The sequence below is a fragment of the Phaenicophaeus curvirostris genome, chromosome Z, assembly GCF_032191515.1.
Source record: "Phaenicophaeus curvirostris isolate KB17595 chromosome Z, BPBGC_Pcur_1.0, whole genome shotgun sequence".
Lineage (NCBI taxonomy): Eukaryota > Metazoa > Chordata > Aves > Cuculiformes > Cuculidae > Phaenicophaeus > Phaenicophaeus curvirostris.
This window is the reverse complement of record NC_091431.1, coordinates 36739933-36846974: the sequence shown is the minus strand read 5'-3', so window position 1 is coordinate 36846974 and position 107042 is coordinate 36739933. Positions and strand designations below refer to the sequence as shown.

General features: G+C 39.6%; 1 protein-coding gene across 2 annotated transcripts; it reads left to right on the top strand.

Moving 5' to 3' along the window:
- The first annotated feature begins 30710 nt into the window (after positions 1–30710).
- On the top strand, positions 30711–68282 carry PTAR1 (protein prenyltransferase alpha subunit repeat containing 1). Of its 2 annotated transcripts, none has more exons than XM_069879821.1 (7): positions 30711–30830; positions 33674–33843; positions 43333–43399; positions 49225–49329; positions 61689–61902; positions 66846–67162; positions 67736–68282. In XM_069879821.1, exons 1-7 carry the CDS (start codon positions 30745–30747, stop codon positions 68079–68081), a joined length of 1305 nt encoding a protein of 434 aa, XP_069735922.1. In that variant the 5' UTR covers positions 30711–30744; the 3' UTR covers positions 68082–68282. The 2 variants fall into 2 exon arrangements, with proteins under 2 accessions (XP_069735922.1, XP_069735921.1); XM_069879820.1 differs by having other exon boundaries at positions 67733–68282.
- Positions 68283–107042: the final 38760 nt, after the last annotated feature.

Genomic DNA, 107042 nt, shown 5'->3' with positions numbered 1-107042 from the left:
CACTTGGTTGCTTTCTCTGACATACGACAAATCTAAATATTGGCTAAAGACAGAAGCATCATGTTGCTTTAGGTTTTTTAGTTTTTTGCTCTCTGGTATGGCTGCCACTTGCATAATGATCATGTTTCACTTGGGATGAACAAAACAGATTCCTATTGCTGAAAAAGAAACAAGGGAAACCTGACACACTGCATGCTGTTATGGTTCATTGTGATGCAGTTGACAGATTCAAAATACTCTTTGAGTGACATACAATGAAACTCCAGACTTGAAGTAAGAGAATCAAAAGGAAATACTTTGCTTTCTCTTAAAACAGTTTTGATTACTTAATTCTTCCTTTGTTCTAGTATTGTTGCTGCAAGTTTCCTTTAATACTAATTGGTCAATTTTCAATTAAGACTAACTAAATCTTCTCTCAGTCATACCCTTTCTAAATGCTTTGGAGAAGACCAGTTCCCTGACTTTGACCACCATACATCTCTCTTCCTATCGCTCAATTTGCTATCATCTTCCGTCTTGTTAAACATAAGCTGCTTGCTTTCACTTTCAGGCTTTAATGACATCCAACTCCCTACCTGGCTTTTCCTCCGTACTCATAGCTTCTATCCCCTTTGATCCGTGCATATATGAAAAGCTCTCCATGATCATCCACATTGGTTTCTTCCTTGTTCTACTTCAGGTTCATTGTTAAGATATGGTTTCTTTGTGTTTTTTTTCCCTGTGAGACTTGTAAAAGGTTGACAACAACATGGAAACTGACGTGCTGTGTTCAACGTAAGTGATGCAGGATTGTTTCATTATGTTGACTGTCTGACTGGATCTTTTTGTCCCCTGATCTTTTTCTTTTCTCTCTCCCAGAAAACTTTTGTTAGAGGCAAGGATTACTTTCATTTCTGTTTTTATACAGGGCCCAGTTTAATAGCAGTACTTTGGGCCCTAATTGCTATGGTAACACAAACAATAAGAAATAACAAAGAAATCAGGATCACTTCATTTGTTACATTGCCAATACTGAAGTCCTGAATTATTTTTCTGTCCAGGCTGTAGGCACAGCATACTTGCCAGTTCCAACTTGTAGCATACAAAAACCTGTAAAATACAGACTTTAACAGCATTCTATTGTCTCCCCAGTAAGAAGACTTTACCTAGGATTTATCTAGCCAAAGCCATACACATTTAGGATTTAAATTTCTCTCCCACTCCAAATTCTCATAGCTAAAATCCTCAGAGATCTGAATATTCTTATTTCAGAACATATCTGCTGTGAAGCGTTTTTGATATCTGGCTGACTAATACCTCTACTTAATCTTTTAGAACGGAATGAATCATAGAATCATAGAATGGTTTGAGTTGGAAGGGGCCTTAAAGATCATCTAATTCCAGCCCCACTGCCATGGGCAGGGACACCTCCCACTCAAGCTCCATCAGCTGCTCAAGGCTCCATCCAACCTGGCCTTGAACACCTCCAGGGATGGGGCATCCATGTCTTCCCTGGGCAGCCTGTGCCAGTGCCTCACCATCCTCATTGTGAAGACATTCCTCCTTATGTCTAGTCTAAATCTTCCCCTCTCCAATTCATAACCATTCCCCCTAGTCCTATCACTACATGCCTTTGTAAAAAGCCTCTCCTCAGCTTTCTTGTAGGCCCCCTTCAGGTACTGGAATAAAGTGACTTTTTTTTGTTTCAAAGGGCAACAGAGTCTTGGCATGTCTTTTAGCCATCCTTTCTGAAAACAGATACGTACACCTTACATGAATTAATTTCAGTAAGAAGACAGCTGATTAGCTAAATGTCTCCAGCAGCTTTGGAAAATGCCTTTTTTTGCACAGTATATACACAGAACTGAGTATGGTTTATTATACATTAATACCATTTTTGAAGACTTGATGGCCCAAATACCCAACTGATACTGGTGACTTACCAATATAAGCACTTGCTAAGAACAGGTGAAGTGGCTATTGCCCTCAGTTGTTTTCCTGACTGGTCTTCAAGATGTTGCAGCTCTTAGCAGGGGCAGCTAGGCTGCATCTGCAGCAGCTCCTCAGGTACCAAAGTTTACAGCTCCATGTGCTAAACTGGTTATTATACTGGCAAGTCCGGGTTGCTGTAACCTTTCAGGAGCCAGGAAAGTAACAGGGGTTGTGTAATGGCAGAGATGTGTGTGAATGGAATGTTCTGAAGAGCAAAGGGAGAAGGCAAGCAGAAATTTAAATAGGGCTTAATATTTGGAAGTAAAGGGAAATTTAATAGACGCAGAGTTTGCAGAGAGATTTGAAAAAATATTTAAAATATTGAGACCAATGCTAAGGGCAGATGCTTTTTGAACTGTTATTTAGATTTACAGATCAATTTAGAGGAATTGGAGGAGGATGATACAGAATTTCTGAAAGCCTAGGTAAGCCAAATTGTGACAGACAAAAAAAAAAAAGGAATCAAAATCCAGGCAGGGGTATTGAAACAGTAAATAGTAAAATTACATTAAAAATTCCTGAAACTGATATAAAACTTCCAAGAAATATGTAGAACAGGACAGAACATTTTCCTTAATAAGGAATTTGTAAAAGTAGTTTGCACCTTATTTACTCACATTTCCTGAAATCCCACCTTGTCAATTCCTGCTGCTAAGTTGTCTTCTTCATGTCAGGGAGTAACATATCATGCATATGTTAACCAGACCACCTCACTACTGAAAAAAAATGCCAGAAGCATCATTGATCATTACATACGAGTTCTAGAGAAGTACAAAAGCCTTTTACAAATGGCAGAGTTTAATTCTGTAGGCACTTCCCTAGCCCGTTCCTAACCAGTCAGGAAATGGGTAAGCCACGTTTGTGCTTGTTGCCTTTTAAGACAGGGAATGCTGAGATCCAGGATAAGGCAGCCGGCCAACTACATCTCTTGTTAAATCCTATTACTAAGTGTGCTTTCCTTATGGACAAAGTTCATCTGCAGGCCACAATGTGCCTTACATTAATTTGACTCCTTTCATATTTCCAAATTAACTGCAACACCAGAGAAGCGGAGTAGTGATTAAAGTCTGAGCTTAACAAATTCTCTACACTCCTAGCTACAGACACTGTCGTCTACAGTGTTTATTTCGAAATCCTGGAAAATACACTTTGTAAAAAGATCTCATTGTGTGCCAGGCACATCCAAACTTTCCACTTATTCTCAGACATTGGACACTGGTGCTGTTCTCAGTTGGAAAAGGACATCAGGACTGGACAAAGAAATGAGGTCTTGTGGCATAGTTTACTGTTCATATTTCACTCTCCTAATACACATGTGCTAATGTTATTTTAAGCATTATATGCTTTAGTGGTACTATAATCATGCACGACACTTTACAAGTCTTAATTAGGCAGAAATCTTGGCATCTCTTTTATTCTATATTTAGCTCCAATATAAAAAAATACAGTCAGATTAACTTGATTTTGATGCATCCATAGTTTTTATTTCTTTTGCCCATTGTCTCCAATGCTTCACAATACCAACTGATTCTGATCTTGATTATGAGCCCATTTCTGCAGCTGCTGTCTCATCCATTTTCTGGAATTATGGAATGCTGTAGGAATACTACCAGTGGCTTTCACTGGGTTTCTCACAGAGAAAAGTATGAGTCCACATAAGAGACTAGATCTGTCTTTCTAAGGACATGACTACATTACATCACAGAGTGCCGTTAACAAAGTGATGTAGTCATATTCAGTTCAGTTTTGATATCTGACTTTCTTGCAGCTTTTGCTTACAATGCATCTATTGTCCCCAAGGACTTAGTCCTAGTTTACACACTGGGCTGAACTCTGTTAAAATCAAGCAGAAAATGCTTAACATTTTGCTTCTCTATGAAGGTACCGCACTACAAAATGCAGTAAAGCGAATGAGGATTCTCCTTTTGTGTTAGCCAAGAGGTGACATGTAACAGTGAGAATGAGTAAAAGGAATATAAATACTCATTTCTTTTTTTTTTGAGATTTTCTGAGGAATTTGATTCCTAAGAGAAAACCAAAGAGAGGATGGGTAGAAGGTACTAGTAGCCAGTAACTATGCTGGCTGTTTCTGCTCCCGTGTGGGTTATGTGCCATTTGGAGGCCCAATGCATGGGATAAGCAGGGAAAGGTACTGACAGTTTTATTTTATTTTTTTTGATTGCTATCACATTGCACTATTAGATGCAAACTGCAACTACTAGCTGAAGAAGTGAGGAAAGGTTCTACCACTGCCATCTGTGGCATAAGCCGCACATGCATATCAGCATAGCAGGTACGCCTGTGTGCTTTTCTAGGATGGCTCAGAGAGGAAATTTTTCCCATTCTGTTGAACTGATGTTGTATAAAGTTTTGGAAGGCTCTGCTCTGAACAGACCCGTATGATTTAGCGCTAACAAAGTACACGTGTTTGGCATGTTGTCCCTAGATACTGTGTCTTGATTCAGTGTATTTACTCTTGCATGCACTGTGGTTGCTTCTGGTTGTTGATACTCCGAAAACCTCATGTGGAGACCATGGAGCTCTCCAGTACTTCTGGTTTGCTGAGGACTGCTGACTGATCTTAAAAGTTTAATAAAGGAAACTGTAGTCAGGTCCATATGCTGGGACTCAGTGAAGGAGCCACACTGTGGCAGAGCTAAGCAAGACTGGCTGGTACTTAGGGTGGTCATACAGAACCGTAATAACAGATGGGAGGGGGTTTAATCTGTTTTATGTGTGGAGTCAGCATTTTCTGTATATGTGTAAAGTCAGTACTGTTGTACTGCCAGATAAAAATTTAGTTAGTGGCTGAGCTGAGCAGTCTTTAAAATTAGGGAAAAGACCGCAGAAAAGGTAGACTTGGGCATGAAGTCACAGCTCTGTAAAGCTGACTCTTTGTAAGTGATAACAAAAAGCCTTCATGATTCCTCTCTTAGAGGACTATCAGCCTGCATTTTTTTTATTAGATAGGAGGTCTTTCAGACTTCCCTGTAAAGGAAAGCCAGCTTCTTGAAAGAAAAAGGCTTTTGCTGCGTATCACCATGATTTCATGACAAGGAGGAAAAGAAACAGTCAAAAATGATACCTGCATATGAAGTTACTAGCCGAGTTGAATCCCAGTGATTTGTTTCTTGGTTTTTAAGAACACTGGCAAACTGCAACTTCCTCTTTGGAAAAGAAACACTCAGGTGCTGGGGAAATGGCTAGGATTAAATTAGTTTGCAGCTAATTAATGTTTTATATCAGCTATCAGATCAGACTTCCATGTTTGTTTTGTTTTCTTTTTAAACCAGACAGTTATCAGATGATTGTACTGAAAGACAGCATTGGCTACAAGCCTGGTTAATGACCTGCTAGCCAGATGGTGGCCTCTGAAGGCCACTGAATATTGCTTTCAATGGCTGATACTGTCCTTTTCAGTCAACAGAAAGAGTGTCAACCACTGTAATTTCACAGTCGGTGTCGATTATCAGGTGAAAGGGTCTGAAAAGAATACCCATGCTTTGATCCATGTCAGAAAATGCAGCTTTCTCAGTTTCCCTTCACTATGCTCACACCACAGGCTGGCCACCGTTTGTGGAGAAAAGGAAGCCAGGTGGCAGCAGTATGATCCCTTGCAGAGCAGGACAGCTGGAGCCCAAAGTGAGATGGGCAACTTCATGGTCTTCACAACTGTAGATAACCTTGCTAAAAAGTAGGCTTCCCCCATGCGTACACATAAAGGCGTTCCCTTCCATAAATCCAAGGTAAATCACCTGTGCTTTGCCAGTAAGGAACAGAAACCATCACAAGAGAAGACCTGACTTCACAAGCCAACACAGAGGCCTTTTGTGGTGGAACTCCCCAGATGTTCTACTAAAGATGAGTAGTTATGAAATTAACTTGGAGAGAAAAAGAAGAAAATACTAATATTCCTTATTTTGGTCCATTGTACTCAGTATTCAAAGAGGTTTTTGTTCCTGGACAAACCCACAAAATTACTTTAATTACCTTAATACTAAATTTCAGCTACTTGTGTGAGACCAATAATAAGTGCATCAATTAAAGCAGTAGTATAAATGTCTAATTACTGAAGATTACTTATAGCTGTACTAAATAAACAAGCCTTGCTGCTGTACATGAAGACATGAGTTTAAATGTATACAAATTTAGGATGGGGACTACTTGTAATAATGCAGTCTGAATTTCAACACAAGTACCTTTTTCATTTAAAGTGGGATTTGAAGTACACTGAAACAAGACATGGTGGAGTAGGCGTTTATTTATGAATGATAGTGTAAGTGTAACTAGTAAATGGCAAATTTCCCATAAAGACAAAATTCCAGGAAACTCCTGCTCAGTCTGAAGCTAGGATGGGAATTTGGCTTAGGGCAGAGGATTAGGACAACAATGGTTTCATCATCCATTTCCAGCTGAGTGGGTTTGAAATCAACAATAGTGAAGCACAGCATTAGGGTTAGGGTTTGGGAAGCAAGGATCTTCAGGGCTTGAGAAACATAGAAATCCTGTTCTTGGCAGAGAGCTAAATGAAGATGGTCTCTGGAAGAAGTGGTAGGTCATCATACATTTGGAACTGGGAAAGTTTATCATCTTACTTTGCAGAAGGATATGGTTAGGGTTTAGGGCTAGAGTAACCAAAGTCCTCAGAGCTGAAATGCCAGCAACTTCTGGCTCACCCCAGAAACCTGGGATGGCAGCTGGGCTCGGTACAGGGCTGTAAGTCAGTGTGCATCTGGAATAGGAGCTGGTCTTATCTCCTGCAAGGAAAGCTGACTTGTAGAGTCTAGGATAGTTAGCTGAGTGCTGCCATACAGTCCTCGGAGCAATGTGACAGTACTAAACTGTTCTTTCCAATATAGCCTAACTGTATTCTGCTGTACATTTTAATTCTGAAAATAGATAAGTATTCTTTTGTTTAAATAATATTCAAATACCATTATCATGTTTGGATATTACAGAATGAATCAGGTATGAGAAAATTTTGTAAAAAATTTGTAACAATCCAGAAAGAACAAAACATTCTGGGCAGTATTCCTTGCTATTTTTACCAGGTATAAAAGCAAACATAATTAAGCCTATTAACAAAATAACTGATTGTTTATAAATAACTAACTTACTCTTATTTGTAGGCATGAACAAACCAAAAAGCCATTGACAATTGCAGAAAACCTTTTCTGTGGATGATGTCAGTTTTCCTTACTAGTTTTGTGACTACAGCAATCTGTTTTTAAGGTTTGTTTGAGATACCAGCTGCAGAAGAAGCAGGGGAATGCCCAGCTGCTCAAAAGCAACTTCATTGTCCAGAAAAAATACCAGGGTTGCTATGGCAAAATATTATTTGTGTACAAATAAATGCCCTGCGGTCAGTTTCCTCCTGAGATGACAGTACTTTTGCAGAACTCTGAAGAAAACAGAGCAGAAAGCCAAATAGGAGATGTGCAGAGATGGAAAATGGAGAAAAAAAAAAAAAAGGAAGTGAGACAGAAGAAAAGGAAGATTTCTTCAGCTCTGTTTAAAACCATTAGCCCATGTTTTTTACGCCTGTGTCAGGTGGATCTTCATGTTCCAATTCTCACTGTGAAGTAGTTTTTCAGGGACTTCTTCATAAGACTGGTACTACAGTAATGAATCTTCCTGGCAGGGGCAAAATAACTCCCCAAAACAGTGCAGAAATTCTGAAGAGGAGGGTTGCCCTGTTTAAGAGAGGCCTTCAGGACTAGTTCAGCTATGTCAGGAGCTTTTCTGTCTCCTGAGTCAGCAAAGAACTGGCAGATACCAGGTCAGTATCATATTCTTAATCTTTGTAATCCTATAGTTGGAAGTGACTGCTCTTACTTGGCTGCTGGGCTAGGATTTTTTGTGGCTCAAAGTCGTGCAGGAATCCACCTCTCAGCTGGGTATCTCCTCCTGCCTTTGTCAGAGCTTTTTCTCTGCTAGCATTGACACCATCTCTTCCTTATGCTGAATGGAGCAAGGGGGTATATAAAAAAAGGAAAGATGTTCACAGCAACAGCAGTTCCAGTTGCAACATCAAATAGTATGCTTATGACATTAAAAAAAAAAACCCAAACCCAACAAACAACACCAACAAAAAAAAAACAAACAAACACAAACCCAAGAGAGATTACATATGGCACTTTTGCCTGAAGGGGCTATAGATGAAGATTTACAAATTCATAACAAAGTGAAGAAAATTAATTATCTGCAGCTGCAAAGGAAATCACAATACCCACTCAGGCTGGAGATTGCTGCTTAACACAAAAAGTACAGCTTCACTTTTACAATCCAACACATGAGGCAGCTGCAGCTGCTCCTCATTTTTCAGTTTTCCACATACCACCAACGTACAAAACACAAGATAAATACATATGTAAAGCTGTACAGGCAGGTATTGCCACAGGGTTCCCCCCTAGCCTGTTCACGTTAAATGCCAGCATTTCAACAGATTGCATATACAAAGAAAGATGTCTGTAATGTATCACTCACTTTGATTACAGGTCTGAACTTGTTACTTACCTGATGAAAAACGTGAATGGCATCTTCAGGGTGTTCCTGTATATCCAATTCATCTTGACATTTGCCTTGTTTCACAGGCATAACTGGCTTTTTGTTTTCCTGTTACACCAATTTGTTCAGATCTTTGAATTTTGTTATACTCAAGCAGTGCTGAAAATCTTTAGGGTGGCAGTTATTGCAATGGTACAAGAAAGGAAATAGTTGGAAGGAGGAATCAGAGGAATAAAAGTTTAGAATCATCCATTTCATTCCCCAGCAAGACAAATGTATGCTAATGAACTCAGATACTTGTATTTTCAATGTTGGTCAAACATTTAAGAGGCAATTAGGATTTCATATCCAGATCTTATACTTAGGTCTAGAGATTCCTGATTTTCCCTGCAGTTAGTGTGAGGAGAACGGAGCTCCCCAATCTCAGATTAAGGGACAGATTAAGCTTAGATTAAGGGACATGAAATGGACATCCAAATCCAAATAATGAACATAAATGTCTGAAACCTTGGAGAGACAGAAAAATCCCTGTATGTTCTAGTCTTTAAAAGCTAATTTTCATTAAAAATACAGCATTGCTTTGTTATTTGTTATTCACCTTCCAATGAAAAAGCCTTGCTAATTTGAAAATCTGCAAGGATGAAAAAGGTATTCCTCAGGTTAGAATATTTGTTCCTTAGAAATTATTAGGGGCAATTATCAGGCATTATTACTTCTCCCAGATTGGCAGAGGGAGTGACTGAGTCACACTGATCAACTCTAAACGACAAAAGCCAAAAAACCCTATAAATTTAAAAATTTTAGAGCCTCTTCCTGTTTTTAAGGCTAGCAAACAGATGAGGCTATTTCTTCTAAAGTTTTTCACATCTCTTCTTGTGGCTGTGGTTTGCACTGTCAGCTGGTTTGATCAATGTCTGCAAACAATCTGTGTATGCGTACTGGGCATCTCACTCTAGGCCAAAATAATCTTATGTGCAAGTAGTGGTCTTTGCACCAAACGTTGCACTTCATGGTATATAAAACAAATTTCAGTTGCTAACAAAATGACAGATCTGTGGGTTCCTTGCAACCATGTAGAGACAAAAGCAGTGAGTAAACATTACAGTAAATGGCAAGGTCCAAGGGGGAAAATGGCTAATAATACACTGTGTATGAAGTTGCAACAACAATGTATTGTCATGGACTGAGTCCTATGACTGGCTTACAAAATATGGGTATATCTCTTTAAGCTGTGTTCTCATCTGGTTAGGAGTATTCAATTTTTTAGCTGCAACATCATGACAAGATGGGTTCAGTACCAAGCAAGCTGCTAGATCCCCTGTTTCCATCAGGTTCTAGTCATCACTTTTTACTTGATTTTCTTCTGAGACAAGCTATGAGTTTCACTAAACTTTTTGTCTCATCTGGCAAGCACAGTAGTACCGTAACAGTCTCTTTCTATTGTTTGCTCACTGTCATCCCCAAAGCTAAAGCTCATAGACAGATTTATCGCTATGATGTGTAAATTTCTGTAGCCAGCTAAGGAACAAACTAGAGTAAGGGATGAAGTACTCAGTTAGAGGTGGGTCAACTGGTCTTTTGCAGAGCTCCAGAGCAGGGTTCCCACCCAGATTTGACAGCTGTCACCATGACACAGGAACAATTTAATCACTTTCATCAGACTGACCCTGACCTATCTCCTGCTCATCAGTGCTCCATGATTTCCAAGCACTGGGGCACTTACTTCTTTGTCCAGACCTAGTGGTATGAAATGGGAGTGCTGAGCTCTGTCAGCACAGCACCTTTCATCTCCTGATTAACTTTCTATTGCTGTCCTTTATACTGATGTGAAATTGGATGAGGGTCTGGAAATCATCACACCAACTGGCAAATAACTTGCTAATGATACTATGAATTGATGGTGCTCATCAGTCCAAGTTATATAGCAGTTTATGGTGTCAGTCAAGTCACCCTCTACGGAGCAGCAAAACCATGGGCTGAAAGGGCCATGGAAGCATTCCCCGCAGGTTGGATTTGACACACTAAATGGGAGAGCAAATAGGACCACTTACTGCCACTATTTGTATTGTAGTATGCCTAACAGCCAAAAGAAAGGAAAGCCACCTTGTTGATCATCAGCATTACATTCCCGTCACATATGGGGCCTCCTCTCACTCTGTAAAATCCTTTTGCTCTTGTTCTTCGTGTCCTCTCTATGTCTTTTGTTGCTATGGCTGATCAGCCACAGGTAGAAGTAGCGCATGGTGGAGCACTTTAGATCAGGCATCTCTGACAGTTCCAGCAGAGACTAAGAAGCTCTACCAAGCAGAATGAGAGGAGCATGCACTAGGAAAGCTCACCAAGGAAAATGAACATAGCCTGGTAAGTTAGTCGTTACACAGATAATAACTTCTATGAGGACAAGGGGAATCTTTTCTGGCAACTATTGTTCTTACAATGAATATGAATTTACAGGTTAAGCAGTTGGTGTCATTGCAAAACAAGTCAGGGTGGACACCACTGAAGTTCCTAGTCAGGTGATTGCCAAACTAGGTTTACAGTGCTGTCCTGGAAAATGCAGTATCTCAGCTCAGCACTCTTTCTGTTTGATTTGAACCTGGATCTTCTATCTTCTGGAAGAGTGTCTTTGCCACTGAGACATAAGGTATTTTGGGCCTGAGTATCTCTCAGTATGTCCTGGAGGGTTTCCACTTTGTGTAGAGAAAACATCATGTTTTTAATGGGAAGGTGATAAATGCAAATCATAGGATCACAGAATCTCTCAGGCTGGCAGGAACTAAAGGAGGTCTCTGGTCCAAACCCCTGACTCAGTACAAACAGCTATGAGCTCAGACTGGGTTGCTCAGAGCTTTGTATAGTCAGGGCATAAAAACCTCCAAGGGTGGAGATGATGCACCCCAGTGACATTGCTACACTGTCCTCTTGGGTGAATTTTTTTTGTCATGCTCAATGTGACACAATGTTTCACTTAGAATATGTCAAATATTTTCAGCTTTCATCAGTTGGAGTGTTCTAAACATTATGTTCTGTGGTTTGGATGCTGTGACAACGGGAACTGCACCTGAAAACAAAGCATGACAAAAGCTGGGCTTTGTTCCGGGAACGGAGTCCCTCAAAACCAGCCAATCAGAGCAGAGGATAAGCTGCACTTAACCAATAAGTGAACACTTTGCTTAGCATTTTGAGGGTAACTAATACAAACCACCCTTATGGATCTTAAGAGACACCTGCCCGACACGTACAGAGAGAGACTGGGCCTCCTCTTGCCTCTGATGCTAATGAGGAGACACCTCTTCTCATCCCCAGTGCTAATGAGGTGGAAGGTCCTTGGAGCAGTGCCGCATAAAAGGTATCTCCCTGGGCAACCTGTCATGCACACCCACCACCTGAAAATCTTGGTGACAGAAGGACAATCCAGAGGATTGCCACTGGATCCAAGGGTGGTGAAAACTATCTCTCTCTTCCTCTTTTCTTTTCTCTTTCTCTCTCTTTTTGCCCCTTTTCTCCTACAAAGTAATGCTTATTTTTGAATAGCCACAGTCATAGCCTAAGACAATATAAATGTTAAATAAAATCAATTGTTGAAAAGGATCCCTGGATCACCCTATCTTGAACCGATTGGAATTTCCAAACCTTTTAGGACCTTTTAAAGGGACTTAACATCCAGTTTATTAATAAATCTATTTCAATTTATGACCATTTTCTCTTACTCAGTAGCCTCTTTGTGGGTGCCAGGGCTGCTGTTGAGTGCCCCCAGAGCCATCCCTTCCCATGGCTAAACCAGCTCCAGTCCCACAGTTTCTTCTCACAAGGCAAGAACTCCAGCCCCTAGCTGTCTTCATCCATCTCTGCTGAAGTTGCTCCATTTTATTGAAGTCTGTCCTGTACTGAGGAGAACCAGAGCTAGACAGAGTGCTCTGGCCATGGCTGAAACCAACGCTGAGTAAAGGGACATTGTACCCTGGGAGATAGGATCTCTCCTCACTTCCAGTGACTAGGAAGATTGATTTGAGGGAAGGTCTCTGTTCAAGACTGTGGGTTGGGTTCAAAAAGTGAGGATTTGAACTTCAGTCTGTCACCACTGGGTTATTGCACACAGAAAGGGTGTGGACACTTCCTCCTGCTTTGTACTCCTAATCCAGCTTTTTGCTTTTCCTGTGCTTGTATAAAAACATCCCAAACCAAATATATTGCATTTTAATCAGTAGTGTCATTCAATTTTCTTAAAAATAGTTTTTATATCAATAGAAAACAAGTTATCCTGTGGGTTTGGTTTTTTTGGGGGGTGTGGGGGTGGGGTGTTAATCATTAAAAAGTAATCCCTTGGAAATCGTTATTTGTCAGCTCTGTGGAAAAGGCTTTGGTGACTGGAGAACTTGCGAAGTAGCAACCAGAAACTGTGAGACTTCACAAGATCTCTAAAATTCACTCCTGATTCTCAGGAAATTATAGCGAAACTAAATACTGTCACCCTTCAAGCTCTGTTTCTCCTCCCATTTTCTTTATCTTTGGTAGCTATCTGCAAGACAGCCTGAACTACATCTAGCTGTGTGCTTGGAAAGCAGCTTCCACTTTTCTCCCATATCTATCTTGTGCCTGCTTAATGCTCAAAATGAATATTTACGCTGTATAACTTGGAGCTTTTCATTGAACAGTGGACTAATTGGATCATGCTCTGCTAAAGTTCCTGCCAAATTAGTCAGGAAGTATCATGTAATAAAGCATGAATTTCCTGAAATATCTTTTAATCAAATTATTACAAAGAACCATTCTTGAAACAACTGTGCTAAACAAGGGTATCTTGCAACTGATGCTGCTATAATCTTAAATAAAGCACTCCTTAGAATTGATTCATCAGCTGGGAATACTCCTTGTAATTTCTTTATGAGTAAGCTTTTCTAAATCTTACCGTGAAGTCTGTTTCGGAATATATTTTTGATCAGATTCAGATCACAGTATCACAGAGGTTGGCAGGCATCTCTGGATATCATGTAATCCAAACTTCTACTCAGATAGTGTTGGCTACAGCAAGTTTACCAGGACTGTTGTCCAGTTGGGTTGGGAATATATCTAAGAATGAAGACTCCACCACCTGCCTGAGCGACTTGCACCAATGTTTAATCATCTGAACAATAAAAAGCTTTTTTCTTCTGTTTAGTTGGAATTTCCCATGTTTCAGTTTGCACCTTCTGCCTCTTTTCCTGTCACTGGGCACCACTAGAAGGGCCTGGGTCTGTCTGCTTTATTCTTCCCATCAGGTATTTGCACACACAGAGCCCCATCAACTCATTGTCAGTGCAGCTGTGGCTGCTCCCAGCCTTCACCTTCCCAACCAGTTTTTTTTTGTGGAAGTATCAGTAGCAACAGACATTCTACCCTCTTTGGCTCCTCAGTTACCTGTGCCAGGAAATTTTCATCAGTGCAGTCCAGAAAATTTCAGAGCTTGTACTCTGCTGCATTAACCCTCCAGCTTGAGTCAGGGTGGCTGCAGTCCACTATGAGGGACAGGGCACGTGAAAATAAAGTTTCTTCTAGTTATCTGAAGAAGACCCTATCTACTTCTTTTTCCTTAGCGTGCGTTCTGTAGCAGATGCCTGCCAAAACATCACCCATGTGCATCTGCCATCCTAAGGCAGAGCTCCATGCACTCTCATTCAACAAGCAATTCCATCTCCTCACTTTCCCAGCCTGTCCTTCCTGATGAGCCTGTATCCATCCATCCATCACAGCACTCCAGTCATGTGAGCTATCCCAGTACATCTCTGTGACTGCAGTGAGACCATAGCCCTGCAGGTGCACACAGACCTCTAATTTCTCCTGTTTGTTTCTCATGCTGCAATGGATAATTAAATGCTAAAGTGAGCTTGAAGCTTAAATTATTAAATCAAAAAAAAAAAGGATGAAAAAAAATCTTATTTTAGCCTCATTTAATCCTTTTTATTTACAAACCTTTAGGAATAAAAGTACCGCAACCAATGATCATAGCCATGCTTTTTCTTCCAGCTTAATCGAAAGACCTGTGGAAGTGCTAAGAAAGTAATTGAGCACTACAGCAAATTATTTCCTTAATTTTGTCTAATAACTCCTTTTAGAAAAATCGCTACATTTTAAGTTTAAGTTACATTAAAATAATCTATCATGCCCAACTTTCATTCTGGTGACAGTCAGAAAATGGTAGGGAGAAAGGAAACTCAATTCTTGCTTGTCAGACAGCTGTAAGCCCAGGCAGAATTGTAGTGCCTTGACAACCTATGCCAACACTGCAGGCTGAGGTCTCCCAAAGGGATGGGACATGCAGACGTGACACAGGATCATGGCAGGGAGAGTGAGAGTAGGCATGGATTTTCCCACACCCTTTCCTATGCAGAGCAGACTGTTAGTCACTTTGGGTGAAGGAGCTGCATTGCTCTTGGGAGGTGGAAGAAACAGAACACATTTGTGTTCATCAGGCATATTCATAACGCATTTTGAACACCTGTGTGGTTTTACCATATATGGGTCAATGATGTCATAAGACTGCAAGGGACAGCTAGACTGAAGAAAAACAGTTAGAAACGGGGAGGAATGTGAAGTACTAGGATGCGCAAGGAGGCCTAGCCTCTACAGGACAGAAGAGGAAAATGAGACTGGCTGCAGGAGCAAAGAAATCCAAACATACTGCAGCTGTTTTTCATGAGATAGAATCACAGGTAGCAGCATCATTTTCCCTTGTTATATTGATTGGCACACTCTGATGTTTGCAAAGAAAAAGGTTGGCTTTTGAACAAATATGAAAATTAAGGTATTTCTGCCTGATGGAAAAGATGTAGCTTGCAAGAGAAACTTGTGCCACAACAGTAGCAACTGTGAAGAAAAGCAGATGGAGGATAACCACGATTGGCAAGTTTCCTACATAAAATCAATAGAAGTTAAACTATCTTGGGCAACCACAGGGACCATTTAACAATGCCAAGTTTTACGAATCAACAGACATTGATTATTTCTGTAATTCAATAACTTCGTGTTTACAGGTACTTAATTCTTTTTTTTTTTTTTTTGCAATCAACTTCACCTGCCAGTTCAGGATATCTGCTATTGTGCTGCACTGTTCCCTTTTCTGCTACTGTGTTAATTTTAGATTTCATATCTCTATGCCTTCTACTTGAAAACTTGTCTTACATATTTCATACTATATTATGATACCATGTGAAATTTCTAAATGGCAGTTACAGACATCTCTATAATGTAAAAATCAGTCTATAAAATAAAATGTGAGCGACTGAAGCTCACACTGAAGGTCCTAGGAAAGAGGTATGCACAGAATCGCAGACTAGTTGAGTTTGAAAGGGACTTCTGGAGACTATCTGATACAACCACCTGCTCAACTGAAGACACCTACAGTGAGCTGCCCAGGGCTCTGTCTAGACAGCTTTTTAATATCTCCATGGATGGAGACTCCACAACCTCTCTGGTCAACCTGTACCAGTGCTCAGTCAACTTCACAGTGAAAAAGTGTTTCCTGATATTCAGAGGGAACCTCCTGTGTTTCAGGTTGTGCCCATTGCTTCTTGTCCTGTCACTGGATACCACTGGAAAGAGTTTGGCTCCATCTTCTTTACAGTCTCCCTCTTGGTATTTATATAGAGTAATAAGATCCCTGCTGGGCCTTCTCTGCTACAGGCTGAACACTTCCACTTCTCAGAGTCTTTCCTCATAGGAGAGATGCTCTAGTCCCTTCATCATCTCAGTGACCCATTGCTGGACTCTGTCCAGTGTCCACGTCTTGTACTGAGGAGCCCAGAACTGTATATGGTACTTCAGGTGTGGTGCCATCAGTGCTGCCTAAAGGAGAAGAGTCACCTCCCTCCACCTGCTGGCAACACTCCTCAAAATGCAGCCCAGGATACTGTTAGCTTTTTTTCTTGCCAGTTTACAGTCGACTTGGTAACCGCCAAGACCCTGATGTCCTTTTCTGCTAAGCTGCTTTCTATCTGGGCAGCCATGTACCGGTGCATGGGGTTGTGCCTTGTCAGGTACAGGGCTGTGCACTTCTTAATGAACTTCATGAGGTTAAGCACCACAAAATTCTTGTGATCTGGAAAAGATATCACTTATCTCAAAGTAATTTCACATAGGGGCATAGCATTCTTATTATCACGGGTGTATCTGTGACACAGAAAATACTTAACACTCTGTTACTTTGGCATGCGACTATATTTGATTTTCAAACTCCTTAGGGTGTTTGAAACCTCTGTATCCAGTTATCTCTGCATTATCATCCCTAGGATAGTAGTTACCCATTGCTAGAGAAAGTGACGTGATACTTGCTATATCCTTTCTTCTTTATGTTATGTATATCCATTTAGAGGATTGTATCAATAACTTCTTTGTATTTCAGTTACTTTTCAAAAAGTCAAATTATTTATTTATTTATTATGTTCAAATAAATACTTTCAAATTGAGTTCATCTTTATGAACAACTCTTTTCATTCAACTGAGAAAAACAAGATTACAGATTTAGGAAGGCCTAATTCTTCATGGATACTAACTTACACACAAATGACACTATGGATTTGGGGCAAGCCACTGGCCATGTTTCTTTAATAAACACACTAGGACTTCATTTAATCTTGCTCACCCTAGCCAGACAAACAGCCACCCAACTGAAAAAGAAAAACACGAATCAAGGACTACAGCTGACTCATAAAAATTAAAAAATCACGTATTTTCTAATACCAGTTGTGGGGCCCTGATAGCGCAGGGTGGCAGAAGGCTCAAAGGCATGAGATGCTGGCATTGAAGAGCAGTCCTCAAAGGTTCTTGTTCAATATGAAGCCTCCAGAAAGCACAGAGCAGGGGTCCAAGTGAGAACACAAATGAATACAAGAGAATGGTTTCCATGTAACAGAAACCCCAAAAGAACAATTTTCCTTTTAAAAGACTTAGATTAACTACCTATGCTCCCATATGTCAGGGTACTTCCACCTAACATTATTTCCCTGGTAAAGGTTATCTGCTCAACCTGACAGGTATCATACAGCACAATCCTGCTGTGAATACAGGGTTTAAAAAATGTTACATGGAACCTGCATTTGTATCAGTCTCTGAAGACACTGCATTTTCTTTCCTAAAAGGAGACATTTTCTAGTCATGGACTGACTCTGCATTGTGATTTCCTGTTAGGTTATGTGTAAGCATATTAAAGGAGACACCATGGTAGTTATTCACTATAGTAGCAGACACTGTAAATTCTTACAGGCTTTGGTCATAATAACTGCAGAATCTGTAGAATTAGAGATAAAATGTCCAGTATCCCAAAGTAAACAGTGAGTTGAAATAAAAGTGAATCACATATTGTGACACGCAAAGAAGCTGACAAGTCTAAGCTAGGCTGAAAAGATTATGGGCAGTTTAGTACTTGGCATTAATCTGGCAGCAAGAAAGCAAACTATTTATGAAAAGCTACATTGTGTATGCAAAGTAAGTGTATTTCTACTGAGAAATACATTCCATAAGGGAATTCAATTTAAGAAGAAAATACAAGTACAATGCTGGTGACCACAAACTCATTAAAGCAGGAACTGCTCCTTTGTGGCTGGTGTTTTATTCCTTGATTGCCAGTGTTATTACCAAATGAGAGTAGAATGGAAGGCTCTGATTTTTGCTAATTCAAAGTAGAAGTTAAACTACATGAGTCTGTTAGTACTGGACACTAAATTTTGACATGCATAAACAATAGAAACCCTGTTGCACCATGTCAAGCACTAGAGAGTCAGTCAAGTTTGACTTTGTTAGGGCCACATATTGTGTCCGATACTAACATTTTACACAATCTCCTGCTTTTTTACAAAGAATAAGCTGTTCATGTTTCACTGCATACAGATCATTGAAGATGAAAATAGATGAGAAAAACATAACTGTTGCAATAAACATAGTTCTGAAGATGTTGGCACTGGCAATATTAAGTAGTCACCCTACTTCAGTCTATTCCATAGTGATGTATTTCCCTGATTTTGTTTGCAACATTCTCTGAATATTACTAAGTCTTTCCAAACATAGTGTGCCAAAACAACACACTGAAAGTTGTAAATAACAAATGAATGTAGCATAAGGCCAGAGAATAATACAATATCAATAGTTGGTTGATTTCTATAATAGACATAAGGAGGAAAAAGTAAAAAAAACCCAAACAATACAAAACAGTCACCTGTAGATGCTGCAAACTAAAAATACGTGTATGCTTGAAGACTACTAGGAAACAAAGAGAACATTACATTTCATTCTATTTGCTTCAGTCAGACACTAGAACATTCAAACATAGTAGTAAATATGCTTATTAATATTTTTTTTTCCTCTGGCATCTAGCAGAGGTGATACTGAAAAGGCAGCAAAAAAACACACCAGACATCCTAAGACAGACAAATCAGTGCTTAAAAATCATGCTGTGAGCAGTGTGGTTGGGAATTGTGTCCAAGAAAGATTCAAAGGAGAAACAGGGAATAAATCCACACAGGTCATGAAAGGCATCTTATCTCAGCTCATACTTAACATCACAACAGAGGACAAAGATTTCTAGTTTCAGAACAGAAATAAACTAGTATTTTTAAAATTAATTATTGTGTGAACAGGTCATTTTCTTTACCTCAGTGTACATTTTTTCCTAAATACGTTTGAAATTCAAATTTTCTAATATACCCTAGCCACTGCCACCACCCCCGCCTGTAGCACTAGATTAAAAATTCTCGTCCTTTCTCTTTTAACAGTATACAGATTCACATTTAGAGTATCCCTTCAGGTGTAGGCTAAACAGCTGCCAGTTTACCATGATATAAACTTAAACCCAGTTCTTGTTCCTATACACACTGTTTAAGTTTTCTTTGTGACTGAAAGGTGCACACAAAAGGCAATGGGTCAACTTCTAGTCTAATCTAACCAGATACAAATGATAGCAAACCCCCATGAAATCAAAGCAGGCGGAATAACATGTAAAAAAGTCTTTTAGGCAGAAGCACTAATTCCCCCACAAAATAGCCTTGCACATTTTTACCTTTGCCTTCATATCAGTTTGTACACTACTCGTCTTCAGGGAAACCATTTATTCTTACAAAGAAACTCTGCCTTCCTCCACCTTCCCCAGTTTTGATTGTGGATCTCCAGCCACTCCAGTGTACTCAACTGTGTCCTTTGCAAACTCCCCTCCCTCCTTAGGAGCAGCATCCAGAAGACTAAGTTTTGATTTGTAATTGACAAGCATTTCCGTGTCAAAAGAATTCACAGGGTGTTCACAACTGACAGCAATTTGCACACAAACTAGTCATTTGGAGCCAGTGACTATGCTAGCTTCAGACACAGATCTAATGTTGTGGGTTTTACAGACCTTTGAATCTAACCCCAGAACAAATGTCAGCATTTATAGTGGTGATTTCTAACATGCCACAGGGGATTGCCTCATAATCAGAAAGAAAAGAACCACAAAACTAGAAGTCACGCCAGAAAAGAAGTAGACCAAATCAGACAGATGGTTAATATTAAGTGAAAGGGCATCCAGATTTGTGATTTTTTTCTTTCCTTAACAGTAATACCAACAAAAAATTTAAGAAAGTTCATTTTTCTTCAATTTATTGTTCAAACCTTTAGTCTCCCTATATTCCACAGGTGACTTGTAAGCACCATCAAGTAGGGGTCGGGTAAGATTTTGCACTGTTCCAGAGACTTCTCCTGTTTAACTAAGTAACCTTTTATTTGTATGCTAAGAACACCAGGTAACCCTTGTTTTCTGTCTTTGACCATTTTTTTGGATGTGATGTATTTTTAGGCATTAACCTTTTATCAGAGGATATGAATTATCTGTTCCTTTGTAATTTAAATACAGCTGCACAGGAAAAGGAGGGAAGTGTCCAAGCAGCAACTAAAATAGCATTGCAATATTAGGTGAAATTGGTGAATTCTTTTGGCACGAAGTATGGCTTGGGAGCAAAAGCAAAAGGCTTATTTTTCTTCTCCAGCTAAAAAGTTAAGAGAACAAAGAGAAGGAAGATTCAGCTACAGACCTAACAATTATGGTATAAAAATAGGAACGTTGTTTTCTGTGGCAGGCCAGAGACTGATCAAGGATGTTACCCCATTCTCCTGTTGTCCATTACCCAGCGTGCAATAAATCTACATCTCTGAGAGAAAGATTGTTTTATTCAGGTTTGCACAAATCTTGGGTGCTTAGAGGTTTTCCTCAAATGAAAGCACATAACAAGGGATTTGTCGCATTCATTTAAACAAAAAAATTACACAAAGCCATACATTAGTCATCAAGCATGTAATCACATATTTACTTGTGAATATAATAAATGCCAAGTCATTCTTTGCACCTTCTGACTATGCTCTTGGGCAGTCTTTAGGGATGCTTGGTGGTCATCACCCCAAAAATTACCTGCCAATTTCACCTACTGGTCAACTCCTCCCAATCTCCTCTCAATCTCCTCCCAGTTATTGACAGTATCTCTAGACCACTGTCTTGGAACTTCTTAATTTAAATAAGTTCCCAAGTCCCCAGTCAAAAGTCAGGCTAATAAATTGCTCTATTATTTAACCATACAGCTGAGAAAACTTAAGTCCCATACCACAGAAATTATAAAATATATTCATTAACTGGGACCCATCTTGTCTAAGTCTCCTACCTGTCTGATGATCCTACGATACTTTTTAAAGATATTAAAAATATGGGCTTTTACCAATGCTCCTGCTCTAGGTCAGACCAAGGCAGAGCTACATGAGACCTATAGCAGGCAAAACTTTGTAAGACTTCTGCCATAGCAGAGCTCGTGTCTGCAAGTCCCTGGCACCTGCTTCAGGGAAAGAACCACACTTTGGAGGTCAGCCAGGTGATGACTGGCTTTTATCCAGCCTGCACAGGGCCAGCAGCCTCCAGAACAGCACAGCTGAGCCCATATTCCATGGCTGTTGACCTGAGCCTGCTCTGCACCATACTCACGCACCATACCAAGTACAGTTACTATTTTTTGGTGGCAAATTATGCACAAATCTGAAAGACATAGTGTGCACACCCTGCCACTGTGTGATTACTGAAATATCACACTAATTATGTGGTCTTCCTGCCCTAGCATAGGGCATAAAGGTGTGCACTGGCCTCCTGGGACTGCAGGTGGTGAGAGAAGCCATACATGATGCAACGCATATTTGTGCTGCTTGTTTGTAAAGAACTTGGGATGGAAATACCCTGTGAGATCTGCCCAAATTTCTCTTGCCCCATCTCAAAGTAACCTAGCACATGTCCATCCTGAATGAACAGCTATAGGATAAGGTGCTTGCAACAAAGCAGGTATTAAAATAAACTGTCAGAATATTTGTTCCCATACACTCTCTAGTGGTAGAGGAAATGATGTCAAAGTAGTTTATCTAAGTGCTTTTGTTTCTCCCATACTAGTACACTCTGTAACTAAGCATCCAAGAGGGTTTTTTTATTCTTGATGCCCAAGTGTCCACTCAAAGCTGGCAGCCATGTGTCTTTCTTCTTGGGTGGCTTCCACCATTGGATATTATAATCAAGATCAATTATGGATTTCTTTCCTACAAAGAATAGCCTCTTCTCATGGTTTACTCTGCCTCTTGGTGAGATAATTCCTATGTCTGTGTCCCAGACAGAAAGTAAATTCTTGCAAAAGACATAGGAAGAGGGTTAGCAGACACGATTTCTTGGAAATAATTCTTCTTACATATAGTAGCTCACAACATGGGCAAAATATGTCAGTAGCAAGTTTTTACTAGGTCATGAGAAACCTTCTGAAAATCTATATGAAAATCTTTTGAAACATTTGAAGATAACAGTTAAAGATCAGACCAAAGAAGTACAGAGATGAACCAAAGAAGAAAGAGTGAGTAAAGAGGAGTCTTTTATATATCAAGCTTTGTCTATGCAGCAAGTGGAGATTTAAGTTCCTACAGTCCAAACCTGTGAAGCATCCCAGACTACACAGTTTCGTAAAATACCACTTTGCTAGAGCCACAGAGTCTTCTCTATGAAACAGCACCATGTGAGTCGAGTGCCTGTGATGACTGAGAACATAAGGAGCTGCCATTACCCCAGCTTCAGCTGGGCAGGGGGGCGTGCTGCAGGCCCATGGCCCACCAGATGGAGGAGTTCCTCCTGCTGAGTTTCCTCAACAAAACCTGAATTAGCAATGTCCTTCAAAAGAACATGTCCATGCTGAACAATCCTTGGCTGTAAGAACATCTCATCCACATAATCAATTGCTCCAGCAAAACAAAGGTAGCCAGGCTACAACACTTTTTTTTTTTCACATTCAGATGCAGATCTCAACAGTTTACTCTATTCTATCTGACACAAAAGGTACTATCCCAGTATAACTGCAGTATGCTTGCCTGTTGCTTATGCTGTTGCACAGCAGTCACGCCTACTCTACGTGTAAAAGCCTATAAGGCATTTTGTACTTGGGGAAGCAGGAAAAGGTTTGTTTTCTCATCCAGCCACTCAAGAGAAACATCAAAGTACTGCTCAGTCAGCACACACAGTAATAACCAGGAGAAATATTCTAGACCAATCATACTAATTGATGCAGCTGTTAAGAATATCAGATATCAGTATTTTGAAAGTTTTATTTGTCACTATTGCCAGATGTCAAAGTAGTTATTAGCACAGATACTAGTGGTGTCTGAGATGTCTGCAGTGTGGTTACAGTGACGCATACAGAAAATCACAGTACATATTCCTGTGGTCTGGGTCTTCAGATGAGTGCTATTAACAGATAATAGTTACATTTAATAAGTGTTTATCTATTTCTAATTGCACTTGAAGCTCCAGCAAAATGTATCTGCAAGACCTTGAAAGGGTCACGAATGACCTAGAACTGTCATCAAAACAATGAAGAAGCTTTTATAGACATACCACACTTCAAGTTGAAGAAACATTTTTTTAAAGCTTGGTCTTTTGTTGTAGTTTTCCAAGCAAATTAAAAACTATTCTTCAGTGGTTTTAAAAATAGGCTACGAAGTAACAACCACTTTCCTTCAACTCCTCTTGAATTGAGGAGTAAAGCAATGGAGAAACACAAAGGTAGGTATAAATCTTTCACTACTGATTTGTTTTGGTCACCACCTTTTGTGCTGGATAATATAATGTGGCTTAATAACTCTGGCATACCTCTTTGAGAGAAAAGCTTTCATTTCCAAAGCACAATTCTTTCTAGAGTAGTATTGGGATTTACTACACCCAAGATGCCCAGATTGGAAAAACTCAATTTACAAAGAAAAAATGTGTTTTGCTACCTGCCCACCTGCTATACCTGCATGTCAGGTGGAACCTGAGTCAGGTGGAACAGAACAGAGTGGGGAGGATAAACACAGAGATGACTTTGAGACCTTCTCTCTGCTTACGTCTCTTCTGGAAAGAGCTGTTCCTGCATGGGCTATTGTGGTATAACAGACTTGCCAGTTCCTGTGGACAGCAAACTCATAGTGACCTTGCAAAGGAGTGCTTATTTTTGCAAAAGGGAATGGTTGGCAGGAGGTGGTAGCAACATACAACTGCATCTGGAAAAACAGATAGATTAGGTGGTGGTCTAACACTCACATCAACACCTGGGGTGTGACACCTGGGGTGAGACAGAGGGCTCACAGCCTGGTGCTGCTTCAGTTAAGAGCAGAAACTCTTCCCAAAAGCAAAGACTGAGCTCCCAGCCGCAAAGCCTGGTGAACTGCTGACTCCTCACTTCTGACAGCATAAGCAGCCTTGCAAAGGGTCAGTCAACACACACCAATTGATTGTGTCTTATTAGCTATATTTTGAGTAGTTAAACTGCCATTACCATTTCCCAGTTTAATAGGAATTGTTCCAACTTCTAATATTCATTAACATAAGAAAGCAAAGTAAATGTTAAAACAGACTTGTTTCTACAGTTTAAATAAATAACCTGTCTTATTTTCAGTGTCTGATTTTAGTGAAAACTACAGCAAGCATGAGTATTTACTTGTCACATTTTTTCCACTCTTCTAACTGTATTAAAAAGTCATAGCAAAACACGCAAGATATAGGCCTAAAATGAGAATTTGGCCCTGCTTCTTTATCCAAATGTAGAACTTGTCTTCCACATGAGAATAGCTTGGACAAAATGGTAATTTCTTAAAAATGTTGTCATTACTTGTTTATAAGAAAAGACAGAGCTAAGTTTTAGTTAAAGAAAGATTATAATTTTACCAATACAATTCCTTTTTTTACTTTTTTGGTCCCGTTCAAAAATTCTTTTTTCAAATTCTTCCAGTTTGATTAACTAAGTTCTTCAGACTTTTTCCCAGTTGAAACACAAAAATTGTTTGATTTCATCCTGAAGCCACTGAAAATTTACTGACAACTGTAAGCTTTCTCCCATGTCTTTCCTTTTAAGCCTCTGCAATTTTTTTTTTCTGGTGGGGAAAAAGAAGAAAATTAGAAAGACAGTGGGCTCAGCAGAAGAACTGAAAATCTAAATTGTTATGAATGGTAAACTGAAATTTTAAATGGAAAAAAAGATATTAAGTGTTCGAATGATAGTTGAAATTAATTTTTCTTTTGAAATTTCTCCATCACCAAAATGAAAAATCAAGTCATAATCATTCTTTCATGGAATGGCTTTCCATTTTAGAATCACAGAACCATAGCATCATTTAGGTTGGAAAAAGTCTCTAAGATCATTGAGTCATCATCATAATTTTGTGCTTTGTTGGTCAAATTACAGAGGACAGAACTGGCCAGTATAGGACTAACCCCTGGAAAGATGTACACTTTGAGAACTGAAATTATTCAAAAAAAATCAGACATCAAAGGATACATAGCTATTTTGTAATGTGGCTACCTCCTAATGCCATTGGATGGGTATTTGAGAACTGAATTGTTACTGCAACAAAATAAAAGATCTTTGCCCTGGACTACAGGAGGGAAGTGAGATTGTGCAGGGAAAAAATCAGGAGGGATAAGGCCCAACTGGAAATCAGATTGGCAAAGTCTGTGAAAGGTAACAAACGCCTACTCAGTATGGCATTCATCAATGTTAACTGAAACCCCACGTTTCAGATACAGGTAAACACTTGCTAGCAAACATACAGTTTGTAAATACATGGGGAAAGCAGAATTTCAAATACCATCTTCATCACCACTTTATCCATTATTAAATACGACTACGTCAAAGCTACTTAGTGCAGAAAAATATACAATAAATTACATGTAATGGATTATTCCAGTACAGGAGGGGTCCTGGGCATTATGCAAAATATTACATATTTTTCTATCTCTCTGTTGTTGTTTTAAGAATAGAATTCAAGCGTCATACTGTATGGTAAATCAGGAGCTAGTATCCTAGAGATCACTTTCATTAAGAGGGGTATATTTCAGCAACGGCACTTTCTTACGACAGCGACATTGAGGAAATTCGTCTATCTATAACCAGACCCTCAAACGAACTAATGGCAAGTTTTGGAGTCATAGAAGCGCCGACAGGAAGGTTTTATTGCACCCCCTGGTGTCTGAGGACAGAATTCTGTATGTTTAAAAGGATTATCTTGCAATCGTTATTGCCTTTATATCAAATCATTCTCCAACAGCCACAGCTAAACTCAGGGCATTATAATAATAAAATCTCAAGTGCAAATGTTCTTTAACATAAAAGCCTTTTTGCTTTTCACTTTTTTTCTTCAGAACATATTAAAATACCAGTTAGTACTTTCACTGCAAGACTGAAGCCCTGAATGACTGCTTCTGAAAATAAGCATTAATGAGTTACTCCAAAACTGACAACTTCATAATACTCTGAAACCCAAGTCCAAAAAGGTTTGAAAAATGAGGTTAGGGTCTAATATACGTAGGTTTTCTACAACTGTAGTAAGAGCTGCTATTCCAGTGGAACATAGCCACGTGGTTTCTTCTTTTTCACATTTAGAAAGGCAGCAAATTACTGGGATTTAACAAAGCACCAATGTAAGAAATGCTACACATCAGAAATTTATGTGCTATCTCTGTTTGCCCTGGGCTTGGGAAACTTTTACTCTCTCCCTTCTGCAACTAGTATTACATATCCTTTCTGATTCAGATGATTCAACATGAAATGGGGCTTTGTCAGCCCCACTTGAAGTCAAAACAACTATGCCACCATCTCAGTTAATAATGAAACAAAACAAAAAAGCTCCTCCATTACATTTTCCCACCACTTACATATTCAAACATATTTTTCTAGCAGTAAGCTGTTTGACAGGAAGTTGTGTCATGAAGAATACCACTGAATTAATTTAATCAAGTGATAGTAAACAGTTCAGATTGATGAGTTTAAATAAAAATAACATATTTCCATTATCTTGTTGTTTAAATACTTGTTTTCTGTAGCGAATGATAGTGCTGCTAGATCAGCAGGGAGTGGTTTTAAGTTCACTTTGTCCAGTATTTTAAGTAGTCACCTACAGCACTTTTTTTGTGTTAAACTTTTCCACATCAAGCAGCAAAGGCTGCGGATACGTTACATAGGTTCAGCGCAACATGGAATCTGACACTTTGAAAAGCTCTTGCACCTACTGCAGCTTAACCAATATTCTTCATATTTATTATATTACTATATTACTATCCTATGCAACAGCTATAACATTTAAATAAACATAAACAAACCCGAATACATTGAGTCACGGTATGACAAAAAAAAAAATAAAGATGAGGCTCTGTTCTCACATGTAGCTGGATTTAAGTTTGCATCTATGTGAGCGTAAATGGAATTGGGTGCTGGGATTTCACAAAGGCTGCTGTCAGTTTGCCTCCTATCTCAAGACCAGTGGCAGCAATTACAGGTTATAAATACTGCTTGGATTTATATAATGGATGTTGTCACATTAGAACTGGCCGTTTTCTGGGCCAATCTGATTTATGGGCTGTGTTAAAAGAAGCCTGTGAATGAACTTTTTTTTTTTTTCCCAGTTCCAGCTGTAATGTGTGACCAATAACAGCAGATGAATGCAGAAGATGTTGCCATGCCAAGAATACCTCTGCTAGCACAGTGCATAAAGCTAAACTTAAATGTGATGTGGCAGGTTGTTGCAAAATTAGGACTAAGAAGACAACCCAAATAAGGATTTAGGTTTGGGGGTCAGTTCAAAGCAAAGAGGTAAAGAAAAAGAGGGTCCAGAAATCTGTTCAAGTAACAGGGAGACTAGCATAGACATTGGAAAAAAACAAACAAACCAACCCCCAGGAAAAGCAACAAAAAAAAAATCACTGGTCTAAAGCTGCAAACACCTGGACTTCACCTTGTCCTATACAGGCAGGAAGTTCTTATGCAAGACCAGGGAGTGACCTCCCCAGATGTCATAGGAAGGGATTACATAGGAAATTTTTCTTCTGTATATAACATAAATATAATTCCCAGATTTTTTAATTATGCTGTATTTTCTACAGTTTATTCTTATGCCCTATGTGAAATTTAACAAAAGAATATTTTCTGAAACCGTTTATTATAAATATGCCAAAATTACAGCAAGTAACTATGCTTGGTTTACAACCCAATAATCACTCCCAAAGCTAGTGTACAGTATCACGTTCAGTATTAATATCAATGCCTGCCTTATAAGCTTTGACAATGTGTGTAAGTATCTAAGGTACACAATTTAATATTCAGTCCTCCTCAAAAAGCATGCATGAAGTCAAACACAGTATACTGTCAGTTAGTTGTACTCTTCTAAATAACTACATTTGCAGCTTTTATTAGTAGTTTTGTAACAATTTTCAGTACTTTTAGAACAGAATTTTGCATTGTTATGACTGATTTTCACTTGTAGTCAATATTAAATTTAAAAAACCTAACCAAACAAAAGAACAATCAAAAACTAAGACTTTGATCCATTCAGTGTAAGTATCGTGATTAATGACATTTTAAAGATGCTCCTTCTAGCTCTAATTTACCAAAACCTATTTACAGAATTCAAATTTCACCTGACTCAAGTTAAATTTGCTGCTTTTAACAAATTTGAAACTGTACTCTGAGCAAAGCACAGCAGACAAAGTGAGAATGCCTGAGCAGGTATGCCGTCAACTACATAAAACTGGCTTATTCCTTCTGAGCAAGGCAAATGGGCACATATAAAAAAATCTAGGTTACGCTCAACATAACAGTCAAAGCTATTTTGAAAAATCACTTCAGATTTTTCAACTAAAAATACCTCCCAGTGCCTACTAAGAGTTACAATATGCTTTCTTATGTTTGCATTTTTGGTTATTTGACGTGGAGAATGCATCTGCTTACTTCAGTTAACTTCAGACACAATACACCACAAAACAGTGTACAGTCTATAAGGTGAATGAAAATGTGAGGCAGCACAGCCGTATAACTGAGTTATCTGAAACCAGCATTATTTAGTCTGTATTTTTCCACCTAATATAGGGGCTGTTACGAAAGGCCTATAAAATCTCCCATATCTAATTAGTTTTCTAATTTGGAGTTTAACACACCGAAGCTACAATTAAGCCTGTGGAGGCTGAAATTTGTGAAGCACTACAACCTTTTAACGCAACAACCACATTTCAAATGCCATGTGACTTTTACAGAGTCTTGCCTTCTCACTCATACAAAAAAAAACTACTGATTTGAAGCCAAATCCAGAATTAAAGCATCACTCATTTTCTCAACAAATGCCACAGAACAGACCAATTCTTTAGTACTTTGAAGATGATATTTTAGACCTACCTTATAAAATTATATCCTCTTTTTCCCCTGTATGCACTGGAATGAAAAGAACTACTGAAAGAGGGGAAAAAGCCTACATGAATTCAATATTTATGCAGTTATGGTAACAAACAACTTTTTGGAATCCTAAAAGAGTATCGGAAAGTCTGCTGCACTGGAGCCAACTGGAGCTGCCCATGCATTATCTTTCATTCGCAAAGGCGTTCAGTTCAGAATTCTGCTCTTAGGGTGGCTTGCCATCTGGCAGCACCAACATCCCTGCTTAGGCAACCTACCTAAAGTAGCCTTACAACAAAGTAGCCAGTCCACAGTCCAGTAGCTAATACTATAGTGGTGAAAAAAAGGATGTCAATGGGATTCAGAACACAGGAAATCCTGGATTCTAAATCCAGGGTATGTGCTCTACATAACTTCTGATCAGAAAAACTATAGAATCACCAGGTTGGAAGAGACCCACCAGATCACAGAGTCCAACCATTCCTATCAAATACTACACCATGCCCCTCAGCACCTTGTCCACCCATCCCTTAAACACCTCCAGGGAAGGTGACTCAACCGCCTCCCGGGGCAGCCTGTTCCAGTTCCCAATGACCCTTTCTGTGAAGAATTTTTTTCCTAATGTTAAGCCTGAATCTCCTCCGGCTCAGCTTGAGGCCATTCCCTCCCAACCTGTCCCCTGTCACCTGGGAGAAGAGGCCAGCTCTCTCCTCTCTACAACCTCCTTTTAGGTAGTTGTAGACAGCAATGAGGTCTCCCCTCAGCCTCCTCTTCTCCAGGATAAACAACCCCAGTTCTCTCAGCCGTTCCTCATAAGGCCTGTTCTCCAGCCCCTTCACCAGCTTCGTTGCTCTTCTCTGGACTCGTTCCAGAGCCTCAATATTCTTTTGTGGTGAGGGGCCAGAACTGAACACAGTATCTGAGGTGCGGTCTCACCAGTGCCGAGTACAGAGGGAGGATAACCTCCCTGGACCTGCTGGTCACGCCGTTTCTGATCCAAGCCAAGATGCCATTGGCCTTCTTGGCCACCTGGGCACACTGCTGGCTCATGTTCAGTCGGCTGTCAACCAACACCCCCTGGTTTTACATTCATAGTAAAAGAAATAATGCATTCATATGGCAAAATATTGCAGCGGGGTTAACGAGACATTTAGAAACACCAAAATATTATTTCAGGGAATATGTAGAAAACAACACAAAAACCAGCAAGTTATCTCACAGTCGTAATTACTGAAAAGGTCTCCAACACATCCTTTTCAGCTTTGAACACCCAGCTTCAGTCACTTCCCTGTTTCCCTTGGGACTGCAAGGGGTCCGAGAGAGCCGCGTGAGGGGGCGTGGCCTTAGAGGGGGCGTGGCCTTTAGAGGGGGCGTGGTCTTAGAGGACGGAGGCGGGTTCTGTGCGGGGCGCGGGGCGGGGCCGGAGGGGGGCGGGGTAGTATACGATGGGGCGGAGAGGGGCGTGGCCTGTGGGGTGGGGGCGTGGCCTTCGGGCGGGTTCCGGTAGGGCCGGGGCGGGTCCTGTTGCCCCGGAAGCGCTGTGGCCGCGCGGCGGCGCCGGTGCCGGAACATGGCCGAGTCGCCGGAGGAGGTGGCGGTGCTGGTGCAGCGGGTGGTGAAGGACATTCGCAACGCCTTCCAGCGCAACCCGCACATGTGAGCGGGGCCGGGGCGCGGCGGGGCCCGGGGCGGGCGCGGGCGGCCCCCGCGGTCAGCGCGCCCCTCTGCTCCCGGGCCGTGGGCGGGGAACGGCCTCCTCCGTGGACACGGCTCGGCTGCGGGAACCGGCGAGGGCTCTGACCTGGAGGAGCTGGGTTATTTTCTTAAAGACCGTTCTTAGCTGAACGGTGCCTGCGGCGCTGACCGTGAGGGGCCGGCGCCGAGGTGCAGCCCACTGAGCATCCCCCCGTGCCGGCAGTGCCCCCTTTTCATTAGGTTGGAAAAGACCTTAGAGATCGTCAAGCCAAACTGTACTTGTCTATTATTAAATCATGTCCCCAAGCCCCTCATCTACCCGCCTTTTAAACACTTCCAAGGACGGTGACTCAGCCACCTCCCTGGGCAGCCTGTTCCACTGCTTGATAACCCTTTCAATGAAGTATTTCTTAATGTCCAATCTAAACTTCCTCTGGCATAGCGTGATGCTTTTCCCTCTTGTCCTATCACCTGTCACTTGGGAGAAGAGACCAACACCCTCCTCTCTGCAACCTCCTTTTAGGTTATAGAGAGCAATAAGGTCTCCTCTCAGCCTCTTCTTCTCCAGGCTGACATCCCCCATGCTAATGCTTCTCATTGTGTGGTGTTTTGAAGGTGATAGAGTGACTGTAAACGCAAACTACGGTTATTTCTGTCTCACGAGAGATTAGGGTTAAGCTAAAAATCTCGGGGTCAAATGGTCTGCGTTTTATTTTCATTTCCACTACTGGCGGGCACTGAGACCCCAATTTATGTACTTCCCATATTTCCATTTCATTACCCCTCCTTTGTTGTTTTAAGACACGTGCTCCTTAGGAAAGCATCTTTCCATTTATGTAAACTGCCTATCAGTTATGGCAAATGAGGTTGCACGTAATGGTTAACTACTTCATAACCTAAGTACAGTGCGCTTGTGTTTGTCAGAAATGCTGCAGTCTCTGAGGTGTTGGCCTATTAATCTGTTCCAGAAAATGACGAGCTAAGAAACTACGTAGGAAAATTTTACAGGCGCTTAATTTATTGCTTTGCTTAAATGAGAGGATTAGAATGACTATCCTTGTGTTTCTATAAATGTAATAAGCAAGTTGGGTGGGTGGCCAGGTTTTAAAATACAGCATATGGATGCTCTCTGAAAAAAACCCCAGTGTTTTGCCATGAAGCTTTTTTTTTTAGGCTGTGCTGTTACCAGACAGTATTTGTGAATGAATGTTCTGATTCTTCTTAGTTCCTATTCCTTCGCCAGAAATGTTGGTTTGTCGTAAACTTCAAGCCAGTATTTTTTAAGAATATGCTGCTCTTGCCCTTTTTTTCATAGGTACAATCTCAGAGATGAAAGTAGGCTACAAGAGTTGTATGATCTGTTAGTGGTGTACTGTGTCCTACTTCAACTGAGGAAGCATGAACTGCGACTAGTTTACCCTCTAAAGTAGAAAAAGCAGTTCTGCCTGCTAGATTTCTGAGCTGCAGTAATTCAAATGGAACAATGCACAGCTAATATAGATTGCATGCCCTTTGCTATGATGCTCCTCTGACTCTACAGGACCAGGTTATAGCTGTGCTGGCCCGATGTTTTCATGTATGTCGAGACATCTCTGTCTTTTTGTTGGTGGCCAAAATGGTCATAACCAGCTGCAATCCCTAATAGATAATCCCTCTTGAATTTAGCAGCCTGTTGATATCACAGATCCAGGTTTGAATTCTTTTATAGAAGCTGCTCTTCCAACATTCCTACACACTAAGAGAAACCTGAGGAAAAATTAAAATATGGTATGGCCCTTTGAAACTAAACACTGAGTCTCTTCTGCTTTGTTTGCTGGTATGAAATTTTGTAAATATAACTATTTTTTTAAAGGCCTGATTAAAACCTATCATACAAAGTTGCTGTTTGGCCTCTGCATCTCTGATCTTCCCCCTGTTCGGCAGGCTGCTTTGCATGGGAGAAGGGAGAATGAGTCTTCTGGAAATGTACATGTGGAAGAGTGCACATGGCTGTCCATGTGATTTTCTTGTGTGTCATATTTGGTATCAGAGCATCTGTTCATGCTGCTGCAGGGCACAAACTGAGTAGCTCTGGATCAATCAGGTGCCTGTCCTGATTAAGGTTTTTTGTTTCCTTTGCAGTAGCAGTTGCTGCAGTTCCATCCCTTCTTGGTCAATAAGAATAAGCCAGAGTAATTGTGTTAATTCATCCAAGTTGAACTGCTTAGGTGATAATCTAAAAAAAAAATCAAAAAAAGAAACCTTCCTCATTTAGGATCTTTGGGAAAATCTAATAAAACTTTTCTGATTATCATAAAGTAAGAAGTAAATCACCAAATGGAATCTTTCTAGAGAACATTCAGAGGACTTTTAATGGCTATTACTTCCAGAGCCTTTAGCAAGTCTTAAAATATTTCTAGTTTTCTATCATTACAGCATGGGGGAGTCAAGACAAAATTTTTTTTTGTGCCTCTTAACTCAAAACCACAACTGGCTTTTATATTGTGTTTGAGTAAACTCTACAGAGGTAAAATACATTTACTTTTTTTTGTTCAACATAAGTGTTTATTTATGACTTAAAATATATTTGAATCATTTATTTGCCAACTTAATTTACTGTGTGAGTGTTGCCGAGGATGGCTTTCTGAAAATGTGTTTTATCATCCCTGCAGTCCAGCAAGAATTAAGAATGTGAATTTATTCAGATTTTGGTCAACACAGGGAAAAAGATGTTGGGTGGGAACCATTGATAGACTGATCTGTTGAGAAAAATAATTGCTATCTACTGCAAGTAAGTGTAATTATGTCATTTTCTGTTTTTTAAGAGATGAAGTTGGATTAATACCATGCCCTGAGGCCAGGTATAACCGGAGCCCTATTGTCCTGGTAGAAAACAAGCTTGGTGTGGAGAGCTGGTGTGTCAAGTTTCTTTTGCCGTATGTCCACAATAAACTTCTCCTCTACAGACAACGAAAACAGTGGCTGAACAAAGATGGTAAGTTAACCAGCTGGAGAACAGTGTCTTATGTGTTTCTTCATGCACTTTTTTTATTTACCGTAGAAGCATGGAATCATTCAGGTTGGAAAAGACACCAAAGATTATTGAGTCCAACCAGAAACTTGACACTTCCAAGTGCACCACTAAACCATGCCTTAAGAGCTGCATCTAGGCATCTTTTAAATACTTCCAGGGATGGTTACTCAACCACTTCCCTGAGCAGCCTTTTCCAGTGCTTGACAACCCTTTCAGTGAAGTAATATTTCTAAGATCCAGTCTAAGCCTCCCCTGATGCATCTCAAGGCCATTTCCTCTCAGCCTATCACTTGTTACTTGGGAGAAGTTACTTGGGAGAAGAGCCCATGCTCGCTACAACTCCCTTTCAGGTAGTTGTAGAGAGTGATAAGGTCTCCCCTCAGCTGCTCCTCAAATCCCTCAGCTGCTCCTCATCAGGCTTGTTCTCCAGCTCCACTGCTCTTCTCTGGACTTGCTTCAGCCCCCCAATGTCTTTCTAGTGATGAGGGGCCCAAAACTGAACATAGGATTCAAGTTGCAGCCTCAGCAGCAGTGAGTACAGAGGGGCAATCACTTCCTTAGTCCTGCTGGCCATGCTGTTTCTGATACAAGCCAGGATGTTGTTGGTCTTTTTGGGCACCCGGGCACACTGCTAGCTTATGTTCAGCCAGCTATTGATCAAGACCCTCAGGTCCTTTTCTGGCAGGTAGCTTTCCAGCCTTTTACCGCAAAGTCTGTAGCAGTTCAGGAGGATGTTACAACCCAAGTACAGGACCTGAAATTCAGCCTTGGTGAACCCCACACAGTTGGCCTTGGCCTATTAATCCAACCTGTCTAGATCCCTCTGCAGTCTTCCTACCTTCAAGGTGATCAACACTCCTGCCCGACCTGGTGTCATGTGCAGACTTGCTTAGGGAGCACTCAATCCCCTCGCAAATGAAATTAAAATGTAAATACTTTCTTGCCTCCCAAAGCTGGAAGCTTAGAGGGAGATAACCTATTTGATGAATGGCTTAGGTAAGTGATGTTAATCTTTATAAAAGGAATTTTGTCCTGCTTTCCTGGGTTGGGAGGAAAACCAGTGATGTTTGGATCTAAAGAAAGAAACAAGCACAACAATTTTCAGGTGTAGGGGTACCAGAAGTCATTAACCTATACGGCTCAGTAATTGCTTTATTTGATTTTTCGTCTTTTTGGTTTAGTTTTTAGTTTGTTTTACTTGCATGAACATCTTCTGTGTATGTTGTCTATTTTGAATTTTTTAAAAGAATTATAAGTAGGTGTGACATGGGGGACATTTGATGCTTACGAAGTGTCCCGTTCTCTTCAGAGTAAGAATGAAAGACGATATCTGTGGTTTAAGAAACGTTTTTTTTTGTTCATGGTTCACGCCTTCTAAATAGCAATCAGCATAAAAAATTGTTCTTATTTCAGGTATAGCTCAGTATCTTATTTCTGGTGTTTATTCGTGTGCTTTTTGAGGGTTCTTTCTGGTATCTTCTGCCTGCTATGACACTTTTTGCATTTTTGTGCCCCTGAGAAAGAGAATTCTTTTCAGTTGCACTCAGATAGTTCAGATCTTTATCTCAAGTGCACATGGGCTTCAGTTTGGGGCTGTTACCATATTTTAATTTTTCTCTGTTTGCATGTAACAAGCCTAATCCATAAAGCACTCGATGCATCCATTGTATTTTAAAGTTACTGTCTTGGATTATCTTTCTCTCCTGGAATATAGCAAAGAGCCACCATCCATTGCATTGTGTTGATGGCGGCTACAGCAAAGGCAATCTCCCTCGTTGCTTAATGAACTAATGAGAGTAAGTCTGAGTAGATCATCTGGTAGTAACACCTCTTTCTTGATACAACTGCCATTTGCAGTTTGTTTTTTTTTACTATTATAGTCTGTTTCACCTTAACTGGATGAAGCCAGCTGTGCACTTACCGTCATTAAAGTGTAGGGTAAGGGGCAGCAGATTGTTGATCAAATCTATAAATGTGCACTTGAGCTTCTTCCATGTTTAGGGATGATATTGAGAAAGAAGATTGAGATCTTCCGTGAATCTTAACAAAGGAGCGGTCATAAGGTGATGATTGTTGCCTGCATTTGTTTGCCTGAATTCAGGGTCTGGAGTTTAAATTAAAGTTTAAATTCAGGGTCTGGAGCATTTTGAAAAGTGTAGCATTAAATGGTAGAGAGGGTTTGTAAAGTGGACATGAATGTCTTTGCCTTCTAGTGGATGGCAAGGAGACATACATAGGAACTTTTTACTTCTTTGGAATCCAGATAATAATGAAGAGGAACCCATTCCACTGGCAACATACGGTCTTCCAGTACTGGCTGTGTACCTGTGGTGGTGTTTGAGTAAGAAAGCACTGGCTTTGATACTTGGAGTTAATTCTTCATTCAGAGGAATACCTTGGCATCTTGGGTGGACTACAGGAGGGAAGTGAGATCATGCAGGGAAAAAATTAGGAAGGCTAACGCCCAACTAGAAATCAGATTGGCCAAGTCTGTGAAAGGTAATTAAAAAATTGTTCTATAAATACATTAACAATAAAAGGAGGACTAGGGAGAATATACAGTCCCTATTGGATGCAGAAGGAAAAACAGTGACAGGGGATGAGGAAAAGACTGAGGTACTTAATGCCTTCTTTGCCTCTGTCTTTAATTGTAAAGTAAGTTGTTCTCTCTGTGTACAAACCCAGGAGTTAGAGGAGCAGAATGAGGCTCCCATGATCCAAGAGGAGGTGGTTAGAGACTTGCTTGCCCAGCTAGACACTCAGAAGTCTGTGGGGCTGGATGGGATCCACCCAAGGGTATGAAAGGAGCTGGTGGATGTGTATGCCAAACCCCTTTCCATCATCTTCCAACAGTCCTGGAAGACTGGGGAAGTTCCACTTGACTGGAGGCTGGCTGATGTTGTGCCCATCTACAAGAAGGGTCGCAGGGAGGATCCAGGGAACTACAGGCCTGTCAGTCTGACCTCAGTGCCAGGGAAACTCATGGAACAGGTGATCTTGAGTGCTATCATGAAGCACATGCAAGAGAACTGGGTGATCAGGCCTAGTCAACATGGGTTCATGAAAGGCAGGTCTTCCCAAACAAACCTGATCACCTTCTGTGATACAGTGACTCGACTACTGGATGAGGGAAAGGCTGTGGATGTGGTCTTCTTGGACTTCAGTAAAGCCTTTGACATAGTTTCTCACAGCATTCTGCTTAGGAAACTGGCTGCCACTGGCCTGGACAGGCGCACGCTCTGCTGGGTGGCAAACTGGTTGGATGGCCGGGCCCAGAGAGTGGTGGTAAATAGAGTTAACTCCATCTGGAGGCCAGTTACAAGTGGTGTTCCCCAGGGCTCAGTGCTGGGTCCAGCCCTGTTCAATGTCTTTATCAATGACCTGGATGAAGGCATCGAGAGCACCCTTAGCAAGTTTGCCGATGATACTAAGCTAGGAGGAAGTGTGGATCTGCTGGAGGGTCAAGAGGGACTCCAAAGGGATCTGAACAGGCTGGACCGCTGGGCAGAGTCCAATGGCATGAGGTTTAACAAGGCCAAGTGCAGGACCCGGCACTTGGGGCACAACAACCCTGTGCAGTGCTACAGACTAGGAGAAATCTGTCTAGAAAGCTGCCCGGAGGAGAAAGACCTGGGGGTGTTGGTTGGCAGCCAACTGAACATGAGCCAGCAGTGTGCCCAGGTGGCCAAGAAGGCCAATGGCATCTTGGCTCGTATCAGAAATAGTGTGACCAGCAGGTCCAGGGAGGTTATCCTCCCTCTGTACTCGGCACTGGTGAGACCGCTCCTTGAATACTGTGTTCAGTTCTGGGCCCCTCACCACAAGAAGGATGTTGAGGCTCTGGAGCGAGTCCAGAGAAGAGCAACGAAGCTGGTGAAGGGGCTGGAGAACAGGCCTTAGGAGGAACGGCTGAGAGAGCTGGGGTTGTTTAGCCTGGAGAAGGGGACATGGTTTAGTATTTAATAGGAATGGTTGGATTCAATGATCCGGTGGATCTTTTCCAACCTGGTGATTCTATGATTCTATGATTAAGAAAGTTTAAGTGTTTTCCTGTGTTGTTAGGTACAACTGACCCATTGAGTGTTTCTATTTTGTTTTTGTCTGATAGATTCTTGTATGTGTGTATTCGCTCCCAACCCCAGCAGGGGTTGATGTGATGTGATTATCTAGAAGAAGTGTTTTGTGGACTTAAAAGAAAGGTCAATGTAAAATTTAATTTTCACATAATTTATTTTCTTGAATATTCTTTCTCAATGCAGCATCTTTGAAAATACTTTTATTCCTAGGGGATGTGTATTTCTAACATGAGTAACTTCCTTTTATTTCTTAGTCTCTGGTTTATGGTTGGACCTAGTAAGACCTGGATCTTTTTGATAGCTGCCACCAAGTTGCTGCTGATGAATTCATTCTGGTAGAAACTAATGATTGTGATCTAATTGCAAGTTTGGAATTTATAATGCAGGCTGTGATAAAATTCAATAAAACGAGCTTTCATATAAGAAATATTAATCATGTTGACTCTGACATGTAGCCAGAAATGCATTTTAGCATTTAAAGTTATGAACCTGCTAGCAGAGGAAGTCTTAGCAAGACTGTTGTTTCCATTGCAGTATTATTTGCAGGTCTGAGGTAGGAATTTATGTAGTTTATTTTGATTATCCTATGGATCTTCTTCTGGGAGACTTCTCATTTCAGTTTCAGATATGACAGAGAAGTTGTCCTGGAGAAATTGTATCACAGATAAAAACGTTTTGTTTCAAGGCTAAATACGAACTAATGAGGTTTGTGTCGCTCTTGTACTGGGAGGCTGGAGGCTGCTGATAGCTGTTAGCTAAATGGCAGCTTGTTGCTAAGTGCTGGAACCATTCTCTATTTACACTGGTCCATGAGCTTTGATGTGGTGACACTGTGGCACATGCCTGTTCCACCAGGATGGTGTGGTACGCTCAAAACGTACCTCTCAAAATGCAGATCATAAACCTTTGTTGGTAAATACTGGAGTGGCATGATGTTTAGATTACTGGCTGTGAGTAATCTAATGACTTGTTTGTGACTTGAAGCAAGTCTTGAGACTTGTTTTTGTTGGTTTTTTCTCTTTTGAAAATGAAATTCCAGTCTCATTTGTTTTTTCAATTACAAAAGTCAGTTTAAAATGTGAGAGAAGAGGTGATCTACTGCATTTTCACGTCTTTTGAGGTTTTTTGTTGCTATTGTAAAAAATGATCAGGACCTCCATGTTAATAACCTGTTTTTAAAGCAAAGAACAGCTTAATAGAGTGTAATATGTTTTACCTTAATTGAGTTTCACATTTGGTAAATTTTAGCAGAAACTCTAGTGGTGAAGGGAATGAAGACACAAGGCTTTCCCAGAAAGACTTACAGAATTATCTCTAGTAAGTAGGTATACTCTATCAAGAGATGTTATGTTTTCTGTACATTTGAAATATCCTCAAGGGTTTCCCTCATTTTCCTTTTTGTAGACGGAAGTGTGTGCTTTGAATTTGGCAAGGTAGCTGTTATCTTCTGAATGTAGTGAAGGGATAGATTTGTTTATTACTGCTGTAGAACTCAATTGTGTATTCTGTTGATGCTTGTAATAATCAATGATTGCAAATACAGTCTCTTGTTACCTCTTCTGTGTTGGTCAGATTACTGTAACCATTTAAAATAGAATAGGGAAGAAAAAAAGGGTCTGCTTTCAGATATGGTGATTGATAATTTTCTGGCAGAAATCTGAAAGAAGGAAGTGCTTTATAAGTCAGTCATTGGTAGCTCACTGTGACAGATGTTTAGTTATGGTTTCTTTTGGGTACTTGGAATCCAGAATCATGACTACTTCTCTTGTTGCTGTTGTTCCAGGTTAGAAATCCTAATCTTACAATGTGTTTTTATGCTTTCTCCCATTGTTTGTTTGCTTTTTTTTAATTTATGCATGCATATTATTTGTATTATCTCAAGGTGGTTTACTGAATTTGCTATGAAATTCTTTTTTTTTATGCAAAATGTTGTTGTGCGTAGTCCTAGAATGTCCTTTCTTCCTCTAAATCTGTGTTTCCACCTTTACGATACACTTCTGAAATGCACATCTTAGTGTGAAAAGCTTACAAAAATGAAAATTTGGATATGACCGTATTTAAAAAGAAAAGGAGCTAAAACCATATTGTCATATTTGTCCTTTTGCAGCTGGAGAGACTTTCCTGTACAAAAGAATATGTTCTTTTTGAACACCTGTGATACTACAGTTGGCCTAATATTTATCCAGCAGAAAGTGCCTTTAAATTGTGAATAAAAGATATTGGGTTTTGTTACTGAAACAGAGGGAACTAGTTGGCAACTACTGTCATTGTGTGCAAGATCTGTTATAAGGCTTTCTGTTGAAAAGTGGCTAAAAAAAAATTGTGTCATTTGACGTCTGAATCAGAATCCACAGTTCACAAAGTCTTCATCTGATACTTGTTGCCAGAGCTTCAAAGAACACTGACATGAAAAAAACTGAGTATTGCTTTGAGATTTTCCTTTTGGCTGCTTCTTTCTTTCAAAAGGCTGAACTGGACTGTAATAAGCTTTTGCTAATTGTGTCTTCTCAACCATAGCTTTTATAGTGGTAGCACCAAATAATTAGTAAAACCATTATTGCATTTAGAAAATCCAACAGTCAAAAAATCAGAATTTTATTACTAAATTCAGAACTACTTCTGATTGTGTTCTTTGCAGCATTTTGCTACATCTCTACTTTGCTTCTTATCCTGCACTGCAGTTTCATTTGCCTCCTGTAGCAATCACCTTTCTTCCTGCAACAAACGAAAAGTCCTGCAGGTATCTCCTTTATTGCAGTCCCGTTGCTTCGAGACTTACTATAGCTGAACCTGTAGACACAGGCCACTGACCTCTTGGCAAAGTGATAAGCAGCTGAAAATGAAGAAAATGGGAAGTGTCAGTAAATCTAGATTTGGCGTGCTGAACTCTTCACGTTTCAAAAATTTCACTAAGCTAGCAATTGCTGGTAGTCTAGATTAAGTATAATTTAAAGCAAGTTTAAAATACATGTGACGCTCTTGTTTAGAGGAGTAGCTATTATTAAGTTTTTTGGGTTTGGTGGGGTTGTAATCACCAGTTGGAGAGAAAGTTGTCTGGATGGGCTAAAAATGAAATTAACTGAGTAAAGGAATTTAGCCTTGCTTTGTGTTAGCAACAAAGCTTGTAATTCCTCATTTTCTTACCTTTTTTCTCTTGAAGAAACTCTCAGTTACCCTGTAATAGGTACTATGAATTTGATGTAAAGAACATTTATGTTACCATGGAAGAGTAACTATCAGTGTATGGTATTTTGAAAGTTAAATTGTGTATTGTTTATGACACAAGGTGGTAATAGCAGAATAATCAACATTTAATGATGTACATGCATGTTATGTAAAGCTGAGATCTTTTAAAAATATAGAAAAACTACTAATACTTTGAAGCCAAATGGAAAAAGCTATGAAAAATGAGAGCTCGCTATTTTAGCTGCAGAACTTGTAAAACTAGTGTTTTGTTAAATGGTGGTTTTGAATATAAAATTGAAGCAGCAGCCAGCAAAGCATTTTAGCAGGTGTTTAATTTTACATATGTGAATAATCTTGGTTATCTAAATTGGACAATTAATTTGTCTAAACTTAAATAGGTATTGAAGTACTTTACTGGTTCGGGGATTGGGTAAGTCAAAGAAAAGCTTGGTACATTTAGGCAGCAGATTAGGAAGAAAATTTGTGTGAAAATTATTCATTCTCTGGCAACAGAGAGGGGTTTAAAAGAAAATCTTTTGGTAAAGAAAAAATTATCTCAGCTATAACTCATGGAAACAGAAAGTTAAGTTAATTCTTTGAGGTAATTTCTGAAATAGCACCGTAACAGCTTAGTGCAAAAAGTGCACTAAAGATAACTTTTTTTTCTCCTGCCTTATATGATGGCATAATGTATTCCTCGTAAGCAGGAGCATCATGGGAAATACAATTACTTTGTTGGACATAATTGAATGAGTAGTCATACAGTAATGTTCCAAGGTATACCACTTTTTGACCCACTTAAATATTAACTGTTCTCTAAGTCTTTGTTCAAAGATGCAGTTCCTTTGCATTTTAAATTAATATGCTCTCATTATTGCTGCTTTTCATCAGCGACTTTGTAAAAATTCATTTTACAGTCATATTAACTGCACTAACCAGAGATCTAGTTCCATGAGAAACTATTTTTTGCTTTCCTTTTTCTCCTTAAAAAGTAGTGAAGTGCCTCTTATTTGCTGGAAATTGCCTGGAGTATGATCTATTTAGTATGTTAAATACAGGGTGAATAGAAGTGAACATAGCCAGACTTAATTGGTAGTAAAAGGCTGGGTAGTCATGTGCGGTTTTGAAGCAAGTTTCTTTTTCCTGTCTTGCAAAATTTCCGTGTAAATTTTAGAGTTGTGATTGCAGGACAGGATAATTGATCTGATGCTTTGTCTCCTGAAAACAAGTTGAGGGAGCCAACGCAGTGACAATGTGTAATACCTCACACGTAAGTGGATATGCCTTATGAATCCCTGCTGTTGCCGTGGTGGGACTCAGAACTGCTTGAATGTTGCAGTGGAGTGCAAAGGGGAAGACTAGGTTACAGTTAAATTACTCTTCCATTCTCATCAACCATATACCTTAGTCTTGCTTTTACAACATTGTTAAAAGTGTCATAAGTAAATTTACAGTCTGTGCAGTGCTTAAACAAAGACATGCCAAGAAATGCTCTGTTAGTTCTCTTTAGTGAATTAGTATTAAAATCTCAGTCTAAAGCAAGACTGTCACTTCAGAATATATTTAACGTATTTTCTCTGCAGTTAGATACTAGATGTCTTTTGTGACTCTAATTCATGGTTATGTTGTTTCTTTTTCCTAGCTACAGGTTTTTTTATAGTATGTGTATTTTTTGTAGTAGTATAGTTTATGGCAGCCATCTGCAGCTCAGACTTGTGCTGAAATAGTAGGGTATTTTTATTGGTACTATCTTACTTTAAAATTGTTGGATTTTCTTTGAGGACTTCTCAGTTTATGATGTATACAGCATATCTGGAATTTAAATCACTAAATACTCAAGTATTCTATCTAATGGCAGTTCCTTGTTGAGAGCATACTGTATGTTTCATTTTAGCAGTACGGGTAGAGATCAGAAATCTGCAGCTGCATACAACTTAGATGTGAGCTGATAGCAAGACAGAAGTCCCTTATTTTAAAAAATGAAAGAGAGGATATGGAAGTTTTGCTGCCTCTTAAATTAAGCTAGCATGTTTTCTGAATAAGATGGAATAGTGTTTTGCAGAGGTAATCGTCCGTAGATACAGCAGCCCAGGGAGGAGAAATTTTGAGGAAGGACAGGGAATAAGGGAGTGAAGAGAGAATGCTGTTCTGTGCAAATCATTACTAATCTTTGTGTCTCTTGTTCTAGAGCTGATAGATATCACTTGTACCCTGCTGCTGCTGAACCCTGACTTCACCACTGCTTGGAACGTGAGGTATGTTGCACTCAGCAAATGACACAAGCAAGATCTGGCCCTTGTGTACGAGTCAGCTGCAAGCTTTGTTTTAGGTGGTAATTAGTGGCACAGCAAGAGCTTTTCAGCTAAGGACTGCTGAAGGAATATTAAAAGTCTCTTCTGTTCTTTATGCCTTGCAGATAGTTTCAGATTGCCATTTTTTCTTTATTTTCCTATTTATTTGTTTGTAGCACAGGCTAAAGATTACACTGCTCTGTGTAAAGGCACATGTTTGGCCTACGTTTTGATGTGATATAAGTTCCATTGAACTGCCACTCCTCTTTTCTTCTGTCAGTTAAGGAAGGCCATTTGTAACCTTTAGATGGGCATATCTTTTTGCTGAATTGTGTAGTGCCTAACTGATGACTGTTCTGTGTTTTCTTTGTTTTCACTTTACTCCTCTTTGAATATTATATCCGAGTCCTTTTAATATAACAGTTCAATTTGCTGCCACTGTGACTACAGCTCATCAAAGCTGAATAGCACTCAATACCTATGCTGCAAGTGAAGGGGAGAAAGACATCTGTCATTTTTTCTGGACACATTCTCCCTGACCCTGCTCCTTTTTTATACCTGTTGGGATTAGTCTAGCTTCTCTATTAGTCATGCTGCAGCACCCGTCCATGAGTCATTATGGAAGAGATTTAGGATTTTACTTGGGGCCCAGAAGCAACAGTTTTTCATAATGCTGTAATCTAAGATTTTTTGGATAAATCTCAGAGATGGGAGAATATTTTCTTTCTGCTGGCTCTGTAAGACTGAAGACAGTCTTAAAGGAGTAGTTTTAAAAGGGCTGGAGAGCTGACAGGAAAGTATATGTTGGCATCTAGGAGAGCTCTCATTAAAAACAGGACTTTTGTAGTTAAGTTGCGTTATTCCAGTAGGAAAAATTAACAAAATTACCTAAGAAGATGATGGCTACAGGTAGCTGTCAGCCTTAGATATGGCAAATTCAGCCTTTTTTTTTTTTCTTTCTTTCGCTGCTATAATAGTTCTGAAGAATTTTGCTGTGATCTGTCTTTGTCTAGCATTTCAGGTCTAAGAAAGGGGAATGAAAGTGGTAGCAAAGGGCTTACTGTCATGAAAATGTACAGCTTGAGTGGCTTTCAAGTGATAAAACAGAATTAGGAACATATACAAGTAGTAGAGCTACTACAGTAATGTAATCCTTTGGTACTTAAAATTGAATTCAGGTTTTATTTTAGAGTCTGTGGACTTTGTTTAATGCAATTCCATCCATCTGTGTCAGTCTGGCTCTTTTTCAGCATGACTACTTAAAAGAATTTGCTGTTATGGCTTAGTTCAAAGTTGTCAATGGAGTTAAAAATGTTACAGAATATGAATGAGGATTATTCTGTCTTTTATGATGTTTATGGTTTACCAAAGTACATGAATTACTGCAGAAAGTGGCCTTGCTCCCAAAATTCCTGGCCAGTGACATTCAAAGAGAAACTATTGTTATACCAGCCAGTCAGTAGCTGTGGAGTTTACCACCAAGCCAGCTTTAGCCAAGGGAGTGCGTTGCTGAATCTCATTCTGTGTTATTTTAGGCAGCTGCTGAGAGTTTGCTCTTTCGAAGGGTGGATACTTAATTGGGAGAACAGTTCAGTGTCTCTCCTATTCTGTGGAATTCCCACTTCATTAAATTACAGGTCAAGCTAGCCAGACACGGCACATACAATCACAAAGCTGAGTCTGCACAGGTGGTGGAGGTAAATCCTTGTACTGAACTGGTATAAGCTGGGAACTAATTGTGTGGAACTTGCACTCTGCTTGTAGAATCTGCTATGGAATGATTGTTTTCATCTTGTTCAGAGAATATTTGTTGCATCAGATTCATGGTATGTTCTCCACACAGAAATTCACAGCTTTATCTTAAGGGGAAAAAAAGATAATAAACTCTAAGTAGCCTAAAAAATAAGAAGTGTAGTAGTTATTTACTGAGTAGCACTCCTGCACATAGCATTTCCTGTGGTATTTAATGATTCCCATTTTGGGCTGGGATAGTCCTGTTTCCTGCTTTAGACACAGTTGTTGACTCAATAGCACAGAATTTGAAGGCACTGGGAGAGGGTTGTTCAAGAGTAGGAAAAAGAAATCTCTGCAGGGAGACAGGACTTGGCAGAGCAAGAAGGTGATGTGGAATGCTAATGAGCCTTTCAGCTTGGCAGACAATCACAGAAGGCTGTATCTAGTTCGTGAAGCACATAAGAGCATAAAACTTCAAAGGTGTTACTTGCTAAATGATTTCTAAACAATATTTTAAACAGTTCTAATATGCCTTCATGTTTGTTTTATTTATATGCTTTTATTTATTTTAGAAGTGACTGGGAAGCTACAGAAGGGCAGGGACTATGACTTAAACCATTAAAACTGAGCAAAAGCTAGTTGTATGTTGTAATGAAGGCATGTTGAACACTAGGAGATGCATCACTTCTTGTAACTCTCAGGGAAATCCATGTTATACTGAATGGTGAACAAGACACCCTCAGTTGTTAATCATGATTTCAGTTATCCTGTGTTTTTAGAATTTGAAAAATTATTTTCCAAGTTAAAATGACCAGAATCTTTATGTACATGATGGTAAAGAAATTGTCACAGGTGGTTTTGTTCTTGCCAACATACTCACTTCCACATACAGTTGATCAAAAGTCAAAATACATTAGGTAGCAACAAGTTCTGAAAAGTCAATTTTTTTTCTATGAAGTATCAATAACTGCAAAGATGTCAGCAAAAACATAAGGCAAATTAAGATAATGTCATAATATCTTTTATGGGAGCTACAGTTCTGAAGACTGAAAAATTATCTGTGGTACACATGGGAAAAAAGTGAGCTAACGATTATATATCCCAAGTTGGATGTTTGCTAGGAGAGTTTGAAAGAGGTTTATTTGGCGTAATATAATACTCTAGTCAGACTTATGATTGAAGTCCCTTACTTGTGAAGCTGCCTGGAGGAGAGGGACCTGGGGGTGTTGGTTTACAGCCGACTGAACATGAGCCAGCAGTGTGCCCAGGTGGCCAAGAAGGCCAATGGCATCTTGGCTTGGATCAGAAACGGCGTGACCAGCAGGTCCAGGGAGGTTATTCTCCCTCTGTACTCGGCACTGGTGAGACCGCTCCTCGAATACTGTGTTCAGTTCTGGGCCCCTCACCACAAGAAGGATGTTGAGGCTCTGGAATGAGTCCAGAGAAGAGCAACAAAGCTGGTGAAGGGGCTGGAGAGCAGGTCTTACGAGGAGCGACTGAGAGAACTGGGGTTGTTTAGCCTGGAGAAGAGGAGGCTGAGGGGAGACCTCATTGCTGTCTACAACTACCTGAAAGGAGGTTGTAGAGAGGAGGGTGCTGGCCTTTTCTCCCAAGTGCCAGGGGACAGGACAAGAGGGAATGGCCTCAAGCTCCGCCAGGGGAGGTTTAGGCTGGACATTAGGAAAAAATTCTTCACGGAAAGGGTCATTGGGCACTGGAACAGGCTGCCCAGGGAAGTGGTTGAGTCACCTTCCCTGGAGGTGTTTAAGGCACAGGTGGACAAGGTGCTGAGGGGCATGGTGTAGTATTTGATAGGAATGGTTGGACTCGATGATTCGGTGGGTCTCTTCCAACCTGGTTATTCTATGATTCTATGATTCTATGAATGGGAGGGTGTCTCATTTAAAACTCAATGACGGTAAAAACTGCTTTTCTACCGTATCAATGACAGTGAATATTGTCTGTAATATTCCTCGAGTTTGTGAAAGAGTAAATTTGCTTTTAGGAGTAAAAATGTATGATCTACTAATTTGCAGTTAATGATTTAATACAGAAAGAGTTTAGGTTTTGGGAAGTAGATGGCCAGTAATCTAGATCTTTGTTACACATGTATATTTATTTTGAGTGCTAGACTGACCTAGGCTACTTTTTCATTCTCTTTGTGGTAAGTGATTTTTACTGAAATGTCGTCTTTTGCTTTGCAGTAATGGGGCAATCCCACCTGCTTCAGTGTTGACATTCCCTGAATCTGTCTCTTGTCTGCTTTGCAAAAATCGACAAACTGGTACTGCACAATCTAGTCACTCTCTTGTTCCTGACTCTTAAAACCTGGATTTCCTTTAGAGCACCTGCTAAAAGCATCCAATCTGAAGTGTGCTGGAACTTGGTTCAGATGAAAAGAAATGTCTTAGTAGCTATGTTTCTGGTCTCTGCAGACAGTTCTCTACTGACTTCATTAGATCTCGGGAGCAAAACTTCCTTAGGAATTTGTTCAGCTGTTGGTTCAGTAGCAAAAGGAGGGTGTAGCCTAATGCCTAGTTGCATACATCTCACCACTTTTCTTTAATTTGAAATAATATGTTGCCTGCTGTTAGTTTTCCTACCATTAGCTTCTGACTGAAGGAGTAATGAAGAAGCCTACAGTTGACTTAAAACAACACAGACCAAACATATCAAACGGAGTTTGTTTCCTGCTGAAAACTTCCAAAACAGACAGAAAATTGCAGTAAATCCTCACACAAAAGGAAGATGTAATTTTTTTTTTCTAAGACTTAGGCTATGACTTTAAAACCACATTGTGTTCTGTGTCAGGCTGCCAAATTTTACCTTCTTATTGGATAACAGTTTTTTCCAAAGTGTATTTCCTCCCTGCCCTCTTTCCCTCTTTTTCAGAAAATTTATTGTCTGCTTTTCACCTACTAATGCTGCTCTTGCTGAACCTGGTGCCACACACATCATTGTCATAAGCCATAAGTTATACGTATATTAAAAAACCCAAAAAAAGACAAAACCAAAACCCAACCAAACAAAACCCCATACCAAATCCTTGACAAAATTGCTTCCACTTCTTGCGCTCTAGATTTCTAATTTTGACTCTGGATGTTCTGAGAAAGGCATGTTTCCTGTCTGTAAGCAGTAGCTTTGTGATTTACTGTATCTTTTCTAGATCAGAGAACAGAATATGGAGACTAATGTTCTGTCTACAAGCATGCTCAGAACAGGCACTAATTGTTACAAATATAGAAAGAAGAGTAGGTATGAAGCAGGGAATTCTGTGCAAAGAAGGCAAGAAAGATAAATAGAGTTTCACCTTCCTGTGACTGTCTAAGAGGTACTCTAGGAAGTATTATGTTGGGTGGACGTTATGTTTTGTTACAGCAAAATCTTTTATTTTTATTTAAAAAAAGAGCATTTTTCATGCAAGTAAATTTAGTGGTTTCAGCCTTCCTGTTAAGTTTGAAAAACATTCTACGTGGAGAGACTATTTCCTACTTCTTTCTAAATTTAGGGATTCTTGATATTTTCTCTTAAGTCATATCTAAAAACTAAAGGAGAGGGCTGTGTGGAGGAGTTACTGTTTTGGAGGTAGGGACTAAGGGCTTAATTTCAAGAAGGACTGCTTAGTCACATATGAAATCTGTTTGTTTTATTAAGATACTTTTTGAATGTGCAGATTAAAAGCAGCATTGTTCTCAACAGGTATTACATGTAGCCTAATCTCTGTTGCTTTCTGGTCAATACAGGAAATGTGATAGAGAGCCACACCCAATACAACTGACTGAATGATTTCTGGTTAGGTTTGGGAACCAGTGGGTTTTATGTGTTTGGATTAAGATAAAGTTTCTTGATCTGGATTTACTTTATTGGGCCTGGTTGAGTAGGATGTGCATATATATAGCATAGTGGAATGGGTTAATCCACCAGAGGCTTTTTAAACTTGTGGTTTCAAGTTCTATTGTAATACCAAGGAAATACCATGCTGTTTGTTTTGGGGGGTTGTGTTCTGTTTCCAGCTTACTTCTTTTATTCATACAAATTTATTTTGTCTTTTTTAGGAAAGAATTAATACTGTCTGGCACTTTAAATCCACTTAAAGATTTGCATCTTGGAAAACTGGCATTAACCAAGTTTCCAAAGAGTCCAGAAACATGGATTCATAGGTTTGTTTCCCTTGCCTTCTGTTTCTTTTCCCAAACGTAAATGTTCTTCCTAGCGGTTTTTTCCCTGTGATTGGGTTAAGGAGAGCCTTAGTTGGGACGTCTAGAAATATAGCAGGTTCTTTGAACTAGTCATTTTGAAATGCTGTGCTTTGACTTTTCAAGATACCTGCCTACATTTTACACTTAGAACTGAAATCCTACGCACCTTTTTTGCTGCATTTTTTTTCATAAACTTTGGAGGTGCGATAAATTTTCCTAAAGGTTTATCGTGTCTTGCAGCACATAAAATTCTCAGCCCGAGATGATGTTTCCATCGATAGCAAGTATTTGAGCACTGTGGGTTTCTCCCTTTTTCCTTCTACCAGCTTATTACTATATTGCTTGTCTGCAGGCATTTCAGAAAGGCAAGAGTCTGTAGCTAGTCTTTGTAACTAAAGTTGGGTTCTTTTCCATTCCAATACTGGTCTTTTTGGTGAATTTATTTTTGTTATTTCTAAATTAAGCAATGCTATTAAGTCACCAGCACTAAATATTAATGTAAGAGCACATTTCTGGAAAAAATAACTCCAGAATTACTCAAATGCACAAAGCTAGCTATCTCAGTCATGACCAAGTGTATGTAAAATGCCTGTGGCACAGCTAAGTGAAGTACAGATCCACTGTGCAACTTTGTTTTAAAAAAAATAAATCTTTGTGTGTGTGACTTTCTTTTTTCATAATGTATTTTCCACAAGATAACTCTTCTGTAGACAGGCTTTATGGGATTTGAATGTAACATATTAGAAAGCAGTATGGAGTGTTTACATTTCACATGTCCAGTGTTAGGACTACTGTAAAGTTGATATACCATTATGGGATTCATATTCTATCAAAACCATAAAGCTTTAGTTGTACTGATAACATGAGGTTTTGGAAGATGGAAGTGTTTGTAAACTCTTCTGTGTGAGTGTATGAGCTTAAAATTCTCGAAGTTAGACTAGAATGGAATACCCGCATATTCCTAATTGTTTCTAACTGGCATCTATTTTATTTCTGTTAATTTCTTTCTTAGTAGCATTGATATAGCAACAACACTAATGAATTTCTGCAACACTGCTTTTTAATTTTTTTGTTGTTCGACTGCTTTTGATCATCTCCATACTAGTGTGAGAAACACTCATTCACTGGTAAAATATTAAAAAGGACAAAGTCTTCGAAGCAAAGATAGTAATATTTTTATTATACAATTCAGCGCTGAATTGGATGCCCTTCTAAAAAAGGCTTAAGGTCCTACAAAAAACAGCGAGTATATATACTAGTTTTAAACAAAGAATATAAATCCCTTCAAGGTTGCTCATTATATATCTGGCATATTCAGCCATGTCCAGAGACTCCCATCAGGTTATTGTTGCCAACTGTGTCTTGTTAGACAGCTAAGCATCGTGTCTGGATATCGTCTACATATTATTTCTCGATACATGACAGATTTATATGACAAGGTAATTAAACATGCACACCAGCTGCAGCAAAACTTATCAACTAATTCTCACAATTCACCCCCTCTTACTTATTACATTTTTTGCTGAAGCCCATAGCTTTGCTCTAATTTACATAATATTGCTTGTAATTTCTCATCTTGTTCTTCTTTCTTTTGGTCTCATTTCTTCAACACCATAATTTTCTGGGCCGTCTCACTCTGGCCTGGGGTTGTCGTCCATGGATTTATTGGCGTGCTGGTTAGCTGCATTCCTTCAACTACACTGGAAATCAGTCTTATAAAACACAGTATAAGGCATGGCAAAAAGAATAACCCAGTGAATGAACACAACAAAAAGAAACCTACTTTTTTCCACCAAGCTACCCCCAAGAGATTATCCCACCATCCAGAATCTAACAAAGACTTCCATTTCTGCACTGGGACATGTGCAATTTTGTATGTCCCAATGTCCTTCCTTGGTGAAACACATCCATTCTTATCCCTTAGGTCACCCTATTCCCAGCCTTATTCCTCCTTTTCCCAAGTTTCTTCCTACATACAATTGTATTTTCCCCGAGTTACAAGTGGTTAAACTTCACGAGTCATAGCAATACCTATTTATGTGAGTGTGGTAATTAAGATTGGAAGCCCCTCTAATATGCAGGCATTGGTGACATTTAGAACATTCATTTAGAGATCCTGGGGTACAACCGGAGGTGAGCACAACATAAAGTAGAGAATCCAGGCAGCCATTGCAAGCCAAGGTCTGGTATAGCATATATCTCTGTCACTCAACGCCTATTGGATTGCAGCCAACAGCGGAGTTTTAGATTCTTCTTGGCAGCAAATATAGAGGCTAACCCAGTCTTGCCCTTGGCTTAGTGACACCTGAAATCACCTTTTAGATTTTCACAGGGCTGCCACTTCCAACACACTCCACAGTACCACCAGGTGGTTAATTCAGTTTACCTAGTCCATTATTATATGTAACACAGGTAAATGTCCTTACAAGTTTCGCCAACCAATTTTGCTTGTACAAAGGATTCACTGTCCACTTTCTGGAAGGCGGGGCCACTGGTCCCTTCACTCTAGTGGCATGAGTCCACCCCTTCTCTTTAGTCCTTATGGCTGCTTCCATTGTCAGAAATACCAGGAAGGGTCCTTTCCACGTCGGGGCTAGAGTAACTAGGACCCAGTCTCCAGGCTGTATTTGATGCAGGCTGAAATCCAGGGGAGCCGTTTGGGGTAGCAAACCATGCTTTCTTAAATCTGCAAGAGATTGAGTTATTCCATGCAAATAGTCTCTAGGGTACATATCATTGATCTTAGGGATTGGTTCACCCTCTTGTTTCTGCCTTTGTACCTTCAGGAGTTCTGTTTCCAAGAGCTAATGCTCATATTTCCAAGGCTGCACATATCAATTGCAAGGCCTTAGAAGTAAAATATGTTCCCTTATCAGAGTCTGTTCTTTCTACTACTCCATACAGGGGCATTTTGTGTGGAGACACACCCAAGTCTTTCCTTGGGGCAATTTTGATTCGTCTTAAAAACTGATTACGCAGAGCTTGAGCTTCCCCAATGAGTTTCTGAATGTAGCCTGGATAATATTTCTCCGGTAACTGCTTTATTTAACATTTGTCTTCCATCTGGCAGGATCCACTTACCTTCCTGGGTTTTTACACATCCCGTATTTTAGAGAAACTTCTCCTCTTCTTCTGCAAATATTGGCAGTTTGACTGACATTTCTTTACCAGGTATTAAAATTCACATCCTAATAGGCCCTCCTTTGAGTGCTGCTTCTTTTGCCTGCTCATCAGCTAGCCTATTACCTCTATCTTCTGAAGTATTCCCCTTCTGATGTCCAGTTACATGTACTATTGCAATCTCTTCTGGCTTACTTAGGGCATCCAGTACCTCCAATATTAACTGTTCGTGTACTAGTTACTTTCCCCTGGAGGTAACCAATCCCTGTTCCTTCCATATTTTTCCGAAGGTATGGACGACTCCAAAGGCATATCTGGAATCTGTATATATTGTACCATTTTTCCCTTCTAATAATTCCAGAGCTCGTTTGAGGGTGTATAGCTCACGCGTTTGGGCTGACCAAACGTCAGGGAGTCTTCCTTTTTCTATTACATTATTCTGTATGCCATCTATTATTGCATACCCACTGTGACGTTTTCCGTTTACCCATCGTGATGACTCATCTATAAAGACTCTCTCCCCTTCAGGTAAAGGTTTCTCTCTCAAATCATCTCGCACTTTAGTCTGATACTCTATAATGTCTAAACAGTTATGTTCAGGCATTTCTTCTGCAGTTTCTCCGTATAGATACTGAGAGGGGTTGAGGCTTTTGTCTGTAGTCAGGACCAAATCATCTTTCTCCATTAGGATGGCCTCATATTTCAAAATTGTGGAGTCTGTCAGCCCCCTACCAGACTTTTGACTCAAAATCGTTCTGACTCCATGAGGGGTAGACACAATTAGTGCTCCTCCAAAGGTCAGCTTTCTACTTTCTTCTACCAGTAAGGCTGTGGCTGCTACTGCCTGTACACAAGTTGGCTAGCCTTGTGAAACTGGATCTAGTAATTTGGACAGGTAGGCCACCAGTCGCTTTTGCCCCCCGCCATATCTGGGCTAACACACCATAAGCAGTCCCATTCTCGACATTTACATATAAATGAAATGGCTTTTCCAAAGAGGGGAGGGACAGTACTGGTGCCTGCATTAATTTTTGTTTTAACTCTTTAAATTGCTGTTGCTCCTCCTGTGTCCACTCGTACCTTTCAGTCTCCTCCTGTAATTTCTCATATAAAAACTTAACATGTTGACTAAAATTTTCAATCCATAGTCTGCAATACCCCAGCAAACCTGAAAACTTTCTTATTTCTTTTTTGCTCTTTGGAAGGGTAAGTGCTATAATGCCAGATATTCGTTCCGGATTTATTCTCTTCTTGCCTTCAGTAATTAGATGCCCCGAATATCTTACTTCCTTTTCCACAAACTGTAACTTAGTTCTTGTTACTCGAAGACCCTTTTTCCCTAGGAAGTTTAATAGCTGAATGGTGGCAGATCAAAATTCTGTTTCCCTTTCCCCTGATACTAACAGATCATCTACATACTGGAGCAGTTTGATTCTGGGAGAAAGGGTAATTTCCTCAAGGCCTTGTTCCAAGACCTGTCTGAAAAGGTTGGGGGATTCTGTGAATCCTTGGGGCAGAGTAGTCCAGCGAAACTGTTGCTTTCTCCTTGTCGTGGGATCCTCCCATTCAAAAGCAAACAGATCTTGGCTTTCTAATGCCAAAGGGCAAGTCCAAAAAGGATCTTTAAGATCTACGACACTGAACCATTTATGGTCATAGGGAATTTTACTTAACAGTGTGTAAGGATTGGGCACAACTGGGTGATGAGCTTGCACTACCTTGTTTAATTCCCTTAAATCCTTTACTAATCTCCAATTTCCATCTTTCTGACTGGTAAGATAGGGGTATTATAACAGGACATACATGGCTCCAAGAGGCCATCCTTCAATAGCCTTTCAATTACAGGCTGGAGTCCCTTTCTCCCTTCTGCTGATATGGGGTATTGCTTTACACACACAGGCTGACTTTCCTTCCTTAATTTCACCTTCAAAGGGGGTATATTTAACCTTCCCCTGTTTCCCTCCACAACCCCAACTATTGGTTCTATCTCTTCCTCATCTTGAATTGTTAATTTGAACAATCAAACTACCATTCTATTGTCCTGTGGGACTATCTGGACCTCTAATGAAGTTTGCAAGTCTCTCCCTAGCAAATGCACTCCTGCTTCTGGTACCACTACTAAATCAGCCATAACTTCTCTTGTCATTTCCTTGGACCGTTACTTGTTCTACAACGGAAACTGGGAATCCTTCCCCTTTTATTCCAACTATATTAGTTGTAAGTCTTCCTGTTTCACATCCTTGTGGGATCTTTATAACACTTGTCCTTTCCGCTCCTGAGTCTACTAAAAATACGTATTCTTCTTTCTGGGGTCCTAATTTTAAATTTATCAAGGGCTCAATATGATGGTTAGACCCTAGAAAATAGAGCCCCTGACACCCCTAGTCTTGAAAATGATCATCCCGCGCCATCATTTGGAATGCTCTGTTTTCTCTTTGTTGCGCTGGGCACTCCCTCTTGAAATGTCCTTCCCTCCCGCAGTAATAACACTGTCTGGGGCCTACTGTCCAGCCAGGGGAGGCTTCTCTTCGCCCTGGTGTGGTTCTGGCCCCCCCATACCTTGATTTATAATGGGGCACTCGACCTTGATCAGATAACCTTTCCTTCTTTTTCTCTACTTCAGGCTGCCTCTTTATTACCTCCTCAACAGTCGCTACCATCAACTTAGCTTTTGCCTTCTGCTTTTCATCATCCCTCCTGACATACACTTTCTGAGCCTCCAGTAATAATTCATTCAAATCTCAATCATGCCAACCCTCCAGTTTTTCCAACTTCTTCTTTATATCTGGCCAAGACTTTATCACAAAATTCACTTTTAACAATTCCTGCCCTGCATCACTCCCAGAGTCTGTTCCTGAGTATTGCTGCATATCTTTCCTTAGCCTCTCCAACCGCTCTGTAGGTGGCTCCTCTTTTTGCTGTTTGCTTTCAAAAGCTTTTTCAAAATTCTGTCCCTTGGGGACAGCTTCCCTTATTCCTCAGATAACCATCCTCCTATAATCAGACGTATTATTTCTCCCCTCCATATTATTTTGGTTCCATACAGGTCTAGTTACAAGAAACTTTTGCTCTCCGTAAACCCCCCCTTGAGCACCTAGGGGATCCTCCGCTCCCAGATCCTGATTCCAGCTGTCCGTATCATTTGTCTCTCCTCTGATGTAAACAGGGCCCTGAGGATAAACCGCTTTTCATCCCAAGTATAGAGATTGGGGCCTAGGAACTGATCAAGCTGTTCTGACAGTCCCAATTGGTTTTCTAATAACTTCTTCATTTCCTTTTTAAATTCCCAGACCTCAGTGCTGGGCAGGGGCACATTCACAAATCGCACTCCTCCTGGGGCTTCTAAATTGGTACTTCCCTTAAGGGAAACTTTTCTCCTTTAGATGCCTCCTTCAAGGAAGGCAAAGGGAAATTCTGAACATCCCTTTTAATCTGATCCAATTCAGTAGCCCGAGACCTCCATACTTCCCCTGCCTAGGGGGTGGAAAGTTCTACAGGCCTATCCTCCCCCCCCCGCCCCATGCTATTTTCTTCACTGCTCGCTTCTTTAGTTTCCCCCATTCCATTTTGATTATTGGATACTTCCCTAGGATTGTATGGGGGTTGTAAATGGTCTAGGGATTCCTATTTATTCTCTTTGTCCTCTCCGAGGTCCCTTGTAACATATATAGCATGGGACCCCTTCACACGTGTACTATAAGCACTCCTTTCTTGACTTACAGGTTCTTTGTTATTTAAGTATAGATTCAAAGCCAGACAAATCCAATCATCTGTGGACCCAAACTTCAGCCAGTAAAGTGGGTCAGGCCTAATGGGTTCCTTTACCCACTCAAACCTACAACATTGTCTTTTAATCTCAAAGTATATTGTCTCTGGCACACTCCTTTCATTAGTATCTGTTAAAATCCCATTCACTATTGTCTGTGCCTAAGCCGAGCAGTTGCTGATCTGATAAGAGACACTGGCGTGCAGTGTGTTACTAAATCACTTTGCCTTAGAAGAGGGGAGAAAGAAGGAAAAAAAAAAAAAAAAACCCAAACCCTTTTCTTGTAAGATCACACATATACTTTAAAGCAACTTTCCCAAAAATATTCAAAGATTTTCTCCAGGTTAGGGTCGACCAAAAAGTCCACCCCCTCAAACACATGTAAACTGTTGAACAATGAACAGTCTTCTTTAAATCTCAGTGTTCTAAGAAAGTGATCAGAGTTTTAAAAGTTTACCAATCAGAGGCCTGTGCCTTTGTTGCTTAAACCTTTTACACACAACCAGTGACCACTGCTACTTAAACCTTTTCTCTCTTCTCTTCATGTATCTTTTCCACCACTGATCACACTTTCTATTACACATAATATACACACACACACAAAGTCTGTGCATATTCTTCCCGAGTTATACACACACAACAATAAAACTGCCTGCAGAAATAATCGCACAACAAATTTTGGATAAATCAATAGCTGTCACTCTATTAAAATTTTTAAGGATCATTTCCCTCATCTTGACATAATTTACCAGTTTCTGTTCTTGACATGCTGTCTGTGCAACGGGTGTTAGGTTAACAACAAAGTCATAAAAATTCTAAGGCAAACCTTACAGTCACTTCATTCATCTCCTCCCATCAACTTTAGTTCAAAACCACAATCACTTCATAGCAGTGCTATATCTCAGGCACACACATACAGAGTTATGAAGTATACCAAAGTTAAAATCAGTTATCAATATTCGATTTCTTATTATACCTTCCGAGTTCAAAACCAAAATGGCACACAATTCTTGTAACAGTTATTAGTAAGGACACAGAACCACCCCCTACCAAAAACAAGACAGTGGGAACTTTAACCCCTGCAACCAAAACCCAAGAAATCATATGTTTTCAATCAGTAAGGCTCTTTGAATTATTCTTGAAGAGTCCCTTCGGCACTGCAAATTCAGAGTTTCCAAAGGCATACTCTGGGTTCCAGTACCTGGTATACCAGCACCGCACAGGACATCTCCTGGCTAGCCCCAAATTTAATTCAGTTCAAGAATACCTTTATAATCTGCCATGGTCCTTCTCTTTTCCCTGGGTGCTACCTTGCCCCCATTCCCTGAGCATCACCCCTAAAGGACTGTTGGGTGGAATGCTTGAAAAGGGATCCTCAGATTCCTCTCTCCTTTTTGACTCTCCCTTACTGAGTATGTTTCCCATTACACCGTTTTCCCTGTGGGACACCATTTGCCTGGAACCCTTTCGCTTTGTCCCTTCACTGGCCAGCCTCCTTGCGGAGATATGGAACCGCGGTTAGAAGGACTCCACAATCGCTGCGTCTCACTCACACACACTTTCAGTCCCGCTCTCCCAGCTGCCCAGATAGTACTTAACAGTCACTTTTCTTACCTGGGTCCTGTACACAGGATTACTCGGCTGCCGCGCGCAATTCAGATCCGTTAATTCATTAAATTACCTTTTTCCCTTCTTTGCTTCGAGACTCCTCCACCCGGACAAGGTTCACTGCTCCTCTCAGGGCAGGGCAGTAGATTGGAGACTGCTAAAAGCAGCAGGGCGCGCCTCTCCTTTCCCGCTGTCCTGTCCTGCAGAGACAGGATCACTTATCCCGGACGAGCCCCCAAATTGTGAGAAACACTCATTCACTGGTAAAATATTAAAAAGGACAAAGTCTTTGAAGCAAAGATAATAATATTTTTATTATACAATTCAGCGCTGAATTGGATGCCCTTCTAAAAAAGGCATAAGGTCCTACAAAAAATAGCGAGTATATATACTAGTTTTAAACAAAGAATATAAATCTCTTCAAGGTTGCTCATTATATTTTTGGCATATTCAGCCATGTCCAGAGACTCCCATCAGGTTATTGTTGCCAACTGTGTCTTGTTAGACAGCTAAGCATCATGTCTGGATATCGTCTACATATTATTTCTCAATACATGACAGATTTATATGACAAGATAATTAAGCATGCACACCAGCTGCAGCAAAACTTATCAACTAATTCCCACACTGGTGACTCATGCTGTTTCATTGCTTTGTTTGAAGAGCAAGTATATAGAAATAATGAGGGAAAACATTTTGCAGTTAGTCATGATTTAGCCTTTCCTGCATGAGAGCTAACATTGGAAAGTTATGAATTTTTGTGTTTAACTAGTGCTGAATCTGGTGCCATCCATATCATTTTGGTGATCAATACTTTTTTGTGAAATTAGTCAGAAAGATAGGTTCTTAAGATTTATTTACATCTTAGAAATAATTGTAAAACTGTCTATAACTTTTTGAGGGTTTTCTATCTTTGCCTAAAACAGAAAAGTATATTTGAGGGTAATAGTACAAATGTTTGGCTTGGTTTAGATGTGTTGATTGTGATTGATACGTATCAGAAAACTGGATGTGCAAAGTTTTTCTTTCTGCATCAGTATAGTGATTAATCTTATATTTTCTGTTTTCCCGTGATACCAAATTTCAAACAGAAGTGCAAAAAAATAGAAGGGGGCAATTATAGAATTCAGTAAAACATACCCAATATTTGGTTTTTTACGCATGGTAGATATACCCGCTAAAGATATTGAAAATACCTGTCACACATTTTTCCATATGGCCTTTTGCTGTTCTTTTTGAGGGGTTTTTGGATAGATCTTGTGCGCATACAGTCAGTATATCTATTGATTGCACAGTTTTTACTGAATAATCCTTCATTCATCTGTGGTAATTCCAGGAACTGTAATAAGAACGTGCATTCCACAACAGAAGAAATTGTATTTCTTTTCTCCAATTTTTTTTGAAAAAACATTCTCTTAAAAACCTCTGAAATATTACCATGCTATTCAGAAGGTACCAATAATACCTTTTAAATCTTCTGAGGTTGTGCTTGTCTGTCTTTTCTCCCATATAAAAAGTCTAGAAAGTATCCCAGACTTTATTTTGTAACTTTTCTTTGGTTGTAGCTGCAGAAACAATGAATTCTGTATGTTTTGACATATTCCCATCTGTGTAACTTAATCTGAATTCCTTATTTTATAAAAAAATCCTTATTTTAAGAAATGAGAATAATTTTATAGTGAAAATAATTTCTTTTTATGGTTTTACTGAAAAGTCGATGTTAATTAAGTAATATTTATCTTTTGTTAAAGTAATTCCTCTCTACTTGTTTAGCCTTCATTCCTAGACCTTTTTTCCCATTTCTTGCAAACCTACTGGTTGAAATGAAAAATACTAGATGAAGGTGCTTGGATCAAAGATATTTTTAAAAATTAAAAATTAAGTCTTCAAATTACTACATTTCATAAATTTACGCAACAGCCAAAGAACCTGATTTGTTTGGCTGTACATCTTTAATTAAAACAAATGTTATATAAGAAGCAAGTATATGAACACTGGCTTCAGTCTAGTGTTTGTGATTTTTTCTGTGAAATGCAGTCAGTTTGAAAATACCATTATCATAAATTATCTTTGGTATATTCTTCCCATAATTTAAATCTTTTTTAAATGTAGCTTAAGAGAAAAACACACAGTGTAAATAAGAATACCAGTGAACAAGAACATTATAAATGTTCAAATGAGAGAGAAAGCAGACAGATTATTGATTCTTTTTAACAGTAGTTAGCATACCTATTTTTAATTTTTATATATAGATATATGCAATTTTATATATGAATTGCAAAACAGAGTTATCATTTTTAAGAAAATTAATATATTATTTTTATCTCATGTATTGATTTATTTTAACCAGAAATGGTCCCTTTCTGAAAGTAGCAATTAATTAGTTTTGGAATCTCTGTGTGCCACTACAAAACAGAAAAATGACTGTTACACAAGCCAGAGGTTGTCCAGGTTTCCAGAGCATTCTACATGAGCCCATTGCAGCAGCATATGTCAAGAGAATTGCAAAGAAGTCTGCACATCTGTGATCCCTTTTTGTAGGACCCTCTTGTGTACCGTCTGCAGATGCATGTTTTCTGCAGCATTAAGGACATCTGTCAAAATACCAGTAAAATATTACTGTGAACAGTCAGTTCACAGTAAAACTTAAAAACCCATGTAGGAATATGTGCTTATCTCAGTCACTTCAAATCAAATATGTATAATTCAGCAGTAAAAATATTTGTTTTGGTTACACCTATAGCCCTTGAAATTATAAGTCTTTTGCACTTTCTTTCTGCTGGTGTTGTACAGAAACTAGTTTGACTTGCTGTGTGCAGTACTGACAAATGTAAAAAATACTGGCAAAGTACATTTAGTCACTTTTTTCTGTCTCATTTTGGATACTCTTATTTTAGTGCTGTATGAGGTCCTACACAAAAAAAAGAGACTAACCCTATAGCTTGGGAACCAAGAGCAGAGGGAGAAACAAAGTTGTGGTTATTGAACATGTTCTAACCTGTCACAGTGATACAAGGCTCAACTCAATTGCATTACGGAATAGAAATGGACTTGTGTTCAGATATAGACCTTTTTTTACCCTTGGTCAGAAAATGTCAGTATGCGAAAATGATCAGCGAGTTAACATCAAGTTAACTTCATTTCTTCTGGAACTGAAGAAATCTGTGATGGAAACTTTTCAATTACTAAGTGAAGTTTGCGGTGAAGAGCTCCCAAAGATCAGATCAGTGCTGAAAGGAGCCCATTTTTTGTCAGTAGAAGACGTGAAAGCAAAAACGATGGAGAATCTTCAACAGCCTTTCAGAAAATGATCTATGGAATTGCTTTGAACATTGGCAGCATTGTATGCAGCTGTGTGCCAACTCAGAAGGGAACTATTTTGAAGGTGATCATAGCTGATTTACTTGGTTTTTAAATAAAAGAGTTACAAGCACATTCTTGTTTTTTTCGTGTCGGACCTTATACAAGTTTCTGAAAGAGGAGCTCATTAGAAATTGCATGCAAACGGTTCTGGCATATTTTTTATAGATTTGCTGTTTCCTTTTGTTCCCTTCTAGTATGCTCTAAGTATCTGTGACTGTTTACAGTGAGCGAGCAAGCAAATAGAGATAAAGTTAAATTTTTCTGGGGTGTGATCATAAAGTCATAGCTTTCACTATGGGAAGAATTCACATGGTTATGTTTACTTATTCATCATCTAGTTACAGTGTAGTTCAGATAGTTGAAATATCAGAAAGGTTTGGTTGATTATTATAAAAAAAAACCCCAATTTTCCTTTTTCTTAAAGCTGTTCTTTCACCACTAACACTGTACATTGTTTAAACAGACGATGGGTGCTGCAACAACTAATTCAGGAAAACTCCTTGCCCAGTCTTGTAACTAAAGGAAACTTGGGAGCAGCACCTCTGGAGAGAATTCACCGACTAGTGCAGGAGGAAATGAATGTCTGCTCTGAAGCTGCTGGAAGATACCCAAGCAACTACAATGCCTGGTCCCATCGAATCTGGGTTTTACAGCATTTGGGAAAGCTCTCTGTCAAGGTATAATACAATAGTGAATAAAGTCTGAAATTTGCTTGTCTGGAAAAAAAAAACAACATGGTTTGCCTGGCACCTCTTATGACATGAGTGGAAACTATTGTATTAAGTTATTACAGGTAGCTAAGAATGTTTTAAACGAACAGGCAAAATATTGCAATCACTGTGTTTTTCTTGCTAGTGTATGCAGGTTCTTCTCTGCATAAGGAACAGATATTTCTTGCCCATGTACAAATTTCTGTTTGCCTTTTGGTACTTACTGTTATTGAACTTGTGGCAGGAGGGTAGATGAGACTTTGAGCTGAAATAAGGAATGGACAACTGAATATAATTGTTCTACCACTAATCTTGAAATTCCTAATAGAGAAAAAGATAATACATGACAAATAGTGTCAGGTGAACTCTTGTTTTGATACCCTTATTCAGCCTATCTGTGGTTTCAGAATATTGAAGAATTAAGTGAAAACAGCAGGAACTTTGGAGGACATATAATAGTACTTTTAACCAGCTTTTTCAGCTCCAACTGTATCTTTTGACAGCGTGTAAACCGAGGGCTGATAAAGCTATTTCAACTCCATCAGGGACATCTTATGCAGTGGTGAATATTTCAGATCACAGGGTGGTATCATCGAGACTTGCATCAAATTGAATTAGTTAATGTGACATGGTCTCAGATTATATAGGCACTTACTAATATTGTGGTTTCTAAGCTATTATGCAATCCTTTGTGAATATTAGGTTGATGCAGTAGCATTTCATTGACACATTTGATGGGAGCTGCTGCATTTTGCCACCCTGTAAATAGGGGAGTGAGGGAGAGATTTAATGGAGGTTACTTAGTTGGTCTAACAGTTATTTTTATGCCTTATGGGCCAGCTACTGCTAGCAGTGGATACTGTTTTGCTGATATTTCCTGTTAATTGTCACCTGAGAAACTTTAAAAATAGCTGTATGTTCCAGTAGCAAGTATGTATGTAGCAAGTATGTTCCAGACTCCAGAGCCAGCCCAGAATTTGGACTCCTCTGCCTAGCAAGCTTGTTTGAAATGGTAGTTAATGGGAAAATTTAGACGAGCTACAGGATTGGGGTAGATGGGAGGTTAGAAGTTAGGGTTGGAGGTCTATATTAACAGAAAACAGGGACTTTCACATAAGTCTTTAATTGCTTTCTTGAAAAGGTGAGAGGGAGGAGAAGCACTGTTAATTAAATTTTAGTTAACATCAGTTTGAAAATCAGGATAATGCCCTGAGTGATATTGGCAGTTGCTATTCCTTACTAGTTTAAGTAAACAGAAAGAATTACGTTGTGGTAGATTTCTTTAGTTTTGTCCAAATGACTTTTGTTACCTCTGGCAAAATTTCAGTGGTGTTGCTGTTCCTCAAACCTCCATGTTGAATGAATGCATCTCTTCAGATGGCCCAGCAGATGTCTAAGATGCAGGAAAATTAGGAAGAAATATGAAACATAAAAGATGTTGAGAATCTTGAGATAAAGTTTGTGTCTAGGTAGCTTTAAAAGGCAGAATTAGAAAGTGATTATTCAAAAGATGTGATGTTAGAAAAAAACAAATACAAAGGAGGAGAGTAAAAACGTGGACATCACATATATACAAAAACACACGGGTTCTTTTCTTGCTTGATGTCTGATTTTGTACCTTCAGCCATTGGTGTGTCTGACTATCTGAAAAGAATGGTGAATTTCACTAAGATGTGAGACTGGAACTGTGCTGAGATGATTAGCAGATAAAAAAATCACTGTGATTCTACAGCCATTTAGTTCTTGTAACATTGCCTCAGATTAGAGTACCCTGTATAACTTAGGGCCACATTTCCACTATAATACAGTCTTTAGTTGTAGTTTGGGTATTTTTTATTACTCTGTGCAGGGAAACAGAGGCACAGAAACAGTATATGTTGTGTTATCATTGAAATATGACTTCTCAAAACAGGTTTACCATTTGTGTAACTGTTAGTCTACTTTGGGGGTCGTGAGGAGGCAGGTTATTGGTAAACTTAATGCTTCTTCAGACTGAATCTCAGTCTACAGTCTAGGAAAAAGATATAAAATATTAGAGGAGAAAGTTCAGGCACTGCAGGAAGATTTTCTCACAGAACATAGATGTTTCTTCTTTCTTACACTAGACAGTAAAGCACATTATCTTGTTTGAATGTAGAAATCCCAGTTTGCTTTTCCTGCAAAATTTGAACCACATCAGCAAGTTTGCGTAGTGTTTGAATAGTGTTCATTAAGGTATCTCCCAAGGATTTGTCAAGAGAGGATTGTTCCAAACCAATTTAATTTTTCTGGTATTGGAGTTCTTGCCTTGGGAGGAGGGTGAGAAAGTTTGACTTCAGCCTTATCACGTGACAGTATAGTTAGCCAATGGGGGAAAACATGGGTTCCATACGCCTACTAATAGATAGGAGCATATTTAGTTGGAGAACCAGAGTAAGAGAATAGTATCAGTATAGCCTGTTAAAATCCATGGACATCATGATGCTTCCGAGAAATGCAGGTACAAAAATAAGATGTAGTTCATCAAGGATTGACAAATTATTTTCTTTAGATAGAAATACTTAACTTCATGATTACAGGATAAAAAGTGACTAGTCAGGTCCCACAATTAAAAAAAAAAAAAAGTGATGGGGTAATAGTAACAAAGGAAGAACTCTCTTGTGTGATGTCCAGGAAGAATTATGTTCATAAAGCAAAGTTAATTTTTCCTGTACATATCCCCAGTAAGGCCTTGGCATTTTGTTAGATGATTTGACCTCCAGAGGTACATGTCTTTTATATGAGTGGACGTTGCCATATTTATTTGGTTATCCTTAAAAATATTGTGGGTTTTTTTTCCAGATACAGTTCCTTTTCACTTCCCTAGTGCCCCATACCAAGGATGAAGTTTTGGGCTGCAGTTCATGATGAGCAAGCACTTTAAAAAGCAAGCACAGGGTCAAGGAGGGCATAAGAGGGAGTGCAGATCCAGAGGATGAGGCAAAAGCCACCAAGTGCATATGTCCTGTTCTGGAGCAGGATGCCAGTTCCTTGATACTCAGTTCACCACTGAAGGCAGAAGAGGTCATTAGAAGTAGGGAGGAAGGCATTTTCATATAATTTCCTTTGCTTCACAGAAGGGTGGCAAAGGGCTTGTGCTCTTTGGTGTGGAAATGGAGAAAACTGGCTTGGTAGTAAAGAGCTTCTGTTGGAAATCAGATGTTAGCTGGCTTTTTGGTTTACTTCCAGTTGTTTGAAGCGTCTTCCACTGTTACTCTGAGGTTCCTAGAAGAGAAACTTTGATTTTTCTGTAGATATCGAGAGGTTTACAGACAATCCTCTGTCTTGCTGCTGTGAAAGAGGTTTTCTAGTTCAGGTAAGGAGTGATTCTGGGAATCATTCTGTTTGATTTGTGCAGGTAGTTAAAATGCATAATTACAATGTTCTTTTGTAACTTAGAAACATCAGGTAAATTAATAAGATTATTCCAAGATGTAAGCTGGACATAATGTGTGTAGTACCAGTTCCAGCTGAATAAAGACTAGTCTGATTTTTCTGATGCTTCTCCTGAGCCTTATATTGTTTCCAACAGGTTTTTAAATTTTAATGCTCAGAAATTTGAAATGGTAAGCTCTATGCTTCTGGAAAGAGAGAAGCTGTTCTTGTGGTTTATAGTACAGAACTAGAGATGGTGTGTTTTATCTGCCTTAAGAATCCCATATGCAGCTGTTATTTAATAGCGCTCTTCAGTTTGCTAATACATAAAAGGAAAGTGATGCTGGTATCTCTTGTCAAGACCTAACGAAGCATGTTTTATATCACAGTTAGAAGACAGGATTTATGTAGTTTATATGTGTTCAAATATCTTAGCATGGATGCACCACAAAAAAAACTAGCCTTGTGGTTTTCTTTGTGTGAGGCTATGCACCTTGTGCTGCAGGAGAAAAAAAGGAATACTTACACCTGTGAAAGTTGCTTTGCATTGGCTAGTCCTGTTAAGTAATGTTGGTTTGTTGGAAAAAGAGATTAAGAGCAAGAATATACCAGTAAGGTTATACTGATAGTCTTTAGAAGTTAAAGAAAATGTTAGTTTGGATCTCTTTGGAGAGTTTAAAGTAGAGAGGAGGAGCAGTATGAGGAGAAAGATCAAAGCCTTTAAATAATACAACCACTAGTTCTAATGGAGAAAGTAAAATAAGGAAGCTTTGCCAGTAGCCAGAATCGCCTGTCTTCCTAGAAATAAATCATGAAACTTTAAAAACATTCAGAATTAAAAGAAAATTTGAAGGTACCAGAAATGCTACAAATACCACTGCAGTCACCGATGTAAACATTTACCACAGTTAGTGTGAAAGCCTTTCTTTAAGTTCCCCAATTACTAAGCCAAGCAACTTAGGTATAGGCAATTAGTTTTGTATTCCATGGGTTCTGGGACTTGGAACATAATGCTAGAGGTTGACATTCTTTCCATGAAAATGAAAGTGCAAATTACTTTAAATCCTCTTTTTGTTTCTTTTTACAGCAACTCATCCAGCATGACACTCATAATGCGCAACGCAAATATAAAAATACTTTGTTATCCATGTAGCTTTACGTACCCTCTACCATTGCCTACTCTAAGCCATTTTGAAATCCTTAATCCACTGCTTTTTTCTCATCATAAGTGGTTTGGTTTCCTTCCCCCAGCCTCCCTCAGCCTATGGGAAAATTTCTGAGACACCTACCTTTTCTGAGTGTGGAAGAAGTGTAAATTTTTTTTGTGCAGACATGCCAAGATTTTTGTCAGCATACAGTGGGAAAGGCTCAATGATTATTTCATTTTTCTGCATGTATTCTTAAACTATTAGCACAGTGGCTGAAATCCCCAGAGGAGAGGATACTTAAGTACAGAAACAGTGCTGGTAAATTCCTCCTTTATACTGGCTGATAATTGACACTGCTTTTTCTTTCAGGTTCTCTTCGATGAACTTTCATCCACTAAATATTGGGTATCCATGCATGTCTCAGACCATAGTGGATTTCATTACCGCCAATTCTTACTCAAGTCCTTGATTGGCAGAACTGTGACAGAAAATAATGTACTGGTACAAAATCAAATGGTAAATCAGGAAAACCTTAGCATTCAGAAGGATGAGCAGAGCGCAGGTGCAGGAGCTACCTGTGTGGAGGAACAGAACACGGATCTCCCCCACTGTTTAGAGGAAGAGTTGGAGCTCTGCACTGAATTGATTGATATTTACCCAGGGCATGAAACCTTATGGTGTCATAGGTAAGAGGACTTGGTCTAAAGAGTGTCTTTCTCATTTGTGGATTGTTCTTTGCCAGGCAAGTTGGTATTCTGAATGTAAAAGGTACTAATCAATAAAAGATTTCTAAGCTATTATGTCTTAAGCCTTTGGAAAACATTCAGGAGCATAATCAGAGCTGTTGAATGGAAAATTTGCTTGGGCTTGGGTAGCTTGTTTATGTAAGCTCCATTTGTCCCTATAGCTTGTGGAAGAGACACAAGATACTGTTGATCAGCCTCCTCACACTTAAAATGTTTAAAGAGAGAAAGATGAGCAGAAAGGATAGGCAGAAGATGACATAGCTGCAGGGAACCTCTGCTTTGCCAGCTGGGTGTATGTGCCTAACTAGGTAACAGCAGATTTACAGAAGTGAAACTGAACCTTTTTTTGTAGAGTGTGAGCTGTGATAGCAGATTTTGTCGGTCTGAAGGAATTTGGTGGGATAGCAAATGAACTGAAGCAGTACAACGACAACAGCAGATTATTTTTGGTACATGACTTTTTTTGTTTTTTCTTTTTTCCTTCCTTCCTTCCTTCCTTTTCCTCTGAAGAAGACGTGTGTTCTACCTTCAGCACCAGCTAAGCAATCAACTTCCTATTCCTACTGCGGTAGTATCATCTGTGGACAGCAGTGATGAAACTCTGAATAATTTCCACAACAATCCTGCAACAAGTCACATGGCACAAGCTATGGATGTTGATGGTTTGAATGAATCCAGCAGCAAACAAGGTTATACCCAAGAAACAAAACGCCTGAAGCGTGCTCCTATGCAGGACTCTCTTGGTCCAGAAATGGAATACCAATTCATTGATAAAGTGTTATCAACTTGTAGGGATGTGGACCAAGCCAGGTTTGCTACTGCTTATAGGAAATGGTTAGTTACTTTTTTAGGTCATTGAAGGAAGAGTTAAAAGCATTCAGGGTTCTTCTTTCAGTGCAATATTCTCTTTTCAGACAAAAATGCATGTCTTGGTTGCAAGTGTTAGCTAATCATGTGTTTCTCCTTCTTTTAACAGTCAGTCCTGAAGTTCATATTCAGAACAGAAGTTTGTCACTTAATTTGTTAAAGAGCTGGCATACCTTTTTATTAAGCAAATGTAGTTCTTTAATCTTTTTGAGAAATCATTCTGAGTCACCATAGCACTATGCCTTTTCCTTATTTTTTAACTTCTGCATTAAGGTGGGTTCTGAATCATTTGGCTCTAAGAAAAAAAACCAAAAAAAACAACAAGTCTGAAATGCATCTGAAACAGTGTGTGGAAAAAGAATAGGAGGATCTGTCACCATCAGCTAAACCCGTTTCCCAGTTATTCCTCTTGACTATAGAGTCATCTTGTTAATACCTTATTGGATTCAGACTGTGTTTGGTGAGTGCTGTTACTTTTTTATCAGCAGCCTTTGGTAGAACACCAACCAGGCTGCAGTGTTTCTTTCTAGAGACTGCAGTAACAGTATTGGAGCTATGCCTTTTACCATTGTAACTGGGATTTTATTCACTTATATTAGTTGTCACATGAGTTTGATAGGAAAGTCTATGAAGTTGAAATCCTGAAAAGGAGAAATGGGAAAATGTGACAGAAAATAGTTCAAACACATGTTCACACTCATACAGTCAGAGGTATATTTGGAAATAGTTTCCTTAGACTATTTTATCTTCATTTCTTCCTCGGTATTTATTTATTTATTTTATCTTAACAATCCAGAATTAATGACACTTGATACACATTTCTGAATGTATTACGTACACTACGGAATCCTACTCTGTTAAATCACACATTGGTTACTTGCACTTAACCAAGACCATGCAATTCTTCTGACTGGTCACAGAGACTATACAATTTAAAAAAAGACAACAGGAGGGAGGTCTCTCTTCACTTTTGTTCTTTTGCAGAGCTTCAGTCTTTGGAGTTTTTTGTCTTTTGACTCTTCCTTAAGAGCACTTCTGCAACCATACATTTCTGTTTACATAACTGCAGATTTTAAGGGAATTCAAAACACATTTCTATTCCATTGAAATAAAACATGAATGGCTTATGTTGTCATTTCCTTTGAACTTGTCTGGATAAGGGATTTTTTACACTAATGAAATTGTACTGGTCCAAAGACCTAGGGGAGAAACACTGTACAACTGTAGAAGTTCATACAATGGCAATATTGCCTCTGCTTCAAGCAGACTATTCACTGAGGGGATTAGATTTTCAAGCTAGAGCCTTTGCCAAAATTACTGTATATTTCTCCTGCCCAAAGTGCCTCCTGACTGTGACAAGTTTCGGGTTGCTGTTTCTGTTGGGCAGAGAGTGCAGCAGTGAGGGAGAAAATAAAACAAGGTAGCCTGCTCAAAAGGTGTAATTTGGAAAGAAAAAAAGGCCCTCAAAACATGGAATTCCAACAGTTCTTGGATTACTCTTGGGGATTACTGTTGCATTTCAAAGTGAAAACAGACCACCTCTCCTCTTAGAGGGTATGTTTATAACTCATTTCAGGCACAGAATTGTTAACAGACATTTCTAAAAGTACTCTCTTTTGTTTACAGTACCTAGATAAGACTGACCTAGGCTTGGGCATCTCCACTGCAAAGCTTTTACTCAATGGGCATCCACACCTGCCTCTGTATAGCTGGGGATGTATTAAATGAGCATTTGTTTTGAGGTGCTCTGGGTTGCTGTCTTGGTTGATGGTCTTAATTGCAGAATAACATCATCAGTGGCTGAAGGAGGTGTGGGAATGGCTTGAGAGGGTAATTTCATCATGAGATGTTGTCTCTGTGATCACTGACAAATGTTTAGGTTCAAGTGCAAATTAGAGTCTGACCTTAAAACCTAACCCGTCCCAGAGGGCCTGATTTTTTCTGAGTATGAAAGATACTTTAAAGCGTGTGTAGTAGCCTGGGTCAGCTTGATTAACGATATCACATTAATGACTAGTATGACCCTGGAAAGTGTGAAGTCAGCTGGCAATGTATTAAGCATCATGTTCTTCATTCTAGATTATGTAGACAGTAGCATAGTTGTATGTTCTGTTTGCCTTTGCAAAAATTACCTGTTTGTGAGGAAAATATTAGTGACAGGAGCAGTCAGTGAAGTGGGAACATGAAATGAATTATTTCTTGAACTGTGGAAGGAAAGCATTGCTCTCTTCTCACGCTGGAATGATAGTGGTTTTCGGAAGAAAAGATTTGTATTAGAATCTGACTTGAAACTTGTATATTTCTTCCAGACTATAATCTGTAGTCTTAGGTAGCTTTCTAAGAGCGGTGTTGTGGAAGTAGTGGACTATTGAATTTGACAATCTTTCCATCATAAACACTTAAGATCAAATAGCTGCCCTCACATACATGCGTGTAGTTCCTACTCACGTCAGCACTAGTTATGCATGCTTGTAGGAAGGCAGCCTTTGGTCCTGTGTAACTGAACATTTCCATTGTATTTTCATACTTGGAAAAAGTTCTGAGAGCTCTAATTAGAGATGGTGCTGATATTTTTATAACTTCTACAAAACATTGATGGTTGTAGTCTGACTACTAGTGTGGGGTTTAGAAGCCTGATGGAAATACTCTGCCTACCCCTTGTTTTTTAATCCAGTGCTAATAGTTGCATTTAGAAATGCTTGCAGACCAGACTCTGCCACACAGAAAAGTAAACAATGAAAGCAAAATTGAAATAAGTCATATCTTCCCCTTTGAAAGTGCAATCAGCTGTCAAAAGTTGAGCTTTGTTTTTTTCATGGTAACAATGTAAATTATATGAAAGAAGGAAATATGTAACTAAATTACTTCAAGCTGTCAATGTCCTTAAGTCTCATACTTAAAGGATTGGTGCTTCCAGCAAATTGCACTAAGCTCACAGTTGTGTGATGGTTTTGGAACTGTCATCTTCAGAATGTATCTGTCTAACCATTCAGCAGACACCACTTCAAAAAAAAGAAAAGTGGCTTCAGGCCATTGGTAGTTAACATGCATAAAGGTTACCAAGTACAGATACTTTAAGTACTGTACTTTAGTTGTTTTGTGTTTCAGAGGTCAGAGAATTATAATGTAGTTAATAAACATTCTTGCAGAGAAAATGTCGAGCAAAAGCTGCAGAATACAAGATTCTCACTCTCTGAAGTTCCATCAAATATAAATCAAACTTTGTACATCTGTAAAGGTCTTCATACAAAGTTCAGCATCTTTACTGATTTTATCTTCTGCTGTAGTATGTAATTTGAATTGATGCAAATTCTTTTTGTTCACTGGATTAGTTTTGTAGAAATTTCTTTGTCCTTGAAACTACAGAAGTAGAATAGAAGGAATTGCATTTTTAAGAGATTGAATTATCTGCTGCTAAATGTATTAACTATTATTACATTGGCATTTGATTTATCTTGTGTGTTACAGTCGCTGGAGCAGCACATACAGCATTAAAGATAGCTACAGTAACAAATATATTTAAAGGTATTATTGGAATGCATTGCTATAGCTGCTGTGATTAATATTTGTTAATGTACTCATATCTGCATATTGGTGTTTTGTTGACTTCTTGCATATTCTTTATACAATCAAATCCTTAAATAAGGGGGATAATAAATTAACCTAATAGTATAAGTAGGAATTACCTTATGTAGAACTTATTTTAAGACAAATAAGTGAAGTGGTAAGACAGACTCTAAACTTTCTCAAAATCAATATTTCTGGCATTTCCAGTTTTGTGTTACTTCCACTTAGTTAGGATGTGTAGCTAGTTTTAATGGGCAGCAGTGAGTTTATTCCTAAGCAGATAATGGATTTTTATGACAATACTGTGTAATATTCATGAGCAGAAATGAAGGGCTTTGGAAAGGCTATGTCTGCATAGTCAGACTCAACAAGTAAACGTTTTCAGAATAACTTCTAATGCAATGAACAAAATGTGAGTACCAGAGCCTAATTTTAAGTGGTGAGTCTTTGAAGACTTGATGATTGAGTTTTTGGACAAGGTTGGTTGCTTAGTTTTGTTTTGCCTTCTGTGAGGGAAGAATGTTCCTTTTTTTTTTAATTTACTAATAACTGAACCATTGCACTTAAAGCATGGGGCGAGACAGACGCAACTTCTGAGTTGTATCTTCCAGAGAAATTCTGGAAAAAGCAGCAGTGAAGTGAGATGTAGATGTGACTTTTAAATGCATGTTTGTCTTGTACTCTTTTGGTGATGAGAGGTCTTTACAATTAGATCTTGCTGTTTTATTAATGTTAGATATAAAGGACAGAGGATAACTCCCTCTTATGTTCAAATGCACTTAACATTCAAGTTACCTTTAAAGGAAGTTTAGTGTCCCTGTCTAAGATAATTTTCCTTGTTTTTTTTCCCGTGAGCTCGGAGGTGTGTTTCCTTCCCGACCTCTTCTCTAATCTTCCAGCCAGCAAAGAAGAATGTAGCAAAGCATTGGTGAGGTGGCCTCATTTCAATTTTAAATAACTCTGACTACCTCCCAAAAAGTGCTCTGATCGATGTCCTTAAGTGGAATTCATCAGGCTGTTTTTTTCTGGAACCTCATGCTAGACCTACATCCTCTTTCCTAGGTGAAAAGCAAGAGCTTTATCTATGAAGCCATCTAGTTTTCCAGGACAGTTTAAATGAGAAAAGAAAAACAAATATTATGGTTACAGTTGGGAAAACTAGAATGAGCATAAACTTGCATTAGTCTTATCCTCTAAAGAAGCAACGTATTGCTGAAAAATGGAGGAAATATGTGCTTCCAAGAAATTCCTTGTAGTGGTTTATGCTTTTGAATTATAGACCTGACACTTAATAGTGGCTTTTACTTGGTGTGTAATGTTACTTCTCAGGGCATAGTCTATTGTAGTGAATTTAGGATACGTTTTTACTGCTTAAAATTATTGATTTAAAGAAAAAACATAAATGCTAAACATGCAATGACTAGGTTTTAGTTATTTGGGGTTTTTTTGTCTAGCACAGTGTTTTATATCTACCCACAAGCTAATACTGTACCTGATGATTCACACTAGACCTTAACATCACATCTGAATCATATTGTTATTCTGTATATTCAATTGATGTTGCAGTCTTGCAGGAAGCTTCTGACAGTTGTTGTGTTTCTTCTGAGTTCCCTAGCATTATACAGTACCATATTCAGTGTCTCACAAAGACCTATCTTGTAATGACAGGGAATCTTTTTGCAGTATCTGTTTTGATGCACTATATGTATTAGACTTATCTTTTAACAAAAAACCTTTTGTTAGGAGTCTGAATACTAGAATTGCAAAAGCTTTTAGTTGTTGGTAGCTGGCAAATACTTATGTACAATACAACTATTTTGAACAGAGTAACTCTTAAGTATAAATTATTAAGCATCTTTATCTTCACCATCTGGAACCTGCTGTTAATCCTACTGTATAGATGGAGGTAGGATGAAACATGGCAAGGTGAATATTTTCTTCATGGGGCACTTTCTGAACAGAATATAATAGTGGGGAAACAGAGAGCCTTTCTTGGATGAGTTGTTCTTGTACATTCATTGTGAATGAAGTTATGAAATTGGTACATCATTAATACGGGAAGACTTCCTGAATGGCTGTGTAAAATGAGTAAATAAATGGTTTGTTGAACAGATTATTCCCTGTTGTTAGAAAGTCACATAAATGACACGAGGTACTGGAACTTGTTTTTACAAGACAAAGTATCTTTGTACCTACTGTATTTATTCATTTTGTTCCAGATTTTCTTTCTTGTTTTTGAAGTGGCTACATTGAAAACTGGGTAGTCATCTTGAAAACTGTGCTTGGGAATGTCATCTTTAATTTTGCTTAATAGAAATAATAGAAGTCTTAAATTATTTTAAGTAGCATTAAGATCCAAAGTAATGACAGCACTACAGTACTTATGTGAATCATTAAACATTAATTTTCTAGCACAGTAATGTCCATCAAAGTACAATTCTATGTAGGGCAAAATGTTTATTTTATCAAGATACATGAAAAAATATTTAATTCTCACAGTTTTCATATTGGGGGGAAATTCAACTGATTTTACACATAATATTTTGCAGTATTTTTTCTATGAAAAATTCTCAGATACACATTTGTAACCATTATGAAGTTTATGTAGATTTTAAGTGCAGATAAATGAGATAAAAGCTAAGGTTTTTTAGTAGAAAGAATAAAATGATAACAGGACAGTAAGACACTGGAAAGGAAACTGATAGATTACCAGTGTTTTACAGGATAGTGAATGTAAAGCATTAAGTTTGTTTTTCACTGGTCTTACTTTGTCGTAGGATGAATTCCTTTCAGAAGGGGATTTTTTTTTTATTTTTTGTCTTCAGTAGAGAGCTTATCTGTGAATAAATTATCTGTATTTATTCTCCCATAGTATGTGTGCATGTATGCATGGGTGTATGGATGGATGGCATAACTGTATTTATATAATGTCCTGTGAAAAAGGCAAAATCTCCCACATTAAGTCTATTTTTATATGACATTGGTGATCTGCAAAGAGGAGTCTTCTGCTGAAGACCTGTCCTAAGTCTCAGTCTGGCAGGATCGTTGCCAATGTCAGGGGTTCTGCTGAAACCAGTGAGATCTCTTGCTTCCCCTCTCTGGCTTATTCTGCCTTACTTCCATGATACCTGGGCAATTGTGTGCATACACAAACCATATTATTAGTGGTGATGGTTATTTCAAGTGCTTGTCGGGAGCTTTTGAGACAGTGAAAGAGTTTGTACGTTCTTACAGGCTAGGATAATTGGGAAGTGCTCAGCCAGTGTCCTTCCTAGGGGATACCTTTCAGGAGTCCTCCAGGAGGGAACAGAGACACATATTTTGGATAAAAAGCTTTAGTGTCACAGGAGATTGGGAAAAGTATGTCAGACACAAACTAGCAGGTGAAATTGCTATTTGTATACAAACTGGTACTTCAATATTTTTCTCAAGCTCTTTTTATAAAAATGAATCACATTAAGAAAGATTCTCAGATTCCTCGTTTTGAATGGCTTCTTATTTTGAATTACTGGATTTGAGAGCACTTTTCCTAGCACCTTTCCACTTTCCTTCTGGACAATGTGATTCATTCCAAACTGTCTGCAGTGAGCATCTAAAATCACAGGGTAATACTGAAAATGTTGCTCATTATCTTAAATGCAAAACATAAAATAGCATGGACATGTTCTGCTCATACAGGTGGTTGGTGTTTTTTAATTTTATCTTATTAACTGCTAGGACAGAAGGTAGAATTTGCAGGAAAGCCTACAGTCAATATGTACAATCCTGGTTTACTTAGGGGTTCATTAAATCAGAAAACTGAGTATGAGCATCTCCACAGTCCTTGTACAGAAATAATTTGCAGGATCTGCTCATTAGTTTATTTCTGATCTGAATGCTTGATTTTTACATCTATTAAAATGTGTGAAAAAATGCTTACTGACTTCATTGACACAGGGTCAGGACAAGCTGCCGAGAGGGTATCAGCCTCTACTACGTGGTGGCTTTGACATTTTTAGTGTGGTGGATTTTGACTTCTTTGTCTTTTGCAGATTGTCATATTTCTGGCTCCAAGGAAAAAAGGAGCTTAGGTTAGTACATGTTCATTAGCACTATGGGTGAGCAGAAACTGTTGAGGTTTTGGAATATTACAGGTTTACAAGGGCAGCTGAAGAGAAATAAGGGTTCTATGGGGTATCAGTAGCTAAGAAAGCTTCCCCGCTCCCTTTGTAGCACTTTCCTCCCTTCCCTTTTGTTCCAGCTTTCCTCCTTCCTCACCCTTTCTGGATATTTTTCTTTTTCCTCTTTTGTAGTGGAAAGATTTTCATATAATATACCTGTGTGCAGACCAGAATAATACATTAGTTCGGGAAGTATTGTGTATCAATAGCATATAGGTCAATGTCTAAGTTTTATGTGAGATATTAAGGGACTAATTATAAGCTTTTGTGCACCATATGATAATAGATGCAATATTGAACGGAAAGAGTCTTAATTAATAGTGAATGGCTTAAATTTTACTGTTCTCCAAGCGTTCTATATACATTTATGGTACAACAGTAAACTGCACATTTGTCACCCTGTCATCTCACACATGATTGTCCTTTTTAAAATGCATATAATTCCTGTTGATTTGAGATGTTCTACAATTATTTGTGGTTATATAGTAGTTGATAATTTTCTCCACGCTTTTATTCCACATTCAGTGCAACCTAACCAGGTAGATTTTCATGGTTATAAATCTAGTTTTGCTTTGAAGGGGAGTTGAAATTCTGCTCTATAAAATGTTCAATTTTCTAATGTCTAGTTAGAAATACAGGAGGACATCCTAACACTGCTTTCTGGTTGTGCACACTGAGTTTTACCTTGTTTATCTCAAATATTTTGTATTGCATGTTAATTAAATTTTTACATATCCCAGTAGTACAAAATATATTTTAAAAAAAGAGCAACCCTACAGTCCTAACTGTTCTATGCAGATGTCTTCCAAAATTTACAGGTACAATTTTAGTGGTGGTGGTTAATAAATAGATTTTTTTTTCACTTATTTATCAGCAGACTTGTTTTTATATGTATTAGTGACAGAATGGACTAAGCACAGCTATAAGTTATTGTGTTTCTGTAGAAAATGGAAAATGGTGTAAAATTGTTTTTGTTAAACATTGGCAGTTTTTAAATAAACATTTCCTCTCCTAAAAAACTGTTTTCTGTAACAATATATTTACCTTGGTCTGCAATTTCATTGTTTACCAACAGATATCCTTCTTAATTGTTGCTAATCCATTTTTATTGATAAGCTGCTTTTAACAGGAACTACATTTTCTCTTGTGAATTTAGGTGATGGCAGCAGATTTATTTTACAGTCTATTTAAGCATCAACAAGACTTTTTCAAATGCATTCATACATCCTTTGGTAAAGCTTAGGGCATGAAAGCAGGAAGGTGAACAGCAGCTCTTCTATGTAAGAGATGTCTTTCTGGCAATAGACAGCTGGCTGTACTGCCTAGAGTTGCAGAACTTGGGCAGCTGAATGGTACTCATTTTTCTAACTTCTTTAAGTTTCAGCATGATGTTCGGTGACATGCTTGCTCTTTTGAATATCTGGAATCAGCTGGCATAGCCTATGCCAGTCTTTCCAAGGTCCATTTTATAGACCTTAAAAGCTGATAACTGCCCTTTTATGTTCAAAAAATAAACTTTGTTTGATTCACATATAACACAGAGGCATGGTACTTGTATGCCAGTTGATTGCCTTTAGAACATAAATCTTGCTGCATACATTTTATGAGACTACCTAAAGAAGAGTCCTTATGTGACCCTAACCTGAACTGGATGAAAAGATGCTTGAGGTATGGTCGTTGTTTTTGTAAAGTTTCTAATTATGCAAATACATGTGCATCTACACCTGGATCCACAAAGTTAGATTTGCAGTTATGCTTCTGAAATAGCATTTCACTTGTGTATAGTTTTGTGCTTCATTTATCAAAAATTATTCATTTTTTATGAAAGCTGGCTTAGGTGTTAAGATGTCTTTCACAGATTTGAGTTAGTGCTGCCATACATTTGCTTCTAGTTCTTGTATATCAGGGCACTAAATAGCTCTATGAAGACCTTTCATTCTGGGCTGTTATCCAAATAATTCTGAGGTTCATACAATTTAAGTAATAAATTAATATGGAAGAATATAGAATAAACAGAATTTGTAGCTGTGCTTGCTTTTTCTAATATAAGCAATGGCTACATAAGGATATTTCAGTGTATCAGCATAAAGACCTCTAGATCTGCTTTCACGGATGCCAGAAGGTAGTGGTGGCTTTGCCTGGTTTCTCAGAGGTATGGAGCATCTGGCTGTTGCCCTGCAGTCTGTTTAGGTTTGGTACACCTTTGAAAAGCAAGCTACGGATTCAGCACGTGCTTTGTAACCAAACACTGGAAGCACTTTTGAGAGCTACTTTTCCGCAGAATTCAGTAGAGAAGTAAAAGCAGAAAGGAGGTGGAAATGTTAAGAAATATCTCAGTAGCAGAGAGGTAAGTTGGCAGGGCACAGCATGAAAAAAAATGGGACAGAGGCAGATTTGTCAGTTAGATAAGTCTTTTCGTTACCTACTGGAGATACATCTGATATGCAGACGTGTTGACAAGCTAGTAAAGCAGTGGCCAAGGGAAAAAGACAGCCTTTTGAGGGCAAGCATGTTTTGACATATAAAGTGGGATGTTTGTGAGGGAAGGATTTTTCTCTTTTACTGTGGGATGGCATTTTTATTTCTCTTGCATAGAGGCTATATCAACTCTGACATGATCTGTAGTATCAGTGTTTCTTTTGCCAAAGTAGCTGTTCCTGGTGGCTTACAGCTCAAAAGACAAGGTGGACTTTTAGCTGCAGAATCTGGAGTTTTGAAGCTCTTAATTTCTTTCTCCATATAACCTTGCTTGTTAAACAAGTATTGATTCGCCTGGCACTTCCATCCAACTGGAAAAAGAGACATCTCTGAAGATACTAGACATTTCCATGGCAGTCAGTGATTACCACTGTGCTTCTTTTACACAATAAAACCAATCCTTTTCTTGATCGCATTGTGATGTGACGAAAAGCAGATTCTGTGCAACAACCGCTGGTATTCGGTACAGTGGCTGGACTAAGGTGAAGCACCGAAACACTTCCCCAAACTGAAGATGCATCAGAAGATCTGTTGGTCGGCAAGTAGAATCATCCACTACAACTTCTTGAATCCTGGCAAAGACATCACAGCAGAGGAGCCAACTAAAAGCACCAGGAACTGCGATGCTTACATCCAACATTGACCAATTGAAAAGGACTGTGTCTGCTCCATGACAGTGTCCAATCGCATGTCTCACAAATGAAGAAGCTGCATGAACTGATCTGTGAAACTCCACCTCAACCAACTTATTCACTGGACCTCTCTCCTACTGATTACCACATTTTGAGGCATCTCAACAGCTTCCTGCAAGGGGAGGTTTTCCACAACCAAGCAGCAGCTCAAAGCACCTTCAAAGATTTAAGTGGTTCCCAGACTCCACAATTCTACAGTACCAGAATAAATAAACTTGTTGGCAAAAAATGGTTCTTATTTAGATTAATTAATTTTATTCTAAGCTGGGATATACTTCTTTCAAGTTGATTAAAATGAGCAATTATTTTTGCACCAGCCTAATAGGAACCTTCCTCCATGCATAACTGCTGCCTACCACAGCTTTGTTCCTGCCCTTTTCCACTCCTGCATATCTCTTCATCAGTCTCCACAGCTCCACTGACCCTCTGAGGCATCCTGGACCCTCAGGTTTGCATCCTTATCAGTTGCAACTTTCCACTTTGCCTCCAGTTTCTTAATAATCCCTCAATTAATGTGACCGATATGGTTTGTTTCTTGCTTTTGTTTCTGCTGCTTCATTTTCTGGGTTTGTGTCTCTGTATTCTTGTTTATGGCTTCCCCTTTTTCTCACTACTGCCTTCGTGGTCTCTCTCCTACATATCCTCATACAAACAAGTTTGCCAGTTTTCAGGGAAATTGAAAGCTTTGCTTCAATATAGTTTATTGTATCACATGACAGCTTTATTCTTTTCTTTCTGATGACTTTTCAGTTTGACTGGGAATGTGAAAGCTCTCAAAAAAGCCTTAAGAAGGAATAGATTTACTGGTTCTTACAGTCCCAGCAAACAGCCTATTCAGTTTAGTGCACTGCTAGACTTTAATTAATTCAGAAATTCTGCTCCATCTGCAATTTCATCATCTTTCAGGGAAAACTGCAACTACTGCTCTAATTGAGGAATCAGAGGTGAGAGTGGGTGGCAGAAGTGAGAAGTAGTTTCTTGGGGGCTAGAATGGAGATGGAAAGGGAGCAACAAATAGTTCAATTCTATTTCTGTCTTATTGATATACATTTATATACTCATTGATATACATATATACTCATTGATATACAGCAGGACAAAGGTGGTTGTACTGAGTCATATTTAAGAACTGAAAAATAAACTAGAAAAACATCAGTTCTTTGCTATCCCTACTAACAGTACTAATCACTGCAAACTTACTAGCACATGGGTGAAACTGTCAGGTGATCTGTGGGAGGTAGTAGAAAGTACTGCTAGAAGGACTGTTGATGACTGGACTTTGAGGAGAGAGAAAGGAAGTTATGTATCTCCGTCCCCCTCAAATTAGAGGTTTCCATAAGGGAAGCAGAAATATAAAGTGTTTTTTCCCTTAAACTTGGAGGGGAAAAAAGGGGATAAGGAGAAGACTACTGAAGAAGTTAAGTCCGGTAAAATGCAAATGGCTTACAAATAGTGGGATCTTGCTAGGCATTAATTATCTATAAAGCACATGGTTTTCTGTATTGATCAATATAAAGCAAAAATACCATATATCAATAAAACAGGTTTTATTTTAATTAAAGACAATATTAAAAGGTGTTTATTTTTCTTCGCTCTTTTAACCTACTTCAATATGTTCTTATGGTGACATATTATGAAACCATGACAACAAAAATATTACAAGAGAGGCCAGAAGTAACAAATAGAGTACATGTAACCATAGCAGCTGGCCGCATCTTTATAGCAAGAAACACAGAATCACAGAATCACTAGGTTGGAAAAGGCCTCCAGGATCGTCAAGTCCAACCATTCCTATCAATCACTAAACCATGCCCCTGAGCACCTCATCCACCTGTTTTTTAAATGCCCCCAGGGATGGTGACTCAACCAACTACCTGGGCAGCCTCTGCCAGTGCCCAATGACCCTTTCTGTGAATTTTTTTTCTGATGTCTATTGTGAACCTCCCCTGGCACAGCTTGAGACTGTTCCCGCTTGCCCTGTCACCTGAGAGAAGAGGCCAGCACCCTCCTCTCTACAACCTCCTTTCAGGTAGTTGCAGAGAGTAATGAGGTCTCTCCTCAGCCTCGTCTTCTCAAGGCAAACAACCCCAGTTCCCTCAGCCGCTCCTCGTAAGACTTGTTCTCCAGCCCCTTCACCAGCTTCTTGATCTTCTTTGGACTTGCTTCAGAGCCTCAACATCCAGCCACTTGGGCTGATGCTGTGACTGGTTTCTATGGCATCACATGCAGGGCTGGAAGTACCAGAAACCAGCCCACCAGTGAGGGAACCATTTGGCTTGTTGCTGAAGTGGCAAAAAAGTCCCCATCAAGAAAAAAACCCAGTCACTTGATTAATGATACAGTCAATATTTCACATTCTGTTGAGCAAGCACTCCTACTGTCTGTCCTCTCTGCAGGTGTTTTTGACTGAGGGCTTCACCTGCCTCACTAATGGACAGAACAGGCACTGACTCTGCAAAGTCCTACATTTCTTTCAACCTTGCAAACTGCACACCACTGCTGCCTTCCCTGAGTTAGGCTTTAAACTCACTCATGCCCTCTCCCTGAGACAATTCAGAAACGGCACTGTAATAGAAAGATGAAATGGAGGTGAAACTATCAGCAAAATCACACTGCTAGAAGACATACAGTCCAGAACATCTCTTTTAATGTTTTTTCACTCTGAACTGCAGAGTTGCTTTTAGAGAAGATCATTTGGATGGATTGACAAAGACTTTTCTCCATCTGCTTCTTGGTCTGAGATGGAGAACAGCAAGTGTTAAGGTCCATTCCTTACACCAGTGGTGTTCAGGAGCATCCTAACTTACACAATCAAAGAGGGAGGGTATCTGGTATATCTGCGCAGCAAATTGAAGCCTGACAATTCTGCCAGGGTAAGTTTTAATGCAGTATTTATTTTGAACACAGCCAAAATTAGAAACTCACCTGCACTCTGAGTTGCAATTTCTCAAAGTTGCAAAAACAGATCCCTGTCTGGTCAGATCAGAATCTGGTACCCTGGAGAGAGCCAAGGTCGCTAAACAAACTACAACACAACTCTGACACGATCCAGTACATCATAGCACCAAGGGAAAAGAAGTACAGTAAGATAAGTAAGAAAGAGAGAGAAAAATAGCAGGGGAAAAAGAAAAAGCAGTCACCACTCCCATGGGGCATGGTAGCTGCTCTGGAAGATGTAGTCAATCTGGCAGCAACTCCTCTCACTCTCTATATATAGAAAAAACTATATTTTTTAATATATACTTCAGCATGCACAGAAGCTGTGTCAAGAAGGGTCTGGCCTTGGACTTGGGGCTTCAGGGGCACTGGCAGTTCAACAGACCCTTGTCAGAATAACCTCTGCCTGAACCCTTTGGTTATGCATGTGCAGTCAGGTCAGGAGACAGCACCTGCTGCCTCGCCTCCTTCCTCTCCTCTGTGGCAGCCACCAATGACCCTTTCTGTGAACAAATTTTTCCTAATGTCCAATCTAAACTTCCCCTGATGCAGCTTAAGGCCACTCCCTCATGTCCTATCAACCTATCACTTAGGAGAAGAGACCAACACCCACCTTGCTACAACCTCCTTTAGGTGGTTGTAGAGAGCAATAAGATCTCCCCTCAGCCTCCTCTACTCCAAGCTAAACAACCCCAGCTCCCTCAGCCACTCCTTGGAAGACTTGTTCTCCAGCCCCTTCATTAGCTTCATTGTTCTTCTCTGGACACACTCTAGGACATCAGTGTCTTTCTTATAGTGAGGGGCCTATTATCTGTGCTTATGTCTCAAAACCCAGTAAAAACAGAATGAAAAAGTGACTGATTCTCTAGCGAACACGAAGAGTGAAGATTCTCTACAGTGTGTAAAAAGGGCAATAGTAAATTGAGAGTGACCTTCATGTACACTATACTTATTTCGAAATCGTCTACTTCAGTGTATTGTGGCTGAATTCCTCAAATACTACCACATACTCATGACACTATCCATATGGCTGATTCCTGACTGATTACATTTCTCCTTTTATTATAACTTAAACTTTCAGAATTTTTTATCTCTGTGATTTTATTTTGTGATTATGTCTATTGCCTAGTATTCTGGCAGGCATGGCAGGTTTACTTTATTATACCCCGAAGAGCTTTCTCCTTGCCAGCTGTCTGTTTAAGGTCTCTTCATAGATAAGGCAGCATTCTTTACATTTTAAATTAATTAAATATTTAGTATATGGCCTCTCAGGCAAAGTAAATGCTTCAAAGCATAGCTAGTGATATGCTGTCCCCTCAGATCATTATACCATTAAAAATGGAGCAACCTGTTTCTATGGGGTATGGGTAGGCCGTCCACAATAATTGCAACCCAATTGAAGTGAATATTTCTATTCTAGTATATGCGGTGCCTGCTTCAAAGCTTGGCCAATGGGATGATGAGGTTCATCAGAGGATAAGATTTGTAGAAAACTGCATTGAGCTTTTTGGGAGCAATGACCAATGTTTGAAACAGCACCAGGAGACTTCAAGGGGTGTTGAATCCCAGTTAATTAGAGGCTATATTCTTGGTCTGTCACAAGATATTGTTCAAACCCAGCTAGCAGCTAAGCACCATATAGCCACTCACTCACTCACTCACTCACGCACTCACTCACTCGCTCATGCCTTGTGGGATGAGGGACAGAATCAGGAGAGTAAATGTGAGAGAACTTGTGCATTGAGATACGGACAATTTTAATAGGTAAAGCAAAAGCTGTGCATGCAAGCAAAGGAAACCAAGGAATTTATTCACTGCTTCCCATCAGCAGGCAGGTGTTCAGCAATCTCCAGGAAAACATACCTCAACGGTGGGGTGGTGTGAGCAGCAGAAAAGGCCTTGACTTTTGCCCTACTCAGCAATAACAAAAACAATTCTGTATTATCAACACTGCGTTCAGCACAAACCCAAAATATAGACCCATACTAGCTACTATGAAGAAAATTAACTGTAGCCCAGCCAAAGCCAGCACAGATATAAAGAAAGAAAAGGGAGAAGAAGCATTTACTGAATAAAGCCTTTGAGATCTTCCAGTACAACCTCAAAGACTACTAGTGCAAGTGATAAAGAAAATGCCAAGCATCCTTGTGTAATGTCCACAAGTGCTGGAAGATATGTTAAGGTATCATTCCCTGACACAGGAAATCACTTCATGAAGGAAAATGCGTGTAGACCCTGTATTTGTTGCTGCTAATCAGTTACAGACTGAATGCAGATACGCGGAGTGAAGTTTTGCAAGTACGTTATATGGGAAGTCACAATAATAGTTGACAAGACTGGTGATTTCTAGGCTTGAAAATCGTAGATCTGACTCCTTACTCCTGACTTAGCTATTTCAGATCAAACTAATTGAGAAGATAAGCTGGTTGAGTCTAGGACATCTTATTCAAAGAATGATGGAATAGTTTGGATTGGAAGGGACCCTAAAGAGCTTCTACTTCCAACCCCCCTGCCTTGGGTAGAGACACTTTCCGAAGACCAGGCCGCTCAAAGCCCCATCCAACCTGGTCCTGAACACCTCCAGGGCTTGGGCATGCACAACTTCTCTGGGCAATCTGTTCCAGTGCCTCACCACCCTCATAACAAAGATTTTTTTCCTAATATCTAATCTAAATCTATGCTCTTTCTGTTTGAGGCCATTACCCTTTGTCTAAAGTCCCTCTGCAGCTTTCTTGTAGGCCCCCTTTAGGCGCTGGAAGGCAGCAATAAGGTATCCCCGGAGAGTTCTCTTTTCCAGGCTGAGCAACCCTACCTGTCTCAGCCTTCCCTCATAGGAGAGGTGTTGCAGCCCTCTGCTCGTTTTTGTGGCTCTCCTCTAGACCAACAGATCCATGCCTTTCTTGTTCTGAGGACTCCAGAGCTGGATGCAGTACTATACAGAGTCTCACCAGAGTGGATAAGAGGTGTAGAATCACCTTGCTCAACCTGCTGGTCATGCTACTTTTGATACGTGAGCCCAGGATGCATTTGGCTTGTGGGCTGCAAGTGCACTTTGCCAGCTTATGTTGAGTTTCTCATCAGCCAATATCCCCAAGTCCTTCTCCATAGGACTGCTCTTAATCCATGCATCCCCCAGTCTGTACTGATACTGGGAACTGCCTTGGTCCAGGTGCAGCACCTTGCACTTGGTGTTATTGAACTTCATGAGGTTTGCACAGGCCTACCTCTCAAGCCTATCAAGGTCCTTCTGGATGGCATCTCTTTCCTCCAGCATCTTGACCATGCCACACAGCTTTGTGTTGTCAGCAAACTTGCTGAGGGTGCCTCAAATCCCACTGTCCGTATCTTCAACAAGCAAGTTAAACAACATCAGTCCCAATACCAGTCCCTGAGGAATGCCATTCATCACTGGTCTCCACTTGGACATTAAGCTGTTGACTACAACTCTTGAAGTGTGAATATCCAGTCAATTCCTTACCTATCTTGTGGTCTATTCGTCAAATCCATGTCCCTGCAATTTAGAAGACTGTCATGCAAAACAGCGTCAAATACTTTGCACTATCCCTCCTTCAACAGGCTGGTCCAGTATCAGAATGTGAAAAAAATTCCATCTCTGAAAGCCATCTCTGAAAGCTGGCAAGCACCTCTGAGACAGCCCACACTCTTTCAGCAAAAGATAATTCACACACCACTAGAGTCAGAGATTAATGCTTTTTGACATATGAAAGCTGTAATCCCAAGCTTGCAGACAGTAAAAAGCATTCATTTCTCTCTCGCAGACCTTAAGCTACCTGACCTTAAAACTGTGTCAAGCTTGCACTGGTCTTTTCAGCCTGTGAAAGCTGTTTTGCCTTTGGCCCAAGGATGAAAATAACAAGCCACAGATCTAAGATCATTGCAATCTCCAGTTCCTGAAAAGACATACAAACTGACTAGTTTAGTAGACTAATGTAGTAAAAAGTGTTAGAGCTGCCATGGCCAAGGTTTTTATCTAGGTTAATGGTTATATAAATAGAAGTGGATGTAGACATGCTGAATCCAATTAATGTACTTTACAGAGTGTAGGGGTTTTTTTTTCCTGAACAAGGAAACCTTCAGCATAAATACCTCGTCTTTGAAATATCCAAGTAACAATATATTCATATGAAAACTGGGCTAGGCTGTTCTTCATGAGATAGATCTCTGCCGATACTCACGCAGCAGCTTGTGCCAAATAACCTTAAAATATGACAAGAACAAAGGCAGAGTGTGGCATTATTGAGCAGATTTAGAAACCCTGTATGACTCTGTCCACGAAGCCCATACGAGCTCTGTGTGTATGCAGGAACCAAGGGAATGATGGGTCTCTAAAATCTGACAGTTTCTGCCTGCTTTTTTATCTTTGCAGCAAAACTGAGTGGCAAGCGCAATCACAAGCCATATGTGAAGCACTGAGGCTCATCTCAGCAGGTGCAGGACTTCTGCGAAGGAAGGCCTGCTTACACCCATTTCCCCCTAAGCGTATCTTGGTCACTGAGAGGTCACCAAGCCTTACAGCAAATGACACATGGAACAATGCAAATGCTTGGTTTTAAATTGGTATACAAGAGAGGAAGCAATATACAATGAAAAATTGTTCAGTGTAAATAGCACTATTTACATAGCAAGAGTGTCTGAATATGTCGGAAGATGGCTCATTTGCGCCTGTCACGGATTGCCACAATGACTTAAAAAACTGTCGCCCTCGTAAAATTACCATTTAGCATCCAGCAGATTGTATAGATTCATCCACAGGGTAACTTCATTTTATAACTGTTACAGACTAGTCTCGGTGCTTTTAATACCAGTTTTCCGGTCAGGTTTTATTTACTATATTTAAACATGAACCAGTCAGTTTTGAAAGGGCAGTTTACATTTGTTCAGGATCTTAATTTCGTGTAAGTGTGGTTCTATAAAACTCAAAATTGTTTTGACATTTTCAGAAAGAGCTAACACAAAACCATGTTGCATTAAAAAAAAAAGCTTTACCTCAACAACAAATAGACCACAATTTCCAGAATTTCAACTGTAAAAACTGAAAGAGAAAAGAAGTGACCCAATAACGATTATCAGATTGAAAACATGTAAGAGCCTGAAGGTCAATGCTAATGCAGCATAGCAATACTGTTGCTTTAGCAGTAGCATCTCTTTAGGTTCACAGACAGCTTGTGCGCTAGAAGACCTGTCACAATGAGCTGTGAAACAAATGCAGTAAAATGGAGCTCTGGAAGAAAAATGCACTTAGGATATGGAACTTCTCCTGTATATAAATTGGCAGTCATAAAGCCTGCCGTTATTAGTCTCTTGAAATTTTAAGAATACAACAGGATGAAGTTGATCGGGAGGGACCTCTAGAGGTCATCTGGTCAAATCTCCTGAACAGGGCAAACAGATCACATTTAGGCCTAACTGCTTCGTTATTCTTGGAGGGAGGACAGAAAGATGGAATTTAACCATAATTAGAGTGTCTTGACTAATGTAACTATCCTAGGATCAATAGCTTTGGAACTCTCTCACGTTCATTCTCTACATCCAATATTTTAACTTGGAGCTGCACCAGGGCCACATATCCAGGTCACAGAAATGAAGACAGTAACAGAGATCTCACCCAGGTTTTGTTATTTTCACTACAATACTTACCAGGTTGTAAGATGTCTCTAGGATAGAAGAGAAAAACGTCCATGAATAATAACTATTAGCAAAGTAGGAAAAAAGATAAAGCATTGCAATGTATTGAAAATAAGGAAAGGATTTTGAGAGCAGTTGCCTAAGCAACAAAACTCACTCATATTTTCTTCTTTCTTCTATCACAACAATATTTTTTTTTCATACTCTCATTTTCAAAGTCTTCATTTGCAGAGTGCTGTGGCATTTTGGTTAGGATATAAAAGTACAGCTGTTCTTGCAGAGTGTTTGATGGGAACGGTTGGACTCGATGATCCGGTGGGTCTCTTCCAACCTGGTTATTCTGTGATTCTGTGATTCTGTGATAATAGGGGAATAGGAACTAGTCTGTTACCAAGAACCAGAAAGTATCCTTTTAGGAATGGGAAAAACAAAATTATTTTCCAAACTAAGACAATGTTATCACAGTAAATAATGGGAAGCCTTTATATGTATAGATTACTTATGCTAAGTTGCTGTGGGTTATGCTTAAACACTTCACAGACGTTTATTACATTCTCTGAAGAGACAAATTCACAATACTGTCACTATGTACAAATACAGGTTGCAGACACAAAAATTTCCCATTAGTTGTTGGGGATCTTCATAGAATCATAGACTCATAGAATAGTTTGGGTTGGAAGGGACCTTAAAGATCGTCTAGTTCCACCCCCCTGCTGTGGGCAGGGGCATATCCCTGTGGATCAGGCTGCCCAAGGCCCCATCCAACCTGGCCTTGAACACCTCCAGGGGTGGGGCAGCCACAGCTTCCCTGGACAGCCTGTGCCAGAGCCTCACCACCCTCACAGTGAAGAAATTCTTCCTTGTGTCTAGAAGCCTCCTTGCCTTTTTTAAAAAATGGAAAACTCTTCAGTTTCTAGCTAAAAAAAAAATCTATATATATGTATATATTTCTTCTGATAGGTTTTGGGGTGTTTTTGCTTATGGCTGCCCCACTGTATTGATCAAAATACCGTAAATGGCAGGACCCTATGTGGAGCAATTTACGATCCTGCTTCTACGCGGGCACCGAGTGAGACACGGGGAGCAGGAGCTTGGACAGGCAGTTAACAGGATACGATAGCGATGAGATCCTGGGCTAGGAGCGTAGCTTGAAGCCTAATACGATGTTTTATATACAACCTCGTATTTAAGGAAGCAAGCAGTCCTCTTTCGGGAACCGGTTAGGACTAGGGGCGGGGGGTGGTGTGCGGGGGCCGCGCTGACGCGGAGCGGGCGGTGCGGCGGGAGGGGCCGGCGGCAGGAGGAGCAGGAGGAGGAGGAGGAGGTGGAGGAAGATAATGGTGGCGGCGGCGAGATGAGCGGCCGGCTGCCGGGCTTTCCGCCCCGCGCTGCGAGGGGCCGGAGAGGACCCGCGGCAGGTGAGCGGCCCGGTTCCGCCGGGATCCGCGGCTGGTTTGACGTCGGGGAGAAACGCGCGTCCCGGCTCGGAGCTGCGCGTCCCCGCCCCCACCCGCGGCGTCCTTCCTGGAGCCAGGAGGGAGAGAAGGAGGAGGAGGAGGAGGGCGGCGGGGTGCGGCGGGACCCACGGGAGGGCTGCGGGGGAGAAGGGAAGGAGGGAGCCCGGGCTGCCTCCCCGCCGGGGGGCGGCGGCATCCGCTGCCGGCATCCATCGACCTCGGGAAGGGGAAGGCGCCTCGGTCCGTTCTCCCCGGGGAAGCGGCTCCGGTGCGGCGGTCGCCGGAATCGCGGTCAGCGCCGCGGCGTGCGCGGCGTTCTCCTTCTGGAAAGATCAGCGCGAAAGAGGGGAGCGACCCGCCGAGGCTCGGTTTGCGCCTTTTCGGAGAGGTGGGACCTCGGACCGGGGCTGGAAAACTACAGCGTCATCCCGCTTGCCCCCGCGGCAGCGCCTCTGGGCTGCGGAATCGCGGCTGGCTCTAGAGACCGTGTTGCGGATCCCGCTGTTTCCGTAGTTGCCGAGGAGCCGGGAGGCGGAGAGCTTTGCCTGGCCCTGCGCGCACGATCCGCGGGCTGGTGTGGGTGTGGGGCAGCGCGGCGCGTAGCTGGGAGAAGGGCCCCCGGGGGGCCGCGATTCTGCGTCTGCTTTGCCACTGTGGCCCGCGGGGTCCCAACCAGCTCGGCCTGGAAAATATTCCAGCCCCAGTATGCCACGTTCTGCTGCATTGCTGTCAGAATCCGGACCGGCTGCACCTGCCTTGTGCCTGAGGCTGGAACGAGCCTGTGATGCCTGGTTTTCCCAAGCGCTGGTGGTGACGTGGAATGTGGGGTGTTTTCCCCCCTCTCGGTGCCAGATTTTAGTGGAATGCAGATAACCAAAAGCAAGGAGCGTGTTTACCGTTTGTTCTAAAGGCGGGGGCGAAGGGTGGACCGCCCAGAAACGCTGTCAGGGAGTGAGGGAGAACAGTTGCCGTTGAATCCTGTGCATTTGTTTTCATACTGGAAAATTACACGCCCAGTACATAATAATGGAAGACCACAGGAAACTGCAAAAGGAGGAAATTTAGCATTCTGACACACCTTGGGATGGAAGTTGTGGAGGTCCAATGTAAAATGTGAAATGGAAACCTGAGTGAAAGGCCTCTTGCCTCCATTTAGGCTGAACATTAGGAAAAAATTCTTCACAGAAAGGGTCACTGGGCACTGGAACAGGCTGCCCAGGGAGGTGGTTGATTCACCTTCCCTGGAGGTGTTTAAGGCACAGGTGGACGAGGTGCTAAGGGACATGGTTTAGTGTTTGGTAGGAATGGTTGGACTCGATGATCCGGTGGGTCTCTTCCAACCTGGTTATTCTATGATTCATTGGAAGACATGAGCTGAGATTGAGAGGTCTGCAGGCTTTTTGGCCAAACTGATTTCTACAAACTCATGGCAGTTCAAGGTTGGGTGTATAGCATGAACCATGTAATTCGTTGGTCTGTTTTCTTGGACATTTGTCATTACAGCTTGAAGTGATATATTTATCTCACATTAATGCATTGTCCTTGCTTAAATGAGCAGATTTTCTAGCTATTATGCTGTCTTCTAACAGATGCAAGGCCAGCCTTTTGGAAAGTATTAAAAATATTCTCTGATTATCCCTTTGGCTATAAAATGTAAGAATGCTGGGAAGGTGGTTTGGCACATATAGGGAGATAGAAAAGATAGTTGGAGAGGAGGGAGAGACGCTGAAGATTTTTGGTGTGATTCTGTTTGGTTACTTAATAGAAAATACTCTTCATAATTTCTTGAGTTAATAATTCTTAATATTTTGTTTATAAGAGGTTTGCAATACCTTAGATGTTGGGAAGAATGCAAATGCATTCCCATTTTTTTTTTTTTTTAAATATTGAAACTGTCTTCATATGTTTAAACTCTAGGAAGTAATGCTTTGGAAGAAATTTTGTGATGCCGGATGTGATGGTGTGGTGGATACCAGAGGTGAAAATCTTGGTGTAGTCTATCATGCCCTTATTCTTGTGGGGCAGGGAAAGTGGGTGTAGATTTTTGGAGAGAAACCTGAACATCTTGTTTTCCCTGTGTGAATGTAAAGGCTCCATAATGCTTTGAAATCAGGGATGGCTAATTTTGAGGCTAACCTCTGTGTTGTATGTCTAATAAGCAACACCAACCAGAAACCCAAATGCTTTGTGTATGAGATTTGAATGGGTTTTAACTGGGCCAAGAATTGGCTTCTGATTGATTTGATACCATTTTAAGCCACGGTTATGTACAATTCTTAAATCCATAAACTGAAAAGATCTGCAATATGAATTTTATGTGCATCTTTGAAATGTAGTTAAACTTTTCTTTTTTTCTTTTTTTTTTCTCTTCATTTATCTTCTATTTTTAACAGGCTGGTGTGGGTAGTCATTTGTAGTGGGTTTGTTATTTGGCATTAGGTTGTCTCAGCATGCAGTAGTGTTTATGGCAAACCAAATCAGGAAAGTCAAATAGTAAATCCAGAAAAGGTAGCTAGAAAAATACACATTAAGTTGGTTCTGTGGTGTTACTGCATGTATATGAGCTCAGTGTAAATATCCAAATGTAACGATCACATTAAAAAAAACTCAAAACAAAGAGCCATAACCACAAAACTTCAGAATAATTGAGTAGACAAACAAAAGAAAAGTTATAGAGAGAGCTAAAACTTGTAACTTGCAACTCATGGCCTAGATACATCAGACCAGAAGTCTGTCGGTGCCTGAATTATCTGCTGTTGATTGTAGCTGTTCTGGATTTATATGAGATTCTGAATTAGAAGAATAGGATCTTTTATCTTAAGATAATAATAATAATAATAATAACAACAACAATAATAGGAGTCTGTCAGATAGTTTAATACATGTTTCCATAAGCGGTGCAGCTTGATTACCTGAAGCTTAACTTTGAACAAGATCCTATTACCGTACTTTCACTTCAAGCTTTGATGTTCCAATAATGCATTTTTAAATGTGTTTTTCTGGTTTCACAGGAGGTAAAAATTGCTGCTTAATAAGTGATCTAGTAAGCAACTCTGTGTTTATTTATTTCTAATAGTTTGCATGTAATACATATTGTCTAGGGGTTAAAGGATTCTGAAAAACAGATTGGTTGGTTTTGCTTCATAGTATTGATGGATTTGTTAGACCGGCTGCTCAGAGCAGATTAATAGTATTTTTCTGTTTCCACTGCATGGTACTGTCTTCCAGAAAAGCTGTAGGTGTGTTGCTTTACTGAAGGAGCCTAGAGAAGCATCTTTATTTGACACTTTCACGTATGTGGGCAACTAATGATGATAATACGTGTCCTCATTCTGTAGAAATAAATACAGATGCCATGTAATGGGTACATGACAGCTGTGGTTGGCAGAGGACCTAGCTGAGAGTTCTGTAGAACTGTTGGATGGTATTTTTGCACTAGATCCTCTCTGCTGCAGAACACATGGGAGGAGGAGTGGGAATTTGTTACTAAATGCAAATCTGTTTGGAAGGAGCCAATAAATAGAGAGGTGCTACTGGGAGAGTAGCATCTCTCCTGGTGCATCCTCTTGCCCTGAGAGTATCATGTCCTACAATGTGTCTCCGGTGCTATGTTCTAAGTGCAGGTATGTACTGGGAAAACTTTCCATTCTGCAGTAAGCCTGTGTGTGTAACTGTTCGTGGATGAGCAGTGGGGTTTTGTACATCATTCGGGAAACTAGTGAAAGAAATGGATTAGCAGTATTTAAAACAGTAGGTAGCCTAAGTGAGGTAGACCACACTGGGAGACTTTGTTTTTCCCATTGCCTAGCGAAAGAAGGAGGAGAGGTTCTGTGGCCTTTAACCAATGATTTCAGAATGTTTGAATAATTTAGTGTTTAATTCTATTTGTGTATTTTTCACATGTACCCTTCCCCCGTGTTGTCCAGCATGTTCTTGGATTATTTATTTGATCTGTCAAGTCTTGTTTGTAAGCCAGCAATTGACCATTACTTTCTTCTTTGTTTTTAACAAGCACTTCAGTTAAAATTACTGTCCTTAAGAAGATGATCACCTTGTCACCTCTGTAATGAAAATATGAGAGTATGGAGTAAGAGGCTTCATTAAAAGTCTGTGAGTGAATGTGACAGATGAGCAGCACATCCTTGGAATTTGGGCTGAATCATTTAAGTGGTAATTTGTTTTTTCAGCTAATTAAACTCTTCTAGCACCCTTTTCTACAGCAAGAGCATACCTGCTGAATTTGATATTCAAACTTTCTGCTCTGAAAGATGGGCACAGATTGGGAAAACACCGAGATAGCAGAGCTGTGGAGTTTACTAAACTTGGCCTTCTGCTACCAAGATCAATTGAGCAACTACACTAAATTAACTCACTGTTGCTTTATTTTTTCCATGCTGTGGATGTAGATGAGGGGAATAACTACTTTTCTGTATGTGTGTGGCTGAGGTACTGGTTTGAAATCTAAGAGATACAGGTTTGGTGCCCTGGTGCCGTATATTGGTCTGGATAAATAATTTTGTTTCACTGCAATTCTTTTTTTTTTTTTTGCATAAGAGAAAAGGTTTCTGATTGTTCCTCTTCTGGTGGTCATTCAGATGGGTTTTTTTTGAGTAGAAACGTATTTTGCTCAAAAATTGATGGGTAGTTGAGTAAGCAGGACTTTAAGGGGTGCGTAAAAGAGGTATTTTTAAACAGAATGAGGAGGAAAAAATATCAGAACATAATAGGAGATTTAAAACATGTGTGAATGTGACTTTTTCCCCAATGTATGCTTAGCTTTTATTCCTGGATTTTAATTTTTTTTTTAGTTTATTCTAATGTGTGAGTTGCAGTTCTTGCTGACTGCATTACTGTTAAAGTGTATTTATATAGTGTCTATTCTGATACAATCTTGATTGTGTTTGAAATCTTAGTGCTTTGTAAATCTTAGGTATAACTCTTCTTTAGACTAAGTAAATATAAGTTAGGAAAACATTTTAAAAAAACAGCTGAGAGTAATATCTAAAAACCCAAGCAGGGTGAGGAAACAGAGGGTAGAAGCTCTTCCACTAGGCCTTCCTCAGGCTCACGTAAGTGGAATGCTTTAACTGATACTCTTCAAATCCAAAGAACAAGCAAAAGCAGTAGTTCTCTATATGCTGGCTTTCTCAGGCGAATTTTGGGAGTGTGGGTGCTGCCTCCACTGTTGGAAGAGGAAATTGACACGTTTTTTGTGATACATGTAGGGAGCTGGGTATTTTTTCCTTCTCTTTTCCTGACAGCTTTCTTACACCAGCTTTTTTATAATCACAGAGTGACTTGAGTTGGAAAGGATCCCTAAATGCCATCTGATCTAAGCTCTGTTCAAATTAGGTGACTGAGGTGATGCCTGCGTGTGCCATGTTTGTAACTGTTGGCTGAACTAAAGGATGAAGCTCTGAAGCCAAAGTGCCATCCATGACTCTTGTGCGTTTCCAGCACAAGCCTGTAGAAAGGTTTGCTTACCACCCCAGTAGAACAGGGCACAGCTGCTAGAGACAAGCTTTCCTCTGACCTGCCCTCCTCTGCCAGCCAAGCTGCCATGCAGAATGTTGCAGGCTCTGCCACAGCCACTGGAGCAACAAAGTATTGGGGTGAAAAGCGTTTTACCGTGTAAGGGATACAATGGTTACCTCACGATGCATGCTGGATTTTAAATCAGCCTTACTATAGTCATTCCACCCAGGAAAAGGCTGAAATACGCGTGTATTTGCTGCATTAGCTTATCCAGTAACCTGATAATTTCTTCTTCTTTTTCTAATTGGATTTTTAAGATGATCAGAATGGAGAAAATTAACATCCAGAAGTTTAGAAAACATTTTTTGTGTTGAATTATGTTGAAACTGTTTAAAAGCTAGGGCACTATTAAAAAATTTTATTTATTAATCAGTGTTCCTACTAATTATGTGCTGTGCAGTTACCTTTTACCTAGTGAAGAAAATCTCCCCCAGTAACTTTGAGGTGAGCTGACAGATATATGTATTAAACAAAAGAGTTGGTGTAAACTACTCTGTAGCTTTGTAATTCCATTGCGTTTTCAGTGGATGTTTTATGAACCTTGCTATGAACTTTACATGTATTTCTGATATTCACAGCTATTGTACCTTTTGTCTTGAAGTGATAAATAGGAGTGAACTCAGGGTTCAGCTCTTGCTCAAGAATTATCTTCCCTTGCTGATAAATGATTAATGTAATCCACTTATGAGATTACCATGACATCATTCAGATTTTGGCATGCTTAATTTTATTTCATAACAATGAGAAAATCCCAGAGGCCTTAAAAGCTTCTTCATGCAGAACCATGGTAGGGCTGCAAGGAGCATGAGAGAGATTTGAGTTTGATTCCTTCTTGACAGGGAGTCGGGCATCAATCTCAGGGGATATCCTAGCCCACTGTACATCATAACATTGTCTCTGTGCTAGCTTCAACATCCAGGCTTTAAACTTTTTGACTACAGCCTTAGGATAATTAGTTTGATTGCCTATCCCCTGGTTCAAATTCTTGTCCAAGTCATGTGGTTTTAATGGGTATTTTGAGTGTGGTACCCTTTGGGACATACTGATTTTGGAAAGAACAGTTTTAGTTGCAGTTAAAGTTGAATTAAGGACTCAACACACTCTCATTTATCTTTGCATTTCTTTACCTACAGAAACTGTAAAGAACTGAATGTTCTTTATTTGCTTTAGAATATGAAGTTAAAGATTATTAAGGCTACAGAAAGCACATCTGTGTTTTAGTAGTTACACACATTTAATGCTTTGATATACAATACATTGAAGCATGTTCTGGATTAAAATCTGTCTATTAAAAAGAACTAGTATTTCTAGTTAACTACTGACTTGATTATTTATTGGTTTGGAGCCAAGATAATCCCAGGTTCTTGAAAAAAACATTTGTCTCAAGGAAAACCAAATAAGCAAGCTGGAAGGAGAAGAGAAGAATAAATTGTTTACCATGTCTATGAGCCACAATTCATAGGGGAGATCTGGTTCTCTATCAGCTCCCCCTCAGGATAAGTTACCCCCTGATAGCCAATAGAAGTATTTTTAACTGAACAGCAGTGCGGTAATACAATTGCATGAAAAGGAAGTATTAAGAGCACAATCCTAGCTTTTATACAGTTACTATTCGTACAGTGAATTTTCAAAAAAGTAGTGAGTACTCTACTCCAAAAATGATTGCCTTTTGTTGATTCTCTAGGAATTAAACCTGCAATGAACAGCTTCTTTATGCAAAGGTGATTTTTATATATCCCGTTCCTGGTATGCAAATTCATACTTTATTGAAGATACTTTTTCTTCAGCATCTTTGTCTGTGAAGTTAATCACTTCTTTGCGAGAGATCCAAGGGGAGTTTTGTTTTTTTTTCTTCCTGTGTGTACCTGCATTGAAACCTGACCTGTTCACAACTGTATTTTGATTTCCAGTGTTAGACACTGTGTTATGGTCCTCTAAGCAGTGACATCCACAGGCACTGTGTTGCAAGTTTATATACATGTGCTATGTAAAGTCTGGATAACAGAACAGCAAAAACAGCAATAAAGAGTTACCTTTTTTTTCCCTAAGAAGCATCACTTGATTTATTTGGAAAAGGAAGAATTTTTCAGCTGCTTGTCCAGCTTGACCCTTGTCTTTTCAAATAGCAGAATGTACAGGAGAATGACTTCCGGGCCGTTGGACACTGGGAACACTGAGGGATATGTACTGTACTTTTTGCATGTGTCTTACATCTGAAACCAGAGAGGGAAATTACCAGGAAGGAATTCATAGGGTGGGGTTGAATAATTCAAGGTTTCCTGTGGTGCAAGGAAAACAAAGATGTTTTTTCAGTCAGTTAAGATGCTTTTAAAGTCAGTCTGAAGGCTTAGTAATTATGTGAACTGCAAGGACTTAATGACAGTGCACTGAAGAGCTTATATTCTTCAATTTTATAATCTTCTGTGTCTTGATTATCGATGCTTTGTGTGTCAAAAAATCAGACACACACTCCTTAAAGACTAACCTTCTCCAAGTAGGTGCCTATCTACTGTCACCTTATGTACTCTGTTGAAGACTTTGTCTCTCCAGTGTACAACAGGAATCCTGCAGCTTCATGGCCTTTTGCAGTATCTTACACAGTAATTATGGTGTAGTAGCATTGTTGGCATTCTTTGGTGTTGGATTTTCAGTGAGGTGCTGAATAGAGGGCATACCTGATAGTCTAAATGAAATTCACTGCTCTGAAAAGAATCCAGTGAAGTTTTTGGGTGGATTTCATTGTTCTTTGCCTGTGTGAGTTCATGCTTGAGAGAAAAGACATCTGCAAACACAAAATCATCAGATCTTTCAAGCGTGAAGTGGCATGCTGTGGAGTCACCTATAATTATTCGTACTTAGTTTGAACAACATAGGAGACCTGGCTGAAATACTGGTGGGTTTTGGGAAGGAAGACTGAAGGGAAGAGTCAGTCAGTGCAAGGCAATGGTCTGTTGCTTCAGCTTCACTGGAAATCCATGCATTTCCCACTGGTTCTACTCGACAAGGAAGAGCCCTTGCATGACTTGTGTGTTCAGTCTGTTGAGTGGCAGCAGTCTACAGGGGACCTGTGAGCATAAAGGGGAGAATGCAAGAAAGAGAGGAGTCTAGTTAATATTTTTTTTTCTCCTGAGAAAAATTAAGATGTTGAAAACAAAGTATCTGTCACCTATTAAGGCTGTTTCAGGGGGGTGTGCATGACATTGGTGGCAGGAATGGATTATTTTGGAAAAAAACCCTTGCCTGTGACTTTCAGTTGTGCATAGTTCTGTGTTCACCCCGGTCAAGCCAACCCTTCCCAAGGCCTTGCAAGTGCTGTGACAGTACAGCTTTGTAAATGGTTTCAAAATGAAGACCAAATTTTACCATTAGTTTTGATTACAGTAATTGGCAGTGATTACATTTTGGTATAGTAATTATCGGCATAGGATTTTCCACTTTAGTGCCTGTAAAAATTACACCCTGTTTGGAAGAGATGAGTGGGGAGGGGAAGAGACTTCGTGTAATTGGAGCATCCATCTGGTGTGGTTTGGTGACACAGCATGTTAGTGTGTGGACTCTTATAATTCCTGAAGTCTGTTTGTTCTTGTACCCTTGTTTATTAGCTGAATCTTTTTAAAACACCCTAAGATCACATGACTACAGCTGTATAAGACCAATGTTCATGAGATACAAATTTTTTATACTGAGAGGAAAGAATCCCATTGTTCCCATAAAGGTCTCCACCATGCTCTTATTATGCAAAAGCAGTTCTGGCTGGAGTCCTGCCTAGAAGAAAGACGCATGGATCAACATGTTAAGGGTGCAAATCTGAAAGCGATTTTCTGGTGAGGGAAAGACTAGAGCCTTAGAATTTTAGTCTTTTGTTCTGTTGCTCGTCAGTTGTGATACACTTCCCCACAGGAAGTGGTTTCTGAATTCTCTTTTACAGGCTTCTAGATATGTTCTTGCACCTAGGTACGTTCTTACCAAGCACCAACATAAAGAACTGTTGAGATTTTTGATGCTTTCACTTGTGCGCAGGCATTTGACTGTCAGAAACAAATGTGGAATAAAAATACACCAATTTCAATTTGCATTTTATGACATGGCTGCGGTATTGTTGCCAGTTTTTGTCAGGGAACTCGGGATGGTAGCAGTGGTTTTATTTTTATTTCCAGGATTATCTTTATGATCACAGATTCTTTAGTCTCAATCCCAGGTGCCTGAGAGGAACCCTTCCTGTACGATAGCTGTAATTTTTTTTTCCTGTCCATGTGTGTAGCATGTGAACATTGATTTCTTTCTTGTAAGGTACAGCTTTGTCATCCTTCAGCTCTGTCTGCATGTGCATGGCAGTTGTGACAACATCTGGAAGGTATTCTCATGTATGCGTTTTATTTTCTATCTGGTGTGTATCTGTTCTAGTTTTTCTGTGAGTACTTTTAAAAATGCCTTTGAATTGTATGTGGTGAGGATTTAATACTCTTCTTTTTTCTCTTCACTCCCATGTGTGTCTGGTTTGTGAGTTACATCATCGTGTTTTTCACTTGCTCTTCTTTGTCCTGAGGAAGCTAATTCTTCTGTTTCTAAATGTAGCCCCATTCATGACTTCCCAGTACATGTGACATATTCCCCATGAAAAAGCAGTGATGTAATAGTGGATATTTATATGTGAGGGATCAACAATAGCAAAAATGCCTTTGCAGAGGATATGATGAATCTGTGGAGGACACACAGGGAGGGAGTTGAGTGAGTTTGTATCTGAGTGTGCATTTAATCTAGAAACATATGCTTCAGGGGAAAAAAAAAGTATCTCTTGGAAATTGTAGGAAAATCATGGACTAGGAAAACCTTAGAGCTTAAAAATCAGTAGATGTTTCACCTTTGTGATAGAAACAGCTTCACAGTGCACAGTTTAGAGTCAGTGGCCTACAGCATCTAAATAAGTCTTTCTTCATGCGAAAGACTTAGCAATGGGTGGCTACTGTTCTGCATAGTTCTAATATTTCAGACTCGGAGAAAGTATTTCCATTTTCTGTGGCCTAGTGAATTTATGGTCAAAGAAATGGGTTCTTCTCTGTTTTTATGTTTGTTTTTTTCTTGATGCTGAATGTTTTATTGGGACGGTATCTATACGTACATGAATAAGGTGGTGTCTGGTTTTTGTCTGCCACGCTGATAAAGATACTCAGTGAATTACAGAAATAGAAGATCTTGTTGTGACACGTGTGGACACAATTTCTCTTGTTATCATCTGCATAGCGATTACGTGGCACTTCTGTTGTGTTCAGTTAGCAAAGGAAGTTTTCCCATTGTTGATGCTGTGATTGTACACTGCCTTACGTGAGGTTTGCGTGGTTCTGTCGATTCATTAAGAACAGATGCATTCCTGGATTGCAGAAGCAAACTTTCTTCATTTTACTTGTTAAACCTCATACAGTCAGGAAAAGAATTACAGAATTTTTGAGCAGAAATGGAGTTATTAGTCTAGCCTGTGAAAATTACGCTTTATTTCTATATCAATAAAAGCTTTTTTTTGGTTCAACACTTTGAATTGTGACATGTCAGAAGTACAAGATTTGTAGGTTTTAATGTCTCCTTTGAGAAATTCATTTCACTCTGCCAATTTTTGGCCTATTGAAGAAAGACCATAAGGAATACAGGGACTGAGTTAAGAGTAATCTCAGTATAAAGTTTCCAGCGTTGGAGCTTAACTTGCATTTAAAACTCTTTGAGTTAAAAGAACTTATCAACTTTTAATCTCTTCCTTACCTTGCATCTCTTATAGTGTGGCTTGTTTCTCTTGAAATAAATAACACAGATGTTCAAAGGGTAGGAATGATGCTTATGCTTAGAAACAACAGAAATGCTATCTCCATTCTGTTAATAAAGGGAAATAATCCTACTTCCTAACTGAAAAGCCCGGGCAGAAGCAGTGGGAAACAAAGCTAAGTATAGAAAGGAGGATTTAAGTGTGAATAATGGGGTGAGACACAGAAAGGAGAACTGAGTGTTGGGAAAAACAACTCAACACTGAGATCTACTAGGCTGTGAAATAGTTTCCCAGAGTGGAGAGGAAAGAACATTTTTGGAGAAGTGAACACTTAGTGGTGCAAAGGCTTCAGTAGTACTGTAGGGAGTTGAATAACCTTAACTTTAATAAGCTCCTTCAGAGGAATTTTGACGTGGCTTTAGTTTTCATGATCTGGCATACATTCATCCTTGAAAGTGATATAAGCAGATTTTCTGTTCTTCTTTTGTTTGTTTGTTTGGCACCAGATGTAGCTTCCTGAGATTGCTGTGGGGTTTTTTCCATGAGAACAACCATTTGGTGATGTGGTAAATTATTTTCCATTTTAATTTTGTCCTTGAAGCAGCATTCCGTAACTTTTTTGGTAGTCAGCAGCTTTAAGTTGAGATTTAAAGTTGAGATTAAAATATAGCGAAGTTTAGGAATGAACACTAGTGTGTTTTATTATTGCAAAACAAGATCAGAAGTTATTGGTGAGTCAGTATTGTCTGTCTCACAGGTGATCATAGGTGTAAGTGCATGTGGTCATGCTTTGTAGTGATGATTTTATTCCTTCGCAGTTGAGTGAAATGCTTCTAACAAGATTGCCTTATACCAATGGGTCTATCTTTGATGTAATTCCAAACTTTACTACAATTTCCACTACTTGCTTTTCCTCCTTAAAAAAAAGCAGGGAAAGTAAAATCTGTAGAAAAATCAACTTAAATCTTAAGAATCAGATACATGCACAGTAAGGGGCAGAAGGAGTGCAATACAGGTGCCATATCTAGAGATTAAGAGAAAAATATTACACTGAACAAGTACCCTCAGGCAAATAATGTTCAGCATGGGAAGGGGGTTAGTTATGTTTTTTGAAAGTGGTAAAACAAAGAAGGGTGTTTGGGAGTTAAAAGTGTTAGAAAAATTCAAATGTTAGGAGAAACTGTGATAAGAATGCTGGATTAATTGACACACTTCTAGGACACGTGTTTGGGAATGATCAATAGGATTTGAGAGTTAATATAGACTAAAAACCAGTGGTTTAGATCCTCAATGTTAGATTTTCCACCCAGGGAGAGTATAATTTCTAGCTGAGGTGTCTCTGATTGCCACAGCTGGTTATCAAAAGAAGGTGCTGTGTGTTTGTACACAAACTTTTTGATGGAAAGATGAAGTAGATAATATGATTTCAAGATGGCTTGAGCTATTTCAGAACCGCCCCACAGGCGGTTTAAACTGTGCCACTGTAACAGCCTTGAGTATTCTCATTGTTGCCTCTCTCCAAATCTTGTTTCCCATGCTCTTAAAGTCTGGCATTGTGACAAATGCTTGCTAGTAATAGAAGACTGACTAATGTTATTTCTGTTGACTTTTGTGGTCTCTGTTATCTCCACAGATCTCATTATGTTCTTTGTTATATACCCACATTTACACATTTTACCCATCCCTGTAATACCTTCAGCATGCAAAGCAGGCAGTGCTGGCTGTTAAGCAACCACAATCTGTACATTCACAGGACCAAAAGACAATAATGAGGCGTCAAGCCTGACTTCACAGAGTGGTGAGGTTTCAACTGGAAATGGTGTGATTACAGTTGTATAGAGCTGGTATCATTGCTTTGGTGCTGCTCAGAACTGAGAAAATTATTTTACAGCATATCATTGAAATAACTTGGATGTATTTTGCTTGCAGGTTATACAGGCTGTTTCCCCTTACCTTTTCTCCTCAATCTTTTTTCCAAACCTTTTTTGGCTAGCCATGCTTTGGTGGCTTTGAAGCATCCTGTTCTTGGACGTAAGTTTCTTTAAGATAATCATTGTTGCAGTGTTTACACATGGTTCACGACACTTGATTTGCTGCTTGTTTCAACTAGAAAACCTTCAAGAGGCTAAGCTCTTGTTATAATCAATAATCCTTTCTGTCTGTGAGAGATGACCTTTTTTGTTTATAAAGTAGCACTTACTTTATTTTGATAGTAGTTGTTATAATGTGTGCTTCTGTTTACATTTTCACTAACTGTTTGCTCTAGAACAGCTCCTAGGAATGCCCTGTAGAGATAAGCATACTAGTGTTTTCTGAGCAATGAGTAGGCTAGCAGAGTGTGGTGTTGTGGAAACCCTGGATAATAGCTGAGGCTGTGGTTTTGAGCCAAGATATCCAAAATCTCTGAGGTGGAAATAGTGAAAGTGAAGGCTATTATCCACAGCATTCTTTCTGAGTTTAGCTGTGTCTTCTAGCATAACTAGCTGAGTCCCAAACAATAATTTTCTTTTGCTCCAGGAAGGTAGAGGAAATAATATTTTTAATGAGGAAAATGGTTTACACCAATCTGATTTAAATCTCTGTAACTCTGTTATAATCCCATCAGTGACACAAAGTTGTATTCAAGTTTATGGAGTTACATTTACTTAGAATAAACTAGAGGTCTGTCCTTAGTATCCAATCCATGTATTTGTTACTGTCAAAGGCTTTCTTGGAAACTGTAGCACAGAGGCAATGTGGATGTTTCTGGAGGATATGCCCATGTTCTATTTGGAAACAGTTTTGATACATAAGTTTCTGTGTTACTTTTTTCTCAGACAAAATATGTTTAAGTAACTTTTTTTTCTCATTGTGAGGGGTATAACATATCCTTGTCGGGCTTGCATTCTTTTCAATTCAGGACAGGGTGGTTGTTTAATGGCTTTTTCAACTTTTTTGTGAGCTCAAAAGCAAAGATAACTTTTTAAAAATTTGTGTACTTGCTTGTAGGCAGGGAAAAATGCACTTAAGAAACCTGTATGAGTACAAACATGCAAAATAAGTAGATTATTTCCAACATAGTGCTTTTATCCAGAATTTTCTTCAGGCAAAATAACTTTCTTATTCTTTTCCTCACACTGGTACTTCTGATTCCTTTCTTGCTGGAAGAATTTTCTGCTTTGGTTTTCTTTTTTTTCTTTTTTTTTTGTTTTATTGTTAGGAATTCTGTTGGGCAATATAATAAAAATAAACAAACCAAACCTGCCACCACCAAGAAAACATACTTCTCAAACACAGAGACTAGTCAATTAGGACTCTTGGCAGCTGTTTCAAGGAAATTTTGGTGTTAATAAGTTATTTCTTGTTATGAGCAACTGAAATTTGTTCCCCTCTAATGTACAGGTATATGAAGCTTTAAAGAATTAGAAAAAGTTTCTTAGCCAGATCGTATTTATGGGAATGGAGATAGTGTGAAAAGGTATTCTAAATCAATAGATACATAGTAGTTTCCACATAAAAGACTGAGTTGTTTTAAATTAACTGCCTTTAATGATGTAGATGCGTTTCTTTAGATGATGTACAGAACCTTCCAAAAGCTTTTAATTATTGCTTTGGTTGTTTATTTCTAAGTTTCCACACAATTCAGTCAGTGTGTTCGGTATTAGTAAGCATTGTGAGAGTTTCTCCTCCAGGATTTTTCAGTTGTTTGTCCACAGTGACAGGATGTATAGATGTATACACAACACAGTACTGAAATCCTGTATATGCTTTTGGGATGGATGAGGCACCATTTAGCCTTGTTATTTGGCTAAATTTTTAACTTCTCCTCGGAACTATTGGGGGAGTGGTGGTGGGAAATGGCCCTTTCAGCAAATTGCCGGTACTACCTCTGCATTTTTGTATTTTAAGTGCTTTTGTGCAGTTACTCCTATGCTTAATCTTTTGCTTTCTGTCATAGTTTGTCCTTAATTTGATGGTCTTTACAGAACCCAGCGAAGTTCAATAGGCAGGTTGGTAAGGTTACAACAGAGAAGTAGAATATCCTCCCTTGATTGACTTGTAACTGCATTGCATACCTCCTTCACTGCTGCAGCATCAGCACCTGACAGGTGAAGCTGGAATGCCTTTTGATCCCTGCTACGCTACTGTGAAACTGTCAGATCCAGGTGTTTTAAAATTTAAAGCCTTCTCATCTCCTTGTATGATTCAAAGCAGCAGGCTGTTGCACAATACTGTTTCACAATGCAATTAGTTTATATTTTGGAGGTGATTGAGAGTGAATTTAGAAAACCTGGCATGGGAGTGACTAGAGCAGCTGTTGTCAGGGAGTGGGTGCAATCCCTCCCCCCTTTGCCTACGAATATGAAGCTTGTTTGGACCTCAGAAGATTTTAGTTTATTCAATTTCCTAGGCTGTGCTTTGACCTGTTACTCAATTTCCAGTTATTCTTTCCCAATCACTAAGTTTTCATTTAGAAGTTAATTGCTATTAAGTCCACTTAAGCAGGAGGCATGAGTGCCAAACAGTAGTCGCACTCCATCTTTGTAGGAACAGATAAGAGTCTGTCTTGAAAAGTATACCACCTTCTGTTAATATTAGTGTTGCTATTCCTGTTTAATTTGAACAATGACTTGCTGGTTTCTTCAATGTCTCTCTCAGAAGATGCTGTTCAGTGTTGTTCATGGAGGAGGCAGTACTCCATTATATCTCAGATGCCAGAAATGCCCTTAGGTGGTGTCACACACTAGCATTCTCTAAGTACCAGGAGTACTACTGCTGTAGTGCAGAAACAGATATGTGCACTGTGGCAGTGTTGGTGTACCAGCTGAACTGAGGCATTTTGTCCCTGTTTTCTTGCATCTTTCATTGTGAAAACTTGTTAATTAGTGTCAGAAAAAGGGATTTTTGGCCTGCTGGTAGATTTTATAAATTGGTGTTTGTTCTTCTGTGAAGTGCCTGCTTACTGAAGTAATGGGAGCTCTGTGTGTTGTTATAGTGAAAGAGCAAATCAGCCTGTAGGAGTTTTAAAACATGATGAATCACAATCTGCCACATTTAGCACTGTGCAAAACTACACAGGCTTTACATTGGTACCTCTCAGTGCTTTTGGAGATTGTGAACTGTGGAATAAGATCAAGTAGCTTAAGGGATATATGTATTCTTTGTCAGCGCTGAATTGAGTTTTACTTTGAAAAGCAGGTTAAAGATGTAAAGAAGACTAATTGTAATAAGTTTTTTCCCTTTATCAGTAATTCTACAGATTAATTTTTATTTCAGGAAGGTGTGATTATGTTACTATTTTGCCTTCTAAGTTTTTAATTCTGCTTCCTCATGGAGAATTGTTCAGTTACTGTTTTGATGATTGGCTATTTTGGCAAAGTTTTTAAGTCTTTTCCTCTGTTAAGTGTGAAGTACAAAGGTATCTTTGTCCTATAAATTGAATCAGCTTTTTGGGAGTGATTTTTTTTTTTTTAATTTTCACTTTAGTATTTTTCTTCTCTTTGCAGAAGGTTTCCTGATAGTCTTCTGTCTAGATTTATTTGTTTCAGTGGCATTGGGAAAAGGCTGTGTGAATCCCACTTTGTGCTTCCTGTGAATTCATTTTAATGTGGGCCATAAAATATACTATGCAAACCACAGAGAGGAGTCTAGTAACTCCTTGTTGAAATGGAAACCTGCATCAAGGTGAAATTTACAGGATTTTATCAGTAGTACTAAACATTTTCATTAGAGGTATCAAAACTATAGTAGAGAGGCAGCAGTCTGGGGAGACCCACCACACTGTTGGAGAACAGAACAACAATCACAGTGAGTCTTCAGAGTGGGAAGGGAGAGGGAGGTGCTGTTCAGCAGGGACCAGAGCAAGGTACGTGGTACCATGGTGAGGGAGCAGCTGGCTAAGTAGCAGGTCTGCAGAAACCTCTGCGCTAATGACAGTGTGAGATGGGCTGTCGGTGATGCATTGTTACTGAAAAGCAGTTACTGTATTGAAAGAATGGGGATATAACTTCAGGAGAGGCACAGAGGATGCTTGGTGAGGATTCAGATGGTGTGTTCTGCTTGGCATGCTGTGTTGGAGACTGTTTAGGCCAAAGAAGAGAGGGTTCGTAAAGGGTACTGAAAATACCTGTGTTAAAGAGGTGGTGGGCAGTCTGTCCTTAGTTTGGCAGGCCTGAGTATAACTAACCAGCTTCCACCAAAACGGTGAAGAGTTAGATGAGATCTTGTGAAAACTTTACCAATGTTAAGAATAATGGTCACATTATTCTTGGTCACTCAAATGTGACCAAGTGACTATGGCTGCTTGGGAGGCCTTTGAGACATAACAGAAATGTCATCAGTGTCACTGATGCTGACCTCAGGGACAGGGATATTGGTGTGATTGTGACAGACAGCATCAGTGATTGCATAGTTTTTGATAAGCTGTCACATAACCATTTAGTTTGATTGCTTTTGTAAAATAGAGCAAAACCAACCCACTGGAGGGTGGTGTTATAAACAAGTTGGGTGTTATAACACCCAACTTGGTGTTATAAAGAAGTAGAGAAATTTGCGCAAGCCTCCATTTTCCTTGTTTCTTCCAGCAGTATCCTTGCTGGTTATTTCCAAATCTGGAAGAAGAGTAGAGACTTCAAAAATAAAGCAAGCCATTCATTTTTAATGAAACTGATGATCAGTTAACGGGAAAATTCAGAATCACACAGAATCACAGAATAACCAGGTTGGAAGAGACCCACCGGATCACCGAGT

What these genes read in the sequence shown, in the direction of transcription:
- PTAR1 (XM_069879820.1), top strand. Translation starts at nt 30,745, where the DNA reads ATGGCCGAGTCGCCGGAGGAGGTGGCGGTGCTGGTGCAGCGGGTGGTG. An exon ending in ACCACTGCTTGGAACGTGAG is followed by an intron (nt 43,400 to 49,224) that starts GTATGTTGCACT and finishes TGTCTTTTTTAG; the next exon opens with GAAAGAATTAATACTGTCTG. An exon ending in TGGGAAAGCTCTCTGTCAAG is followed by an intron (nt 61,903 to 66,845) that starts GTATAATACAAT and finishes TTTTTCTTTCAG; the next exon opens with GTTCTCTTCGATGAACTTTC.